Genomic DNA, 144179 nt, shown 5'->3' with positions numbered 1-144179 from the left:
GTAAGAAAACGAACAAAGTAACGACATGAATCGATTCCAAACATCATGGGGAATCTATCCATAACATCAAAACTAGCTGACAATCATCAGAACTCAAAAACGAATTTTGAGGTTAATACGAAAAAAATGAAATCGAGTAATAATCAACCTCATTCGGAGATTTTGGTGCGGATACGATTGTCTCGTCGAGAGCTTCATTTTGACTATTCACACACCTCCATCGGATTCCAATAACATCTTCAATTTCTCATTTGATTGCGAAGAACACGAAGAACACGGTTCGCTTCACTAGATAATTTTATAATTAACTGTTTACAAATGATTTTCGGTACAAAATAAAATGCGGTAGAGGCTATTTATAATTACGGAAAATTAGTATCCCGTTGGATCATTCCGGATATAAAATGGTACGTTTATTTATAAAAACTGATCCAAACGGTACCGGTTTTCGAGATAATTATCCAAATCAGTACAATTTGTACTGCGGTCTTGGTCTCAGCGCCTGGTTACACGTATTACGATGTCATAATTGTGATAATTTAATAAAAAGCTCCCGTTTATCGAAAATACGAGTTTTATTGATTTACCGAAACGAATATTGTATCGAAAATATTGCGCCGGGACCCGTGCAGTACAAACCATACGTCGGATCGAAAAAGTCGAAACATGGAAAATGCTCGGAATATTACAATTAGGTTAGGAAGGAGTTCTCGGAAGAGTTTCGGGTTCTAAAAACGTAAAAACGGATAACGGTGGTTTGTTCCCGTTTTTATAAAAATAGATTTTAAATACCCGAATTTTTTTTTTTATAGAATTCATATATTTCCTATAAAATCATAAATCAACATAAAAATTATTAGGAAGATATGACAATTATCTATATTTTATTTTGGACATATAAAAATTAAAATACTCAATTAATAATATTTTTAAGCATCCAAACACATTTAATACTTAACAAATAATTCACTGAATAGATACTGAACACATATAATAATTATTTAATAGCAAAAATAATTACACGATATATCCTGGATATTACATCCTTCCCCCCTTAAAAGGATTCTGTCCTCAGAATCTCTTAAGAAAACAAATAAGGGTACCTTTCTCTCATCTCTTTTTTTTTCTAACTCCCAGGTTGACTCTTCAACCTTTGGGTTTTTCCACAATACTCTTACTAACTTTACCACTTTATTTTTCAATACTTTCTCTCTTTCTTCTAGAGTCTCTATCAGACTTTCTACATATGGCAAATCTGTCTGAAGCTCTATTGGCTCCTATTCTATTACATGCTTGAAGTCTGGATTATACTTCTTTAGAATCTCAAAAGGTCCGACATATCTTGGGCTCAGCATCCCTTTCTTTCCAAACCTCGCTAGTCCTTTCCACGGTGATACTTTCAATAATACCAAGCTTCCTTCTTCAAATTCCATGTCTTTCCTTGACTGGTCTGCCTATTTCCTTTGACGATCTTGGGAGGCTATCAATCTCTTCTGGATAACTTCAACAACTTCCTTTGTCTGTTGTACTAATTCAGGTCCAAGTATTCTGCGTTCTCCTACTTCATCCCAATACACTAGAGATCTGCATTTGTGTCCATAAAGGGCTCCGTAGGGTGTCATCCCAATACTGGCGTGATAACTGTTGCTATAAGAAAATTCTACCAGAGGTAAATGCTCATCCCAACTTCCTTTAAAATCAATAGTACACACGTGTAACATGTCCTCGATTGTCTGGATTGTTCCTTCACTCTGGCTGTCCATCTGCGGATAGTAAGCTGTATTCATATTTAGTCTCGTTCCCAAACATTCTTGAAAACTCTCCCAAAATCTTGAATTAGATCTTGGATCTCGATCGGATACGATAGACACAGGAATTCCATGACGAACTATAATTTCTCTTAAGTACATATGAACTGCCTTGTCCAGTGAAATCTTCCATTTATAGACAGAAAATGAGCTGATTTGGTAAATCTTATCCATTATAATCCAAATAGTATCATGGTTAGCTTTTGTGCTGGGTAACCTAACTATGAAATCCATGGCGAGATGCTCTTACTTCCACTCTGGAATATCCAATGGCTGTAGCAATCCACTTGGTCTCTGATGTTTTACTTTAACCCTTTGACATATATATCATCTGCTAATCCCTTTCGCAATTTCTCTCTTCATATCTGGTCACCAATAATTTTCCTTTAAATCTCTATACATCTTGGTACTTTTTGAATAGATTGAATACCTTGAATTATGAGCTTTCTGTAAAATTTCATTCTTCAATTTCTTCAATGGTGGAATTCAAATTCTAGAAGAAAACCTAAGAATACCTTGATCGTCCTTTTTGTGTGCACAATTCTTTACCTACTAAATGATTTATATCCTGATTCATTACCTCTTCCTGACACTTCTTTATCTTTTCTAACAATCCCGACTAAAAAATTATACTTATACATTCTTACTCCTTTTTGGATCATGAACCCTGACTTCCAATTCCAACTTCTAGAGTTCCATAGATAATCCTTCTGGTACGGTCTCTATGTTCATTCTCTCTCCTTCTTACTCATCTCTTGTCACTATATTTGCTTTTCCTCGGGAGTTCATACTTTAACTCTTATGGTCCGTATATATCTCACATCTTTCTCTATACTTATAATATTTCCCAATCTTTCAAAACGAATATTATTGTTACTCTTAATTCCCAGTTATGAGTAGGGTACTTCTGCTTATAAGGTTTCGGTTGTCTAGATGCATATGCAATAACTTTATTGCTTTGCGTTAACACACATCCTATTCCCTTACAAGAAGTATCACTATAACTACCAAATCTCCCTGATGCTTTTAAAGTGATAAAATAGGGGTTGTAATCATTCTTTCATTTAACTCCGCAAAACTTTCTTCACCCATCTCCATTTCATATAGCCTTCTTGCTTTTCCTGGTTAGCCTTATCCAAAATATTGCAACTTTCAAGAAATCTTGCACAATTTCTGATAATAACTGGTCCCCGATAAAACTTCCTACTTTTGTTGGTGCTTCTAGTCTTTCTTCATTCATACTATCTTTAAACTTCTCTGCTGAATCCCCTTTTTGTATCCTCCTTACTGACTGTCTGTATTAAGAATTACACTTCCTGGCATTAAAGTTTTCACCTGGTAAACTTTCTATACCACTTCTTTCTTCTTTGACTCCTCAGCTATCATTGTATAGGTTGCATGGTTCTTCTTAAGTAACACCAGTACGTCTTATCCAAATTCCTCCTTCAAGATTCTATTCATCAAATTTAAATATCACTGGTATATCAGTTCATCCAGCTAACATTTCTAGAATTTTGTAACAAAAGTACTGAGTTCTGAAAATTATCTTGGATATGTCCATAAGTTCAATCTTCACCTGGTAATATACCCAGCCTTAAATCAATCTTATAGAAATACCTTACTTTGTTCATTTAATTAAACAAATCATTGGTTCGAGGTAATAGATATCTGCTCTTGAGAGTAAACTTGTTGAGCTTTCGTTAACGCATAACCTCACACTTCCATCTTTCTTATTAACACATCATGCCGGTGCACTTTAGGGGGTACACTAGGTCCAGTTGCTTTTTCTTCCAATTATCTCCTGCGTTTGCTCTAGTAACTCCTTTATTTTATCTGGTGCTATTCTGTGCGGGGCTTTGGACACTAACTTCATTTCAGGTGATAAATCAATCATAAACGCATTTTCTTTATCTAAAGGAAATATTGGTAACTCATCTAGAAATATATATCTTGAGACTTTAAAATTTTCAAGTTCAGTTTGCTCCTGATTCTTATTTATAATCGCTATAGCACGTATATTTTGGTCACTGTAATCCTAAATCGTTCTTAACAAGTTCTTTACTTTCTTTTGTCCTTTAAACTTCTTCACGTTCTCATTTGGCGTCTTCAGAACTATCTTCCATCACGACAGTATACCTGGGCTTTACACTTAAATAGTTAATCCATTCCTTAGAATAATGTCAAATCCTCTTATCTCAAATGATATCAATTCTTTGCAACTTATTGCCAGAAATATCGATTCCGCCATTGATACTTACTTATTCAATAACTGCACATTCTTAACTTGCCAGTCCTTTAGTCATAAACTTATTGATTCAACAGGATAATTCATCTTATCAATAAAACCTTGAGAGATACACGATCAAGTTGCTCCCATATCTTTCAATACTTTAACGCATAAGGTATCCGTAATAATCTTCCACGTCATCACATCCATATTCTAAATAACATATCGCAAATTCTCATTCTCGGAGACGTATCTCTTATTGAAGTAGATTCCCTTGACAGTTAATGCATCCCTGGCTAGGGCCAGTGATTTTCAATTCTCACCGCATGCCCTTGTTTCCTTTCCCTGCATGAGAGGTAAATGAGACATTGCCCGATTGGCGTATAATGCGTTGACTTTTATCTGAAAAGCTCTTGCAAAGGACATCGGTACAACGAAACAACTAAAAGGATTCACAATTTTAATAGACTTAGAGGTGAAAAGAAAGAAGAAGTAATTATTTGAATATGAATGAGACAACCACATTGGTACTTAAGATGGCCAGTCTTTCATACCATATGGCATACAACACATGATTAGGTGGCGTCCCACCCGACTCTTGGTCATTCCGACAAAGTGTCTCATCATAAACTGTTTGTCCCAATTCAGAAAGTAAAACTTGAGGGAAATAATTGAATTTGAAAGGAATGCAAAATCCTCCGTTTTGATATTACTAGAAAGAATTTGTTAAGAAAAAGGAGTTCATACATTTTTAGGAATTAAAAAGGAATATACACTGTAATGTTGAGAACAAGAATGATACTATTGGTCACCATCCACATTTCACTTGTATTCATCTTTCGAATTTGATCGATCATATCCCAATTGAATCATATAACAGGTTTAGAAGTATGCTAAAATGCTTTCACAACTAAGCATTATGGCAGGTCCTTACTTGTTAAGTCTCGCGTTTGTAATGTCGCACCTACACGTATAATACTTTAACAATTCGATCATAATGGCGTTCTTGTCAGATAACCTTGAGTTTCCTCTTTTTAATTTAGAATAATCATTAATCATTCAACATAACGATCATTTTATTAATAATATTCTTCTTTTAGAAGATTCTGGAAATCTTCCCAATCTTCTTCGGTCATGCTCAGGCTTCCGTTAAATCCATGAATTCTTTGAATTCTAATAATCCCAGTAATTGGATGAATAGTTACTCTATACGCTGGTTCTATTATTAACCCTATCAGGCAATACTTGCACCCATTTCTTTATAATCGCAGGTTACCTCGATCTTTGAATTAACAATACTGAATCTGAAACAACATCCTTCCAGATAATTCGGGTCTTTTAACAAACAAGAAACTCAAATAGTAACTTGACAACCAAGGTTTAAAACTTATTTTATTCAAAAGGCTTTTAGAAATTTTGTAAAGAAAAAATCTTTTTTCGAAAACTTGTTATAAATTTTGAAAATTTTAAAAATCACACCTCTAGTTGCCCTTATTGTATGAGTTGGTTGTTGTCGTTCTTATGACCAGATATCGAGTTAAAAAAACAATCACTCAAGGGTCCATTCACTTCCATTTATCTCCTTTTCTTCATTGGGTCTTTGACTTTTCTTTATCAATAAAACTTCCACTGTCGTTGCACGTTATCTTATTCGTAGCTTCACCTTAAGGCTCCCATACTGGTAGTACTCCCGTTAACCACTTCGCAATCATTAAGTAAAACAGACTATCCAATAATCGACAAATCAGCTAATGTCACATCATCTTGTTAAAATATATATCACATCATTACAACACCATTAATTTCTAGAAATCTTCATATCCCTAATCTCCTCTAACCCTCTCTCTTCAACACTTTTCTACTTCACTTCACAAGCTAGTCATGAGTGGCCTAATTACTAATAGCTTCTTGTAACCTGATAACAGCCATCCTCCAGAACACTTGAATCTTCTTTCTAAACTCCTTTCTCACCTTAATTTGTATCTCAATACTCACCGTTTACTGCCGCTATCGTATCCCTTCTCGCAAACGTTGTTGTTTCGTTGGAAAGGTTTTCAAACTAAGGATGTAGAATATGGTGTATAGTAAACAGAAAAGATACATTCATAGTTGAATGTTCAAAAGAACAAGAATAAGCAAATGAAGGTTCGTGAATGGGTAGTCTCATATCAAGAGGTGACGGAATAGCATTGAATAACTTGGAGAGGCGCAACTATCATAACAGAAGGTAATACCGCTAAGACGGATGGAAGAATAAGGCGCAAATCGAATCTGAAAGAAGATGACGATCCTTAAATGGAAAGCTCCAAACGATCAGTTGATGCAGGTAAATCAGGATCTGCCATTGTTGTTGCCTGGATATCACGTCACTAGTTATGAATCCCGAATCGCAACACGAACCGTGCCAGAGACCTACTATACAGTCGCACTCAACCTCACAATGACCTATTTTTCTATTTCCTATTCCTAATCCTAACCCTCTACCCAATCCCGACAATCTAGGCTTGTTTCAGTGACTTATAATCTGTAGCTCTGATACCAACCTGTGGCGCCCTCCAAACCCGGGTCAGAAGTTTGGGGTCCACAACACATATTCAATATATAAACCTGTATATAAAATATTATTTGTAATGACCCTGCTTTACATAACCACGGATCGCAACAGGTTAAAGTATGAAAACAAGCCACAACCTTAACTTTTATTACAACTTACCATATCCCAACTAATTTAATTTACAACTGATATAAAAATTATTCTTACAACCTTGCTATCTCACTACTGCTATAAACTCCTGCTAGCTCGATCAATCATAATCTGGAATCCTAGCTCGAACATTGAACTGGGAAACCTCACTATCAACCGTATCCTTCTTAACTGTAGAATATATAAAAAAATATGCAAGAGTGAGCTAACTAGCTCCGCAAGTCATATTATCAATAACTGAGGTTAAACAATAATAAACGAGATGATTCAAAGGAATCAAGTTTGTTGTTAAACAACTAATAGAATTGGATATTCATTTTAAGTTTTTAAAACCAAGGTTAGGCTGCTGATCAGTCACGCACTAACCCTGAGCAAAGCACACAGCATTGCTCTGACTACTGGATCCAAGGCACCCATTGGCCTAACTTGACCATTGATATGGTTTGACCATGAATCTGGTCCATACAAAGAAAACTATCCAATTCTAAAGCAGTTCAGTATGATAAATAATAGAATTCAATAAAACTAGATCATAATCCATAACAATAAAACATTTGTATAAGAACATGGTAAAAATTTATGGTTACTGAAAGGGTATGCCCGGTACATAAAAGAAGTGGCCTCCAGCCGGTAGGATAATCGAGTATTAGATGAATAGTGTTTTGACAAGGTTTTAGTACTTTGATATCACATGGTATGGTTGAGTATAAAAGTTTCTGTATGTTTAAAACAATTTTGTTCCAGTGTTTGGTATATGATGGTTTTATACTTGTGGAGTAGTATCGTATTTGTGGGGTTTAATATTTGGTAAATCAATCAAAAAACGGTTTACAAAGAATAAGGCTTACGGCTCAAAGATCAAATGATGTGGCTCAGGTTCAAGGCTGGAGGATTCAAAGTGCTTACAATATAAAATAGAGCGATTTTGAATATTCACAATATGTCACAAGAGAATTTAAAAATACTTGCAATATATCTCAAGAAAGGTTTAGAAGTACTTGCCTTATCATATTCGAATTAAACTTCACTTGTACTCGTCTAATGATTCTATTCAACAACCAGTCCTCTACTTCTCCTATGCCTCGCTTCTATTCTCTGATCACTTGCTGTATTTTCTACATGTCAATTCTATATTCTGATCACCTGCTTCCCTTTCTTACGCCTTGCTTACTCTGCTAGGCATTATAAATATCTATCAATATTTAACTCATACAATTCTATTCGACATGCACTTCTATCTACCCTTCGTTTTACCCAAATCCGATTATCGGATGGAAAGTTATGCTATAAACAAGTAATCACCGAATATATAGACCGATAGTCAATCAACAAGTCACGTATAACACATAATACATCACATAATCAATAATATATCATTTATAAAGAAGTCTCGGGTCATAAATAGGCTTTCTGGTATTTAAAATGATTTTTAAAATATTTTTTGGAATTAAAACGGATCGTTGGATCAATTTCGAGGTAATAAACAAGGTTCGGTTGGCCAATTCTGGGTTCAAAACAATTTTATAATAATTATCGAGCCTTGGAAATAATTTAGAATAATATTTTAAAGCTCGAAACTATATTTCGGAATTTTTAAATCATTTATAAATAATTAAATCTAATTAAATAATTAATTAAAATCAATTAATAATTAATTAAATCAATTAATCAATTAATGTTCAAATTAATTAATTAAGTATTAATTAAAATTAACTAACTAATTAATTTAGATTTATTTTTAAATTAAAAATAATTTTTAGAATTTAAAATAATGATTTTTCGGATTTAAAATGAATTTTAGAAAATAAATAATGAATTTTTGAATTGATTTTAAAAATAGAAATTCCAGAAACAGTTTCATAAACTGAAATAGGAATGAAGTGGATTAAAACTGGGTCGGGTTTTATAATAAAACGGGTCGTGAAGAACAAAAATTCGGGTCGGGTTGAAGCCGACCGGATTCTGGAAAACAGTCCAGATTCCGGCGACTGCTGACCGGCTCCGGCGACTGCTTCCCTGGCTACCAACAGCTCTGGTTTCCTTGTTTTTCAGTCAGACTTTACACAACAACCACCCAGAAACACAATACACAAAGCAACAGCCAGAAAACACCATTATCTCGCCGATTCCGGCGATTCCACCATTAAAGCCGGCGAGAAATCCGGTGAATCCCAAAACACTGATTAACTAACCAAATTCAACGCTCCAGGTACGAAAACGAAGCTTAGGACATGATTAATCGATTCACATGCTCAAAATTAACAACCACACTATGATTTATCCAGAAAATCAAAAATAAAAATGACCAAAACTCAAGAACTCGGGTATTGCGATTTGGTAAGAAAACGAACAAAGTAACGACATGAATCGATTCCAAACATCATGGGGAATCTATCCATAACATCAAAACTAGCTGACAATCATCAGAACTCAAAAACGAATTTTGAGGTTAATACAAAAAAAATGAAATCGAGTAATAATCAACCTCATTCGGAGATTTTGGTGCGGATACGATTGTCTCGTCGAGAGCTTCATTTTGACTATTCACACACCTCCATCGGATTCCAATAACATCTTCAATTTCTCGTTTGATTGCGAAGAACACGAAGAACACGGTTCGCTTCTCTAGATAATTTTATAATTAACTGTTTACAAATGATTTTCGGTACAAAATAAAATACGGTAGAGGCTATTTATAATTACGGGAAATTAGTATCCCATTGGATCATTCCGGATATAAAATGGTACGTTTATTTATAAAAACTGATCGAAACAGTACCGGTTTTCGAGATAATTATCCAAATCAGTACAATTTGTACCGCGGTCTTGGTCTCAGCGCCAGGTTACACGTATTACGAAGTGATAATTGTGATAATTTAATAAAAAGCTCCCGTTTATCGAAAATACGAGTTTTATTGATTTACCGAAACGAATATTGTATCGAAAATGTTGCGCCGGGACCCGCGCAGGACAAACCATACGTCGGATCGAAAAAGTCAAAACATGGAAAATGCTCGGAATATTACAATTAGGTTAGGAAGGAGTTCTCGGAAGAGTTTCGGGTTCTAAAAACGTAAAAACGGATAACGGTGGTTGGTTCCCGTTTTTATAAAAATAGATTTTTAACACCCGGAATTTTTTTTTTTTTATAGAATTCATATATTTTCTATAAAATCATAAATCAACATAAAAATAATTAGGAAGATATGACAATTATCTATATTTTATTTTGGACATATAAAAATTAAAATACTCAATTAATAATATTTTTAAGCATCCAAACACATTTAATACTTAACAAATAATTCATAGAATAGATACGGAACACATATAATAATTATTTAATAGAAAAAATAATTACACGATATATCGTGGATATTACATCCTCCCCCCCTTAAAAGGATTCTGTCCTCAGAATCTCTTAAGAAAACAAATAAGGGTACCTTTCTCTCATCTCTTTTTTTTCTAACTCCCAGGTTGACTCTTCAACCTTTGGGTTATCCCACAATACTCTTACTAACTTTACCACTTCATTTTTCAATAATTTCTCTCTTTCTTCTAGAGTCTCTATCAGACTTTCTACATATGGTAAATCTGTCTGAAGCTCTATTGGCTCCTATTCTATTACATGCTTGGAGCCTGGATTATACTTCCTAATCATCGATACGTGTAAAACATGGTGAATGTGCTTTATGTGCGAAGGTAACGTAAACTTGTAAGCTACTTTGCCAAACACATTTAATACTTAACAAATAATTCACAGAATAGATACGGAACACATATAATAATTATTTAATAGCAAAAATAATTACACGATATATCCTGGATATCACAATTTTGGTGACCAAGGGTAATTTTCAGGAAAAGAGAGTTGTGATAAATATCAATGATTCAGGTTTAGGCAGATGCATGCAGGTGTCCCTTAATTTTCTTACATCAAGAAGGGAATCTGAATTGGATATCTTCATTGACAAAGTCAACAGAGTAATCAGTAAAGACACTTTCTTGCTTAGGGAACTACAAAAAGCTCAAGAAACTGCTTTTCCAGAAGCATATCTCTATCCACACAAGGGAGTGGCTTACATATGTCCAAACACCAGGAACTCAAGAACTTTCTTGTTCCCAGACATTGTGTCATGGCACAGAAAAAGCTTATAATGACTCTGGAAACTGGTTTGAATACCAAGAAGAACAAGACTGATGATGATATTGAGATGATAAAGATTTTGGGGAGATACTTGAGAGATCCTGAAGCCATGTTGCCCAAAAAACAATTCAATAAGGATGACTTGGATAATGATGAGCAGAAGAAAGATGATCAAAAACCTTCTGGCTCAAATCCAAGTCAATCCTCTAAGGCAACTGGCAGCAAAGAAAAGAAACAGGATGAGAAAAAGGGAGATGATAAGAAAAGAGGTGAAGAGAGGAGAAGGAAGAAGAAGGAGGATGGTTCAAAACCACAGAATGATACCCTACAAATCGAAATCAACCAAACTCAAATCCCTAAGCCAAAAAACTTAAACACTTTACCACATCTTTAAAGAAAAGAAGACACTGCTAACACCATACTGAAAATACCAATCACCTAAAGCCAAACTTCTCTAAAGAAAATCTCAAACCTACCTTAATTTAAGCCACCAATCAAAACTCCTAACAAATATGTTGGAAGAAAACTAAAGAAGATGCAAGTTAGAGAGAGGGCCATCTGGAAATATTTTGATCAAGCTGACTTTCTACCACTTAATTGGTGCATCTCAGATAAAGACTACTTTCAACAATTATCTTAAGAAATAGTCAAAGTCTTTGTTGTATCACTAAAGGAAGTCAGAATCTATTATCATGATAGCACCTACACTCTACTTGGTAGAGAACTGATGGATACTTTTTCAGCCACAGAAATCAAAAGGGTGATCAGCTTTGTAATAACTCGAATTTTTGAGACTTTGTAAAACGCTTAATGAATAGTAACCCTGACAGACGGGGAAAAACCTTTTAGCCCACACTATGTTGTGCATGAGAAATTGAGTTTTGGAGTTGATAACATGATTATACGTACCAAATGAGTGTATGTAAACGCGATTAGTTTTTGAAGAAAACGAACTTTGAAAAATGACTGTATTTACGAACCATCAAGGATTACGGGAATCACAATATGATTACGAATTTAAAACCCTACGGATTTATATCCAAGAATGATACTTCAAAACATAAAGAATATACATGAAATGATTTACACCGCGAACCGTATACGAGAAATTATTACGAAAACGAATAAGCGACCAAGCAAACGCGTAAACGAATAAATAAACGTATCAAACCAAACTAACTAACTAACCATGGTAAAAAACTAACCATGGCTAGGTTACCAGATAGTAACCTAAACTAGGAAGCATGATGACCTAAAGCTAGGAATAGTAAAGCTAAAACCTAAAACTAAATAGATTAGCTTGTAACCTAGGAAGCTAACAAGATATGTCCTAAGATATGCCAACATTATCTAGTCCTAGGATATATACTAGAAGATATACAAAATATAATACAATCTTATACAAGAAGCATCCAAGAAATACAACACAAAACACTCTCTCTTCCTCCCAATCTTCTTCATTCGGCCTTTTTCAAAAAAAGGAAGAAAATCAAATTCAAAACCCTAAGTTCTAGTCATGGAAAAAATCCCCCATTAATTCCCAAGCTTCAAACATCCTAAAATAAGATAAGATAAATTTTTAAGCTCATTTCATTGAGGTTTGATGGGTGAAATAAATTCAAGAAAGATGATAATGAATAGTATGAATAGTAACTTTTCTTTGGTTTCTTGATTTTAATAGTTGATCTAGGTTCTAAAAACCCTAGCAAGCATTCCCAAGACTTAACCATCATCAATAACACATCTCAAGCTTTCAAGAAAGGAATAAATCTTTGACCCATCTTTATTTAAGGTTTAAGTTCAAGAATCTTTTGAAACCTAGTTATAAACTTAGTTTTAGTGGTTGATTTGTTGTAATCTTAATGTTTATTTAATTAGTTCTAAGGTTGATGATTGTTGCCTCAAAAACATGATGTTATTGAGAGGATTTAGTGTTGGGATGATGATTTGATGATTGTTGGTGGTATTATAGAGATTTAAGACGTAAACGAAACTCGGATCGTAATCGTAATCTCGCTAAAATGAATAAAACTCAACATTAGGTTTCTGCAGAAAGTCCCGAATGTATAAACTGTAGTTTATTGAAAAGTAACATTGATTATGATATAAAATATTATAAGGATCGTTTAGGCGCTTTAATCTCTTGATTCCGATTTACAGATCAAAAGTTATGACCGTTTTAGTAAAAGTGATTTACGCGACAAAAGCTGCTACGAATTACGAACTTTGGGAATAGAAATGATCGACTTAAAAGTATTCATAAATCATGAAATTTCTACAGAGACTAGTAAATAGACTTAACTTCTACAAAACTTTCAAGTGAAAATAAATATTTTTCAATTTTTATAAAAATATCGGAACCAAGGCCACGCAATTAGAAAATCGTTAGAAATCATAAGCGGAGCCGACAATGAAAATGTAACTGGACATAAGGTACTTCGAAAAGGAAACGACCGTGACATGAATAAGTACTTAAAGGAATAATAAGGGTAAATAAAGTTGAGATAATGAATAATAAGTAGCATATGAGTACGAGTCACCGTAAATAAGAACGGAATCTAACGAAACGGTTTATGTTTATGGTTAAAGATTTCCGAGCGGACCCTAGAGCATCCTCCACCTCAAAGTACCCAGGAAAGTTTAAGAACCCAACTCCATATACTATTGTGTTGTAAAAAGATTGTTTTTATTATCTTTTGCATAAATGCCATGCTTACCATGATACTAAGTATTTGAGTTTTCGCATATATAGCGATGGTGTTACGATATGTATATGTCGTAGAATGTTTTAACGCCGCCATGAGCGTGATGTATATATAAGAGACCGAGAGTCGGTCGGTGTTTTAAAATGAAAACCCGAGAATCATTCTGGTGATGGTTTGGACGATTAAAGTCTGCAGTTATTTTATTCTAAGGAACTCGATGTCCACTTGCGAAACATTAAATACCTCGAACTTTATTTAAAGGATTTCTAAAGATTGTATTCCCTCAACTATATTTAATTAATTGAATAATGGATATTATTTCATTTATTCATTTAATATAGAAGAATTATTCTCAAATGATTATTTACTTCAAACTCGATTAATTATTAAAGATTACTTTAATTATCTATACATAAATTAGTTGAGGAATATTATTTCAAATATTCTTTTAAAGTATAATTATTTGAGGTTTAATTATTTAAGGATTATTATTTATTTAATAATTATTTATTAAATGATTTAATATGATTTAAAAATCATAAAACCTGATTTAAAATACTTTCCGAATTTCAAAAAATCATTCGAATAATTCCAGATCGTCGAAGAATATTATCTCGACATATTTTAAATATTTTGAATATAGTTTCAAAAGAAACTCCCCCTCATTTATTTATCTGTTGACAACAGTCAACTCACATTATCCTAGTACTTACTCCGAAAATTCTCGGAAGTACATACATATATATATACATATGAGACGAGCTGTTCCTATCAACGAGCAAAACGCTTGGGGAACTTCGATATATTTCGATATTCCAAGTATATGATAGGATTTCCTAAAGGAAAAAGGTGGGGATACAGATCCAAGTACTTCGTGTATTGGGTAGACAGTCGGTACCATAGGAGACGGTACTATATGTACCTAAGGACCTACGAAGTGTGTGTATACCCAAAATGCGGACACGTAGCCCATACGGCAAGGGTGATAACCAGAATACGAAGGTGTCATCATTATACTAGTAGAAAAGGTTACTGATTGTCCGTAGTACGACTGATCTTTGTATGCGGTGGCTCCAAGTGAATGTCTAATTCTTCCAATTGGAATTGTGATGCAATACCGTAACCCAAGCCTAGGTACTGGGTTACCATTACTGTATTTTCAGGATAATAAATCCACTAAAGAATTGTTTTTGAAAGAAGGTGTGTATCATCGAGGAAAACTGTTTTTGAATAAAACATATTTATCATATATGGCATTATACTTGAGTTTATTATACAGTCATTTCATACCGTACATTATTATGCTGGGAATTATTGCTCACACTTGTTTTCTTAAATTGACACAACACAACAGTGAATCAAGATGCCTATCATGAAACTCACAGCCAGGAAATGGGTAGGAAACGACCAACTGTTCCGTAGGATATTTGGTGTTATACCTCAGGTAGATCGAATAAGCTTGATTGGTTTTCAGTTGTTTTTAGTCCGGCTTATTTACAAGTATGACTTATGTAAGGTAATAAATAAGAAACATATATTTGGCCGACAGACTAAACTTACTTAAATGTTATTTTCGCGGTAAGACTTAATCACTTTTGGGTGGTAATAATTAATCATTTTATGGATTGACATACTCTAGTAATGAATGGTTCATTTCCAAGACAATAACCTATAAGTGTGTGTGTGTGATAAGTATGGGGTCGTTGTAATAACCCCAATTTTTGGAATTTTTGAAACACAGATGAATAGTAACATTTGCTAATGATGCTGATTAAGGAAAATTATCAGACCACGTTATATAGGAGTACTGTTATGGAAATTCTAAGATCGTATTAGTATTCCATAAAGTAAATAAGTGTATGTAAAGATCGTCAGAATCCAAATTCGAACACTTTGATTTTTCCCGAAAATCCACCAGATACCGAAAGAATTGGGTATAAGATAACATGATTAAAAGGATTTAATTCAAGGATTATAAGAGAGGATCATAAAAGGAATATAAAATATTGAGAAAGGTTTAGGGGAACCCAAGTAATAAGATCCCGAGTATGATCCCTCAAACGATAAACGAGAACGAAAGTTAAGCGAACCGTATAACAGATCAGCGGTCATTAGCCAAGTAATTAGGGGTTAATCAAAAAGGTTAATGGACGATGATGTCATCACACCAACAAGAGGAAGACAAGTGTAACAAGATGACATAAGTAGATGACATAAGCATGACAAAAAAGGGAAGGAAGTGTTGGTTGATTATAAACCACAAAAAATTTACCATGGTTAAAAGGTTAATTAATCAAAACAAAAACAAAACAACCAATCCAAGGCAAAACAAATCACAAAACACAAATTAGAAGTTGACTTTTGCTTTCCAAGAACAAAAGATCTCGGCCAAAACCAGAGCAGCAACTTCAAACTACCATATCTCCTTCAATACTCACTCAAATAGGATTTTATATAGCTCTTTGGAAAGGTATTGAGATGGCCTACAACTCTTGTTCACAAGTCTCGTCCAAATAAGCATGGTAAGACTCTCGTTTTTACATTTCTTTCAATCTGACTTTTAGAAACTTCAAAACCTAACTTTGTGTTCTTGATTTCTTTGGAAAGATCAAGCTTGTAGGAGGTTAGATTAAGGCTCCCTAAGGCTTCCTAGCAACTTAACACCTACCAAGGAAGGTATCAACTTCAAACCCTAGCTTTGATTTTATGATTCCATTAAGTTTTATTGAAGCATTGTTAGTATTAAGGCTTGATCTTTGATTATAAGTAGTTTTGGTGGATTTGTATTGGTTTTGAATATTGGGTCTTTGATTGGTTGGATAAATTGGTAAAATTTGGGGTTGGGGACTGAGTTTGTAGTATGATGGTTGAATATTGTTGTATTGGTGGTTGTGAGTGAATTGATGATAATTTAAAGTGTTAATTAAATTGGAAATCGCGTAAACATGAACGTCATAATGCCCCATTTTCCTTAACCGTTCTGTTCTTAACTTTAGGACCCGTGAACTCACTGAAAGATTCTAACCTTTGCCATTTTTAGATAGTTCATGTTACGAGCTTCGTTTTGATATGTGGTTCGCTTGAATCCAATGTATGGTTTAGGAGAAACGACCGTTTTAAGTAACGGCGTTTCGCGAACGAACCATTACCCCTCGCTTTACTTTGAAACCTTGGTTAAGACCCTTAAATGACTAATTGGAGTATGAAACAATTATGTAAAGTGGACTAGGCAGTTGGTAGGGTATTCGCGAAAGCGTCGTCTTAAAATTCATAACGGTTAATTTATTAAAAATGGTGGAGCCGAGGGTACTCGAACGACTTATGTGATTTGTTAAGCGTATAAATGACCATAAACAAACGTTAGGGTTCAATTGGTTAAAGTCTAGTTCCTTAAGTGACCTTGGTTTAATTCCGGCTTATGTTGTTGTTCATAGGTTACCGGACCCACTCTAAGCTTAAGTCTACCCCGGAGCACTCAGACAAGTTTTCTACCCGTTATACTGTTGTTGTGATGTAAATATATGTATATGCATTATCTTGTGATAAGTGCGTGATTGTTATTAGCAAATTTTGTGATATATTGGAGCATGTGATATGGTATATATGCATATCTGTTTCGTAATCTTGATATCTAATTGTTGATTCAAATGCTTATAAGTTGCATAATACCTATGCTAGAGATAAGCAGTAGTTGCGTATACCCTTAGTATTGGGGACCCAAAGGTGAACATTTTTCTAAACCGGGAGTCGATGTTCCCGAGTATAATATATATATATATTTATATTTATATATATATATATGAATAGTTTTCAAAACAATTAATCGAATAAGGTTTATTCGATAACTTTATTTTAATTAATGAATATTAGTTTGAATATTCATTCGAGGACTTATGACTCCGTTTATTTTATTTAATGAATATTATTTTGAATATTCATTCGAGGATTTATGACTCCGCTTATTTTATTAAATAATATTCTTTATTTTATTAAAGAATAATGTTTCGATAATCAAACTTATTTTTAATTATTTAAATAAAGATCGTATATCTTTGGTTATTTATTATTCATTTCAAGTATAAGTTTTAAAACTTCTACTTCAATTATTTTTATAAGGATTATCCTTTTGGGAATATTATTTAAATAATAATATTAAGATATTTTCTAATATATCGGGACTGATTTATTTCATTAAATCATCATCACTCCAAACATTCTTAAAAATATTTTCGAGTCTTCAAAATGATTTTTAAAAGTTAGAGCGATCCCAAAACTCAATTTTATATTTAAGATCTTCCTTTCAAAGGGGATTTAAATACTCGCTCAAAACCTGAGGGATCCGGCTCAGTGGTTTATTTTACATTCGCAACGAGGTTGCTATTTTGAGAAAACATCTTGATTACTTGCCCATCGTTCGGGAAGTAAGTTCATCTATTTGAGTCGGCATAAGCAACATTGGCTCAGCGGGCGTCCACGAAAGTGTAAGTGGCTCAACGCATGAGTTTCCTCCATACCATAATCAAAATAAGTCTGGTCATGACACTAGTATATGGCCAGGGATGGCTAGGGATTTGGGATGCAACTCAACAGAGCTTGAACCAGGCTTCGGTAACATAGGGATTTCCCGTTTAACTCCAATCTGGACTTGCCTGTTTGCAACAAATGAAATAACAATAATATTCAAGCTCCCAGAGACCGCTACTAAACCTAAACGTTAATCATTTTTCTTAATCAACAAATTTATCAATCTTCTTTCCTTTAGTATAGTTGATAGACTTTTTCGCTTTGTATAAATCCAATAACTTCATCTAATACAACTTACATAAATATGCTAGTCTACAACATATCTTCACAAACTTTACCAAATAATATATAAACCAATTAAAATTTAACTGTCTTTCCCTGTTAGATACTACTAGCTCAAATATAATGGTTTCTATCAATAACAGAAAAAATCAACAATCTTAAAACTTCTCTTAATAAACAAACTAGTAGTAATAAACATTAAAATGCATAAATTAAAGATATTACAATGGAAAATTAAAGAGTCTGGGATTAAAAAAGAAAGGAACTAATTAGAGAGTATCGGGAGGTCCAATAATAATAACGCTCCATTCAGTGGTCTTTTACATATATCTGAACAAAAAAGACAAAATAAAGCAGCAAAAAATCATCCATCTATAGGTCAGGAATACATATAAAATATTTATGTAGGTTTTAGTTTTACCTTTAAGCTGTTTTTGAAGGAGAAGCTTTGCTTGAGAAGCTGAACCATTCCAGAGAGAGAAAGAAAGAGAGAGAGAGAGAGAGAGAGAGATGAAATTGGCTCTGAGGAAGCGTGGAAAAATATGCGAGCCAAAGAGGGAAAATAAAAGGTAAAGAAAGTATGTGGGTTATGTAGTAGTGCTAATTCCCATTCACATCACTCCTCGCAGCCGCTTTCACTCTCCATCTCCTCCTCTTTCCGTACACATTCAAAACCCTAATTGAATTGAATCTAAACCTCGGTGAAACCCAATTGATTCGAACCCGAATTTGTTATTAAAAGTGAAATTGCTTAAAGTCCCTAATTGAGCTTGACCGACAGAGATAGTGTCGAGAGAAAGAGAGAATAGAGAGAAAACTGAGAGGAAGGAAGGAAGGAGACGGCGAGAAAGTGAATCGCTCAAATTACTCCCCCCTTTTGTCTGAATATTTCACTTTCCGCCTCTGTCTATCTCTCTAAAATTTAGCGGGCCAATCCAATTTTTCAGCAGCCCAACCCATATCAATTTATTTTTTAATTATATAAATTTTATAATGTTGTTAAATCATAGATATTATGAATATTATCACTAATTTAATAAATTAATTAATTTATGAAAAAAAATAGCATTACAGGGTGTTATTTTTTATAAAATATTTTAGTGATATCAATTAATTTTTTTATTTTATTAAATTAATTATAAAATACTTCATTTAATTTTAAATTATAATAAAATATTTCAATTTCTATAAATATAAGAATAATTTGTTTATATTTTGGGTTTTCACTTTCCAAGAGACTCTACAAATTATTTTATTCAAATATAGTACTTTTAAAGATAAATTTAATTTTAAATTCAAATTAAAAAAAATCAAACACTTATGGCAACACGGTCTATGTGTTGCAATAGAGAAGACACCTATGTCAACACCAAAGATTTATTGATCTATTACAACATGTTATTATACCTATCGCAACACCAAAATCTGGGTGTTGTGATAGGGCCATAATTTCATACATATTGCAACATTTTCTAAGGCAACGCCAGGAAAAAATGTGCAAATAGGTCATCTATGGCGTAGTGTAAACGAGTCTCGTGTAATCATTAGTCATTTTACCACATTTTCTTTATAAAATCATGCAAGATAAGTTTATAATTTTTCACATGACTAAAATCATTATACTTTAAAATCTATAAGGTTAGATTGCCCAAAAAATTAATTAAAAAATTAATTTTGTTTGTTACAACCGGCATTTCCGTGTAATATTAATTGTAAAATTTGGTGTAATTATAAAGTCGAATGCCAATATATTCAACTATTGTATGCTTGTGTGAATGAGAATATCTGCGTCTTAAATTTTCGATATGTGGTATATGATTTTTCAAATCAAAAGTTTAATTATTTCTTTCATTTTTGATTTATAAGGAATATCTTAAACCTTTAATAAATATCTTTTTAAAAAGTTATTTGTTCGCAAAATTCAAAAGTAGTTTTATAAAATTTCTAAAAAACCAAGTTATTTTATGGTATAAATTTTATAATTTTTGAACTTGTATTTTATTTTATAAAAATAAATCTTTATAAATTTTAGTTGTCATATTTAGCAAATTACAAGAAAGCCCTTGAATGCAAACCACCCTTTCATTCTTTTCAAGGACAAAGAGGACAATTCCAAACCCATTAACTCATGAACTAGTAGCCAAATTACCTTCTTGACCTTGCATGCAAGTTAGCTTAGTTCTAACTAGAAGGATACCCTTGTCATTTCTCAAAACCACTCACATTATAGTCAAATCAAGACATAAAAACAACTTAAAGAAGTGATCATCACTTCACTTCACCCCACCACTTCACTCTCATCTCCTTCTTCCCCTCCCTCTCGGCTTTTCCCCCTCCCCTCTCGACAATTCCCAAAAACCGAGCCCCCATCCCCTTCTTTCTTCATTTCTCACTCAAACAATCATCCTATTATCAAGTAATCCTACTCCCTACATGTTGTCCTTGTATATCTTAAGAGTTTAGAGTAGAAAAACTTATGTGTTGACCTTGCATGGTGGTGTGTTGTTAAAACTCCAAGTGAATATCCTTGATTCTTGTGAATTCAAGGCTTTCACCATGAGTTATAGTAGCAAAGGTTTGAGAATGGCTATACATGAGTATGTTACACTCATGCAATTGTTGTTTTCACCCTAATCCATTCGGCCATGACTTGATAGGAGCCGAATGGATGGTGTTTTGGTTGTCATGTTCCACTTTGTGTGTTTTTGTGATGATAACATGAAAATTTTAGTGAAGTCTTGATAAAACCCTTTGCATGCTAAGTGATCATCTAGATATAGCTTATTATAGGCTTGCATGTCAATTTCATGGTAATATATATTTAGAAAACATGTTGCTTTGATTGGTAAAACTCGAAGACATGCATGCATGTAAATTTCTCTTGGAATGTTGGGAGATTTTGATCATTTAGAAAGATTTTGTTAGTAAGCTTTAATTTCAGTAGGAATAAGGTGTTAATATTGATTAATGCTCCTTGATGCATGGTAATAATTCGTGGTCATCTTTTATAAAAATGTATATCTTGTTGTTTCAAAAACTTGATGATTTGTGAGTTGTGAAGTGTAGTTTCTTTTGTTTTGCCATAATTGCACCATAGGTAAGGATGATCTCCACCAAAATTATTTTGAGAATAAGGGAGTTAGTTCAGTAGATCACCATGATTAAGTCTTGGTTTGGGTATTGGGTTGTTGGTAGTTGAGTTTGTCAAGTCAAAACCTTGGAGAAATGAGAGTTATAATTTCTGCAGAAAATCAGTTTAGTACCCTGAGGTTTAGAGTGAGTTTTGACCATGTCATTGATGTGCAATTTGAGGCCCAAGACACCAGAAGTTAGTATTGGGAGTATATAAAAGGTTTTAGGTGTTGGTTGGAGGTTTGCATGTCATTTGGTTAGGTGCACAAGTAGAATAACAAAATCTGTCCAGCAGGGGACATTTTGTTGCAACTTAGAAATAGGGAGACTTGACCATGTCATGGATAGGCCCTCATTAGGCCCTGTTGGGCCTTAGTTAGAGGGAGTGTCAGAGAAGTTTTTCCAACCATAGTTCATAGGATATGAGTTAGAACCATGTGTCACAAGTTAATTCAAGTCAGTGCGTTTTCTGCTCAGAAAAACAGGGGAACCTTGGAATTTTAGCTTAGGCCCAAGAAGGCCCAAGCCAGGCCCTTGAGCCACATCAAGTTTGGGAGATGCCCTTAGGTCAGGAGAGTCTTGTGTAAAAGTTTTGAAGGAAAAATTGTAGTTTAAGAGTGTCTAATGCACTCAAGAAACCATAGTTGTCATTCTGAGATTTGCACCAGTGAGCACTTTCACTTATCACATAGTTTTAGAACACTTAGGAGTGAGATTTAGGTTGACCACCATAGTTGTAAGATAGTATAAGGTCAGTAGAGCTAAAGGCACAGGTAAGGGTCAATAGGTTTTGGATAGTTTAGTAAAGGCTCATCGAGTTAGGAAGCCAAAATTTGAAGACTTTGTCTAGTTTAGCGACCAAGTGACTTAAGTTGTGAGTCGAGATCATCCAAGCCTAGTGTTGCATTATGGTGTATATGGTGTTATTTGGTATTAATATATTATATGTGATTATGTGGCTATGTGTGTACAATTGTAATTTAAAAGTGAATATAAAATTAAGTGCATATAGGCCTAAGTGTCATCCGTATTTAATTTCGGGTTATAAATAGGTTAAGTTGGTGAGAATATATTATAATGAGGATTATTATTATTTATGTTGGATTTCAAGACGAGGGAAAACTTGCCATAAAGGTCGAGTGAAACTCCAGTTGCTCCTACCAGTCAGACCAGACCAGCCTTTCTCAAGGCAAGTGATTCAACTTGACCTTCGTATTTACTGCTAATGGTTCATACATTGCTACAACTATCCTGTGTCATTTGATATATTAAATCAAGCATATCTTATGTTTATCTTTGAATTATATAGAGATGCCATGAACCCTCGAGTACGTATTGCAAGTAGTTCAAAAGTCTTTTCATGATAGTTGAATGCCATGATAAAATAAAGAGTTATTATAATACTTGATTGATCCTCTTGATTAACATGCTAATGATTCCTAAGTATTAATATCTCATCCTGATTCTTGAACCCCTATAGAACCTTACCTTGAACTCTGATAGTCAGATACTTACCAACGTGATTCCTCATTGATTGATACCCTCCTTCTTATCCTAAAGCTTGACAATTCTGATATATATATCCTGAGCTAAAGATCATTTCTGCATACCTTAACACCCTTAGTATTCATGAAGTTTACATTCTTGATGATCCAGCACTTGAACTTTGATGAGAACCCATTGCTTAAAGCCCAATTTGGCATTACCCTTTTATAATATCCAATAGCCTCACTAAATCCCCTTGTCTAAATCTTTGATATATGAAAACCATTCAGTTACTTTAATAGAGTATAGTTTTGTGAATCATGGCCCTGAGATTTAGTACCATATTTCCAGTGTTTCGAGTTGATCTATAATCCCTTGATAAAAATGTTTACTGTAAAAAGAGATTTTGTTATAATTCGGCATCAGTTTTTTTGAAATAAATAAAATGTGGGTTTTCAGTCCCAAGGGGATAAATGTTTTCTTTGAATGGTGGATCTGGACTGAGATGCGAGTCCTTTCCACACTTATATTAGGCTTAAAAGTTGCCTAGGGATTCCCATTAATGTTTTAGAACCCAGCGAGGTTCGGGATTACTTCGCGGCTGATCACCGATTGTAATCCGTAGCGTCATAAAATGATTTTAATTAAGACATGATTTTGAAATTGTTTTGATACAAGCAAAAATGATGCCATCACCCATAGTTTTATCCCTCGTTATCATTGGTTATGTCTTTCCATTGTCATTCTTTAATGTATATCTCGATTTATGTTTTATATCGTACTGTTAGCACTTGTTGAGCATTTGGCTCACTCCTTGCTTTACCCTGATATTACAGCTAGCAGCTATGGTTAGATTCAAGCAGACTGCCCATAAGACCTGTGACGCTGATGCTTATGTTCGAGCTCAGGTAGAATAAGAGATAGTAATTTTGTGTGAGGACTCGCTATTTAAAATCAGTTGTAATAGATGGTAGTGTTGGGCTGTTCCAAACCCTAAACTGTAAGATCTTGGAGTTGGTTATGTTTACTTCTTTTTAAAATGTTGTAATAGTTATATTTAATTTGCTGTTTAAGTTGGGGGCGTGACAGGTTTTGGTATCAGAGCTACGGGTTAGAGTCCCTGGACTGCCCAAATAGGTTATAGGATATGTGTGTAGGTTATAGATAATATGCGAGAGAGTAGGTTAAGTAAATTTATTATTAATACTCCTCTTATTGGTTGTCAGCAAAGGGCGCATTCCTCGTCATCCTCTGGGTCGGACGACACTATTGCTTTTACTGTGTATGCTGAGTTGAGGCACGAGTTCGATATGCTTCAGGGCAAGTACGACCGACTGATTGACCGACTGAAGAACGTGTATCCGGACAGCCGAAACTACGAAGGGAAGCCCAAGGAGCAGATGACTGCGAGCCTTGAGACCTTGGTTCAATACGTCAACACTAAGCTTGAGGAGATGCCAGCGCACCGGGACCGTACCAGCCAGTATGTCATTCAGATGGTGGCGGATGAGCTCCAGAGCATTGTGAAGACGCTTCGAGAGGAAAAGACTACCAAGCCCCATTTAGATGGAGTGGAGCCTTAGTTCTTTCCATTTACCTTTCATGTTGTTGAACTATCAGACTCTGTGGAATCCCCAGTTGTTTCCGTTGTTTCCTTTAAATAAGCCTGTTATTCCTAGAATCAGACTTTGTCCTAATCCTATGTATTGTGACCTTTAAAAATTTCAATAATTATGTTCTATTGTTCCATTTGCTCTCAACTGTTATTTTACATTTTTATATGCATCACCATATCTGCTTAATTTGGAAACTTGACCCCATATGTAAATAAGAATGCCATGCGATACCCTCGAATCATTTTATCATTCATATCTGTTTTGACATAACTCTTATTTCAGGATCATGCCTCCCAAAAAGAAGAACCCAACAACCACATCCACCACAGACCCAAACATTCTTCGACTACTGGAAACTTTGCAACAGCAAACCAATGCTATAGCTCAACAACAACTAACTCTTCAACAACGAATTGAAAACCAAGATAACCGTGAACCACACCAACCACCTGAACCACCAGTACCACCTAGACAAATTGTCACTTTCAAGGCTTTTCAGAATATGAATCCACCTGCATTTCATGATACCACTGATCCAGTGATAGCTAACACATGGATCAAGGGGATGGAAAGGGCTTTTGAGTTGGTACAGTTAGGAGACGATCAGAAGATGTCGTATGCTACTTACTTCTTGAAGGGAGAAGTCATCTATTGGTGGGAATTAGTAAAAGCTATGGAAGTCACTCAGCAGGTTTCTTGGGAGAGATTTAAGAAGTTATTTCTGGACAATTATTTCCCTAAGTACATGCAGAATCAGATGGAGCTTAAATTTTTGGAGCTGAAGCAAGGGAACATGACTGTACTGGAGTATGAGAAGAAGTTTACTGAGTTGTCAAGGTTTGTGACAAAGTATACCAGCACTGAGGAGGAAAAAGCAAAGAAATTTCAGCAAGGATTGGAGCCTTGGATCAGAGATAGAGTGGCTATGTTTGAGCTTGAAACTTATGCGGGAGTAGTACAGAAAGCTGCTCTGATTGAGAATAATGGGACGCAGTCAAGGAAGGAAAGGGATAACAAGAAGAGGAAGGTTCTATTTTATGGAGAAAAGTCTGAAGCAGGAAGTTCACAAGATCGAAATGTAAATAAGATTGGTTTCCATAAGGGCGGAAATTTTCAAAAGAAAGGAAATTTGGGCAAAAGGCAAGAATCGAAGGGGAACAATCAGGCAAGCCAAGGGCAATTTGGAGAAAACAGGTTCCAGAGACTGGAATGCAAGCACTGTGAAAGAAGGCACCCCGGAGTGTGTAATAAGTTGAGCATGACATGTTATAGGTGCAATCAGAAGGGACATTTGGCAAATGAGTGCAAGATACCGAAGCCAGGAGTTACATATTTCAAGTGTGGGAGAACTGGACACATAGCTAGGGAGTGCAAGGCAACCAGATGAGTCAAAGCTCTGATGAACGTGGCAAGTACCAGTGCAAGCGTGCCAGCTGAGGTATTGGCATTACCTCCACCACCTACACCAACCCCGCAAGCAACAACAAGGACATTTGATCTGAAGATGAAGGATGTTGTTCAGAATTCTGAGGTGATAGCAGGTACACTTTTACTCAATAATGTCAAAGCTAAAGTATTGATTAATTCGGGAGCAACAAGATCTTTCATATCAGAAACTTTTGTTGATAAGCTCCAATGTGATAAAATGATTATGAGTGAGGTAGTAAATGTGGTAATTGCGAACCAAGAGAAGATTCCTGTGAATCAATTTTGTCCAAAGTGTGAGATTGATATTTTGGGGTATAAGTTTTCAGCCGACTTGATACTCTTCAAGTTGGGAGAGTTTGATATAATTTTAGGAATGGATTGGTTAGGAGAGAATAACGTTCAAATTAATTGTAAGACCAAGAAAATGTATTTAAAGATGAAGAGTGGAGAGAAGGTAGTATTTAAGGGGCAGAGGCAAGAGCAACTATTTCTTACAATTGTTCAGGCTAAGAAGCTACTTAGAAAAGGTTGTGAGTCGTTCCTAGCTTATGTAGTGGATTCAGAAAAAGGCAGCCCTAACATAGAAGATATTCCTGTAATTAACGAGTTCCAAGATGTGTTTCCCGACGAACTACCAGGCTTACCACCAGATCGACAAATCGAGTTCGAGATCAACCTTGCTCCAGGAACGGAACCAGTTTCAAAGGCCCGATATAGGATGGCACCAGCAGAAATGAAAGAGTTAGTGAGCCAGCTACAAGAATTATTGGATAAGGGAGTGATACGACCAAGTACGTCGCCATGGGGAGCACCTGTTCTGTTTGTAAAGAAGAAAGATGTGAGTATGCGATTATGCATAGACTATCGGGAGTTGAATAAGGTAACGATCAAGAACCGCTACCCGCTACCAAGAATAGATGACCTTTTTGACCAGTTGAAGGGAGCAAAATGCTTTTCAAAGATTGATTTGAGATCGGGATACCATCAATTAAAGATCAAAGAAGAAGATATTCCCAAGACCGCATTCAGGACCAGATATGGGCATTATGAATTCTTAGTAATGCCATTTGGACTGACCAACGCTCCGGCCGCATTTATGGATCTGATGAATCGGGTATTTAAGAAGTATTTGGACAAATTTGTCGTGGTATTCATTGATGACATCCTTATTTATTCTAAGTCGGAAGAAGAACATAAGCAGCACCTCTGGATAGCATTGGAAATACTTCGTCAAGAGAAGTTGTATGCCAAGTTTACCAAATGTGAGTTTTGGTTAAAGGAAGTTCAATTTTTGGGGCATGTCATTGGAAATGAAGGAGTTAAAGTGGATCCGGCAAAGATTGAGGCAGTTATGAGTTGGGAGAGGCCAAAGACTCCTACGGAAGTGCGAAGTTTTCTAGGGTTGGTAGGATACTATAGAAGGTTCGTCAAGGATTTTTCGAAAATCGCCACGCCATTGACCAAGTTAACCAGAAAGAATCAGAAGTTCGAATGGAGTGCAGAATGTGAGGATAGCTTTCAAGAGTTGAAACAGAGATTGGTAACTGCTCCGGTGTTAGTGCTACCAGATGATCAAGGGAACTTTGTAATATTCAGCGACGCTTCACATAAGGGTTTGGGTTGTGTGTTGATGCAACACAGTAAAGTGATCGCATATGCGTCAAGACAGTTGAAACCACATGAGTTAAAGTACCCGACGCATGACTTGGAACTAGCCGCCATAGTGTTCGCACTTAAGATTTGGAGACATTACCTCTACGGAGAGAAGTGTGAAATCTACACAGATCACAAGAGTTTAAAGTACATTTTCACTCAAAAGGAGCTCAATCTGAGGCAGAGGAGATGGCTGGAATTGATCAAGGACTATGACTACTCGATAAATTACCATCCTGGAAAGGCGAATGTTGTGGCCGATGCTCTGAGTAGGAAGGAGAGACTGAATATGATGATAACATCAAAAGAGTTATCTGAAGAAATCGAGAGATTTGAACTGGAACTTTGTGCTTGCGGAAAAGTTGAGGAAGTTTATCGTGCAATGACCTTTCAGCCAACACTAGTGGAAAAGATAAAGAAGTGACAAGAAGAAGTAATGGAGAAAGAGAAGAATCAGTTATCTGGAGAGGAGATTAATACTCAAAGGGATGAGCAAGGGATACTAAGGTTTTCTTCCAGAATTTGGATTCCTCATGTACCTGAATTAAAGAATGAGATCCTCCATGAAGCCCACAATTCGAAATTTTCAATCCACCCGGGAAGTACCAAGATGTATCGAGACTTAAAGAAGAACTTTTGGTGGCCAAATATGAAGCGAGACGTGGTAGAATGGGTTATGAAGTGTTATACTTGTCAGAAAGTGAAGGCAGAACATCAACGACCAAGCGGATTAATTCAGCCCCTGAAGATTCCAGAATGGAAATGGGAAAATATCGCTATTGACTTTATAGTAGGACTACCACGAACGAAATTCGGGCATGACGCAATATGGGTTATGGTTGATCGTCTTACGAAGTCGGCGCATTTCCTTCCAAAAAACGAGAAGTCGTCATTGGACAAATTGGTTCATCTGTATGTGGGCGAAATCGTACTGAGGCATGGAGTACCCGTATCAATAGTTTCAAACAGAGATCCCCGATTTAACTCGAGATTCTGGAAGCAATTTCAGGAATATCATGGCACGAAGTTGAATATGAGCACGACATACCACCCACAGACTGATGGTCAGAGCGAAAAGACAATTCAAACAATCGAAGACATATTGCGCAGTTGTGCAATCAATTTTGTAGGAAGTTGGGATGATCACTTGTCGTTGATTGAATTCTCTTACAATAATAGCTATCATTCCAGTATCGGCATGCCACCATACGAAGCTTTGTACGGGCGAAAATGTAGATCACCAACAAGTTGGGATGAAGTAGGAGAAGGAAGAATTCTCGGCTCGGAATTGGTACAACAGTTGCATGATTCAGTCAAGTTAATTCAGAAAAGGTTGCTTGCTGCTCAAGATAGACAGAGGAAGTATGCAGATCCAGCGCGTAAGGATGTTCAATTCCAAATTGGAGAAGCTGTTTTGTTGAAGGTGTCACCTAGAAAAGGGTTGTCTAGATTTGGCAAGAAAGGGAAGTTAGCACCTAGATACATAGGTCCTTTTGAAATTTTGAGTCAAGTAGGGAAGGTGGCCTACGAGTTGGCCTTACCACCTCAGTATCAGCATGTGCATAATGTGTTCCATGTGTCGTTGCTTAAGAAGTATAATCCTGACGCTAGCCATGTGATAGAATATGAACCTGTAGAAATTCAGGCAGACCTGTCATTTGTGGAGCAACCGGTTAAAATACTCGACTGGCAAGAGAAGAGCCTTAGAAATAAGTCAGTAACGTTAGTAAAAGTGCTTTGGAGGAACCCTAAGGTCGAAGAATCGACTTGGGAGTTAGAGTCTGATATGCGTTTCCGGTATCCTCATCTGTTCTCTTAGATTCTGGGGACAGAATCCCTTAAGGGGGAGAGGATGTTACAACCGGCATTTCCGTGTAATATTAATTGTAAAATTTGGTGTAATTATAAAGCTGAATGCCAATATATTCAACTATTGTATGCTTGTGTGAATGAGAATATCTGCGTCTTAAATTTTCGATATGTGGTATATGATTTTTCAAATCAAAAGTTTAATTATTTCTTTCATTTTTGATTTATAAGGAATATCTTAAACCTTGAATAAATATCTTTTTAAAAAGTTATTTGTTCACAAAATTCAAAAGTAGTTTTATAAAATTTCTAAAAAACCAAGTTATTTTATGGTATAAATTTTATAATTTTTGAACTTGTATTTTATTTTATAAAAATAAATCTTTATAAATTTTAGTTGTCATATTTAGCAAATTACAAGAAAGCCCTTGCATGCAAACCACCCTTTCATTCTTTTCAAGGACAAAGAGGACAATTCCAAACCCATTAACTCATGAACTAGTAGCCAAATTACCTCCTTGACCTTGCATGCAAGTTAGCTTAGTTCTAACTAGAAGGATACCCTTGTCATTTCTCAAAACCATTCACATTATAGTCAAATCAAGACATAAAAATAACTCAAAGAAGTGATCATCACTTCACTTCACCCCACCACTTCACTCTCATCTCCTTCTTCCCCTCCCTCTCGGCTTTTCCCCCTCCCCTCTCGACAATTCCCAAAAACCGAGCCCCCATCCCCTTCTTTCTTCATTTCTCACTCAAACAATCATCCTATTATCAAGTAATCCTACTCCCTACATGTTGTCCTTGTATATCTTAAGAGTTTAGAGTAGAAAAACTTATGTGTTGACCTTGCATGGTGGTGTGTTGTTAAAACTCCAAGTGAATATCCTTGATTCTTATGAATTCAAGGCTTTCACCATGAGTTATAGTAGCAAAGGGTTGAGAATGGCTAGACATGAGTATGTTACACTCATGCAATTGTTGTTTTCACCCTAATCCATTCGGCCATGACTTGATAGGAGCCGAATGGATGGTGTTTTGGTTGTCATGTTCCACTTTGTGTGTTTTTGTGATGATAACATGAAAATTTTAGTGAAGTCTTGATAAAACCCTTTGCATGCTAAGTGATCATCTAGATATAGCTTATTATAGGCTTGCATGTCAATTTCATGGTAATATATATTTATAAAACATGTTGCTTTGATTGGTAAAACTCGAAGACATGCATGCATGTAAATTTCTCTTGGAATGTTGGGAGATTTTGATCATTTGGAAAGATTTTGTTAGTAAGCTTTAATTTCAGTAGGAATAAGGTGTTAATATTGATTAATGCTCCTTGATGCATGGTAATAATTCGTGGTCATCTTTTATAAAAATGTATATCTTGTTGTTTCAAAAACTTGATGATTTGTGAGTTGTGAAGTGTAGTTTCTTTTGTTTTGCCATAATTGCACCATAGGTAAGGATGATCTCCACCAAAATTATTTTGAGAATAAGGGAGTTAGTTCAGTAGATCACCATGATTAAGTCTTGGTTTGGGTATTGGGTTGTTGGTAGTTGAGTTTGTCAAGTCAAAACCTTGGAGAAATGAGAGTTATAATTTCTGCAGAAAATCAGTTTAGTACCCTGAGGTTTAGAGTGAGTTTTGACCATGTCATTGATGTGCAATTTGAGGCCCAAGACACCAGAAGTTAGTATTGGGAGTATATAAAAGGTTTTAGGTGTTGGTTGGAGGTTTGCATGTCATTTGGTTAGGTGCACAAGTAGAATAACAAAATCTGTCCAGCAGGGGACATTTTGTTGCAACTTAGAAATAGGGAGACTTGACCATGTCATGGATAGGCCCTCATTAGGCCCTGTTGGGCCTTAGTTAGAGGGAGTGTCAGAGAAGTTTTTCCAACCATAGTTCATAGGATATGAGTTAGAACCATGTGTCACAAGTTAATTCAAGTCAGTGCGTTTTCTGCTCAGAAAAACAGGGGAACCTTGGACTTTTAGCTTAGGCCCAAGAAGGCCCAAGCCAGGCCCTTGAGCCACATCAAGTTTGGGAGATGCCCTTAGGTCAGGAGAGTCTTGTGTAAAAGTTTTGAAGGAAAAATTGTAGTTTAAGAGTGTCTAATGCACTCAAGAAACCATAGTTGTCATTCTGAAATTTGCACCAGTGAGCACTTTCACTTATCACATAGTTTTAGAACACTTGGGAGTGAGATTTAGGTTGACCACCATAGTTGTAAGATAGTATAAGGTCTGTAGAGCAAAAGGCACAGGTAAGGGTCAATAGGTTTCAGATAGTTTAGTAAAGGCTCATCGAGTTAGGAAGCCAAACTTTGAAGACTTTGTCTACTTTAGCGACCAAGTGACTTAAGTTGTGAGTCGAGATCATCCAAGCCTAGTGTTGCATTATGGTGTATATGGTGTTATTTGGTATTGATATATGATATGTGATTATGTGGCTATGTGTGTACAATTGTAATTTAAAAGTGAATATAAAATTAAGTGCATATAGGCCTAAGTGCCATCCGTGTTTAATTTCGGGTTGTAAATAGGTTAAGTTGGTGAGAATATATTATAATGATTATTATTATTATTTATGTAGGATCTCGAGACGAGTGAAAACTTGCCATAAAGGTCGAGTGAAGCTCCAGTTGCTCATACCAGTCAGACCAGACCAGCCTTTCTCAAGGCAAGTGATTCAACTTGACCTTCGTATTTACTGCTAATGGTTCATACATTGCTACAACTATCCTGTGTCATTTGATATATTAAATCAAGCGTATCTTATATTTATCTTTGAATTATATATAGATGTCATGAACCCTCGAGTACGTATTGCAAGTAGTTCAAAAGTCTTTTCATGATAGTTGAAGTCCATGATAAAATAAAGAGTTGTTCTAATACTTGATTGATCCTCTTGATTAACATGCTAATGATTCCTAAGTATTAATATCTCATCCTGATTTTTGAACCCCTATAGAACCTTACCTTGAACTCTGATAGTCAGATACTTACCAACGTGATTCCTCATTAATTGATACCCTCTTTCTTATCCTAAAGCTTGACAATTCTGATATATATATCATGAGCTAAAGATCATTTATGCATACCTTAACACCCTTAGTATTCATGAAGCTTACATTCTTGATGATCCAACACTTGAACCTTGATGAGAAACCATTGCTTAAAGCCCAAATTGGCATTATCCTTTTATAATATCCAATAGCCTCACTAAATTCCCTTGTCTAAATCTTTGATATATGAAAACCATTCAGTTACTTTAATAGAGTATAGTTTTGTGAATCATGGCCCTGAGATTTAGTACCATAAAACCCGTGTTTCAAGTTGATCTATAATCCCTTGATAAAAATGTTTACTGTAAAAAGAGATTTTGTTATAATTCGGCATCAGTTTTTTTGAAATAAATAAAATGTGGGTTTTCAGTCCCAAAGGGGGGTAAATGTTTTCTTTGAATGGTAGATCTGGACTGAGACGCGAGTCCTTTCCACACTTATATTAGGCTTAAAAGTTGCCTAAAGATTCCCATTAATGTTTTAGAACCCAGCGAGGTTCGAGATTACTTCGCGGCTGATCACCGGCTGTAATCCGTAGCGTCATAAAATGATTTTGATTAAGACATGATTTTGAAATTGTTTTGATACAAGCAAAAATGATGCCATCACCCATAGTTTTATCCCTCGTTATCATTGGTTATGTCTTTCCATTGTCATTCTTTAATGTATATCTCGATTAATGTTTTATATCGTACTGTTAGCACTTGTTGAGCATTTGGCTCACTCCTTACTTTACCCTGATATTACAGCTAGCAGCTATGGTTAGATTCAAGCAGACTGCCCGTAAGACCTGTGATACTGATGCTTATGTTCGAACTCAGGTAGAATAAGAGATAGTAGTTTTGTGTGAGGACTCGCTATTTAAAATCAGTTGTAATAGATGGTAGTGTTGGGCTGTTCCAAACCCTAAACTGTAAGATCTTGGAGTTAGTTATGTTTACTTCTTTTTAAAATATTGTAATAGTTATATTTAATTTGTTGTTTAAGTTGGGGGCGTGACATTGTTGATTGGGAATAAATCTCGTATAGGGGACTAATACTTTTACATGATTTTTCTTATAACGTCATGCAAGATAAATTAAAAAAAATTATAATTTTTTCACATGGCTAAGCTCAATATAGTTTAATATCCGTACAGTTGGATCATCCAAAAACTAATTTTAAAAAATAATTTTGTTATTAGGGAACGTAATAGTACTTTTACCAAATTTTCCTTATAAAATCATTCAAGATAAGTGTGAAATTTTTTATAATTTTTTCATATGACTAAAATCTATATACTTTAACATCCGTATGGTAGGATAGTTCAAAAAGTCATTTAAAAAAATAATTTTGTTGATCGGGAACAAATCTCATTATATGGAATAGTACTTTTACCAGGTTTTTCTTATAAAGTCATGCAAGATAAGTTTTATTTTTTATTTTTATAATTTCTTCACATGACTAAAATTAATATAATTTAATATCCATACAGTTGAATGGTCTAAGAATAATTTTAAAAAATTATTTTATTATTCGGGAAAGAATCTCGTTTAGGGTAATAGTACTTTTACCGAATTTTCCTTATAAAGTCATTCAAGATAAGTTTGAATTGTTTTTTATAATTTTATCATATGACTAAAATCTATATACTTTAACATCCGTAAGGTCGGATCGTTCAAAAAATTATTTAGAAAATAATTTTATTGATCGGAAACGAATTTCATTATAGTGAATAGTACTTTTACCTGATTTTCCTTATAAAGTCATGCAAGATAAGTTTTATTTTTCATAATTTTTTCACATGACTAAAATTAATATAATTTAACATCTGTACGGTTGGATCATCTCAAGAATAATTTTAAAAAATTATTTTATTATTCGGGAATGAATCTCATTTAGAGTAGTAGTACTTTTACCGAATTTTCCTTAAAAAGTTATTCAAGATAAGTTTGAATTTTTTTATAATTTTTTCATGTGACTAAAATATATATAATTTAACATCTGTATGGTTGGATCGTTCAATGAATCATGATCGGGAACGAATCTAATTAGAGGAATAGTACTATTACCGGATTTTCCTTACAAAGTCATGCAAGATAAGTTTGATTTTTTTAATAATTTTTTCACATGACTCAAATCAATATAATTTAACATCTACACGGTTGGATTGTTTAAAAAATAACTTTTAAATTTTTTTTATTCCGGAATGAATCTCGTTTAGGGTAGTAGTACTTTTACTGATTTTTCTTTATAAAGTCATTCAAGATAAATTGGAATTTTTTCTCTAATTTTTTCATATGACTAAAATCTATATACTTTGACATCCATACGGTTGGATCGCTCAAAAAATCATTTAAAAAAATTTAAAAGATTATTAGAGATTCAAACTAAAGAATTCGGTATCACACAACAGTTTTCTTAAAAAACCGTTCTGTGACACCTTCAAAAAATCAAGGGCTCTTTTTATGCCAACTAAGTGATTCAGGCGAAGTCAATCACTGGGCGAGATTTTTCCAACTAAGCGATCCGGGTGAAATAGTTTCCACCAATCAGGTGGTGCCACTGTTAGGTCACACAACACTATAGAAGGGGGTTGAATACAGTTGATAGGGATAAATAAATTATGATTGTATAATTAAATACTGCATTAATTGTACAAGCTGTGGGCTGCTAGGCCCAATAAAAAGATATATGAAACTCAGACCAGAAAGGTTAAGCCTGATGGACCAGATCAGGCCTGGTGGAATAAAAAAGGCCCAAAAGCCCTGATTATTAATTAATTTCGTAATTAATTAATAAGGGAAAAATCAGCTGTTGAGAAGAGTCCCGATAAGGATATAAATCCTTATAGATTAGCCTCAAGGGGACCTAAAAGGATAAGGAATCAGCTTCCTACTTCCTAGGACTCCTAAGTCTATCCTAATTCAGAGGCTTGTCCACCAAGTCTCCTATACCAAGTCCAATTCAAGGACTCCCACATCTATATAAGGGGCCTCACCCCATACATCAGAACTACGTTTTTTGACTTGATCCTTGGCAATCAGCAAGGTACGTAGGCATCTTGTTAAGGCAGATTGAGTCACGAAACACAAGAGCAGTCAAATCAAGCCTCGAAGCTCACGTTCCTTAGTATTAAATACAGCAATTATATATATTAGTTTTTAATCCATAACATTTGGCGCCGTCTGTGGGAAAACGGAACAACAACCATGGCGAGAACACGGAGAACAACCAGCACTCTGGAGGAGGGAACACCATCAGGGACAACCCAGGTGATTTCATCAACCGTGGAGGTTCCTCCCCATTCAACTTATGCATCTACTCAGGGGGAAGCCCAGACAGGGGCAACTCATCCTCAGCCACAAGGGACAACTCCCCCGACTATTCAAGGTACGAATCCTCAAGTTCAACAAATACATATACCTGTGAATTCTCGACCCGTCGGGTATGAATATTCAACTATTGTTACCACTAACCCCCCTTATGGGATGCCCCTTCACCCTGAGGTTGGAGGAAGTGGATATGCTGGGCGAAGCGAAGCACGAGGGCGGTCGCCCCCCTATATACGAGGTTTGGATCCTATCCCTGAGGATCGGGAATTTTCTGGTCCATACACTGAGAGAGACTCCGAATCTTCGGATGATGAAGTGGCCCCGAGAAGGAGGCGTCCTGGAAAAGAGCCAATGGCCGATGGAAGGCAACGCCCCCAAAGCACCCCAGGGGCGAATCCCCAAGAAGTGCAGGAAAAGATCAGGGCTCATGAGGCTGAAATCCAAAGGCTGAGGCGTGATTTGGAGGCTCACCAAGCCACCAGACCCCACATACCTCCTAGGGGGAGAAATCCTCCTCCTATCATAGACCTGGATGGTCCGGTAAGAAGAAGGGCTGCTGTCCCAAGAACTGATCCAAGCAATCTCCTTCCCCTTGGAGATCCTGATGATCCAACTCCACCCTTCACAGAAGAGATAATGAATGCCCATATCTCAAGAAAATTCAAGATGCCCACTATCAAAGCCTATGATGGCATGGGAGACCCCGCTAATCATGTTAGGACATTCTCTAATGCACTGCTGCTGCAACCCGTGAATGATGCTATAAAATGTCGGGCCTTCCCTCAAACCCTGTCGGGTATGGCTCAAAGATGGTACAGTCGCCTACCCCCAAATTCGATTGGATCATTCAGAGAATTAAGTCAGGCTTTTATTAAGCAATTCATCAGTGGAAGAGTCCATGAGAAAAGTTCAGCATCTCTTATGAGTCTTGTGCAGGGAGCTAAAGAATCCTTAAGAGATTACCTAAATCGTTTTACAAAGGAGGCTTTAAAAGTCCCAGACCTTGATGATAAGGTAGCCATGATAGCACTGCAACAAGGAACTAGGGATGAGTTTTTCAAGATGTCTTTGGCCAAACGACCCCCTGAGAGCATGTTGCAGCTCCAAGAGAGGGCAGGGAAGTATATCAAGGTTGAAGAAAGTATGAGGAAGACCGTAGTAAGTAATGAGCCCACTGGAGGCAAGAAACGAAAAACTGATTTGGAGTATATCGCTGAGGATAAATATCCTAGAACTGAACAAAACCCTGATTCAACCCCCAAGAAGGGAGGACCTGGGCAAAAGTTCACTGAATACGCTAAGCTGAATGCTCCCAGAAGTCAGATTTTGATGGAGATTGAGAAAGACAGAGATATTCACTGGCCTAAGCCCTTGAAGGCTGATCCCGCCAAGCTAGATAAGGGCAAGTATTGCAGGTTTCACAAAGATGTTGGCCATGACACCGATGAGTGTAGGCAGTTGAAAGATGAAATTGAGTTTTTGATTCGAAAAGGAAGATTGAACAAGTATACTGGAGATGGAGGAGACAGAAATAATAATGGAAGGAAGAACTTTGAAGATCGTAGGAGGGACCAAGATGATCAGGGGCGGAATCCCCAACCTAGAGGACCAGTTATAAACACCATTTATGGAGGGCCGAGACCTCGAGGGCCTGTGATAAACACGATCTTTGGAGGTCCAACTGCTGCTGGATTGTCCAAAAATTCCAGAAAGGCATATACTAGAGAGGTTATGCATATTGTTGGAGAAGCCCCGAAGAGGGCCAGGACAGAAGTAACATTGGCTTTTGATGATTCCGACCTAGAGGGTGTGAAGTTCCCCCATGACGACCCGCTGGTCATAACGCCGATAATAGGAAATAGCCCGGTTAAGAGGGTCCTTGTGGATAATGGTGCTTCTGTGGATATCTTGCTCCACGACACCTTTCTAAGGATGGGGTATAACGACTCCCAGTTGACACCAACCGACATGCCGATATATGGATTTGCTGGAGTAGAATGTCCTGTGGAAGGGATAATTAAATTGCCAACCACCATAGGTACGGAGCCAAGGCAAGCAACGCAGATGCTGGATTTTGTGGTGGTAAAGGCTAGTTCAACTTATAATGCTATCATGGGGAGAACAGGGATACATGCCTTCAAGGCAGTCCCCTCTTCCTACCATTCAGTCATGAAGTTTCCCACCCGAAACGGGATTGAAGAAGAGAGGGGAGATCAAAAAATGGCTAGAAGCTGTTATGTGGCCTCTTTGAGGGCAGATGGAGTCGGGGGGCAGGTTCTTCCTATTGAAGATATGGATGTTCGAGAAAGTGATGAGAATAGAGGAAGGCCAGCAGAAGAATTGGTTTCGGTTCCTTTAGATCCCAAGAATCCTGAGAGGATGACTTTCATTGGAGCTACATTAGAGGAGCCCCTTAGAGGGAAGTTAGTGAAATTTTTGCAAGAAAATAATGATGTGTTTGCATGGTCAGCAGCTGATATGCCAGGCATAGACCCGGAATTAATTACCCACAAGTTAAACGTGGATCCAAGCCGGAAGACAGTGAAACAAAAGAAAAGAAATTTTGCCCCGGAAAGACAAGAGGCTATAAAGCAGGAAGTGGAAAAGCTCTTAGAGGCTGGTTTCATTGAGGAGATTCAATTTCCGGAGTGGTTAGCAAACCCTGTAATGGTGAAGAAGGCTAATGGAAAGTGGAGGATGTGTATAGACTTCACCGATCTAAATGATGCATGCCCTAAAGACTGTTTTCCGCTGCCTAGAATTGATACTTTGATTGATGCCACCGCTGGACATGAGATGCTGAGTTTCATGGATGGGTTTAGCGGATACAACCAGATCAAAATGCATAAGGATGACATTCCAAAGGTATCATTTATCACTGACTTTGGTGTTTATTGTTATCTTGTTATGGCGTTTGGTCTCAAGAATGCAGGAGCCACCTATCAAAGGTTGGTGAATAAAATTTTTAAGGATCTTATTGGGAGGACTATGGAAGTCTATGTTGATGACATGCTAGTCAAGAGTCTAGTAAAGACTGATCATATAACCCATTTGAGGGAAGCTTTTGAGGTCCTGAGGTACCACAAGATGATGTTGAATCCCACGAAGTGTGCTTTCGGAGTAGGATCTGGAAAATTCTTGGGATTGATGGTCTCAAAGAGGGGAATTGAGGCTAACCCCGATAAAATAAAGGCAATCCTGGACATTGAACCCCCAAAAACTGTCAAGGATGTTCAGAAACTCACAGGAAGGGTTGCTGCGCTAGGACGATTCATCTCCAAGTCAGGAGACAAGTGCTTGTCATTCTTCAAGTCATTAAAGAACATTAATGTAACACCCCCAGATCCGGGGTCGGGGATCCGGGTTGTCACGAGTTCCATTTCCCTTATTAACACCCAATCTTAATAATTTCTCAACTACTCTGTACTGTGACCCCACAATAAACACACACACCACACGTTATAGTCTCAGAGATGAACATCCAAAAATAATCACAAGTCGTTTTATTCCACAATTATATGTCAATACACCTTAAAAAGGTTCTGAATAAATTTACATTTCATTGCCATTATTACAATTCATAAATATACATAAATCTGGTACATCAAAAGTTGAAGCCTAGTCTATTGGTAGTTCCCTACCTCAGCTACAGTGACTTTAATGCCTATAGGAAGCTGCGAAACGCTTCCTATCCGATCGCGAATTGGGAGCTTGGTCCTGTTCATCTTATCTATCTGATGTTGTGTGATGAAAGAAGAAAGCAAGGGTGAGCAGCAAGCCCACCAAAATAATATGTATAATGATTAATAGTATATGAGTCTACTCATAATACTCATGAAAATCTTGGTCAAAAGAAATGAACCAAGTTTGATATCTTAATGCGATGAAGTCGCAAAATATTCAGTATATATACATATATACTTTTCAAAATATTGGAAGTCCTCTCCCATGCATAATATACACAAAGTCCCATTGTATAACTGTATAAAAATATCGTTGCAAGGTGATCTCATATATCTAACCTTGTCTCAACGTTTTTCTGAAAATCTTTGTCATTCATAAGACAATTATTAATTAGATATAAGTTTAAAAGATGAAGTTACCAAATACTTCACTACACTTATATCATTCCCAAATACTACTTGAACTACCACCGTTCAAGTTATAATCAATTTCAAAAGTTCATCCCACTGATGAGACCACAAGATAAGACTTGAATAGATTCAATCTTTGAAATATTATTGAATGAAAAAGTTATGAGATACTTTATTTAGCCCCGATATATATATATATCCACATATATATATCCCTTTAAACATTTCCTGGAACCTCTGTTATGCAAAGTATGAACAGAGTTTGAAACATCCAATGAATTTTGGAAAGGAAAAGAATTTTGGCATAAACCCGATATCTCGCTGATCAGGCAAAGATACCAATAAGTAACCTTTTCTACTGTAGATGGATGAATTCCTCACCGGTCATCACCCTGGCCGCATTAGGACCTCGCGCTCGACCGTACCCCGGTCCCTCACGCGTTGATGGACTGCCACCCAGCCACTTACACAATAATAGACCGTACCCCGGCCTGTCGCTTATGCCGACTCAATGAGATGGGCTTACTTGCCGAACGTTGGGCAAGTAATCAATTCATTTACCAAATCTGCAACCTCGTTGCGAATATAAAATACACCACAGAGCCGGATTCCCCAGGTTTTGAGCGAGTATTTAAATCCCCTTTAAAAGGAAGATCTTAAATATAAAAATGAGTTTTGGGATCCTCTCTTGTCACACCCCCAACTTAAATAGCAAAATAGTTATAGTTATTACATCATTTTAATGAGTACTACACAACCAAAATCCAAGATCTTACAGTTTAGGGTTTGGAACAGCCCAACACTATCAACTATTACATCTGATTACAAATACCGAGTCCTCACACAGCTATTATTACTTATTCTACCTGGGCTCGAACATAAGCATCCGCATCACAGGTCTTACGGGCAGTCTGCTTGAATCTAACCATGGCTGCTAGCTGTAATATCAGGGTAAAGCAAGAAGTGAGCCAAAAGCTCAACAAGTGCTAACAATACAACGCGAAACATAAATCGAGATATACCTTTAGGAATGACAATGGAATGACATAATCAATGATAATCGAGAGATAAAACTTATGTGAGTTGGCATCATTTTGCTTGCATCAAAACAAATTTTAAAACCATTCTTAATCAAAATCATTTTATGACGCTACGGATTACAGCCGGTGATCAGCCGCGAAGTAATCCCGAACCTCGCTGGGTTCTAAAACATTATTGGGAATCCCTAGGCAACTTTTAAGCCTAATATAAGTGTGGAAAGGACTCGCGTCTCAGTCCAGATCCACCATTCAAGAAAACATTTGTCCCCCTTTGGGACTGAAAAATCCACGTTTTAATCATTTTAAAAACTGATGCCGATTTATGACAAAATTTCTTTCGACTGTAATTATTTTTATCAAGGGATTATAGATCAACTTGAAACACTGGAAATATGACTCTAAATCTCAGGGCCATGATCTACTAGACTTTACTATATTAGGGTAGTTGAGAGGTTTCCATAAACAAGAACTTAGACAAGGAAATTAAGCCAGGCTATTGGATAAGATGAAAGAGTAATGCCAAACTAGGCTTAAAGCAACGGATGTAGACAAGATATAGGTATTAGAACATCAAAAGATAGGCATCACTGGTTCCAATAGAATAAAGGTGTTAAAATATAAAGAAGGCGATCATCAGCTCAGTATATAACAGGGTATCAAGCTTTTAGGGTAAGGATAGGGTTATCAAACAATCATGAATGTATTTAAGAAATGATTGGCTTTTAGGTATCAAAATAAAGTTTCTATCGAGGCTATTTCAAGAGTTGAATCAAAGCATCAGGGTGCAACATCAAGATTTCTCAGGGATCAGTAGCATGATAAACAAAAGGATCAATAAGATATTATAACGCATCTCTAATTTATCATGGCATTAAACTATCATAAAAGACTTTTGAACTACTTGCAATATGTACTCGAGGGTTCATGGCATTTCTATGTAACTCAAAGATAAACAAAAGATACTCTTGATTTAAATATATCAAAATGACTCAGGATAATTGCATCGATATATATATGAACTGTTTACAGTAAATGCGAAGGTCAAGTTGAATCACTTGCCTTGAGATAGACTGGTCTGGTCTGACTGGTAGGAGCAACAACTGGAGCTTCACTCGACTTTTATGGCAAGTTTTCCCTCGTCTCGAGATCCTACATAATAATAATAATCCTCATTATAATATATTCTTTCCATCTTAACCTATTTACAACCCGAAATTAAACATGGATGGCACTTAGGCCTATACGCACTTAATTCATATCCACCTTTATATTTTCAAATGTACACATGTAGCCACATAATCACATATCGTATATTAATACCAAATAACATCATATACACCATAATGCCACACTAGGCTTGGATGATCTCGACTCACCACTCAAGTTACTTGGTCGCTAACTAGACGAAGTCTTCGAATTTGGGCTTCCTAACTCAATGTGCCTTTCCTAAATTATCCAAAACCTATTGACCCTCACTTGTGCCTTTTGTTCTACTGACCTTATACTATCTTACAACTATGGTGGTCGACCTAATACTCACTTCTAAGTGTCCTAAAACTATGCGATAAGTGAAAGTGCTCACTGGTGCAAATTTCAGAATGGTAACTAAGGTTTCTTGAGTGCATTAGACACTCTTAAACTACAAGTTTTTCTTCAAAATTTTTACACAAGACTCTCCTGACCTAAGGGCATCTCACAAGCTTGATGTGGCTCAAAGGCCTGGCTTGGGCCTTCTTGGGCCTAAGCTAAAAGTCCAAGGTTCCCCTGTTTTTCTGGGCAGAAAATGCCCTGACTTGAATTAACTTGTGACACATGGTTCTAGCTCATATCCTATGAACTATGGTTGGAAAAACTTCTCTGACACACCCTCTAACTAAGGCCCAATTGGGCCTAATGAGGGCCTACCCATGACATGGCCAAATCTCCCTATTTCTAAGTTGTAACAAAACTGTCCCCTGCTGGACAGATTTTGTTATTCTACTTGTGCACCTAACCAAATGACATGCAAACCTCCAATCAACTCCTAAAACCTATTATATATTCCACATACTAACTTCTGGTGGCTTGGGCCTCAAAGGGCACATCAATGACATGGTCAAAACTCGCTCTAAACCTCAGGGTACTAAACTGATTTTTCTGCAGAAACTATAACTCTCATTTTCCAAGGTTTTGACTTGACAAACCCAATTAACAACAACTAAATACTTAAACCAAGACCTATACTTGGTATTCTACTGAACTAACTCCCTTTTTCTCAAAATAACCTTGGTGAGATCATCCTTACCTAAGGTGCAACTATGGCAAAACGAAAGAGACTACTCTTAACAAATCGCAAATCTTCATGCTTTTGAAACAACAAGATATATATTTTTATAAAAGATAACCACAATTTATTACCATGCAACAAGAAGCATAAATCAATATTATCACATTATTCCTATTGAAATTAAGGCTCACTAACAAAATCTTTTCCAAATGATCAAAATCTTACAACAAACTAAGAGAATTCCACATGCATGCATGCCTTCGGGTTTTTCAAACCAAACAACATATTTTCTACATATATTCCATCTTAAAATTGACATGCAAGCCTAGCATAAGGTATACCTAGATGATCACTTAGCATGCAAGGAGTTTTATCAAATTTTCACCACAAAATTCAAGTCATTATCACATAAACATGCAAAAATTGAACAAAACAACAAGAATGATTTCAAGGACCATTCATTCGGCTCCCATATGGTCATGGCCGAATGAAATGGATGGAAATGGCCATTAAATCATCAAGAGTTTCCTTCTCAAGACTTGGCACTTATCCATTCATTGTAGTCCTCTCAAAAACAACCTTAAATCCATAAGAATCAAGATTGTATTTTGAGTTTCACTAAAACCTTTACATGCAACCCTTAAACTTAAACTTTCTACTCAAAACTCTTTGAAATATGAATGATCATGGTATGGGAGATAACATTTACTTGTATAAAGAGTAGAAGCTTGGTGGAGAAATGAAAAAAAAAATGGGGAGGGGTGGTTCTCGGCTAAAGGCCGAGAGTGAGAGAGAGAGAGCCGAGAGTGAGGGAGGAGGAGGGAGAGAAGAGTGAGTGTGGTGTGGGTGATGAGTAAAAATGATCATGACTTTGCTTGTCTTATGGTTTTTGTATTGGCAAAAGTGAGTGGAATTAGGAATTGACATGATTAGCCTTCCACTTGAACTTGGTTGAATTTGCATGCAAGGGTAAAGAAGGTATTTGGCTAGGAAATAAGAGTTAGTGGGGTGGTTATTGACTCTTTAGCCCTTTTGGAATGTATGGAAGGAATTTGCATGCAAGGATAACTATGGAATTTGCTAATTATATTTATAAAGATTTATTTTTATAAAATAAAACACAAGTTCAAAAATTATAAAATTTATACCATAAAATAACTTGGATTTTTAGAGATTTTATAAAGTCACTTTCAAAATTTGTGAACAAAATATCTTTTAAAAGAAAATTTCTCCAAGGCTTAGAATATTCCTTATAAATCAAAAGTAAAGGAAATAATTAAAATTTTGCTTTGAAAAAAAAAATCATGTATTACACATAAAAATTTTATAATGCAGAAATTCTCGCTTACACAATCGTACAATAATTGAACATATTTTTATTCGGCTTTAATATTATACCAAATCCACAATTAATATTACACGAAAATGCCGGTCGTAACATCCTCTCCCCCTTAAGGGATTCTGCCCCCAGAATCTAAGAGAACAGATGAGGATACCGGGAACGCATATCAGACTCTAACTCCCAAGTCGACTCTTCGACCTTAGGGTTCCTCCAAAGTACTTTCACTAACTTTACTGATTTATTTCTAAGACTCTTTACTTGCCAGTCGAGTACTTTAACCGGTTGCTCCACAAATGACAGGTCTGCCTGAATTTCTACAGGTTCATATTCTATCACATGGCTAGCGTCAGGATTGTACTTCTTAAGCAACGACACATGGAACACATTATGCACATGCTGATACTGAGGTGGTAAGGCCAACTCGTAGGCCACCTTTCCTACTTGACTCAAAATCTCAAAAGGACCTACGTATCTAGGTGCTAACTTTCCTTTCTTGCCAAATCTTATCAACCCTTTCCTAGGTGACACTTTTAGCAACACAGCTTCGCCAATTTGGAATTGAACATCCTTACGCGCTGGATCCGCATACTTCCTCTGTCTATCTTGAGCAGCAAGCAACCTTTTCTGAATTAACTTGACTGAGTTATGCAACTGTTGTACCAATTCTGAGCCGAGAATTCTTCCTTCTCCTACTTCATCCCAACTTGTTGGTGATCTACATTTTCGCCCGTACAAAGCTTCATATGGTGGCATGCCGATACTGGAATGATAGCTGTTGTTATATGAAAATTCAATTAATGGCAGGTGGTCGTCCCAACTTCCAGCAAAATCGATTGCACAACTGCGCAACATGTCTTCAATTGTTTGAATTGTTCTTTCACTCTGGCCATCAGTCTGCGGGTGATACGCCGTGCTCATATTCAACTTCGTGCCAAGACATTCCTGGAATTGCTTCCAGAATCTTGAGTTAAATCGGGGATCTCTGTCTGAAACTATTGATACAGGTACTCCATGCCTTAATACGATTTCGTGCACATACAGATGAACCAACTTGTCCAGTGACGACTTCTCATTTATTGGAAGGAAATGCGCCGACTTCGTAAGACGATCAATTATAACCCATATTGCGTCATGTCCGGATTTTGTTCGCGGTAGTCCTACTATAAAGTCCATAGCGATATTTTCCCATTTCCATTCTGGAATCTTCAGGGGCTGAATTAACCCGCTTGGTCGTTGATGTTCTGCCTTTACTTTCTGACAAGTATAGCACTTCGCAACCCATTCTGCCACGTCTCGCTTCATATTTGGCCACCAAAAGTTCTTCTTTAAGTCTTGATACATCTTGGTGCTTCCCGGGTGGATTGAGAATTTCGAATGGTGGGCTTCATGGAGGATCTCATTCTTTAATTCAGATACATGGGGAATCCATATTCTGGATGAAAACCTTAGTATTCCTTGCTCATCCCTTTTAGTATTAATCTCTTCTCCAGATAACTGATTTTTCTCTTTTTCCATTACTTCCTCTTGATACTTCTTTATCTTTTCCAGTAGTGTTGGCTGAAAGGTCATTGCATGACAAACTTCTTTGACTTCCCCATAAGCACAAAGTTCCAATTCAAATTTTCCGATTTCTTCAGATAACTCTTTTGATGTTATCATTGCATTCAATCTTTCCTTCCGACTCAGCGCATCGGCCACTACGTTCGCCTTTCCAGGATGGTAATTTATCGAACAGTCATAGTCCTTAATCAATTCCAGCCATCTCCTCTGCCTCATATTGAGCTCTTTCTGAGTAAAAATGTATTTTAAACTCTTGTGATCTGTGTAGATTTCACACTTTTCTCCATAGAGATAGTGTCTCCAAATCTTGAGTGCGAATACTATGGCGGCTAGTTCCAAGTCATGCGTCGGATACTTTAACTCGTGCGGCTTCAACTGTCTTGACGCATATGCTATTACCTTACTGTGTTGCATCAACACACAACCCAAACCCTTATGTGAAGCGTCGCTGAATATTACAAAATTCCCTTGATCATCTGGAAGTACTAACACCGGAGCTGTTACTAACTTCTGTTTTAACTCTTGAAAGCTACTTTCACATTCTGCACTCCATTCAAACCTTTGATTCTTTCTGGTTAACTTGGTCAATGGCGTGGCGATCTTCGAGAAATCCTTGACGAATCTTCTATAGTATCCGGCCAATCCTAGAAAACTTCGCACTTCCGTAGGAGTCCTTGGCCTCTCCCAACTCATAACTGCATCAATCTTCGCCGGATCCACTTTAATTCCATCATTTCCAATAACATGCCCCAAAAATTGAACTTCCTTTAACCAAAACTCACATTTGGTAAACTTGGCATACAACTTCTCTTGTCGGAGTATCTCCAAGGCTATCCAGAGATGCTGCATATGTTCTTCTTCCGATTTAGAATAAATAAGGATGTCATCAATAAATACCACGACAAATTTATCCAAATACTTCTTAAATACCCGATTCATCAGATCCATGAATGCGGCCGGGGCGTTGGTCAATCCAAACGGCATTACTAGGAATTCATAATGCCCATATCTGGTCCTAAATGCGGTCTTGGGAATATCTTCTTCCTTGATCTTTAATTGATGGTATCCCGATCTCAAGTCAATCTTCGAAAAACATTTTGCTCCCTTTAACTGATCAAAAAGGTCATCTATCCTTGGTAGCGGGTAGCGGTTCTTGATCGTTACTTTATTCAACTCCCGGTAATCTATGCATAGACGCATACTCCCATCTTTCTTCTTCACAAAGAGAACAGGTGCTCCCCATGGCGACGTACTTGGTCGTATCACTCCCTTATCCAATAATTCTTGTAGCTGGCTCGCCAACTCTTTCATTTCTGCTGGTGCCATCCTATACGGAGCCTTTGAAACTGGTTCCGTGCCTGGAGCAAGGTTGATCTCGAACTCAATTTGTCGATCTGGTGGTAAGCCTGGTAGTTCGTCGGGAAACACATCGGGGAACTCATTAACTACAGGAATATCTTCCATGCTGGGGCTGCCTCTCTCTGAATCCACTACATATGCTAGGAACGACTCACAACCCTTTCTAAGTAACTTCTTAGCCTGAATAATTGTAAGAAATAGTCGCTCTTGCCTCTGTCCCTTAAATACTACCTTCTCTCCACTCTTCGTCTTTAAATTCACTCTCTTGGTCTTACAATTTATCTGCGCGCTATTCTCTCCTAACCAATCCATTCCTAAGATTATATCAAATTCTCCCAGCTTGAAGAGTATCAAGTCGGCCGAGAACTTATATCCTGAAATATCAATCTCACATTTTGGACAAAATCGATTCACAGGAATCTTCTCTTGGTTCGCAATTACCACATTTACTACCTCACTCATAACCGTTTTATCACATTGGATCTTATCAACAAAAGATTCTGATATGAAGGATCTTGTGGCTCCCGAATCAATCAATACTTTGGCTTTGACATTATTGAGTAAAAGTGTACCTGCTATCACCTCAGAATTCTGAACAGCATCTTTCATCTTTAGGTCAAATGTCCTTGCTGTTGCTTGCGGGGTTGGTGCGGGTGGTGGAGGTAATGCCAATACCTCAGCTGGCACGCTTGCACTGGTACTTGCCACGTTCATCAGAGCTCTGACTGGTCCTGTTGCCTTACATTCCCTAGCCATGTGTCCAGTCTTCCCACATTTGTAGCACGTAACTCCTGGCTTTGGCATCTTGCACTCATTTGCCAAATGTCCCTTCTGATTGCACCTATAACAGGTCATACTCAGCTTATTGCATACTCCGGGGTGCCTTCTTCCACAGTGCTTGCATTCTGGCCTCTGGAACCTGTTTTCTCCAACTTGCCCTTGGTTTGCCTGATTGTTCCCTTTTGATTCTTGCCTTTTGCCCAAATTTCCTTTCCTTTGAAAATTTCCGCCCTTCTGGAAACCAATCCTCTTTACATTCCGATCTTGCGAACTTCCAGCTTCAGACTTTTCTCCATAAAATGGAACCTTCCTCTTCTTGTTATCCCTCTCTTTCCTTGACTGCATCCCATTATTCTCAATCAGAGCAGCTTTCTGTACTACTCCCGCATAAGTCTCAAGTTCAAACATAGCCACCCTATCTCTGATCCAAGGCTCCAATCCTTGCTGAAATTTCTTTGCTTTTTCTTCCTCAGTGCTGGTATACTTTGTCACAAACCTTGACAACTCAGTGAACTTCTTCTCATATTCCAGTACAGTCATGTTCCCTTGTTTTAACTCAAGAAATTTTAGCTCCATCTGATTCTGCATGTACTTAGGGTAATACTTGTCCAGAAATAACTTCTTAAATCTTTCCCAAGAAATCTGCTGAGTGACTTCCATAACTTTTACTGATTCCCACCAATAAATGACTTCTCCCTTCAAGAAGTAAGTGGCATACAGCGTCTTCTGATCGTCCCCTAACTGTACCAACTCAAAAGCCCTTTCCATCTCCTTGATCCATGTGTTTGCTATCACTGGATCAGTGGTATCATGAAATACAGGTGGATTCACATTCTGAAAAGCCTTGAAAGTGACAATTTGTCTTGGTGGTACTGGTGGTTCAGGTGGTTGATATGGCTCACGGTTATCTTGGTTTTCAATTCGTTGTTGAAGAGTTAATTGTTGTTGAGCTATAGCATTGGTTTGCTGTTGCAAGGTTTCCAGTAGTTGAAGAATATTTGGGTCTGTGGTGAAGGTGGTTGTTGGATTCTTCTTTTTGGGAGGCATGATCCTGAAATAAGAGTTGTGTTATAACAAATATGAATGATAAAATGATTCGAGGGTATCGCATGGCATTCTTGTTTACATATGGGGTCACGTTTCCAAATTAAGCAGATATGATGATAAAAACATAAAATAACAGTTGAGAGCAAATGGAACAATAGCACATAATTATTGAAATTTTAAAGGTCACAGTACATAGGATTGGGACATAGTCTGATTCTAGAAATAACAGGCTTATTTAAAGGAAAGACAGAAACAACTGGGGATTCCTTAGAGTTTGATAGTACAACAACATGAAAGGTAAATGGAAAGAACTAAGGCTCCACTCCATCTGAACGGGGCTTGGTAGACTTTTCCTCTCGAAGTGTCTTCACAATGCTCTGGAGCTCATCCGCCACCATCTGAATGACATACTGGCTGGTACGGTCCCGGTGCGCTGGCATCTCTTCAAGCTTAGTGTTGACGTACCCAACCAAGGTCTCAAGTCTCGCAATCATCTGCTCCTTGGGCTTCCCTTCGTAGTTTCGGCTGTCCGGATACACGTTCTTCAGTCGGTCTATCAGTCGGTCGTACTTGCCCTGAAGCATGTCGAACTCGCGCCTCAACTCAGCATACACGGAGAAAGCAATAGTGTCGTCCGTCCCAGAGGATGACGAGGAATGCGCCCTTTGCTGACAACCAATAAGAGGAGTATTAATAATAATTTACTTTACCTACTCTCTCGCATAGTATCTATAACCTACTCACAAGTCCTATAACCTATTTGGGCTGTTCAGGGACTCTAAACCGTAGCTCTGATACCAAAACCTGTCACACCCCCAACTTAAATAGCAAAATAGTTATAGTTATTACATCATTTTAATGAGTACTACACAACCAAAATCCAAGATCTTACAGTTTAGGGTTTGGAACAGCCCAACACTATCAACTATTACATCTGATTACAAATACCGAGTCCTCACACAGCTATTATTACTTATTCTACCTGGGCTCGAACATAAGCATCCGCATCACAGGTCTTACGGGCAGTCTGCTTGAATCTAACCATGGCTGCTAGCTGTAATATCAGGGTAAAGCAAGAAGTGAGCCAAAAGCTCAACAAGTGCTAACAATACAACGCGAAACATAAATCGAGATATACCTTTAGGAATGACAATGGAATGACATAATCAATGATAATCGAGAGATAAAACTTATGTGAGTTGGCATCATTTTGCTTGCATCAAAACAAATTTTAAAACCATTCTTAATCAAAATCATTTTATGACGCTACGGATTACAGCCGGTGATCAGCCGCGAAGTAATCCCGAACCTCGCTGGGTTCTAAAACATTATTGGGAATCCCTAGGCAACTTTTAAGCCTAATATAAGTGTGGAAAGGACTCGCGTCTCAGTCCAGATCCACCATTCAAGAAAACATTTGTCCCCCTTTGGGACTGAAAAATCCACGTTTTAATCATTTTAAAAACTGATGCCGATTTATGACAAAATTTCTTTCGACTGTAATTATTTTTATCAAGGGATTATAGATCAACTTGAAACACTGGAAATATGACTCTAAATCTCAGGGCCATGATCTACTAGACTTTACTATATTAGGGTAGTTGAGAGGTTTCCATAAACAAGAACTTAGACAAGGAAATTAAGCCAGGCTATTGGATAAGATGAAAGAGTAATGCCAAACTAGGCTTAAAGCAACGGATGTAGACAAGATATAGGTATTAGAACATCAAAAGATAGGCATCACTGGTTCCAATAGAATAAAGGTGTTAAAATATAAAGAAGGCGATCATCAGCTCAGTATATAACAGGGTATCAAGCTTTTAGGGTAAGGATAGGGTTATCAAACAATCATGAATGTATTTAAGAAATGATTGGCTTTTAGGTATCAAAATAAAGTTTCTATCGAGGCTATTTCAAGAGTTGAATCAAAGCATCAGGGTGCAACATCAAGATTTCTCAGGGATCAGTAGCATGATAAACAAAAGGATCAATAAGATATTATAACGCATCTCTAATTTATCATGGCATTAAACTATCATAAAAGACTTTTGAACTACTTGCAATATGTACTCGAGGGTTCATGGCATTTCTATGTAACTCAAAGATAAACAAAAGATACTCTTGATTTAAATATATCAAAATGACTCAGGATAATTGCATCGATATATATATGAACTGTTTACAGTAAATGCGAAGGTCAAGTTGAATCACTTGCCTTGAGATAGACTGGTCTGGTCTGACTGGTAGGAGCAACAACTGGAGCTTCACTCGACTTTTATGGCAAGTTTTCCCTCGTCTCGAGATCCTACATAATAATAATAATCCTCATTATAATATATTCTTTCCATCTTAACCTATTTACAACCCGAAATTAAACATGGATGGCACTTAGGCCTATACGCACTTAATTCATATCCACCTTTATATTTTCAAATGTACACATGTAGCCACATAATCACATATCGTATATTAATACCAAATAACATCATATACACCATAATGCCACACTAGGCTTGGATGATCTCGACTCACCACTCAAGTTACTTGGTCGCTAACTAGACGAAGTCTTCGAATTTGGGCTTCCTAACTCAATGTGCCTTTCCTAAATTATCCAAAACCTATTGACCCTCACTTGTGCCTTTTGTTCTACTGACCTTATACTATCTTACAACTATGGTGGTCGACCTAATACTCACTTCTAAGTGTCCTAAAACTATGCGATAAGTGAAAGTGCTCACTGGTGCAAATTTCAGAATGGTAACTAAGGTTTCTTGAGTGCATTAGACACTCTTAAACTACAAGTTTTTCTTCAAAATTTTTACACAAGACTCTCCTGACCTAAGGGCATCTCACAAGCTTGATGTGGCTCAAAGGCCTGGCTTGGGCCTTCTTGGGCCTAAGCTAAAAGTCCAAGGTTCCCCTGTTTTTCTGGGCAGAAAATGCCCTGACTTGAATTAACTTGTGACACATGGTTCTAGCTCATATCCTATGAACTATGGTTGGAAAAACTTCTCTGACACACCCTCTAACTAAGGCCCAATTGGGCCTAATGAGGGCCTACCCATGACATGGCCAAATCTCCCTATTTCTAAGTTGTAACAAAACTGTCCCCTGCTGGACAGATTTTGTTATTCTACTTGTGCACCTAACCAAATGAGATGCAAACCTCCAATCAACTCCTAAAACCTATTATATATTCCACATACTAACTTCTGGTGGCTTGGGCCTCAAAGGGCACATCAATGACATGGTCAAAACTCGCTCTAAACCTCAGGGTACTAAACTGATTTTTCTGCAGAAACTATAACTCTCATTTTCCAAGGTTTTGACTTGACAAACCCAATTAACAACAACTAAATACTTAAACCAAGACCTATACTTGGTATTCTACTGAACTAACTCCCTTTTTCTCAAAATAACCTTGGTGAGATCATCCTTACCTAAGGTGCAACTATGGCAAAACGAAAGAGACTACTCTTAACAAATCGCAAATCTTCATGCTTTTGAAACAACAAGATATATATTTTTATAAAAGATAACCACAATTTATTACCATGCAACAAGAAGCATAAATCAATATTATCACATTATTCCTACTGAAATTAAGGCTCACTAACAAAATCTTTTCCAAATGATCAAAATCTTACAACAAACTAAGAGAATTCCACATGCATGCATGCCTTCGGGTTTTTCAAACCAAACAACATATTTTCTACATATATTCCATCTTAAAATTGACATGCAAGCCTAGCATAAGGTATACCTAGATGATCACTTAGCATGCAAGGAGTTTTATCAAATTTTCACCACAAAATTCAAGTCATTATCACATAAACATGCAAAAATTGAACAAAACAACAAGAATGATTTCAAGGACCATTCATTCGGCTCCCATATGGTCATGGCCGAATGAAATGGATGGAAATGGCCATTAAATCATCAAGAGTTTCCTTCTCAAGACTTGGCACTTATCCATTCATTGTAGTCCTCTCAAAAACAACCTTAAATCCATAAGAATCAAGATTGTATTTTGAGTTTCACTAAAACCTTTACATGCAACCCTTAAACTTAAACTTTCTACTCAAAACTCTTTGAAATATGAATGATCATGGTATGGGAGATAACATTTACTTGTATAAAGAGTAGAAGCTTGGTGGAGAAATGAAAAAAAAAATGGGGAGGGGTGGTTCTCGGCTAAAGGCCGAGAGTGAGAGAGAGAGAGCCGAGAGTGAGGGAGGAGGAGGGAGAGAAGAGTGAGTGTGGTGTGGGTGATGAGTAAAAATGATCATGACTTTGCTTGTCTTATGGTTTTTGTATTGGCAAAAGTGAGTGGAATTAGGAATTGACATGATTAGCCTTCCACTTGAACTTGGTTGAATTTGCATGCAAGGGTAAAGAAGGTATTTGGCTAGGAAATAAGAGTTAGTGGGGTGGTTATTGACTCTTTAGCCCTTTTGGAATGTATGGAAGGAATTTGCATGCAAGGATAACTATGGAATTTGCTAATTATATTTATAAAGATTTATTTTTATAAAATAAAACACAAGTTCAAAAATTATAAAATTTATACCATAAAATAACTTGGATTTTTAGAGATTTTATAAAGTCACTTTCAAAATTTGTGAACAAAATATCTTTTAAAAGAAAATTTCTCCAAGGCTTAGAATATTCCTTATAAATCAAAAGTAAAGGAAATAATTAAAATTTTGCTTTGAAAAAAAAAATCATGTATTACACATAAAAATTTTATAATGCAGAAATTCTCGCTTACACAATCGTACAATAATTGAACATATTTTTATTCGGCTTTAATATTATACCAAATCCACAATTAATATTACACGAAAATGCCGGTCGTAACAGCTCTGACTTTTAAAAATCATTTTGAAGACTCGAAAACACTTTAAAGAGTGTTTGGAGTAAGGCTGATTTAATGAAGTAAATCAGTCCCCAGAATATTAGAAAATATCTGAATATTATTAATTAAATAATATTCCCATAAAAAAATAATCTTTATACAAATAATTGAAGTAGAAGTATTAAAATTTATACTTGAAACGAGTATTAAATAACCAAAGATATACTTATATGAAAGTATTATCTTCATTTGAATAATTGAAAATAAGTTTGATTATCGAAACATTATTCTTTAATAAAATACAGAATATATCTCAGCAAATAATCGGAGTCATAGATCCTCAAATGAATATTCAAATAATATTCATTAAATAATATAAACTGAGTCATAAGCCCTCGAATGAATATTCAAATAATATTCAATAAATAATATAAACTGAGTCATAAGCCCTCGAATGAATATTCAAATAATATTCAATAAATAATATAAACTGAGTCATAAGCCCTCGAATGAATATTCAAATAATATTCAATAAATAATATAAACTGAGTCATAAGCCCTCGAATGAATATTCAAATAATATTCAAATAATAAAATAAAAGGAGTCATAAGTCCTCGAATGAATATTCAAATAATATTCAAATAATAAAATAAAAGGAGTCATAAGTCCTCGAATGAATATTCAAAATAATATTCAATAATAAAATAAAGTTAAAGTTATCGAATAAACCTTATTCGATTAATAGTTTGGAAAACTATAACCATATATATATATAAATATATATATATATATATCCATATCCATATATATATGAAATCTACTCGGGATCCTCGACTCCCGGTTTTAGAAAATATTTTCACCTTTGGGTCCCTATACTAAGGGTATAAGCAAGTTACCGCTATCCTCTAGCATAGGTATTATGCAACTATAAGCATTGAAATCAACATATAGATAACCAGATTATGAAACAGACATGCATATATACCATATCAGCATGCTCCAATATATCGCAAAATTTGCTAATAACAATCATGCAATATCACAAGATAATGCATATACATATATTTACATCACAACAACAGTATAACGGGTAGAAAACTTGCCTGAGCGACTGGGGGTTACGAATGGCTCGGGACGAGTCTGGTAACCTATAAGCAACAAGTAAGTTGGAATTAAACCAAAGTCACTTGTAAATCTATACTTTAACTAACTTAGACTCTAACGCTTGTTTTGCGCTCACTGATTCGCTTAAGTCACTCGGGTACCCTCGGCTCCACCATTTTTAATAATTTAACCTTTACGAGTTTTAAAGCGATTCCTTCGCGAGTGTCTTACCAACTGCCTAACACACTTACCATAAATGTTTCATACATTAATTAACCCTTTTTGGTCTTTAACCTATGTTTCAAAGTAAGGCGAGGGGAAAAGTTTCGTTCGCGAAACGCCGTTACTTGAAACGGTCGTTTCTCCTAAACCGTGCATCGGAATCGAACGAACTACATATCAAAATGAAGCTCGTAACATGAGCTATCTAAATATGGCAGTGGTCATATTCTAGCAGGGGGTCCTCGGGTCCTAATGTTATGCACAAAACAGTCTAAAGAAAATCGGACGTTACGACGGCTATGTTTACGCGATTACCAATATTTATACCACTCCAATTCTTTACCAATTCACTACAAACCACCCAACCATCATCAATACATCAAACACAACTTATATCAAGGCAAAGTCAGTCCATAATCTCAAGGTTTTCCAACTTATTCAACCGCAAACATGATCTACTAACCATAACTTAAGATTCATTAACCATTAACCAAGATTCATATCCAAAATCACCACAAATCCAACCAAACTATCTAACATACATGGATCTTGCTATACATACATGGATATTTCTATATATACATTAATCCATCCATAAACTCATCAAAACTCAAAGTTCAAACTATAAGTTAAAGGTGAGAGTTGTTTATACCTCCTTGAAGCTTCCTAACACAACCCAAGAGCTTTGAATGCCTAAAAGAACCTTGATCCTTGCTTGTATAACCTTAATCTTTCATAAAAATTCAAGAAAACTAAAGTTATTTCTTGAAGGTTACTATTCACCATCTTCTTCCTTGATTTATAGAAAAAGATTGGCTTGGAATTAGAAGCTTAAACTTATAGGAAGTATGTAACTATCCATGGGGAAGCTTAGATAATTACCTTGCTAAATAGTAAGTGGTGGAGCTTGGATCTTCAAATTTTAAGAAATGGGCCGAGAGCTAGCTTGGGAAGAAAGATATTTTTGTGTTTTGTTTGATGAAAATGAAATGATTTGCTTGGTTGGTTGATTTTTGTGTTGTTTTTGGTTAATGACTTAATTAACCTTGATTTTGTGTGGTTATAATTCAACCACACTTCCTTCCCTTCTATGTCATGCTTGTGTCACCTTGCACATGTCATTATGCTCCCACTTGTCCACACCTTGTGGTTTGATGATGTCACAATCCTTGGCTTCTTGTACAAGCTTGTCTCTTGGTCACTTATTTGTTTTACGGTTCGCTTATCTTTCGTTCTCGTTTATCGTTTGAGGGATCATACCCGGGATCTTATTACTTAGGTTCCCTTAACCTTTCTCAATATATTATATTCCTTTTATGATCCTCTCCTATAATCCTTTAATTTCAATCCTTTTTATCCTGTTACCTTATACTCAATTCTCTCCGTATCTTGTGGATTTCCGGGAAAAATCAAAGTGTTCGGATTTGGATTCTGACGATCTTTACATACACTTATATCCCATATAAAGTACTAATAAAATCTCAGAATATCCATATCAGAACCCCTACATAGTGTGGCATGAAAAGTTTTCTCATTCAGCAAAAACACTATTCATAAGGGTTTCAAAAATTTTCCAAAAATTGGGGTTATTACAATTAAAGACTTTGTATGGAGTGAGGAAAATCAGAAGGCATTTGAAGAGTTAAAGAAGTATATGGGCCAGGCCCCGTTGTTGGCCAAGCCTGTTCTGGGTGAAGTTTTATTCTTGTACTTGGCTATTTCAGAAAGCGCCTTGAGCGCGGTGTTGGTTAAGGAGGAACTGAAAGTCCAGAAATCCGTATACTATGTCAGCAAAATTTTGCATGGTGCTGAGTTGAATTATTCAGCCATTGAGAAATTCGCTTTAGCCTTGGTAATGGCTTCAAGAAAGCTGCGTCCTTATTTTCAAGCTCACCAAATTGAAGTGCTAACAAATCAGCCACTGAGAAATATCATTCACAGTCCCAAGGCAAGTGGGAGACTGATTAAGTGGGCAATAGAGTTGGGAGAGTTCGATCTCAAGTATAAGCCACGTATGGCCATAAAAGCCCAGGCACTAGCTGACTTCGTGGTGGAATGTACCATACCCAACCAAGAAGTCGGGGGGCAGGAAGATACCATACCTCAAGACAAGGGAGTCGACAATGGGGACAAGGAGAAAGAATATTGGGTTCTCTATTTTGATGGAGCATCAAAAACAAATTCCAGTGGAGCAGGGTTGGTTTTGCAAAGCCCTGATGGATTCTTAATTGAGTATGCCATGAAGCTAGACTTCCCAACCACAAACAATGAGGCAGAGTATGAAGCCCTGATTGCTGGCCTTGGTCTAGCTGGGACACTTAGAGTCAAAAACTTAAAGGTCCGTGGAGACTCGAAGTTGATCATATCCCAGGTAAAGGGAGAATTTGAAGCAAGGGATGATACGATGGCAAAGTATGTTCGCCTAGTAAGGGCTGTGATGACCCAATTTAATGAATGCCATGTTGAACACATTCCAAGGGAAGAAAATGCTAAAGCAGATGCGCTATCAAAGTTTGCTTCATCTGAGATTGAAGAAAGTTCAGGAAGTGTGTACTTCCGTGTTTTGAAGACACGAAGCATAGATGTTAAGCTTGTGGCTCCCGTAGGCTTGGGGACGTCATGGATTGATCCCATCAAGGCTCACATTCAGACCGGTTGGTTGCCAAGCGATACAATTGAGGCACGGAAGTTAACTGTTCGAGCACTAAGGTACTCTTTGATAGATGGGATTCTATATAAAAGATCTTTCGTGGTTCCTTACTTGAGGTGTCTCAGGCCCGATGAGGCACGCTTAGCTCTTGAGGAAGTGCATGGAGGTATTTGTGGGCAACACTTGGGGGGCAGGGCCTTGGCTCATAAGATAACTCGTTTAGGCTTCTATTGGCCAGAAATGATGGCTGATGCCAAAGAATATGTAAAGAAGTGTGATCGTTGTCAGAAGCATGCACCAGTCGCCAGACAACCCCCCGAGATGCTGACCTCTATCAACTCACCTATTCCCTTTGCTATGTGGGGGATGGATATTCTAGGGCCTTTTCCTATGGCCACAGCACAAAGGAAGTTTCTGATTGTAGCCATTGATTATTTCACCAAGTGGATCGAAGCCAAACCTTTGGCCAAAATCACAACTAAGCAGGTTGCACAATTCCTGTGGGAAAACATTATGTGCCGATATGGAATTCCCCGTATCCTCGTCACTGACAATGGAACACAATTCAACAACGAGGAATTCAAGAAGTATTGCGAAGAAAATGAAATTGAGTTACGGTTCACCTCTGTGGCTCAGCCGCAAGCCAATGGGCAAGCGGAGGTAGCAAATCGGATAATCCTGGATGGACTAAAGAAGAGGATCGAAAAGTCAAGAAATAACTGGGTGGATGAGATACTTCCCATATTGTGGGCCTATAGGACTACCTGTAGAGTCACGACAAATGCAACTCCTTTCATGTTGGCATATGGGGCGGAAGCAGTAGTTCCCGTGGAGATATCACATTCTTCTCCAAGGATTCAGGCTTTTGATGAAAAAGAAAATGAGGAAGGGCAGAAGTTAGCCCTGGATTTAATCGATGAAGTGCGAGATGAAGCACACGCAAAGATAGTAGAATATCAGAAAAAGGCTTCATTCTACTACAACCTAAGGGTTAAAGAGAGGTTTTTCAAACAAGGTGACCTAGTCTTGAGAAAAATAGAGGCTTCTGGTGTCGGACAGAAAGGAAAGCTTGCCCCAAATTGGGAAGGGCCGTATAGAGTCAAGAGCGTTCAGGGTAGAGGAACCTACAAGCTGGAGACTATGGATGGTTTTGAAGTCCCGAGAACCTGGCACGCACAAAACCTGAAGGTTTACTACGTGTGAGATGATCGAAGTACGATTCTCACTCGTCAGGATGGCGAGTAGGTTGAAAAGCACCTTAAAGCTTTGCTTGCTTAGGGTTTATATGTTTTAGTTTTATTACGAAATTTATTAAGACTTGTGTAAGGGATGAATCCCAACCAATTTTTGAAGCTCAGAGAATTTTTCGAAATATGTTTGAATCTCTATGGCATGGCAATTAAATTAGATGCATGATATGAAAGCCCTATAAAAAGGCCCAATTAAAAAAAAAAAAAGGTTAAAACTTGTTGGGCCTGGAAGTATGTCAAGCCCAGATAAGGGCCCCAAATATTCAAAGCCCAGCACCCGGGGTCCAAAAACTGGAAGAAAATATATATGAGTATTATCTTCAAAAACCAGAAATAAGTCCCAAATCCAAAAAGGATTTGGATAAATGAAGGCCCAAAAATAAGGCCTAATCCTACTTGAGTTAGAAAAAAACCCAGTATAGGGATCAATAAATCAAGCCCAGGGTCAATACTAAGTGCCCAATTAAAGATCAAAGCCCAGAAGGGCCCAAGTTGAAACCCAATACAAGGTTTCATAAATCTAGCCCAGGTTTAGGGCAAAGATCAACCCAATAAGAGGTAAGCCCAGAAAAGGGCCCAAATTAAAGACCAATTTAGGGTGGACCAAAGAAGCCCAGTTAAAAGTAAGGGGCCTAATACAAAAAGCCAGTCAAAAAAGGGGAAGGCCCAAGGTAAAGGCCTGGTTTGGAAAAGGCCCAGGGTCAAAAATAAAGTACCCATAAAAGAATTCAGGCCCAAATCTTAGGCTCAAATTTGAGATTGGAAAAAATCCAGCCCAGACTTAGGGCCCAAATCAAATATATGGAGTCACAGAAAGTAATATATCCCAAATCCCAGACCCAATTCGATCAGGTTTCATGTTGTATTCATTGTCGAATTAGTTGAGATCGAAAAGGCTTCGACCAAGGCTAGAAAAGGAGGTTAATTCGGTCAAAAATATTTATCAAGACCAAAATGTTCCTGAGGAAATAATCATGCCCAGTTGACAACCCAAGTGTTTGAAAAGCCTTGTATGAATCCCACTTGATTTTTAGGAAAAAAGGGTGAAAAGAAGCCTAGCTAAATTTTTGGCCCAAATTGAAAGCCCAGAGTTGGGAGCCCAATTAAAAGGCCTGTGGAAAAGATGGTCAATAAGAAGCGAGCCCAGAAAAGGGCCTATATAATTAAAAGTGGGAGGCCCAGGATACGGCCCACTATATTTTAAAAAAAAAAAAAAAAAACCAAGTTTTAGCCCAGCATTAGGGGCCTAAATCCAAGTATGTACAAAAATTTATGCAAATGATCTTGACCTATTCGACCAGAAAACACAAAGAAGTCCAGGTCGAATGGCTTGAGCTCGAAATCAAGTCGATCAGGGTTGAAAAAGAGGCTTAATTCGACTAGAAATGAGACCCATTCGACCAAGAAACATGAAAGATTCCTGGTCGAAATCATTGAGGCCAAATCCTGGTCGAATGGATCCTGCTCGAATTTCTATCGACCTGGGCAACCAAGGGAAGTTAATTCGGTCAAAACTAGGACTCCTGACCGAAAATCCTGACCGAAATTGAAATTTCCTACTCGAAATTTTTCTGCTCGAAAACTATAAAAAAAAAAAAAGGGGAAAAATCCTGGCCGAAATTCGACCAGGACTTCTGCTCGAAATATTCCTGACCGAAAATCCTGATCCTCTTTTCCCTGAGAAGATTGTCGACCAGAAAGCAAGGCCAAATCCTGGTCGAATGGATCCTGCTCGAATTTCTATCGACCTGGGCAACCAAGGGAAGTTAATTCGGTCAAAACTAGGACTCCTGACCGAAAATCCTGACCGAAATTGAAATTTCCTACTCGAAATTTTTCTGCTCGAAAACTATAAAAAAAAAAAAAAGAAGGGGTGAAAATCCTGGCCGAAAATCGACCAGGATTCCTGATCGAATAGAACCTGCTCGAAATTCAGTCGACCAAGGCATACTGAAGGTTAATTCGACCAGGATCCTGGCCGAATGGATTCCTGGTCGAAATCTGTATAAAAAAAAAGAAAATTCCTTAAAATAATTAAGGATAAATCCCAGAAATTAAGGGAAAAATCCAGAAATTAAGGAATAAATCCAGAAATTAAGGGAAAAATCCAGAAATTAAGGATAAATCCCAGAAATTAAGGGAAAATTCCAGAAATTAAGGATAAATCCCAGAAATTAAGGGAAAAATCCAGAAATTAAGGAATAAATCCAGAAATTAAGGATAAATCCCAGAAATTAAGGGAAAATTCCAGAAATTAAGGATAAATCCCAGAAATTAAGGGAAAAATCCAGAAATTAAGGGAAAAATCCAGAAATTAAGGATAAATCCCAGAAATTAAGGGAAAATTCCAGAAATTAAGGATAAATCCCAGAAATTAAGGGAAAAATCCAGAAATTAAGGGAAAAATCCAGAAATTAAGGATAAATCCCAGAAAAATAAGGAAAAATCCCAGAAAAATTAGGGAAAATCCCAGAAAAATTAGGGAAAATTCCAGAAATTAGGGAAAAATCCCGGAAATAAGGGAAAAATTCCTGGAAATCAAAATAATTCCTAAATAAAAGGAAAAATTCGTTGTAAACGTGTAGGTCGCTCCACACTTTATGGAAAAACGAAACCCTGTAAGGGAACAAATAGACTTAACTTCTGGGAAACCTATTCAATGTTTCCCAAAAGTTGGGGGGCAAATGATAGGGATAAATAAATTATGATTGTATAATTAAATACTGCATTAATTGTACAAGCTGTGGGCTGCTAGGCCCAATAAAAAGATATATGAAACTCAGACCAGAAAGGTTAAGCCTGATGGACCAGATCGGGCCTGGTGGAATAAAAAAGGCCCAAAAGCCCTGATTATTAATTAATTTCGTAATTAATTAATAAGGGAAAAATCAGCTGTTGAGAAGAGTCCCGATAAGGATATAAATCCTTATAGATTAGCCTCAAGGGGACCTAAAAGGATAAGGAATCAGCTTCCTACTTCCTAGGACTCCTAAGTCTATCCTAATTCAGAGGCTTGTCCACCAAGTCTCCTATACCAAGTCCAATTCAAGGACTCCCACATCTATATAAGGGGCCTCACCCCATACATCAGAACTACGTTTTTTGACTTGATCCTTGGCAATCAGCAAGGTACGTAGGCATCTTGTTAAGGCAGATTGAGTCACGAAACACAAGAGCAGTCAAATCGAGCCTCGAAGCTCACGTTCCTTAGTATTAAATACAGCAATTATATATATTAGTTTTTAATCCATAACAACAGTGTTTATACAATCAAATCGATTTAACACAAGTATGTAACAAAGATCAAGTATATTCAATAAACTCTGTTACAATATGAACTGTTGTTCTCTCTTAGTGATGAACAAATATCACTAAGAGCTACTAGCTTACAATGTTTAATCTTCTCGATAATGATAACACATATCGTGTAAACCCTAAGCTGTGTTTATATAGTACATAGTTACAAGATATATTCTAATTAATATGGAATACAATTCTGTCTCCTAAAATATATCAATCTGATATCTTCCACAAGTTTTCCAGTCTTCTAACTCTTTCCATACATATCTTCTTTTGTTTTAGTCTCGATCTTCTCCTGTAAATCAGCTTCATTCCTTAACTGAAAGTCTTCCCGCACTTTAGTTCTGATATGACCTTAAGTTATGATATTAAGTTCTAACTTCCAGTAAGTCCTGATTTTAGTAAGTTCTGATATGTCTTGTTGTTAAGTTCTGAAAACTAAACACAAATCATATTAGACATGACATCTCAAATATATCTAACAATCTCCCTTAACTTGTAAATTATGCAAAATATACAAGTTAATAGATTTGATGATGTCAAAAATATTTGAAGTACAAATGCAATAAGAGTTTAATAAGACAACTAACTACAACTTACAGTCCTTGTAGCTTTTACCAATCTCACTGAGTCAATCTGAATCCAAAGTGATTCTTGACAAAGTTTGATATCAGCTTTTCTTCTTTATTCCTCAGGACTTGAGATAGTGTACTCTTGACTTGCTTCATCTCTTCATCTTGACTTCCAATATGGTAGATGGCAGTCCTTAAAGCAGAGATATGCTTTCTTTCTAAACCATCATCCAGTCTTATTACCCTTGGATGAGAAGAATCTTCATTGTAGCATACAAATTTCTCTTTCAAAATCACTTCAAGTTTAGCAGAATCTTTCTTCATTGGAATTCACTTCCATCATCTTCAACAATATTAGCAATGAATTCTGTAACCCTTGAACCAGAAATTCTAGCTTTATCTCTTATGGTCTTCATTATGAAATTTGACCATCTCCTGGTAATAGCAGACTTTACCTCTAAAAGGTAATGAAAGAATTGAAGTTCTTTCAAAGATTTGTTCAGCACATCTGATTCTGACATTTGATATGTCCTTCCATCTTTAAGAAATAGAATCAGATTTTCCTTGACATTGTGCTTGTCATGAGCATCCAGTACCACTTGAACAGAGATAACCTTATCAAGATGTTTCTGTGTAACATCTTCAAGAGGTTTTCCAGTTAGCAAAAATGGATCTCTAGTAGCAACTTCAACTCCTGTCTTGATCTTAGCTTCATCAGAACCTAGTCCAACCCTGTCTCTTGGTTCTCTAGCATTTAACCCAATAGTCATGAAATCAGACAGCAATTGGCATTTCTTTGGATCTGATGGTTTGACATTTTTCCATAGAAGTTTCTTTTTGTTAGCTACTTTCATCTTTTCTAAATCAACTTGAGCACTGTCAGAGGTTGATATCTTGATAACTCTATCAGGACTTGTTGTTTCTGTTGTAGCATGCAGTTCTTCACTCTGAACAACTTGAGCCTTGTCAGAGGTTGTCTTGGATTCTTCATATATTTTCCTTCTTTTCAGAGTTTGAACATCTTCATCTTAAATAAGAGTATCATCATGAACTTGAACCAGTTTGCACACTGGTTTCATCAGGATTTGAGGAATTTTCATCTCCAATGGCTTGGTTGGTTCATCAACTTTTCCCTTCCCTTTGTCTTTGGGATCAATCTCAGTCTGTGATCTAGTCTTGGGCTTTGATGCCTCAGAATTTGACTTCTCCTTGATCAAAATGCCTTTTTCCTTAGGCCTTGGAGGTTTCTTTGCAACAGAAGCTTTTGGCTTTAGATATGTCTTTTCAGCTTAAATCTAGCTTTTTCCTCCTTGAGATTTTCTAAATCCATTCCAGGATTATGCTTCAGAAATAATCTTCTAGAAATCTCTTCATCAAGTGTCTGAATCTTGGGATCTTTGTAGTAGACAGTAGTTTGCTTTCCCTTGAGCTTCAGAGTTTGTAGAAACTTCTGAGAGTCTTGACTTCCACCTTGAATTAGAACATCAGGCTTTGTCATCATACTTTTCTCATCAGAACTTGATATCAGATTTTGATTATCAGTACTTGTTATCAGATTTTGAGTTTGAGCAGCTTTAGAACTTGTCTTCTTTTGAGTAGAAGATTTTCTTGCATCAATATTTAGTTTCCTTGAAGAAAACTTGCTGCTCTTCCCTTGACCTTAATCTTTTCCATGACCTCTACTCTTATCAGAGTTTCCCTGGTCATCACATTTGTCATCCATCTTCTTCAGTATCTGAGTGATTGGGCATTTGGACTTACTTACCTTCTCCCCCTTTTTGGCATCATCAGGTAGTAGGAGAGAGAGAGAAGAAGTTGAACTGAAGATTGGATTTCATCCAATTGAGCTTTCTGAGAGGCTTGATTTTGTAGGACCTCAGTAATTTGGGCATGTTGCTTCTCTTGTATCTTCTCAATGGCTTCAACTTTCTCAGAAATAGGTCTGATAAACCTCTTTTTATCAAGCTTGGTCTCCATATCCAGCTTTTCAGCTTTTTCAAGAAGTTGTAGAGTGTTGACCTTGAAGAGTCTTGACACTTAGCGCTGTGACTTTGAGTTGAGTCTTAAAATCGGAACTTGTCATCAGCTCATCAGCCTTAGCAATGTGCTCTGTCAGAACTTTAGAGCTTGGAATGAAATCAATTTCATTCCACTTCTTGGTCCACTCCACACCTCCGTGAGTATCTTCCCAAGGAATAGGAGCAACTTGCTCAACAAACTTCTTAATAAGTGCCTTATTTCCTAGAATGGGAGCTAGAGTATCAACAGAAACACTGTCTTCGGAACTTGAAGAAGACTCATTATCTTCTGACAGTACAAGAGTGTGTGAGGCAACTGGAGATTCTGGAACAACTTCATCTAAATTCTGATCATCAGAATTTATCTCCAGAATAGGTGTTGTTAGTGTCTCAGCATTTAAGATTGGAGAGTTGACTGTAGATGGCTGAGCTGCTGGTGTTGGAGCTTCTAGATAAAGAACGATTGGTATAATCATATTGTGAATATCTATTTCAGAACTTGCAGCTTGTTCTTCAACATTATCTGTAGCTTTATCATGAATAGGAGAGACAGGAGGTGTGAGCATAGTATCTTGAGTAGTGTCTTGAGCTTGAGTTGGAGATGGCAAAGCTTCAAGTACAATTGGCTGTGAGATCAGAGATTCCTGATCCCCTTCCTCAGCTTTTTCAGAATTCTCTGATGAAGGCTTAGTCATGTGCCTTCTTGCTCTCATTTTCTTTAATCTCCTTGATAATGAAGGAGTTGCTTTATCATCAGAACTTATAGTTCTTTTCCTCTTCAAAGTACATGAACCCTCAGCTTCATCTAAATTCTGATGGGTTGACCCTTCAGCTTCTTTCTGAAAAACCATATTTTCAGCTTCAATAGTCACAGGTTCTGATGCATGAACCTGTGATTCTTTATCATCCTCAGATTCATCCCTTAGAATTATCTTCCTTCTCTTTGCTGGAGGTTGAGGAACAGACTTTGCCCTCTTAGGCCCGAAAGATGAAGGTCTGATGGTAGGTACTGATGGTTGTTGTTGTGAGGATTGAGCTGGATGGAAGTATGTTCTGATGGTAGGTTGGGTTGGTTGAGATTGAGAGGTGGTTGGTTGTGTAGTGGTTGGAGGTGTTGATGGAGGTTGGGTTGGTTGAACATCAGGATATTGAGTAGTGTATGTGGCTGGGTCAGAATTTACTAAAAACTGTTTGACTGATTGTGGAATTTGGAGGGGTCTCAAAACAGTTTTCTTATTATCAGTAGATAATAAGTCAGTAAATTCTCTCTTAGCAAGTTTAAATGGTGAAATCAACCCACTTGCTAGTTGGGGTGCATCAGAGTTATAAAAGCTGTAAATAAGTTGACAGAATCTAGCAAAATATACAGTATTTCTATCTTCTGTCATCCTCTCCCCTATGAATCCTAGTACAGCAGTAGCATAATCAAAATGAGATTGAGTAATCAGAGCATACCCAATTTGCTGACTGAGGATAGGAACTGCATCAAAGTTTGAACATTTGTTTGCAAAAGTTCTGGTGATGCAATCAAAGAAGAAACTCCACTCCCTCCTGATGTGGGGTCTCTTTAGTTGTCCAAGCTGTGCCAAAGTTTTCTCATAGCCCAGATTGGCCATTAGCTGTTGAAGAGATGGCTCCTCAACTGTTGAATAAGTGCAGTTTTCTGGAAATTGTAGTGCTTGTCGAACTGTGGCCAAAGTCACCACATGCGCATCCTCCCCTGTTGTAAATATAATGTTTGGGGACCCATTAGCACCACCATCATCATAAACTCCCGACCTCCAGACCTCCAGCACCTGAGTCCCTGAGATTGCTTCAGGTTGGGTCAGTGCATAGCCTATTTCACTTCGAGACAAAAAGTCTTGGATAAAGTGAAGTTCTGATGGGGCTTCATCCTTGCTCAGAATAGCCAAGTAGTTGTTAGGAACAAACTTAGCTCCATTTAAAATGATGTCTTTGGGTGCCATTTCTGTGAAAAATAAGTGAGAAAATAGAGTGTACATAAGGTGTTTGATAAAATGCATGTAAGAAAATAGCTTCAGAGAATATTAGTGAGAGCGAGAATAAGAGAGATTAGAGAAAGAAAAGTAGGTAAAAGATTATAAAATCTTTGAACTCCCATATATATACTCTCTTTTTGACAACTGTTATGATTGAAGCAGAACAGACTTTAGATACCTGGAAGCATATCATTAGTCAAAAAATTATTAGTGGGCACGGGTATTAAGCAGTAATAAATGTGCACATATAGTGTTACAAGGAAAACACACTTCCTACTTACTAAATGATTATGACTGTTTTTATCTCACCTAATTATATTCTGATAAAATATGACCGTTACAGTATTTACCATAAATAAGTCAAGTAATAAATAATTCCACGTAAGCATCAGAGTTTCCATCAGGATTTAATATTAGAACTTGACTATTATCAGATTTTAACGGTCATCGGAACATGGCTTCTGTACTCAAAAAAATGAATGTTTGTTTCTGTGATTCTTCATACATATACTGATTTGTTTCTTCAGAGTTTAAGCATTAGAACTTCCATCAGAACTTTTCTTCAGAATTTATGCAAATGACACTTAACTATTTGTCAAAAATAACTTAATCACCACAGTAATTTTCATCATTCATATGGAGGGAAAGTGTGTGCATTAGCAAAATATCAGATAAAGATTAAAGTCTGATAAACTTCAGTACATCTTAGAAATAAGGTATAACTAAGAAAAGTGCTTAAAATCTGTCATTAATAATGAAATCTACTATAGAATAAATTTATGCAAGAATCCACCTCAACTGTTTGTGCTCATTTTATGCATCTTTTGAAATTCCTTTTTACATTGGCTTCTCAGTGTAAGTGAGTCACAACTGCTATCAGAATTTATGCTATTATCAAAGTATTTCTCCAAAAATCAGAGAATGTGAAAAGTCACCAAGAAAAAATTATTTGCTTTTCTAATGCATATTACTTGATACCAGCAATGCACTTGGGTCTTCCCTTCCTCATATTTACTCTAGATCTCAAAGGAGTACCTGACTTCAATTTTCTTTTCTTTTCTTTTCTTCATATAAGTGAGGCTTATCAAGCATGTGGTTCATCCTTAAGATTTAATGACATCAGAATTTGACAGATAAGAAGCAAGAATCTAGTTTGAGACTTAGTAATAAGATACACAAAGTAAATTTGACTAAGCTCAACATCAGAATTTGCTTGTATTAATGAATTTCCACACAAACAACTAATTCAAATATGGGATTTCTAGTATGTTAAAGACTACTAGGTCAGCTTCTAGCACAGTTATCCTTATTGGATTGAATAGTCATAGAACATTCAAAACACTATCAGAGTATATAGATCCATATCAGATAACAATCAGTATTTAATGTATTACAATTTAAGCACAGATTACATGAAGATAAGACAATATGTAAATACTGATCATAAAGTCTGATGCATGAGAACAAAAACTAAGCAGATTTAGAGAAAGAACCTGAAACCATTCCAAGTTCATTTACCAGTCTTGTAAAAGTAGCTTCACATAGTGGTTTTGTAAAGATATATGCTAGTTGTTGATCTGTTGGAACAAAATGCAATTCCACTGTACCTTCCATCACATGTTCCCTTATGAAATGGTACCTAATGCTGATGTGCTTTGTCATTGAGTGTTGAACTAGATTACCTGTTATAGCAATAACACTTTGATTATCACAGTAAATAGGTATTTTAAAAAATTCTAACCCATAGTCCAGTAACTGATTCTTCATCCAAAGAAAAGCCTGGAGGTTGTTCAACATATACTTCTTCTTCCAATTCTCCATTGAGAAAAGCACTTTTCACATCCATTTGAAAGACTTTAAACTTTTTGTGAGCAGCATTAGCCAAAAAGATTCTTATGGCTTCCAATCTAGCAATTGGTGCAAAAGTTTCATCATAGTCAATACCCTCCTGTTGAGAGTAGCATGTAGCAACCAGCCTTGCTTTATTTCTTGTAATTATGCCATCACTGTCAGTTTTGTTTCTGAACACCCAATTTATGCCAACAATTAATCTGTTCTTTGGTCTTGACACTAGGGTCCAGACTTTATTTCTTTCAAGTTAATTTAACTCTACATTGCTTGCACCCAGTCAGCATCATGAAGAGCTTCTTCCACTTTCTTTGGTTCAGTCTGAGATAGAAAAGAATGATAGGGACATTCATTTGATGTTGCAGTTCTAGTTCTGACACCTACTTCAGGATCTCCAATAATTAAGTCAGGTGTATGTGATTTGGTCCACTTCCTTGCAGATTGAAGTTGACTTCTAGAACTGGATCCTCCCCCATGATCCATGTTGTCTCCATCAGCATTTTCTGATGCCCCCCTGTAGTTATGCTCTCTGAGACTTCAGAATTTAAGTTGGAACCTTCAGGATTTGAAGAATCAGAGTTTTCAGAATTATCAGAATTTGGCTCATCAGAACTTGAAGAGCCAGTGACAAGTTCTGATCTTTCTTGAGAGTTTTGAGTTGTGGTAGGATCTTCAGCTTTCTCCCCCTGGACAGGTGCATTTTCCCTTGGAGTAGTTACCACAGTTTCAATGACATCAGAACTTAACCCGTCAGAACTTACAGGATCAGGATTTAAATCATCATAATTTACAGAATCAGAATTTAAATTCATTTTCAAATCTCAGCTGATCATGATCATTGAAATCTTCAAGTCCAATAATCTTCTTATCATCAAAAGGTACATTGATAGATTCCATGACAACCCTTGTTTTTAAATTGTAGACTCTGAAGGCTTTTGTGAAAAGTGGATATCCAACAAAAATTCCTTGATCATCTTTTAGATCAAATTTGGATAGCTGTTCAGGATGAGTCTTAAGAACAAAACACTTGCATCCAAATACATGAAAGTACTTCAGATTAGGCTTCTTTTTCTTCACCATCTCATATGGTGTATTTCCATGCTTGTTGATAAGAGTAAAATAAGCAGTCTGCACAGCTTCAGCCCAAAAGTAGGTTGGTAGCTTTGCTTCATCAAGCATAGTTCGTGCAGCTTCAATGAGAGTCCTGTTCTTTCTTTCTACAACTCTATTTTGCTGTGGAGTTCCAGGTGCAGAAAATTCCTGTTTTATTCCATGCTCTTTGCAGAACTCTTCCATGATTGAATTCTTGAACTCAATGCCATTATCACTTCTTATAATTTTGACAGAATCTTTGACCAATTTATCTAGCTGTCTGACATGATCAGTTAAAGTAGATGCAGTCTCATTCTTCTTGTGCAAGAAATACACCCAAGTGTATCTTGTGAACTCATCCACTATAACCATAGCATATTTCTTCTTTGCAATAGACATGACATTGACTGAACCAAATAGATCAACATGCAGTAGGTGATAAGGCTCAAGAATTGAAGATTCAGTTTTGTTCTTGAATGAAGATTTTCTTTGTTTTGCCTTTGACATGAATCACAAAGGCCATCAGGAGCAAATACTGATTTTGGAAATCCTCTCACAAGATCTTTCCTTACTAGCTTATTTATGTTGTTGAAATTTAAATGAGAGAGTCTTTTGTGCCAATTCCAGCTTTCTTCAATTGATGCTCTACTCAACAGACAGATTGCAGAACCATCAGAACTTGTTGAAAGTCTGGCTTCATAAATGTTACCATGCCTGTAACTTTTCTGAACCACTTTGCCTGTACAATTGCTTACAACTTCACAGTGTTCTTCAAAGAAATCCACATGATAACCTCTATCACAGATTTGACTCACACTTAGCAGATTGTGTTTAAGTCCTGAGACAAGAGCTACTGATTCAATGATGACATTCCCAAATTGTATATTTCCATATCCCAGAGTTTTTCCCATGTTGACATCTCCATAAAAAACTCCTCGACCAGCTTTCTCCATAAAGTCTGATAACAGGGCTTTATTTCCAGTCATATGTCCTGAAAATCCACTGTCCAGAACTAGGATATTTTCTTGTTGCCCTGCAATCACAAAGACCACTATTAGTTAGTTTTAAGGACCCATACTTGCTTGGATCCTTTGGCCTTATTAAGTTTGTTAGGATTTGCAGCGGAATTAATTTCAGAGTTTATGCTAACATGCTGTTTATCAGACTTTATATCAGACTTTGCATCAGACTTTACACTAGAAGGAATAATACTAACTTTCTTCAAAGAAGGTTTCATTTGATAATAATCATAGTATAAACTATGATATTCCTTACAAGTATAAATGGAATACCATAAACTATCATAATTAAAACAAGGATTTTGTGGCTTAAACCTAACAGACTGACTCTTAACTCCTGATTTAGGAGGTAACGAATTTATATCTTTATTTTTCCTGCAAAAAGAAGCAAGATGGTTAGAGTTTCCACAGTTATAACATTTATTTCTAGGAGCATTAGGAACAGGCATATAATTATTTCTTTTATTCACACATTCCTTTTCATTCCTATTTTTCCTAGCTTCTTTTACCTTGTTCACATTTCTAATCTCTTTCAGCTTATGCTTAAGCTGCTTCTTTGTCATTAAGCCTATGTTTACTTCAGCTGGTTTATCATGTTTCAATTTGTCAGAAGTTGACTTTTCTTAGACTTTTGTCCTAGACTCTTTCATCTTTTCAGAATCAGACTTTACAGTTTTTGCTACAAACTTAACAGGATTTACCTTTGGCTTAGCAGTCTGTTTAACAACAATTGGGTCAATTTGCACAGTTCCTTTCTCACTTTTATCATCTCCATAACCTAAGCCCTCTTTCCAGTTTCCACTACTTAGTAAATTATGAGTTGTTCTGCCAGAATTAGTCCAAGTTCTGATAATCTCTCTTTCCTTTTCTAAATTAGTTTTTAGAGATTCCTTCAATTTTAACAGTTCATCTCTAACATACAAAGCATCATCTCTTTCTTTTTTAGTTTGATGAAGAAAAACTAACTCCTTTTCTAAATAGTCATTTCTCTTTTTAAAAGCAAGATTTTCAAATGTTAATCTTTCACATGTTAAAGTATGATCTCTATAACTAATGAATATGGTTTTAAGATATAGTCTCAACTCAGTAATATCATCAGTATGAAAATCATAAGTTGTTTGAGGTACCTTCAATTCAGCAGTTTCAGGACTGCTATCAGCATTTGGCATCAAGGCATAGTTCACCTCATTTTCAGAATCTGAAGTGTCTGTCCAGCTTTTCTTCTTTGTGACAAATGCCTTGCCTTTGTCACTTTTTCCTTTCTCGCAGTCAGGAGATATGTGGCCTCTTTTACCAAAATTGTAGCATTTGACATTTGAGTTATCTCCTCTGTCAGACTTTCCTCCTTTGCCTTCAGACTTTCTGGATCCTTTCTTATCAGAACTTCCATCTTTCCTGGAAAACTTCTTGCCCTTCCTGAATTTCCTGTAGGCTATCTTTGTGATACCCTTCACCATAAGAGCACAAAGTTGCATTATCTCTGCATCAGCATCCATTTCAGGTCAACTTTCAGTTTCTGAATCATCATCATCAGAATATGATGACTCTGAATCAGACTTTATGATGAGAGCCTTTCCTTTGCCCCTCTTTGAGGCAACCACTTTAGGAGATTCCTCCTCATATTTAAGAGCAACTTTCCTTGACTTTCTTTCACGCCTCATGCTCCTTTGATCCATCTCAAGTTTATGAGTCTTAAGCATACCATAAATTTCATAAAGAGTAGTTTCAGTAAGGTCATAGTTGTCTCTTATGGTAGTAGACTTCAAATCCCAATTTTCAGGAAGAGCTAAAATGAATTTTAGATTTGAATCTTCAAGATCATATTCCTTGTCCACCAGTGACAGATCATTCAAGAGTTTGGCAAACGTGTCATATACATCAGTTAATGACTCATCAGCTTTTGAGTCAAAGTGCTCATACTGTTGAGTGAGTATAGTCCTCATGTTCTTTTTGATTGCATCAGTTCCCTGGCATCTTGTCTCCAAAGCATCCCATATCTCCTTTGCAGTCTTGCAATTAATTACCCTATTTGACATGACATTATCAATGGCACTATGCAGCAAATGCCTTACCCTTACATCCTTGGAAATAGATGAGATGTCTTCAGCTGTGTAATCACCTTTCTCCTTTGGTATGGACTTTGCTGGTTGATCAACAACTACAACAGAGAGCTTGGTAGGCTTGTATGGTCCTTCATTAATCATATCAAGGTATTCTAGATCTGTAGCTTCCAGAAACATAGCCATCTTCACTTTCCATGTGGGATACTCAGAAAGTCTTAGTATGGAAACCCTAATAGTCTCATATCGACTGTGGGTTTGAGTGTTTTGAGTTTCTTGAGTTTTGGTGGGCTTGGTTGGAGTTTGTGCTTCTTCAGACATGATTGTTTGGATCTTTACTGTATGTGTGTTAACAAAAAAGTTCTGATACCAATTGTTAGGTCACACAACACTATAGAAGGGGGTTGAATACACAGTGTTATACAATTAAATCAATTTAACACGAGTATGTAACAAAGATCAAGTATATTCAATTAGCTATGTTACAATATGAACTGTTGTTCTCGCTCAGTGATGAACAAATATCACTAAGAGCTGCTAGGTTATAATGTATAATCTTCTCGATAATGATAACACATATAGTGTAAACCCTAAGCTGTGTTTATATAGTACACAGTTACAAGATATATCCTAATTGATATGGAATACAATTCTGTCTCCTAAAATATATCAATCAGATATCTTCCACAAGTCTTCTAGTCTTCAAACTCTTCCATGCATATCTTCTTTTGTTTTAGTCTCGATCTTCTCCTGTAAATCAGCTTCATTCCTTAACTGAAAGTCTTCTCGCACTTAAGTTCTGATATGACCTTAAGTTCTGATATTAAGTTCTGACTTCCAGTAACTCCTGATTTCAGTAAGTCCTGATATGTCATGTTGTTAAGTTCTAAAAACTAAACACAAATCATATTAGACATGACATCTCAAATATATCTAACAGCCACGTTTCTTTATAGATAAACAACGTTTATTGTATTGTTAGAACCATTGTCTGAACCTCAATTAAGAACCATTGTTTGATGTATAATAAGACCAGACTTTTCATCAACACTTGTCTGAAAGGTAAACATCGAGCAGGGACACTTCTAAATTAAACTTTGTCTCGGGATCACTTAGATAACACCTTCATAAACTGTTGTCTCTTTACATTTACAAGATAACAGTTTTTTAAACCGTTGTTATAGAGTTGGATGAACAACAATTTTGATAAACCGTTTTCTACTATTTTACAACGGTTATCCATTCCGTTGTATTTAGTGTATTAAGACAATAGTTCCAAGAAACTGTTGTGCATTATTTAACAATGGTTACTTGCACTTTTTCGTGAAGTATATCAAGACAGTAGTTTTAAAAAACCGTTATGCAAACTCCACTTTTTTATGATTTTTTTTACAACGGTTCACAAAACTGTTGTGTGAACCTTGGATTAGAAAATGGTTATATTAGGGAAAAATAAAACCGTTGTCTGTCATTTCGAGACAATGGTTTTCTTTTCAACCATTGTCTCATAAGTGTTGTCTGAAGTTGTTCGCTGTAATTCAAACGTGAAAATACACGCAAGCATACGCGATCACAAGTAGTATAAGATATAAGTCAAGTTCGTTCCTACGGGGACTGGTTTAGGTTAAGTTCAAATTATACACCTATGCAACAATGTATGCTTATCGTTCAATGTTAAGACAAATAACAATTTGAGTTTTGATTTAACTAAGAGATTATACTAAATAACATTAACTAAGAGAATTACGATTGAATTACTTATATGAGAATAAACATGGAATTCTAACTTTATTAAATACTTCATTCAAATTTATGTTCTTTAACCCTAGCATGTGATGGTGATGACAACTAATCAGATAACACGAAATTAGTATACACTAACTTTCGTTATACGTATACCCTATTATCAAACATCCACAATTAAGATAGAAGTTGAATAGACACCAATTATGCTTAGTCCGTATATGTCTATAAAGATTGAAACCATAATGATTTAAGAGCAAGTTATCTATCGTGATTATATAGGATAAATAAGATGGTTAAAATTACCCACAAATTATGCATGTCAATTCTTACATAACCCTATGCTAGCATGGAAAGTTCTAAACCTCTATATTCACTGTCGCTTCAATAGCGATTAACAAACAATCTTAGATGTTAGTTATGCATCAAAGACGAATAAGCACAACCAAACTAGGAAATCATAAATCACCACACACTAAAGATTATAAAATAATTAACTATAGAATTCCATAAATAAATCTGTTAGAACCCCATCACAGTGATTAGTTCATAATCGAACTCATCGTCACCATGGGTTCCAATGAAAACATGATAATAAACAATATAAGAGTACTAGGGTTTAAAGACAAATCAAAAACAAGCATCAAAATGTCAACTATATTGAAGAATACTGTAACACCCCCAAATCCGGGGTCGGGGATCCGGGTTGTCACGAGTTCCATTTCCCTTAATAACACCCAATCTTAATAATTACTCAACTACTCTGTACTGTGACCCCATAATAAACACACACACCACACGTTATAGTCTCAGAGATGAACATCCAAAAATAACCACAAGTCATTTTATTCCACAATTATCTGTCCATACACCTTAAAAGGTTTTTCTGAATAAATTTACATTTTCTTTGCCATTATTACAATTCATAAATATACATAAATCTGGTACATCAAAAGTTGAAAGCCTAGCCTATTGGTAGCTCCTACCTCAGCCATGGCGGCATCAACGCTTGTAGAAAACTGCGGAACGTCTCCTAATCGCTTGCGAATCGGGAGCTTGGTCATGTTCATCTTATCTATCTGATGTTGTGTGATGAAAGAAGAAAGCAAGGGTGAGCAGCAAGCCCACCAAAATAATATGTATAATGATTAACAATATATGAGCCTACTCATAATACTCATGAAAGTCTTGGTCAAAAGAAATGAACCAAGTTGATATCTTAATGCGATGAAGTCGCAAAATATTCAGTATATATATATACATATATACTTTTCAAAATATTGGAAGTCCTCTTCCATGCATAATATACACAAAGTCCCAGTGTATAACTGTATAAAAATATCGTTGCAAGGTGATCTCATATATCTAACCTTGTCTCAACATTTTTCTGAAAATCTTTGTCATTCATAAGACAATTATTAACTAGATATAAGTTTAAAAGATGGAGTTACCAAATACTTCACTACACTTATATCATTTATAAAGCTACTTGAACTACCACTGTTCAAAGTATAATGAGCTTTCAACAGTTCATCACATAGATGAGACTACAAGACCAGATTTGAATAGATTCAATCTTTGAAATATTATTAAAGGAAATGAAGTTATGATATACTTCATTAAGTTCTGATATATATATATATATTCATATATATCTCCCATACATTTCCTGAAAACCTCTGTCATGTAAAGTATGAACAGACTTGCAATATCCAATAAATTTGGAAAGGAAAAGAATTTTGGCATAAACCAGATATCTTGCTGATCAGGCAAAGATACCCATAACTAACCTTTTCTACTAGTAGATGGACGAATTCCCCACTGGTCATCACCCTGGTCGTAATAGGACCTTATGCTGGACTGCCACTCAGCCACTTATGCATTTGATGGACTCCCACTGAGCCACTTACACTATCATGGACGCCCACTGAGCCCATGTTGCTTATGCCGACTCAATAGATGGACTTACTTCCCGAACGTTGGGTAAGTAATCAATTCATTTACCAAAACTGCAACCGTGTTGCGAATACAAAATACACCACAGAGCCGGATCCCTCAGGTTTTGAGCGAGTATTTAAATCCCCTTAAAAAGGAAGATCTTAAATATAAAAATGAGTTTTGGGATCCGCTCTAACTTTTAAAAATCATTTTGAAGACTCGAAAACACTTTAAAGAGTGTTTGGAGTAAAGCTGATTTAATGAAGTAAATCAGTCCCCATAATATTTAGAAAATGTTTGAATATTATTATTTAAATAATATTCCCATAAAGAATAATCTTTATAAAAATAATTGAAGTAGAAGTATTAAAACTTATACTTGAAACGAGTATTAAATAACCAAAGATATACTTATATGAAAGTACTATCTTTATTTGAACTATCGAAAATAAGTTTGATTTTGACACCTTATTCTTTAATAAAATAAAGAATATATCTCAGCAAATAATCGGAGTCATAGATCCTCAAATGAATATTCAAATGATATTCATTAAATAATATAAACTGGGTCATAAGCCCTCGAATGAATATTCAAATAATATTCAATAAATAATATAAAAGAGTCATAAGCCCTCGAATGAATATTTAAATAATATTCAATAAATAATATAAAAGAGTCATAAGCCCTCGAATGAATATTCAAATAATATTCAAATAATAAAATGAACTGAGTCATAAGCCCTCGAATGAATATTCAAATAATATTCAAATAATAAAATGAACTAGGTCATAAGCCCTCGAATGAATATTCAAATAATATTCAATTAAGTAAAATAAAGGTATCGAATAAACCTTATTCGATCAATAGTTTTTAAAAACTATATCCATATATATATATAAATATATATATATATATATAATATACTCGGGAACATCGACTCCCGGTTTAGAAATATGTTCACCTTTTATACCCTATACTAAGGGTATACGCAAATTACCGCTATCCTCTAGCATAGGTATTATCAACTGAATCAACAGATATATATATGGAAAAAATGCGAAACAGGCATGCATATATATATACCATAGCAGCATGCTTCAATATATTGCAACATTTGCTAATTAACCAACATGCATCTATCGCAAGATAATGCAAATACATATACTCATCACCACAACAGTTATAACGGGTAGAAAACTTGCCTGAGCGACTGGGGGTTACGAATGGCTCGGGACGAGTCTGGTAACCTATAAACAACAAGTAAGTTGGAATTAAACCAAAGTCACTTGTAAATCTATACTTTAACTAACTTAGACTCTAACGCTTGTTTTGCGCTTACTGATTTTCTTAAGTCACTCGAGTACCCTTGGCTCCACCATTTTTAATAAATTAATCATTACGAGTTTTAAGGCGATTCCTTTGCGAGTGTCTTACCAACTGCCTAACACTCTTACCATAATTGTTTCATACATTAATTAACCCTTTTTGGTCTTTAACCTATGTTTCAAAGTAAGGCGAGGGGAAAAGTTTCGTTCGCGAAACGCCGTTACATGAAACGGTCGTTTCTCCTAAACCGTGCATCGGAATCGAACGAACTACATATCAAAACGAAGCTCGTAACATTAGCTATCTAAACATGGCAATGGTCATAATCTAGCAGGGGGTTCTCGGGTCCTAATGTTATGCACAAAAACAGTCTAAAGAAAATCGGACGTTACGACGGCTATGTTTACGCGATTTCCCAATTTTAAACCATTCAAAACCAACCCAATTCAACCTCAAACCAAACATACAACCAACATCCATCCTTATCACATCATAACAACCCCAACCAATTCCATTTTAACATTCATACTTATGCCTAAGCTTAACTTTAACCATACCTAAGTTCTTTTAATCAAAACAACAACATCTACCATTCCATTTCACTACCATTTCAAATCCCAAACTCTAAATCACAACATCAAGCTACAATATCACCTTACTAATCAAAATCATCTTATAATACATAGGAATCTAGGGTTTGGAGATGATATACCTTCCTTGAAGTGGTGGGAGGAGCTAGGAAGCCTTAAGAAGCTTTGAGAAGTCTTAGGAATGCTTGGATCTTCAAGGAAAACAAGAAAAACTTCAAGTTAAAAACTTGAAAACACTATTCATTGTCTTCTTCTTTGATTAAATGAAGAAGATTGAGAAGGAATTGATGGCTTAAACTCATGATATAGCCCTAACTAAGCATGAAGATGATTAGGGAATTATCTTACCAATTTAGGAGGCTTGGATCTTGAGTTTTGAATTCTTGCCCATTTGCAATAGTAAAAAGCCGAGAGCATGAAGAACCATGCCTTGGTTTCTTTTTGATTTTGATGAAAAATGATTTGCTTGGCTTGGTTGGTTTGATTTTTGTGTTTATTTTAGTAAATTACCTAGTTGCCCTTGATTTTGTGTGGTTAAAAAGCCACCACATCTCCTTCCTTCCCATGTCATGCTTGTGTCATCCTCATGATGTCATCCTCCCCTCCTTGTCCTCTTCTCATTGGTTGGGTGACATCATCCTCTCTAATCCCTTTGATTAACTTCCTAATTGTTTGCCTAATGACCGCTGATCTGTTATACGGTTCGCTTAACTTTCGTTTTCGTTTATCGTTTGAAGGATCATACCCGGGATCTTATTACTTAGGTTCCCTTAACCTTTCTAAATACATTATTTCCTTTTTATGATCCTCTATTATAATCCTTTAATTTAAATCCTTTTATCCTGTTACCTTATACTCAATTCTTTCCGTATCTATTGGATTTCCGGGAAAAAATCAAAGTGTTCGGATTTGGATTCTGACGATCTTTACATACAATTATATCCCATATAAAGTACTAATAAAATCTCAGAATATCCATATCAGAACCCCTACATAGTGTGGCATGAAAAGTTTTCTCATTCAGCAAAAACACTATTCATAAGGGTTTCAAAATTTCCCAAAAATTGGGGTTATTACAAATATAAAAGTATTCTTCTCCGTATCCGTCTTGTGCTCTCTAGGTCTTCTCAATGCTCTCCATTCGCTCCTTGTTATTAAAAATGAATTATTAATGATATATATAGGCTTTTGGACAACTTGGGCTCGCTAAATCTTCAAAATAGACTCAAATCAGGATTCTGGCTCAGGGTTAGGACACGGCCGCCCCGCTCTCCGTGCGGGTGCGCAGCCTTTCTGTCAAATGGCGCGGCCGCCCCACGTCTGGCACGGGCACGCGGCTCCCCTACACTTTGCTTCAGTTTCTTCTTTTTGCTGTAGTTTGAGTTACGTTTTTCAGAATTCGACGATTCAACCGTCCATGCGAAGCTATCGAGACGCTCTTCAACTTGAGAATGGTCTTGACTTCAGAATCTGACCTTTTTTCAGCATATTTCCTTGAAAAACTTCTTTCTTCATCCAACTAATACCTGCAGTGCAAAAACACAAAAACACATCAAATATACCAGATACTTGAGTCCAAAATACCAATTTAAGCCTGAAATGATGCGTTCCAAGTAGATATACAATCCACTTATCACACCCCGAAACTTGAATCGATGCTTGTCCTCAAGCATAAATAGACTCAAAAACTATAAAACAAACTAATGAATGAATGCAACTATGTGAATGCAACTAAATGATAATGCAATCGATCCCCTTAGAATAACCATAACCAAATGAATAAGCCAACGCCTCTAAGAATGCAACAACTCAAAACAGAGTTCGAATAAACCCCACAACCCAACTCACAAACCAGAAATATGCGTGTGTGGATGCTTAACAGATATACTCTCGAAACTAGATCAGTAACCATAAATATTTCTCATCAAGAAAATTACAAGTTTATAAACAGAATAGATGTTAGACGCATAATGACTCTCAACACCTTATTTTTACTAGAGTTATACAAGGATTCACGCTATTATTGAACACATAACAATATGCTTATTTGACCGTGCAATGAATAAGGTCCTAAAAGACTTATACAATAATACCCATGTAGCGAGCGTTAGGTTAGCGGATCCCAGACCATCAAAGCCTTAGGTCACTAGGAACAAGGTCCCCTAGAACTTAATAACTCGATTATTAAAGAGCTCACTCTTGATCAATTATGCATAAACATATATTTTTTTTCTTTCTTTTTTCTTTTTCAATGATTTCTGAATGAGTGTGTTTCGCTCCATCTCATTTAACCCTAGACTACTCATAAAAATATTAGTCGGCTACTAGCCATTTGACGCCTAGTCTTATTCACAACTAGCATGGAAAATCCTACTTTTCTCCTATTTTAAAATTCAACGTTCTTTTGTCATTACGAGAATACAAAAAATTCTAGATATAAACAAGTGATTAAAGCTCAACAAATAAATAAATATGATCATGATCTAGCTCAAAAGCAATCCTATAAGACTTGTAATTTTTTTTAGGCATTCAAATCAGTTCATTAAGACTTAAACAACCCTCTATTCATTATCACCACACTCAAATTAACATAAACTTATCAATCAGAAAATCTCAACCAAAGGGATCATGTTATATTCATGTAAATGCAACTATTTAAACTCACATAAAAACACAAACAAATTGTTAGGGATTGGAGCATAAAAACGCAACAGAAAAATAAAATTTTCGAATTACTAGCGCATGATCTATGTATAATGAATGGATAATTACAGAGAATAGATGTCTTACCTTAAGAAGCTTTCGTTAATGGAAAAATGGAGGTCTTGAATGATCACCACGTAGCCCATCGCTGGACGATCTACGTCTTGAAGGTATCCACACGAATGATCGCCCGGAGGATGGGTGTGTACTAGCACGTTCTTGAGGCCGCCTTCTTGCTCTCTCTATCTCTCTTCAAGCTGCTACAGTTTATGTTTTATCAAATAAAATATGTAACCCTAATTCTATTAGAAAGAGATATTATATAGGCAAGAGTTAATGGGCCTCCAACCCTAAACTGAATTTTAGAGTTATTATTATTATTAAATTCAAAATTCTAATTATTGTATTATTAAGTCTCACTTAATCATCCAATAACTTAATTTCGAATTTAATATTAAATTCGCATTTCCTATTTATTTAATTAATTAAGTCACACTTAATTAATAACAAATAATTCAAATTACTTATATTTAATTTAAATCTGAATTTAAATTAAATAATCCTCCTATCATTCTTTGTGCGACCCTTTAGGTTATTATTACGTTGGCAACAATTTTAAATCTAATTTAAAATCATAAACAATGAGCGGCATCTAGTAATACATCATTGTTACCCAAGTAATAATAATTAAATCGGTGATCAATTAAACCTTTCGTGAATAATGTACAATATAATATAATCCCTTTAGCCTTATATTATAGATCAAACTCGAGGCATGCATTGTGTCATCCTCTGTTAACGTTCAATCCTTCTTTCCTTGATCAATTAGTAAACTATTAAACAAATCAGTATTTGAGCACGACCATGCATTTTATAGACTTACTCAATCAAGAGGCCATAATATCACTCCTTTAATAAAGGAGGGCTAAATCCCATCTAGATCATTCATATTTCTCATACAATTCATAATGTACCAAATGTCTACTTTTATTATTACCCGGTCAAGGATAACTTTCAATAATATCAAAGTATATTAATTCTCGTATAGAAATATAATGATTTTAGGTCAAAGGACCAATACATCATTATCACTGTGAGATTAACTTATGACACTATAAACATGTAGTATCTAACAACAGGTCAATCCAGCACCATGTATTTAATACATGTGCCTGTGTTTTGACTTTAGTATCACCATACCTATGATTAATGAGATGTGATCATCATCCAACAAACACACTAGTCTCAATGTATTTATTATCGTCCCTTAACAATAATACTTGACTAGGGACCTTTAGGAATATCAATACTATTCTCATAATCTCATTTCAAAGTCACGTACTTAGAGGTATAGATTTACATATCATATTCTAAGGACATTTATTAATCTAACATTTTATCACAGAAAATAAAGATATAATAAATTACTAAAGAATAATCCATATAATCATAATTAATAATCCAAATGTTTCATAATATAAATATAATAGTGTTATCTCTAGGGCACAAATACTAACAATCTCCACTTGCACTAGAGCCAATCACCCATGTATCTAATACCCATGGAACTAGTATGACCTTCGTACTTTTACTGCGATAAAGCCTTAGTCAGTGGGTCTGCAACATTATTATCAATATGCACTTTACATATATGTATATCTCCTCTTTCATTAATCTCTCGAAGGAGGTGATATCTCCTAAGTATATGCTTTGCCCGGGAATGGGACCTTGGTTCTTTAGCCTGCGCGATGGCTCCATTATTATCACAGTAAAGATCAACTGGATATGTGATCGATGGAACCACACCAAGTCCCGTTATAAATTTCCGTATCCAAATAGCCTCCTTGGCTGCTTCACTGGTAGTAATATACTCAGCTTCAATTGTAGAATCAACTACTGTCTCTTGCTTTAAACTCTTTCAGCTTACAACACCTCCTTTAAGAAAAACACAAAACCTGACTGAGATACTGAATCGTCTCTGTCTGTCTGAAAGCTAGCGTTAGTGTAACCTTTTACAACCATCTTCTCATCTCCTCCATACACCAAGAATGAATCTTTAGTCCTTTTCAAGTACTTAAGAATATTCTTGACAGTTGTCCAGTGACCCTCACCAAGATTAGACTGGTGTCTGCTCGTCATGCTCAAGGCATACGAAACATCAGGACGAGTACATATCATCGCATGCTTTATGGATCCAATTGCTGAAGCATATGAAACTTTGCTCATACGGCCCTTATCATCTAATGATTTATGGTAGTTGTCTTTTGAGATCAATATCCCATGAGACATTGGGATATATCCTCTTTTTTCCTCTTACATCCCGAAACGATGCAATACTTTATCAATGTATGTACTCTGACTTAGGCCGATTAATTTCCTTGATCTATCTCTATAGATCTTGATCCCTAATATATAGGTAGCATCACCTAAGTCCTTCATCGAGAAACTATTTCCCAACCAAGTCTTAATAGCCTGTAAAGAAGGTATGTAATTCCCTATTAGTAATATGTCATCTACATATAGTACTAGGAATGCCACATGGCTCCCACTAACCTTCTAGTAAACACATGGTTCATCTTCATTTTGAATAAAGCCAAATTCTTTGACTATTTCATCAAAATGACGATTCCATCTCCTTGAGGCTTGCTTCAGTCCATAAATAGATCGAAGCAACTTATAGACCATCTTAGCAAACTTGGGATCGACAAAACCCTCAGGTTGTATCATGTATACATCCTCTTCAAGGCTCCCATTTAAGAAAGCGATTTGACATCCATTTGCCAAATCTCATAGTCGTAGTAAGCAACTATTGCTAGCAAAATCCTGATGGACTTGACCATAGCAACTGGTGAAAAGGTCTCATCATAGTCTATACCATGAACTTGTTTGAAACCTTTTGCCACCAGTCGTGCTTTATAGGTCTGTACTTTACCATCCATGTCAGTTTTCTTGTTGAAAACCCACTTGCACCCTATAGGTTTTACCCCTTCAGGTGGATCAACTAAAGTCCATACTTTATTTTGATACATGGATTCCATTTCGGATTTCATGGCCTCTAGCAATCTCTCGGAGTCTAGACTAATCATAACATCTTGGTAGGTAAGAGGTTCATTATTATCTATGAGCATTACATCATCATCTTGAGTCAAGAGAAATCCATAATATCTCTCTGGCTCATGACGAGCCCTACTAGATCCACGAATAACCTGTGTTTCCAGAGCATGAATATTTTGATGTACTTCCTGCCCATTTTCCAACTCTGGTTCAATATTATTTTGTACAACTCGATCTTCATAGAGATCTATAGTCCTCCCACTAATTTTCTTTGAAAGTAACTCTCTTTCAAGAAATACAGCGGTTTGAGCAACAAACACTTTGTTCTCGGTAGGATTATAGAAACTATACCCTTTAGTTTCTTCAGGATATCCCACAAAATAACATTTATCCGATTTTGGTCCCAGCTTGTTAGACACCAAGCGTTTCACAAATGCTTCGCATCCCCATACTTTCATAAAAGACATGATGTGACGTTTCTCAGTCCATATCTCATATGGAGTCTTTTGAACCGATTTAGTTGGAACTCAGTTTAGTGTATATGTAGCCATTTCTAGAGCATAACCCCAGAAACTTATTGGAAAATCTGCTAGACTCATCATCGATCGCACCATGTCCAATACGGTACGATTTCTCCTCTCAGAAACTCCATTCTATTGAGGCGTTCCAGGAGGAGTAAGTTGTGATACGATACCACACTCCTTCAAGAAACCTTTAAACTCGAGGCTTAAGTATTCTCCTCCATGATCTGATCGTAGAACTTTTATACTTTCCCCTGTTTGCTTTTCCACTTCAGCCTTGTATTCTTTGAACTTTTCAAAAGAATCAGATTTGTCCTTAAAAGATACACATATCCATATCTACTGAAATCATCAGTAAAAGTAATGAAGTAGTAAAAGCCACCTCTTGCCATCGTATGCATTGGACCACATACATCACTATGTATAAGTCCTAATTGTTCGGTGGCCCTTTCACCTTGTCCGGTAAAAGGAGCTTTAGCCATTTTGCCAATGAAACAAGATTTGCATTCTTCGTATAATTCAAAATCAAACTTATCCAAGTAACCATCTTTATGTAATTTGGAAATGCGTTTCTTATTTATGTGACCTAAATGACAATGCCAAAGGTATGTTTGATTCGATTCTTTCATCTTAATATGTTTATTATCATTATTTATGTTATAGACATGAGTATCTATATCAAGAACATATAAACCATTAAACAAATGTGCAACCCCGTAGGTAACATTATTGAATGAAAAGGAACAACTATTGTTCTGAATCAAAAACGAAAAACCATTCTTGTCCAAACAAGAAACCAAAATAATGTTTCTGCAAATCACAGGCACGTAAAAACAGTTATCTAGTTTTAAAACAAGCCCAGTGGGAAACGATAAACGATAAGTCCCTACAACTAAAGCAGCAACCTTTGCTCCATTACCAACTCGTAGGTCGACTTCTCCCTTCGCCAATGTCCTACTTCCCTGTAGTTCCTGCACATTTATACAGATGTGAGAACCACATCCAGTATCAAATACCGAAGATGTAGAAGTAGAAAAAATGAATTCTATAACATAAATACCTGAATCAGAAGTAGTAACAACAACCTTCTTCTTCTTCAGATCTTCCAAATCAGCATGACAGTTCCTCTTCCAATGACCTGGTGTCTTGCAATAGTGACAATCACCAACCTTTGGAACACCACCTTTAGGCTTCAAAGCCTTGGTCGGATCAGGTTTCGGATTGGCATTCGATTTAGATCCCATCTTCCTTTTTCCTTTCCATTTACCCTTTCCTTTGGCCTTCTCCTTATTCACCATCAACATGGGAGCAGGGGATGCCTTCTGAACATTGGTCTCAGCAATTTTCAACATAGCCAACGGTTCGGTGGGGTTCTTATCTATCTTATTCATATTGTAATTCATCACAAATTAAGAATAGCTGTTGTTTAAATATTGCAAAATTAGGTCAATCTGGTGCTCCACAACAATCGGGGCACCCAACTTGGCAAGGTACTCAATATGCCCAATCATGCTTAGAACATGCGGTCCAACCGGATCACGTTCTCCCTGCTTACATGCATGCAACGATTTGAAACTATCAAACCTCTCTTGATGAGCATGTCCTTCAAACATACATTTAAGGTGCTCGATCATATCATAAGAATCCATATTCTCATGTTGTTTCTGAAGTTCAGCACTCATGGTCGCTAACATGAGACATTGAACATCCGTGTCATCATCGATATGATTCTGATAAACATTATGTTGAGCACAGGATGCTCCTTCAGGGAGAGGTGCAGGGTGAGGGATATCCATGACATAGAGCTTGCGCTCTTGTTTGAGGACAATCATCAAGTTCCTCTTCCAGTCAAGGAAGTTTGTTCATGTCAGCTTGTCCTTCTCAAGGACTAATCGCACAAATAAGTTGTTTGAATTGATTGCCATTTGATATCTACAATGTTTAAAATGCATAAGATAAATTAGTCTACAGATGATTATTAAATTATGTTCAAGTGATTATTCATATATATTCAAAATATATATCTCCCACTGTTTTATCAAATTAATTGCCCTATTTATTAATTCGGAAGGAGTATCTTCTATATACTTTCTAGTCAGCCAAGATCCAAATTTTCACAACGTTTTAGTTCAGATTTGGCTTTACTCCTAAAACATGATTCAATAAGGTAGATAACATTTTTCAATTATATCAATTATTTAACTCTTGGATAGTTTAGTGGAACAACATTTATTTTTATTTATCCAATAAATCTCACCAAACTCTATGCCTTTAAGTTCACAATCCTATTACGGTAACTTAGTTAAGTCAAAACCCAAAGGTCTAAAAAGTGTATCATATACTTAAACACGCTGTCCCACGATAGATGGGAGTACTTCGCTCTAGTGAACGCAATCCTTATCAATCTAGGGGTTAATGCGTTAGACATATTGGAAGGCATCTAAATAACTTAATATAAACATTAGGGTTTTTGTTAGTATTATAACGATCATGATCCCATCATAAAGAGATTCCTAATTTTTCCTTAAATAAAATACTTTAAATCAATACTCGTCAATGGTTTGATTTCCAAGTAGTGGAGGAGTCACATCGGTCTCGCTTAAAACCCACAGCCTTACAAGTTCTATGACCAGTTGTTGACAAAATCACCCCATGTCGGAAATAAAGAAGATTCGTATTTCATTCTGTGTTTCATAAACACGAGAATCTCATAATCATTTGTAAATTTTAAATCTTGGGTCGTTACAGATTTTATCTTGTTTAGGCATGTCATAGGTGACGTATCTAATACCTACATTCATGCATGATTAATCTAATTACAGCATGCACCATTAACTATTCTATACATACATTCATACATCAATATGTAAAGTGCGGTATGTAAATGTGCTTGGTTATGGCCTTTATCCTGTGTGATCCTTTCAAGCTAAGGAAAGGATAAAGTTCAATCTATGGTGAATAAAATACATATAATTACAATTACATGTCTTCATTCTTCTTGTCCCGATCGCTGCTTCTCCTCTTGGATCATTCCTTCTTGAAGTACATTACATAAAAATAACCTATACTAATCTACTTACATAAGAAAACTCGAGTTACATTCGAGGTAATATAGTTACAAGAATAATTAAAATGACATGCAAGTAGTATTCATAAAACCAAAACTATAAACTTTAATCTAAAGGTCTTAAGGCCATAACCAGCACCATGCTCAAGTAAACAAATATAGTAATTTGAGAAAAAATAAAATAAAGCGGAGGTCCGGGGCGGAATCCCCCGGGCGGGGTTCGGGGCGGCAGCCCCGGGCGGGGGTTCGGGGGCGGCAGCTCCCGGGAGGGGTCTGCGGGCGGCAGACCCCGGCTGCGGTCCTAAAAGACTTATAAAATAATACCCATGTAGCGAGCGTTAGGTTAGCGGATCCCATACTATAACAACCGAGAAAATTACGCTTGTATTATACTATAATAAAGATAATGTATATGTATTATTATGTGATTAAGTGTGTTAAGTCGTAAAACCCTAACTGCTATATGTTACGTGTTGTCTGTTTTGATCAAAATGTGTTTCGGGTATTTATTGAGTGTTTTATTATAAGTTATAGGCTTTATATCAAAATCCGTACAGCTCGAACAGTGTTTTAAAAGCCCGTATTTCAAACAAAATCATTGGCCCTATTTTGCCAAAAATGACCTATACCACATTGTTATTCTGAACATCTAGACGTTTTACAAATTTAGCTCTTTCACGAAAAACGAATTTTCCGGACCCCTTCGGGAGTCAAAAACCCCACAAAAATCACATTATTATGTTTATATGATCATGAAAGTATCAAACATCATTTTTCTTTGCATTTTTGTAATATTCACAATTTTTTGGAATTTTTGGCATATATTTTGTATTTATTGGATATTTATAAATTCATTATTAATACCCAAAAATTATAAAAATTGGGGCCAAATATTTTTATTAGATGTATAATTGGACCCTTAATTTTATTTAGGGGTATTATTTTTACTAGTATAAATAGCTAATTATCTATTAAATATTATTAATTAATTATAGAAAAATCAGAAAAATCAAGAAATATTAGTGTTGGTGAAAAACAGCTTGAGAATTCAATCCAAGATTTCATAGTGTTTCTGTGCACCAAATCCTTCATGTAAGTAGTCAAATTGAAGCTTATTAATCGTAGTTCATGATTCTGTTACCGATTATATCTGTAGATCAACTGATTTCAATTTCGTGATTTTCGGGTTTAATCTTGAATTGGGTATTTTTTATTGATGTTGCTGAGGCGATTTTGAGTGATATAGGGTTATAGATCATTTGATTTTGAGTCGATTCATGCTGGTGTTGGTAGTTTTTGCTTCGGTTTTTATGTTCACCGGAAAACCGACGTTATCGTCAGAGTTCTTCGAAGTTCCGGCTCCTGTAGGGGGTGTGGGTGAGTGTTGTGAGCTGGTTAGCTTGGGGAAGACACGGGGGGAGTTTTTACTGTGTTTCGATAAGCTTCGATTCGAAAACGAAGCCGTTATTTTCCGATCGCCGCCTCGAAGACAGCTTCGATCACCGGAGAAGATGAAGAAAACCCTAGGTTTCTCTTCTGTTGCAGCGGCGAGGGAGGAGGAGTCACGGGGATGGTGAAGGCTGAAGAAGGAGGCGAAAAGGAGGGCTGTTGGGGGCTAATTACACTCACCGGAATAACCACTGGCGGCGGAGCCACGGTGGTGTTCTTCCCGACCCGTTTCGGGTTCATAAAGACCCGTTAACCCGAATTTAAGGACCAGGTTTCGATCTATCAAAACCCAATTCAACTTTCCAAAAACTGTTTCTGTGTTTTTAATTAAATATTTTTATTTTTATAAATCAGAAATAGTTTTTGTAAATTAGAAAAATCAAATAAAAATAGTATTAAAAATCTAATTTATTTTATAAATAATTTCTAAATTATTTTAGTAATTTAGAAATTCGAATTTAATTATTTAATTATTTGTAATTTAATTATTTATTTATTAATTTATTTATTATTTAATAATTAAGTAATTAATTAATAAATAAGGTTAAAAATAATCGAATAACATGAATAATAATTCGTTAATTATCCGAAGAATGCGAGTAACTCGTATTTATACGAGTAATTGATCGTTGAGTTGGATTTTTATTGAAGCGATAAATTATTTATTCGAAGAGTGTCGTAATAATTATTCGTATCGATTATTTATTTGTAAATAGTCGATCTAATCGTATAATTGATGATAATTTGTGAATATTTGTAATAAATTGTAATTAATTTTAATAATTAAGGATTAATTATTTTAAAATACGATAATTCTTAAATAATTATTTAATAATAAAATTAAGGTTTATTTTTTTATAATCAATTATTTATAATTGATTTATAATTACCTAAATCTTGTTTATTGCGTAGTAATTAAACCGTTAGTCCGATTTAAGTGAAACGAAGACCGTTAAACTCACAAAAATATAACGATTCCATTAAAAATTATTCTAAATCATAATTTTATCCGAAAGCGATTGATCTTGTGGTAGTTAATTGTTTGTAGGCCCTATTAGGGGTAGAAATGAGTCTAATAAATTCCGAAAAATTATAAATCGAACCAAATAGTGTTTGTTAGTGCAAGTATAAGTCTAGTATTGATTCTAAAAATAATTAAGAGTCTAAAATCAATTATGTGCCTTATGTGCTATGTGCTTTACGTGATTATGTGAACCTTATGTGCTATATAATAATATATTTATATATGCGAGTATGATAAGATTGTATGGGTAGACGATTAGGGCCACGTGGTATCAATTCGAGATACATGAATGTAGTAAGTTATCTAAATGAATATCTTTCCATGATAGATTTAGTACCAACAAGGCGAATCATGCCAGAGATAGAAGGCAGTTAAGCATACGAGGTGAAGTGCACACCAGGCAAGTTTTTCCCCTATTCTAAGTTCAGAATAGTGAATTATACCCCTCTTTTCCATATCAATTCTACCTTGATAATTCTTGTTCACATATACTGATACACAGTTATTGATTCTTGTTTCTATTTCATTTTGATTCTTGATTTCTCCCAATTTATTGAATCCTCTATTCATATTTCAATAATTTTACCCTTGTTACATATACTCTGATATATCCTGATGTTGGGATAAATCAAAAGCATTCTGATTGTTTCGGATGCTAAGCTATGGACTGGATGGTTACGATTCGGGCTGGGTATTAACCAGACCCTTTATTATGAAGCCATAGTTGCCTGGGTACCCCTTATGTTGGTTGGGTCTATGCAGTTGGGTATAGATCCGTACTGTATCCTGACTGATCAGCAGGTTATAGTGCATAGGTTAGTTCTTGTTTCCAGTCTTGTTCATTTGGCACTCGCCATTAATGGCAAATTATTATTCTATACAGAAATAAATGATTGTTCAAACTAGCAGATTATCGGTTTAATTATTCTTCTCTCTTTACACTATAAATATTGTTGCAGGCTTGTTGAGCAATTTTGGCTCACCCCCCTTTTATTGTTATTCATATTGTTTTTCAGTTAAGGTAGAGAATGAAACCCATCAGAACCTGAGTAGTCAAGAAGCGAGTCAAGCAGCAGGACCCTCTTATACCAAAGGTGTTTGTCCCTATCCCATAAGAGAGCTTTGAGTTACCAGATCAGGTGTAGCAGGATAAGTAATAGTGATAGTTTGAATAAAAAGTTGTTTAGTGTGAAATGTAAATAGAATAAAGTTTTGTAACAAAGAGAGTTCTTGAGACAGTTGATTTAGTTTGGTTTGTAATAAAGTTGATTTGTCGTTCTTGTTTTCAATCCTTAACCTTGAAAAGATCCTGAGTAGTAGTAGTTTGGGGTAATTATTTTATTTATATTATGCTTGTACAGGTTTAGTGAGTAGTTAGTGTTAGTAATGCCCCAAATTTATACCTCGGATTTGGAGGGTGTTATATTTGGCTTTAGAGCTTAGGTTTTGGCCCTTGAAAACAAGAACATTAGAGTTAAGATAAGATAGGAAGATCACATGAGATAGGAGTATTGGTATTAGGGGTTGTTTGTTTATTAAATTAGGAGTTTGTGAGTTTTAGGAATTTGATTTGATCTTTTCTTGTGTTATGGTTATTATATTAGATGGCTTCTTCAGCGTCGTCTTCTGAGCGGACAAGCTCAGACCCAGTGATACCTCTAGCATCAGTTCAGGAGTTTCCACCATTGCCACCACCACCACCATTGCCACAGGGTCCCGTACCAGAGCAGTTACCGGTACCCCCTGCACCAGAGTGGGAGGAGTTGGAGCCACAGATTCCATCGCTATAGCCAGAGATTCCATATTTTCAGCCAGAGCCACCTATATTTGCACCTCCAGAGCAGCCTGTCTTATTTCCCGCACCGTTGGCTATTTATGCACCTGTACCTGAGATATACCAGTTTCCTCAGCAGGAGTTTATGGATGAGATAATTGTTGACCAGCCATTACTTACTCGAGGTTCCCGGACTGATCTTCGAGAGCCCCATATGGTAGCTTACCAGCAGTTCCAGAGTGAGAGGGAGGAGAGGTTGAGATGGCAGGACCAGTGCCGTGAGATACTTGGATTGTTTGAGACTAGAGAGGATGGACCAGTCAGAGCACTCTAGCCAGACTATATACTGGGGGAGAGACTTCGTCAGATATGTAGAGCCGGTTCTCAGGAGATTGTTGAGTTGAGACGGCAGGACGTGCGCACCGATGCCGTATACCGTAGGGTGATGAGACTGACCGAGGCCGTACTAGAGGCATTACAGTAGGAGTTGAGTCGTGTGCCACTCGGATTTTAATTTTAGATGACAATAGAGTGTTGTACCGTGTGTATTATATGTATATAAATGCAATATAGTATAGTATGAACTTCTTTCATGATCAGCTTCATAAGGTGATTGTTAAATCCCTTTCAAATCATTCCTTCTTCAAAATATTGTTTTTTAATTGGGACAAGCAGTGATGTGATGTGACGATTTGTCGAAATGACAAGGAGTCTGGTGGGATGCCACCTAATCATGTGTTGTATGCCATATGGTATGACAGACTGGCCATCTTGAGTACTAATATGGTTATCTCATTCCTATTTAAATAATTATTCATTCTTTCTTCCTCACCCCTGATTTATTTATTCATGAATCCTTCCGATTGTTTCCTTGTACTCTTATCCCTTACAAAAAGTTTCCAATCAGAATCATATACACAAATTCCTTCTTGTGTAAGGTTTATCCTTTGAATGTTTTAAAAAGGAAGTAATATGAACTCGTGTAGAAGATAAAGTTACGTAATAAGTATGGAAAATTGCAAGCCGATGGATGGTGGACATTTACGTGCAGAGAAGAATCACTATGCCGATAACGGATAATTGCGAGGATATCAAATCAAAGGTGGGGATCTGCATACATGATACATTGCAAGTATGAGATTTTGGCGTGAATTGGAGTAATTAGCAAATCGTATGAGGTAAATTAACAAGAGAAACAAGAAAGTAAAGTTGCATGTATTAGATGAGGCAAATGATCGATTGGACAACGGAGACGAATGAAGATATCCTTAATAATAACCAAATAATCGGGTAACATGTTGTGCAAATAAAGCATACCTCAATCATGTGGGATATATTTGTCATGAAGATTCAAGATCGAAGTAATGCTGGTTATGAATAAACTTTAAGTGCGTTCGTCAAGGAATGATTAGGCTTTCACATTCAAGTAAGTGAGTTGTTGTAAAATTAATGCTTGTAACTAGGTCGGAAAAGAAGGGTCAATATGGAAAGACAGAAGGGGAGATGAAGGTATGGTGGTTTGACTGCAACAATTTTAAAGATGTGAAGCTTTAAACTAAATGAACTCATTCGCAAGATTATAAGAGGGTTTGTTGAGACCAGGTGTTGGTCATCAGAAGTTGAATAAGTTAATTAATAAGAAGAAGTGTATATTGCCAAGGATGGACGAATTGTTAAATAGAGAGTTTGATTTGAAACATGAACTAGAAGCATTCTAGAATAAATTATAATTATATTCAGTATTGATATTCTGTTATAATCAGAAGATATGAGAAAGATCATGGTATCATCAGAATTGTTCGCTATAATCCTAGGTTGAACTAAAATACGGGTTGTACTAGTTAATATTATATGTAGTGGTGACATAATAAGTTTAGAAGGTGGCAGTGAATTGGTATATTTGAAGGTTGATTGTTGTTTATTTGAATGACTGTTGGTCGCTTGATTGATTATTGGTGTCGGCTTGAGCCCGATTGGTAGTCAATAATATAAGGAGATGCTGCCCAAATTTTCAGAAATTACCCTACTTTTGAAGATAGAAAGTATACTTCCATGTGTTATTAATATTCATGTTGATACTCCAAACAATTGTGATCTCGGTTCTTGAAAGAGATTGTTACAGCCAATCCGACTATATATAATTGGTCTTTGATTTCATTTAGCTAGTCATCACTTGGTGCAATTGATCAATTAAGTAAGTTAATTGGTTAATTTTACCAATTAATGGTTAGTTAGATGAAAATTGATTCCAATTAGATTAAGTTAAATTTTGATGGGACTTTCTAATCCTAAATCAAAGCAATGAGGAATTTGAAAAAGGTATGAACACCAGTAGAATTCAGAAGTTGTTGCAAGTGCATGAGGCTTTACTTGGATGAATATGCCTTTGTAATAGACAAAAAAAATAAAAAGTTATTTGTATGGAAAAGTGAGAAAAATGTTTTCAAGAACTAAAGATTGAAGATAGAGCAAAAGAGAAGGAAAGAAAGGAAGAAGGTATGAGGACTAAAGAGGAGATTAATAATCACACCAATATGGATTTTATTAGACAGTCAAAGAGATTTTATCATCTACAACAAAGTTTTATCAAAGGACGTCTTATTTCTAAATTATTGTAATAATCATACAATAAATGATTTTTCAAGTATTTCTGTTTTGGATAAAGTCTGAGATACAGTTTTAATTCAGTTTCCGATTGATGTTGATACTTAGGTTGTTGTTGAATATTGAAAGTGGTATTAATATAGATGATTGATGTTTACTTTAGAATGGGATTTTGTGAGCATCAAAGTCCGTATTAATATCTAATTTGATATGACAGCAAAATGAGTATTAATGTCAAGAGTTCGGTTTCGAAGGAGCTATGAGAATGAAGGACGGAAATAGGAAAGGAAGTGGAATCAAAAAGGGTGATGAAGAAACTTTATAAGATGCTAGGATTACCTCTGGATTGAGAAATCGAATTCACTATTGATTTGGCACCAGGGACTGAACCAATTTCAAAAGCTCTGTATCGAATGGCGCCTGTTGAAATGAAAGAATTAGTAAAACAATTGCAAGATCTTCTTGACAAAGGAATCATAAGGCCCAATGTATCCCTATGGGGTGCACCAATGTTGTTCGTGAAAAAGAAGGACGATGGCATACGACTATGTATCGATTATCATGAGCTGAATAAGTTGACTATTAAGAATAAATATCCTTTGCCTCGAATCGATGACATGTTTGATCAACTGAAAGGAGCGGCATGGTTTTCGAAAATCGATTTGCGATCAGGCTATCATCAATTGAAGATCAAAGCAGAAGATATCCCAAAGACTGCATTCTGAACGAGATATGGACACTACGAATTTCTTGTGATGCCATTTGGACTAACTAATGCGCCTGCGGCATTTATGGATCTGCTGAATTGAGTATTCAAGAAGTACCTGGATAAGTTTATCATTGTATTTATTGATAACATCTTGATCTATTCGAAGACGGAAGAAGAATATGCTGCACACTTGAGAACGACATTGGAGACATTACGGAAGGAACAGCTTTATGTGAAATTTTCCAAATGTGAATTTTGGTTGACGGAAGTGCAATTTCTAGGGCACATCATTAGGGTTGAAGGAATTCAAGTCAATCCAGCAAAGATTGGAGCTATTTTAAACTGGGAAAGAGCAAAGACTCCGACGGAAGTCAGAAGTTTCTTGGGATTAGCAGGTTATTACAGAAGATTTATTAAAGACTTTGCAAGGATAGCCACGCCATTGACAAAGTTGACCCGAAAGAATGGAAAGTTTGAATGGAATGAGAAATGTGAAGAAAGTTTCCAAGAATTGAAGAATCGATTGGTGACCGCGCCTGTACTTGTCTTACCTGATGATCAAGGAGATTTTGTCATTTACAACGACGCTTCTTATCGAGGACTTGAATGTGTTTTGATGGAACATGGCAACGTTATCGCATACACTTCTAGACAATTAAAGACTCATGAGCAGAAATATCCGGCGCATGATCTAGAACTAGCAGCAATTGTATTCGCACTAAAACTCTGGAGACACTATCTGTATGGTGAAAGATGTGAGATTTACACAGATTATAAAAGTCTGAAGTATATTTTTACATAAAAAGAACTCGACATGAGACAGCGACATTGGATAGAGCTAATTAAAGATTACGACGTATAAATCAATTATCATCCAGGCAAAGCGAATGTTGTGGCAGATGCATTGAGTCGAAAGGAAAGATTGAACTTGTCAACATCTTCAGAGTACTTAATTAAAGAATTCGATAAATTGGAAATTGAAGTTTGTGTTCCAGAAAGCTCCACTGAAATGATTTATGCCATGACTTTTCAGCCCGAATTATTGGAGAAGATAAGAAGGTGTCAAGAAGAAAAAATGAATCACGAAATCGACAATTTATTAGGAGAAGAAATTACCAGCCAGAAAGATGACAAGGGAATTTTTCGAGTTGCTTCGAGAATCTGAATACCTAATATACCGGAATTAAAAGCAGAAATTTTGCAAGACGCTCATAGCTCAAGATATTCAATTCATCCCGGAAGCACCAAAATGTATAGAGATCTGAAGGAAAAATTTTGGTGGTCAGATATGAAGAAAGAGATAGCGGAATGGGTTAGTAAGTGTTATACGTGCCAAAGAGTCAAAGCTGAACATCAACGCCCGAGTGGATTACTACAACCGCTAGATATTCCAGAGTGGAAATGGGAGCATTTAGCAATGGATTTTGTAATGGGACTTCCAAGGACCAGAGCAAATCACGATGCAATTTGGATTATTATCGACCGATTAACGAAATCAGCACATTTCCTTCTAATCAACGAAAGGTTTTCACTTGACAAGTTAGTACATTTATATCTCAAGGGAATTGTGATGCGTCATGGAGTACCTGTGTCCATTGTATCAGATCGAGATCTCTGTTTTAATTCGAGATTTTGGAGACACTTCCAGGAAAGTCTAGGGAACAAGTTAAATATGAGCACTGCTTATCATCCACAAATGGACGAGCAAAGTGAAAGGACTATTCAGACAATTGAAGATATGTTTCGTGTATGTGCGATATATATGAAGGCAATTGGGATGAGCACTTACCGTTAGTGGAATTCTCTTATAACAACAGCTATCATGCGAGTATCGGAATACCACCTTATGAAGCTTTATATGGAAGAAAATGCAGATCACCTAACATATTGGGATGAAGTTGGAGAACGCAAAATTCTAGGTCCAGAATTGATCCAGTAGACTTAGGAAAAATTAGAACTTATTCGAAAGCGACTCGAAGTAGCGCAAAATCGACAGCGTAAATATGCAGATCCAGCTAGAAAGGATGTGAACTATCAAGAAGGGGAGCATGTACTGCTAAAAGTATCACCATGGAAGAGATTGACTAGGTTTGGAAATGAAGGCAAGCTAAAGCCTCGTTATGTCAGACCATTAGAAATTCTGAAAAGAGTTGTCAATGCTTAAGAAGTATAATCCTGATACAAGGCATGCAACAGAATATGAGCCAATAGAGCTTCAGGCAGATTTATCATTAATAGAACAACCGATAAGAATTTAGATCGGCAAGAGAGAGTCTTAAGAAATAAGTATGTACCATTAGTGAGAGTTTTGTGGAGGAATGCCGTGGTTGAAGAATCAACTTGGGAGCTTGAGAGTGATATGTTAGGAAAGTACCCTCAGTTATTTTCATAGCGAGATTCTGAGGACAGAATCCTATTAAGGGGGAGAATGTAATGACCGAGAAAATTATGCTTGTATTATACTATAATAAAGATAATGTATGTGTATTATTATGTGATTAAGTGTGTTAAGTCATAAAACCCTAACTGCTATGTGTTACATGTTGTATGTTTTGATCAGAATGTATTTCGGGTATTTATTGAGTGTTTTATTATAAGTTATAGGTTTTGTATCAAAATTCGTACAGCTCAAACAGTATTTTAAAAGCCCGTATTTCAAACAAAATCATCGGCCTTATTTTGCCAAAAACGACAATACCACATTGCTATTCTGAACATATAGACGTTTTACAAATTTACCTCTTTCGCGAAAAACGAATTTTCCAGACCCCTTCGGGAGTCAAAAACCCCACAAAAATCACATTTTTATTTTTATATGATCATGAAAGTATCAAACATCATTTTTCTTTGTATTTTTGTAATATTCACAATTTTTGGGAATTTTTGGCATATATTTTGTATTTATTGGATATTTAAAAATTCATTATTAATACCCAAAAATTATAAAAATTGGGCCAAATATTTTTATTAGATGTATAATTGGACCCTTAATTTTATTTAGGGGTATTATTTTTACTAGTATAAATAGCTAATTATCTATTAATTATTATTAATTAATTATAGAAAAATCAGAAAAATCAAGAAATATTAGTGTTGGTGAAGAACAGCTTGAGAATTCAATCCAAGATTTCATAGTGTTTCTGTGCACCAAATCCTTCATGTAAGTAGTCAAATTGAAGCTTATTAATTGTAGTTCATGATTCTGTTGTCGATTATATCTATAGATCAACTGATTTCAATTTCGTGATTTTCGGGTTTAATCTTGAATTGGGTATTTTTGATTGATGTTGCTGAGGCGATTTTTAGTGATATAGGGTTATAGATCGTTTGATGTTGAGTCGATTCATGCCGGTGTTGGTAGCTTTTGCTTCGGTTTTTATATTCTCCGAAAAACCGACGTTATCGTCGGAGTTCTTCGAAGTTCCGGCTATTGTAGGGGGTGTGGGTGAGTGTTGTGAACTGGTTAGCTAGGGGAAGACACGGGGAGGAGTTTTTGCTGTGTTTCGATAAGCTTCGATTCGAAAACGAAGCCGTAGTTTTCCGATCGCCGCCTCGAAGACAGCTTCGATCACCGGAGAAGACGAAGAAACCCCTAGGTTTATCTTCTGTTGCAGCGGCGAGGAAGGAGGAGTCACGGGGATGGTGAAGGCTGAAGAAAGAGGGGAAATGGAAGGTTGTTGGGGGCTAATTACACTCACCGGAACAACCACCGGCGGCGGAGCCGCGGTGGTGTTCTTCCCGACCCGTTTCGGGTTCATAAAGATCCGTTAACCCGAATTTAAGGACCCGGTTTCAATCTATCAAAACCCAATTCAACTTTCCAAAAACTGTTTCTGTGTTTTTAATTAATTATTTTTATTTTTATAAATCAGAAATAGTTATTGCAAATTAGAAAAATCAAATAAAAATAGGATTAAAAATCTAATTTATTCTATTAATAATTTCTAAATTATTTTATTAATTTAGAAATTCGAATATAATTGTTTAATTATTTATTATTTAATTATTAATTTATTTATTTATCTATTATTTCATAATTAGGTAATTAATTAATATATAAGGGTAAAAATAATCGAATAATATGAATAATAATTCGTTAATTATCTGAAGAATGCGAGTAACTCGTATTTATACGAATAATTAATCATTGAATTGGATTATTATTCGAGTGAAAAATTATTTATTCGAACAGTGTAGTAATAATTATTCTTATCGATTATTTATTTGTAAATAGTCGATCTAATCGTATAATTGATAATAATTTGTGAATAATTGTAATAAATTGTAATTAATTTTAATAATTAAGGATTAATAATTTTAAAATACAATAATTCTTAAATAATTATTTAAAAATATAATAAAGGTTTATTTATTTATATTTAATTATTTAAAATTAATTTAAAATTAACTAAATCTTGTTTATTGCGTAGTAATTAAACCGTGAGTCCGATTTGAGTGGAACGAAGACCGTTAGACTCAGAAAAATGTATCGTTTCCATTAAAAATTATTCTAAATCATAATTTCTTCCGAAAGCGATTCGTCTTGTAGTATTTAATTGTTTGTAGGCCCTATTAGGGGTAGGAGCGAGTCCAATAAATTTCGAAAAATTATAAATCGAACTAAATAGTGTTTGTTAGTGCAAGTATAAGTCTAGTATGGATTTTAAAAATAATTAAGAGTCTAAAATCAATTATGTGCCTTATGTGCTATGTGCTTTACGTGATTATGTGAACCTTATGTGCTATATAATTATATATTTATATATGCGAGTCTGATAAGATTTTATGGGTAGACTATTAGGGCTACGCGGTATTAATTCGAGATACGCGTATGTAGTAAGTTATATAAATGAATATCTTTCCATGATAGATTCAGTACCAACAAGGGGAATCAAGCCAGAGATAGAAGGCAGTTAAGCATACGAGGTGAAGTGCACACCAGGCAAGTTTTTCCCCTATTCTAGTTCAGAATAGTGAATTAGACCCCTCTTTTCCATATCAATTATACCTTGATAATTCTTGTTCACATATACTGATACACAGTTATTGATTCTTGTTTCTATTTCATTTTGATTCTTGATTTCTCCCAATTTATTGAATCCTCTATTCACATTTCAATACTTTTACCCTTGTTACATATACTCCGATATATCCTGATGTTGGGATACATCAAAAGCATTCCGATTATTCCGGATGCTAAACTATGGACTGGATGGTTACGATTCGGGCTGGGTATTAACCAGACCCTTTATTATGAGGCCATAGTTGCCTGGGTACCCCTTATGTTGGTTGTTTCTATGCAGTTGGGTATAGATATGCACTGTATCATGACTGATCAGTAGGTTATAGTGCATAGGTTAGTTCTTGTTTCCAGTCTTGTTCATTTGGCACTCACCAGTAATGGCAAATTATTATTCTATACAGAAACAGATGGTTGTTCAAACCAGTAGATTATCGGTTCATTTATTCTTCTCTCTTTACACTATATATATTATTACAGGCTTGTTGAGCTATTTTGGTTCACCCCCCTTTTATTGTTTTCATATTGTTTTTCAGTTAAGGTAGAGAATGAAACCCATCAAAACCCGAGTAGTCAAGAAGCGAGTCAATCAGCGGGACCCTCTTATACCAGGGGTGTTTGTCCCTATCCCAGAAGAGAGCTTTGAGTTACCAGATCAGGTATATCAGGATAAGTAATAGTGATAGTTTGAATAAAAAGTTGTTTAGTGTGAAATGTAAATAAAATAAAGTTTTGTAACAAAGAGAGTTCTTGAGACAGTTGATTTAGTTTGGTTTGTAATAAAGTTGATTTGTCGTTCTTGTTTTCAATCCTTAACCTTGAAAAGATCCTGAATAGTAGTAGTTCTGGGTAATTATTTTATTTACATTATGCTTGTACAGGTTTAGTGAGTAGTTAGCGTTAGTAATGCCCCAAATCTATACCCCGTATTTGGAGGGTGTTACACATACCATCAAAGCCTTAGGTCACTAGGAACAAGGTCCCCTAGAACTTAATAACTCGAGTATTAAAGAGCTCACTCTTGATCAATTATGCATAAACACATACTTTTTTCTTTTTCAATGATTTCTGAATGAGTGTGTTTCGCTCCATTTTATTTAACCCTAGACTACTCATAAAAATAAGAGTCGGCTACTAGCCATTTGACGCCTAGCCTTATTCACAACTAGCATGGAAAATCCTATTTTTCTCCTGTTTTAAAATTCAGCGTTCTTTTGTCATTACGAGAATACAAAAAATCCTAGATATAAACAAGTGATTAAATCTCAACAAATAAACAAATATGATCATGATCTAGCTCAAAAACAATCCTATAAGACTTGTGATTTTTTTCTGGTCATGCAAATCAATTCATTAAGACTTAAACAACCCTTTATTCATCATCACCACACTCAAATTAAAATCAACTTATCAATTAGAAACAGCTCAACCTAAGGGATCATGTTATATGCATGTCAATGCAACTATATGAACTCACATAAAAATATAAATAAATTGTTAGGGATTCGAGCATAAAAATGCAACGGAAAAATAAAATTTTTGAATCCCTATCGCAGGATCTATGTATAATGAATGGATAATTATGGAGAATAGATGTTTTACCTTAAGAAGCTTTACGTTAATGGAAAGATGGAGGTCTTGAATGATCACCACGTAGCCCATCACTGGAACGATCTATGCCTCGAAGGTATCCACAAGAATGATCGCCCGAAGGATGGGTATGTACTAGCATGTTCTTGAGGCCGCCTTCTTGCTCTCTCTATCTCTCTTCAAGCTGCTAGGGTTTATCTTTTATCAAATAAAATGTATAACCCTAATTCTATTAGAAAGAGATAAAATATAGGCAAGAGTTAATGGGCCTCCAACCCTAAACTGAATTTTAGAGTTATTATTATTATTAAATTCAAAATTATAATTATTGTATTATTAAGTCTCACTTAATCATCCAATAACTTAATTTTGGATTTAATATTAAATTCGCATTTCCTATTTATTTAATTAATTAAGTCACACTTAATTAATAATAAATAATTTGAATTACTTACATTTAATTTAAATCCGAATTTAAATTAAATAATCCTCCTATCATTCTTTGTGCGACCCTTTAGGTTATTATTACGTTGGCAATAATTTTAAATCTAATTTAAAATCATAAACAATGAGCGGCATCTAGTATTACATCATTGTTACCCAAGTAATAATAATTAAATCGGTGATTAATTAAACCTTTCGTGAATAATATACAATGTAATATAATCCCTTTAGCCTTATATTATAGATCAAACTTGAGGCATGCATTGTGTCATCCTCTGTTAACGTTCAATCATTCTTTCCTTGATCAATGAGTAAACTATTAAACAAATCAGTATTTGAGCACGGCCATGCATTTTATAGTCTTACTCAATCAAGAGGCCAATAATATCACTCCTTTAATAAAGGAGAGCTAAATCTCATCTAGATCATTCATATTTCTTATATGATTCATAATGTACCCAATGTCTACTTTTATTATTACCCGGTCAAGGATAACTTTCAATAGTATCAAAGTATATTAATTCTTGTATAGAAATATAATGATTTCAAGTCAAAGGACCAATATATCATTATCACTGTGAGATTAACTTATGACACTATAAATATGTAGTATCTCACAACGGGTCAATCCAGCACCATGTATTTAATACATGTGCCTGTATTTTGACTTTAGTATCACCATACCTATGAATAATGAGATGTGACCATCAGCCAACAAACACACTAGTCTCAATGTATTTATTATCATCCCTTAACAATAATACTTGACTAGGGGCCTTTAGGAATATCAATAATATTCTCATAATCTCATTTCTAAGTCACGTACTTAGAGGTATAGATTTACATTTCATATTCCAAGGACATTTATTATTCTAACATTTTATCACTGAAAATAAAGATATAATAAATTACTAGAGAATAATCCATATAATCATAATTAATAATCCAAATGTTTCATAATATAAATATAATAGTGTTATCTCTAGGGCACAAACACTAACAATCTCCACTTGCACTAGAGCCAATCACCCATGTATCTAATACCCATGGAACTAGTATGACTTTCGTGCGTAGAAACCGCAACATATTTTGATATATCACATGGCCGAGATCCACATACTCCTCATTCAAGATCCCCTAAAGTAAAATAGCACGATCAACGGTAACATCATGCTGATGCGAAGAAGGTATAATATTGGCGCATACAAACGCATTCCATGCCCGAGTATACATGTTCATCCATGCAGCCGGAAAAGTGAGCGGCTCATTCGTGCCCTTCTTGCACTTTCACTGTGTTTCCAGAACACACAACTCAGCCACAATATAATCAAGATCTAATTCATCCCTAGACTTGTTCACCCAGTCCTCTTGCAGGTTAATTAATGACCCGACGAATAGCCGCGGGATGACAATCTACCGTCAACCCACGAACCACGGAAAACCCAATCCTGTCCGCTCTAGCATTCGCGTAGAACTCTCGCACGATGCTCATCGAGACAGCAGCAGGAACCTCGAAAAAAGTCTACAACCCATCTCCGTAACCATATCCAAAAGCTTTCCATCCCTCGATATGGGTAAAAAACCCCTCTTCTTAGCAATTGATTTGGACATCAATCTCGTAAACTCAGCTTGTACCTCCGGAGAAGAAAATCTAGCCACCACACCACCCATGATAGAATTCTCGGTAGCCAAGGGATGAGTGCTAATACTCCTAGCGGTTCTTGCTCTTTTGGGTGCCATTAGAATAATAGAGAGAGATGTTATGTGTAAGTAGTGTATAGGAGAAGCTAGTGTTTTGAAATTGGAATGGATGTGTGAGAGATTTGTATGTAGGATGTATGTATATATAGGATATATATGGGTTTGGGTTAGGAGTGTTTAGGAATAAGAATTAGGATAGGAATAGGGTAAAATTCGGTTGGGTTTTGTTTTTATTTTGATTTTTCTGTTTTTTTCCTTTTTTTTCTTTTTTCCAGACCTGCAGCGCGGACGCCTCGCTCTCCCGTGCGGGCGCGTCGTGTTTCTGCCATTTTCGCGTGGCTGCCCCGCTTCTGGCCCGGGCGCGCCGTGCTCCTAAAAAAAATGATTTTTTTTGTGTTTTTTTTGTCGACGCTACTTCACCGTATCACCATCTTCGAATCAAGTTATTGAAAGAACGGTGCTCACCACCTCGCGCTTCGCCGTATCACCATAGTAATGCTTCAATCTCTGCCCATTCACCCTGAACACTTGATTCAGATGTGTATCAAAAATCTCCACAGCTCCATGTGGAAACACAGTTTTGACCGTGAATGGCCTTGACCACCTCGACTTAAGTTTTCCCGGAAAAAGTCAAAGACGAGAGTTGTATAATAGAACCTTCTAGCCGAGCACAAAAGACTTGCACTAATCTCCTATCATGCCATCTCTTAACTTTCTCCTGGTACACTTTATTATTCTCAAAATCCTGTAGTCAAAACTCCTTGAGTTCATTTGGTTGAAATATTAATTTCTCTCCAGCAGCTTCCATGTTAAGATTTAGCTTCTTCAAAGCCCAATATGCTTTATTCTTTAACTCTGCAGGCAAATGACATGCCTTCCCATACACAACTAGAAAGGAGACATACCAAAAGTAGTTTTGAATGATGTTCTATATGCCCAAATAGCTTCATCTAGCTTCAAATACCAATCTTTTCTTGATGGTCTCACCACCTTCTCTAAGATACGTTTAATCTCCGGATTAGACACTTCAGCTTGCCCATTAGATTGAGGATAGTAAGTTATGGCAATACGATGATTCATGTGATACTTTTCCATCAATGCAGTGAACTTGCGATTGCAGAAATGTGATCCCTCATCACTGATTATAACTCTTGGAGTGTCGAAACAAGTGAATATCTGCTTATGAAGGAAGTTAATCACCACCTTAGCATCAGTGGTTGGTAACGCTTTCACCTTGACCCATTTGGACACATAATCAACCGCCAACAGAATATACTGATTGTTGCAGGACGAGACAGATAGCCCCATAAAGTCGATTCCCCAAACATCGAAAATCTCAACTTCGAGCATCATATTATGAGGCACCTTATCTCTCTTGGATATATTACCAACTCGTTGGCAGTGATCACATCTCGAAATGAACTGATGAGCATCCTTAAACAAAGTAGGCTAGAAGAATTCTTCTTGAAAGATACGAGCAGTTGTCTTCTCTCCACCATAATGTCCACCATACATAGTAGAATGGTAGTCTCGTAAGATTCCCTCTATCTCACTACACAGAATGCATCATCTGATAATCTGGTCAGCTCCCTGTCTAAAGAAGAACGGCTCATCCCAACTGTTATGGATCAAAAACTAAAGTATAATAATTGCTGTATTTATTACTAGGGAACGTGACCTTCGAGGCTCGATTTGATTGCTCTTGTGTTTCGTGACTCGATCTGCCTTAACAAGATGCCTACGTACCTTGCTGATTTCCAAGGATCAAGTCAAAAAATGTAGTTCTGATTTGTGGGGTGAGGCCCCTTATTTAGATGTTGGGAGTCCTTAAATTGGACTTTGGTTAGGAGACTTGGTTGTCTAGTTTCAGAATTAGAATGGACTTTGGAGTCCTAAGTGGTAGGAAACTGATTCCTTATCCTTTTAGGTCCCTTGGAGGCTAATCTACTGAGATTTTCATCCTTATCGGGACTCTTCTTAACAGCTAATTTTTCCCTTATTAATTAATTATGAAATTAATTAATATTCAGGGTTTTGGGCCTTCTTTGTTCAATCAGGCCTGATCTGGTTCATCAGGCTTGATCAATGTGTTAACCTTTTTGGCCTGAATGTCATACATCTTCTTATTGGGCCTTGTAGCCCAAATCATGTATAGTAATGAAATATTTAATTACGTAATCAGGATTTATTTATTCCCTATCATTTGCTCCCCAACTTTTGGGAAACCGTAAAAGATTTCACAAAAGTTAAGTTCACTCGTTCCCTTACAGGGTATCTTTGGTGTAAAGTATGGAGCGACCTACACATTTACAACGATTTGCCTTGTACGCGGCTTCAGGGTTGTTTTAAAAACTTCCCTATTATTTTCTTACCTTTTCCCCTCTTTTTAGGAATTTTCCGGTATTTTTTAGGAATTTTCCCTTAATTTCCGGGACTTTTTCTTAATTTCTGGAACTTTCCGAATTTTCTGCAATTTTTCAGAAACGTTTTCCAATTTTCAGCCCTTTTTCGACCAGGATCCTAGTCAAAAATTTGACCAGGATCCTATTCAAATTTTGAGCCAGCTTTTTAATCCTGGTCAAAGAATTTTGACTAGGTTCCACGACCTGGGTTTCGACCAGGATCCTAGTCGAACCTTCGACCTAGATTTTGGTCAAAATTTTGGTCCTTGTTTGATTCCTGTTTGTGATGTTTCGACTAGCAATCACGACCCAGGTTTCGACCTGTATCCTAGTCGAACCCACGACCTGGATCTTGGTCAAAGTTTTGGTCCCTTTTTGACTCCTGTTCGTAATGTTTCCACTAGGAATCACGACCAGGGTTTCGATCTGGATCCTAGTCGAACCCACGACCTGGATCTTGGTCGAAGTTTTGGTCCCTTTTTGACTCCTTCTCGAAAAATTTCGAGCTTGATCCATGACCAAGATTTCGACCTGAATTCTGGTCTTTTTGATAGGTGCTTTTCTGTCTTTTGTTTGAAAGAATTCAAACTGGATCCACGACTTCAACCTCCATCCTGGTCTTTTTAACGCATATTTTTCGGGCACCAGTTTGAAAGAATTCGAACAGGAGTCACGACCTCAAATTCAACCTCAATTTTGATATAAGGTCTTTATTGGGCTTTTCCTAATCCAACTTGGATTGGGCCTTTTATTGGGCTTATTTTTCCAAATCTTATTTGGACTGGGGCCTCGTTTGGGCCTTCACTTTTCCAAATCCTTTTTGGATTTGGGCCTCGTTTTGGGCCTTTATTTCTCTAAGTCCTTTTTGGATTTGAGATGTGCTTTAAGAATTATTGAAGATACTCTGGAAGGTTCCAGAACTTAATAACTCCAAAGATATTCTGTAACATTCCAGAATTTGGGCTTTTCCTTTGGGCCTTCAGCTTAATGGACTTTTTTTCCCTTTATCATCCCTTTTCCGCCTATATAAAGGAGTGACTAGGGTCAGTCATTTCTCACTTTCTCATTTCTGAATTCTCTTTCTCTTTTCTTCTCTTAAAGATCTCAGAGAAATAACTGTAGGTCGGAGTTTTTGAGCCCCAAAGCCTTCTTTTAGCAAGCCAGCCCCTTTTTTGCAGCATTACTTCAGGTAAATACCTTTCCCTCTGAAAGAGATATGTCCTAAGTCCAATCATGTATGAGGATTTAGGAATAACTTTTATTAATCTGTTTTGATTTCATTGATTTAATAAAAGACTTGTTTTGTTTTTATTGCAGGCTCTATCTATTTAAATGTTTAAATAAGATATACCATAGTTTAGAGTAAAGCATTTTATGGATTATGATGAGATCATAATAATGAGACCTAAAAGATGATAACTCTAAACTTAAATAGTTCCTGGTCATAGGATTACTAACTGGTAATTAATAATCCGTAAAGATCGGTACATACTATGCTTGCTTCATTATGAAGGATGTCTGTTCTCATAGACATTTGTGTGGTGACACTATAGCTAGTATGTAGGTGCTTATTATAGAATAAGTTCACTGAACATGACTCACACAGCTGAACAACTGATGGAGTTCACTCACGTATCAGCAGTTGTTCACATAGTGATAGTTGTACAAGTATCCTTAGACTTGAGGTCATCATAGTCATCTTGTGTACACTGAACTATGCTTTGGTTTAGTTCTTAGTCTCAAGGGACAATTATAAGGGCTCTACTGGATATAGGAATTTGTACACGAAGATAGTGTATGATCAATAAAGGATCTACCCCTTCTTATGTAGGAAGAGAATGTTCAATGCTGATCCACTTATGTTAGTTCAGGAATCTCTGGCCAAAGTGAATGAAATTAGAAAGGAGTTTCTAATTTACATTAAATAGAACTAAACATAGTGTGTGGGAAAGCAAGTGATTAAATAAGATAGGCTTGACACAAGTTTCATGCCTTGTATTTAGTCGTGACATTGCAGGGTAGAAGGAATTGATTGTTCGGTAACTACTCACTGAATAGGTTCTTGGTATTCTAAGCAGTAAATTCGCATTATCCGGATAGTCGCGATATGCTGAGAAGTATCCCTCACGATGTAGAATAAATATGATTACTTAATTAATCATATTTAATGAATTAGAGAATTTATATAAATAATGATAAAATAGTTTTATTATTATTTATTTCTACTACCGGCTTAATATTGAACCTACAGGATCACACCATAAAAGAGAATGATTTAATGGTGGAGGAATTAATTAATAATGGCTGATAATTATTTATTTATGAAATAAATAATTAATTGGCAAATTTAATAATTGATTAAATGAGATTTAATTGATTATAAATTAATTAAGAAAAGGTTCTTAATAGTATTAATTAAGAATTTAATTTTTTGGAAATTAAATCAAGTGAGAGAATTATTTCTAACGAGTTTAGAAAAAGGATTAATAATTAAAAGGTGTTTTAATTATTAGTGAGAATAACAAAGGGATAATAATAATAATATTTTATGGGAAAATTTTCAGCTGAAAATTTTGCCTAGAAATATACTATTATAAACCCTATTTTTGCCTAAACCAAAAAGATTTACAAAACCCTAATTCTCTTCATCTCCTCCTCCTTCATTACATTATTTTCCTGGTGGATACCGGTGGAGTGCTTCACACTTGAGGAGCAGCTGCTAAGGATCTCCGTTCATCATTTTTGGATCGCCATTAAAGACCTCCATCTTTCCATTAACGTAAAGCTTCTTAAGGTAAACATAATGAACTACGAATTAAATATTATTTTTTGCATGGATCCTGCGGAGGGTTTCATTTTTTTTAAGATTTAAATTTATGTTTTCGCTGCATTTATGTGCTAAAAACCCTTCAATGACATCAGAGCTACTTGCGAAAAGTTTTTAATTCGTTTATGTGTTTAACTGTTTTCGATATATGAGTATGTACGTGATTCTCCATGATTTGATGTTGATATAATATGCTTATATATGTATGGTTTTGAATATATGATATTCATGTGAGTTGTATAATCATAAGATGATTATGTAATCTGTATATATACTGATATATACATGATTTAGGTTTGTTCTAATTATGTGAATCATATTAGATACGGATTCTGAATTGGCTGCTGCAGATTTGCTGAAATCTGGGTCTGGTGTCCAATTTACGCAAACGAATACCCTATTCCATAGGTAAACGAGCGTCTGAACAAAACTGATATCTAAAGTTATCAACGACTCGTCTATAAGGCGTTTAACGTCGTTTACGGCCCGTAAACAGTGATTCTTGTTTTTCTGATTTGATTCTGATTTTTCTGATTTTTGTCATATTTTCTTTTTATGATTAGATCATGGATAATATGATATGTTAAGATCAGATTATGTGTTTTAACATATTTTTATGTGTTGTATGAGCATGGTGGATGGTTATAGCCTTTCGACCTTAGTGTAATGGTTTTGGTTTTGGTTTTAAATACGACTTGCATGTCGTCAATCTTTGTAATCATAAATCTCGAATGTAACTCGAGTTATTCTTGTAAGTTCATTAGATTAGTTTTACTTTCAATCATGTAATGTAATTGAAGACTCAAGAAGGCTATCCAATGGAGGTGATACAAAGAAGAAGACGAGGCATACAAGAAGTCTAAACAAAGAATAAGACTTATGTAATAAGTAGTTGTATTTATTTCCATCACCATATTAGATTGACCTTGATCTTTATCATGAGCTTGATAAAGATCACATAGGATGGGGCCATAACCAAACACATTTACTTTATTGCACTTTACATTTACTTGTTTATTTAAATTTATATATGAGATATATGCCTATGTTTACCATGCGATGATAGATTTAGGTGAACTTAAATCAATATAAGGCGTGCTCTAGAAAATCTAGAATAGGAATCGTTTCTTGCCTTAACAATAAATATTATGTATACGATCATGAGATTCTTGTGTTTATGAAACACGTAATAGAATATGAATTTTCAATATTGAGAGAAATGATGATTCTGTCAACAACAAATTTCTATCTGTAAGAAAGGGTTATTAAGTGACGCCTCTTGACAATGGTCCACCCGATCTGGGAATCATCTGATTATCGATTATTGATTTGAAATATTTAATTTAAAAGGAAGAATCTCTTTATAATAAAAATTCTGATTGTAACGTAATATAATCCCTCTAAAATTAAATAATATCAAGTAGTAATTGGCCAATGACACAACGGGCTTGTGTCGATCATAGCCTTCCAATATGGTAGAAAGTGGTTCTTATTTTTAAATCATTGTCGTTTTGTGCTACAGCTGAGGGCTTTGATTTCGAAATAAGAAATACTTGTCTATTACATAGAGATGTGTACATTGAATTAGAATCTAAAGGTCGGTATGTGCTACAGCCATGGGCCGTTGGAGACTGATTCAATTGTACGAAATGTTGGGTTAGACTTGACTTAGAATATTGAGTTTGTCGTGCCACAGCCGTGACTCAATTATTCAAAAGTCTAAACTTATATTAGGGAATAACATAAGATGTAATTGACAAGAGTTGTCTGCCTATTGAACATCACATGATGTTTCGTGCCACAGCCGAGGTTGTGTGATGGAATGTAGGATCCCTATTCCCACTAGCATTATGAATGCTTAATTTTCACTTAGGGGGTTGAAAAAATTAGATAAACTAGTGGGAGACACTTATGAATAAAGACCCGATTCATATAGTGTTTTGAAATGAAATTAAATATTTTCCAAGTGTTGTTATGTGTTTATCATTTACAGATTTACTATATTCATCATGTCTTCTGCACTATCACTCCGGAGCATACTAGATGCTCACAAGTTGACTGGTCCTAATTTAGCTGTTTGTTTTCACTGTAACAAGTTGGGGCACTGGAAGAGGAACTGCAAGGTTTACCTTGCAGAATTGAAGAAGAAGGGTAGTGAGACTACCGCTTCTGATTCAGGCATGTTCATGATCGAAGTTAATATGTCACTAGGTCAAATTTCTACTTGGGTATTAGATACCACCTGTGGTTCTCATATTTGCAATTCGTTGCAAGGACTAAAGGGAAGTAGGACTCTTGAAAAAGATGAGGTGATTCTACGTATGGGTAATGGAGCAAGGGTTGCGGCCATATCTGTGGGATCATTTAGTTTACATATGCCTACAGGCAAGACTATTCTTTTGAATAATTGTTATTACGTTCCCTCTATTGTGAGGAATATTGTTTCTATTCCTATATTGGATGTGGATGGTTTTTCATTTATTATTAAGAATAATGAATGTTCTATCCTTAGAGATAATGTTCTTTTTGGACGTGGCATTCTAAATAATGGTTTGTATGTATGTGACGTAGAGCATGATTTACTTCAGATTGAACAAACTAATAAAAGAAAACAAGATGATGAAAATCTGACCTATTTATGGCACTGTAGGCTAGGTCATATTAGTGAAAATAGACTGCGGACATTGCATAAGGAAGGGTTACTTGACCCCTTTAATTTTGAATCATATCCTATACGCGAGTCTTGTCTATTGGGTAAAATGACCAAATCTCCATTTAGTGGACATGGAGAGAGGGCTGCAGATTTGCTAGGATTGGTACACACAGATGTATGTGAGTCTACGCAAGCCATGGGTGAATTTTCGTACTTCATTACTTTCATAGATGATAGATCTAGATTCGGATATGTGTATTTGATGAAGCACAAGTCTGAAGCCTTTGAAAAGTTCAAAGAATATAAACATGAAGTGGAGAAACAAACCAAACACATTATTATAACTCTTCGATCAGATCGAGGTGGTGAATACTTGAATGGAGAGTTTCTAGATTATCTCAAAGAAAATGGTATAGTCTCCCAGTGGACTCCTCCATATCCTCCACAGTTAAATGGGGTATCTGAAAGGAGAAATCGAACTTTGTTAGACATGGTTCGGTCCATGATGAGCTATGCGAATCTTCCAGTATTCCTATGGGGTTATGTATTGGAAACCTCAGCATATTTACTGAATTAGGTGCCTTCCAAATCTGTTCCTCAAACACCATATAAGATATGGAAAGAAAGGAAACCGAGTCTTAAATACGTTAAGATTTGGGGATGTCCAGCTTATGTCAAGAAAGTTGACCCAGATAAGCTGGAATCTCGATCCGTAAAATGTAATTTTGTGGGATATCCTAAAGAGACTTTGGGGTATTACTTTTACACCGATCATCGGGTGTTTGTCTCCAGACATGCTACCTTCTTGGAAAAGGAGATTATCCTTGAAGGAAACCGTGGGAGAAAAATTGTAACTTGATGAAGTTCAAAAAGTACAAACTACTACGGATCAAGTGGAAACACCTGTTCAGACTGAACAACCTTATGTGCAACAGCCCATTCGTAGGACAGGGAGAGTGTCTCGCCAACCTAAGAGGTATTATGGCCTTGTCACTGAGAATGACAATGAGTTTTCAATCATTGATGATGATGACCCTGTGACCTATAATGAGGCTATAAGTAGTGTTGACTCAGAGAAATGGCATAGTGCCATGAAATCCGAAATGGAATCTATGTATACCAACCAAGTATGGACTCTGGTTGAGGCGCCTGAAGGTGTTAAACCTATTGGGTGCAAGTGGGTATACAAAAGAAAGATTGGAGTAGATGGCCAGGTGGAGACCTATAAGGCCAAGCTCGTGGCAAAAGGATTCAAACAAAGGCAAGGGATTGACTTTGATGAAACTTTTTTGCATGTAGCCCTGTTCAAATCAATTCGGATTTTGCTTGCGATTGATGCTTACTACGACTATGAGATCTGGCAAATGGACGTGAAAATGGCCTTCCTCAATGGGGAACTTGAGGAGGAAGTGTATATGACACAGCCAAAGGGTTTTCTTTCCAAGGGAAATGAAGACCTAGTGTGTAAGCTGTTGCGAACCATATATGGTTTAAGGCAAGCTTCTCATAGATGGAACATCCGTTTTGATGAGACAATCAAAGAGTTTGGTTTTATCAAAAACATAGATGAACCATGTGTCTACAAGAAGGTTAGTGGGAGCGTGGTAACATTTCTTGTATTGTATGTGGATGACATACTTCTTATAGGAAATGATATACCGATGCTTCAATCAGTCAAAGTATGGCTATCAAAGAACTTCACCATGAAGGACTTGGGAGAAGCATCATACATTCTCGGTATGAAGATCTATAGAGATAGATCTAGAAGAATGATAGGTCTTACCCAGGGTACATACATCCAGAAAGTGCTTAAAAGGTTTAGCATGGAAAAATCCAAAAGAGGTCTCATACCGATGAGCCATGGAGTGTCCCTTTCCGAAAAAATGTCTCCTAAGACACCTGAGGAAAGAGAGCGTATGAGTAAGATTCCTTATGCTTCAGCAATAGGATCTATCATGTACGCGATGTTGTGTACAAGGCCTGATGTTGATTATTCAATTAGTATGACGAGCAGATATCAGTCCAATCCAAGTGAAGACCACTGGAAAGCAGTGAAAACATCCTTAAGTACTTACGAAGGACTCAGGACATTTTTCTTGTTTTTGGTGGTGAATCTGAGTTGAAAATAGAGGAGATGTCAACGTCGAGAGAGTTGACACACATAACAACGTAGCAGACCCACTCACAAAGCCACTTTCTCAGAGTCACTTTGATCGTCATAAAGACAAGATGGGTATTAGATACCAGAGTGATTGGCTTTAGTACAAGTGGGAGATTGAAAGAGATATGTCCTAAGTCCAATCATGGATGAGGATTTAGGAATAACTTTTATGTAATATGTTTTGATTTCATTGATATTAATAAAATACTTGTTTTGTTTTTATTGCGGGCTCTATCTATTTAAATGTTTAAATAAGATATACCAAAGTTTAGAGTAAAGCATTTTATGGATTGTGATGAGATCATAATAATGAGAAATAAAAGATGATAACTCTAAACTTAAATAGTTTTTGGTCGTAGGATTACTAACTGGTAATTAATAATTCGCAAAGATCGGTACATACTATGCTTGCTTCATTATGAAGGATGTCTGTTCTCATAGACATTTATGTGGTGACACTATAGCTAGTATGTAGGTGCTTATTATAGAATAAGTTCACTGAACATGACTCACACAGCTGAACAACTGATGGAGTTCACTCACGTGTCAGCAGTTGTTCACATAGTGATAGTTGTACAAGTATCCTTAGACTTGAGGTCATCATAGTCATCTTGTGTACACTGAACTATGCTTTGGTTTAGTTCTTAGTCTCAAGGGACAATTATAAGGGCTCTACTGGGTATAGGAATTTGTACACGAAGATAGTGTATGATCAATAAAGGATCTACCCCTTCCAGTGTAGGAAGAGAATGTTAATGCTGATCCACTTATGTTAGTTCAGGAATCTCTGGCCAGAGTGAATGAAATTAGAAAGGAGTTTCTAATTTACATTAAATAGAAGTAAACATAGTGAATGGGAAAGCAAGTGATTAAATAAGATAGGCTTGACACAAGTTCCATGCCTTGTATTTAATCATGACATTGCAGGGTAGAAGGAATTGATTGTACGGTAACTACTCACTGAATAGGTTCTTGGTATTCTAAGCAGTGAATTCGTATTATCCGGATAGTCGCGATATGCTGAGAAGTATCCCTCACGATGTAGAATAAATATGATTAATTAATTAATCATATTTAATGAATTAGAGAATTTATATAAATAATGATAAAATAGTTTTATTATTATTTATTTCTACTACCGGCTTAATATTGAACCTACAGGGTCACACCATAAAAGAGAATGATTTAATGGTGGGGGAATTAATTAATAATGGCTGATAATTATTTATTTATGAAATAAATAATTAATTGGCAAATTTAATAATTGATTAAATGAGATTAAATTAATTATAAATTAATTAAGAAAAGGTTCTTAATATTATTAATTAAGAATTTAATTTTTTTGAAATTAAATAAAGTGAGAGAATTATTTCTAAAGAGTTTAAAAAAAGGATTAATAATTAAAAGGTATTTTAATTATTAGTGAGAATAACAAAGGGTTAATAATAATAATATTTTATGGGAAACTTATCAGCTGAAAATTTTGCCTATAAATATACTATTATAAACCTTATTTTTGCCTAAACCAAAAAGATTTACAAAACCCTAATTCTCTCCATCTCTTCCTCCCTCATTACATCGTTTTCCTGGTGGATACCGGTGGAGTGCTTTACACTTGAGGAGAAACTGCTAAGGATCTTCGTTCATCATTTTTGGATCGCCATTAAAGACCTCCATCTTTCCATTAACGTAAAGCTTCTTAAGGTAAACATACTGAACTACGAATTAAATATTATTTTTCGCATGGATCCTGCGGAGGGTTTCGTTTTTTTTTTAAGATTTAAATTTACGTTTTCGCTGCGTTTATGTGCTAAAAACCCTTCACCCTCTTCTTTTCTTTTGCTCGTTTTTGCATAGTTTGTATTTAAAATTGTCTTCTTTTATGCCCTTTTTCAGATGGCTGATAAGAGAATGGCCCGTTTGGCCAAGATGAACGTGGCCAAAAAGTCTAATGAGTTCCACATTCGATCAAGGTATACTTCGTTGATTGATATGATCAACACTCGAGGGGATGAGTACCCGTCTAACGTGCATCTGGACGCGCATGATCACATCAGTATCTTCCGGGATCCAAAGGAGCTGGATAAGTTGAGTACGTATTTCAAGATCAAGGAACCCTTCAAGCTGGTTCTTACGGGTCCGGCTGACAGGGCCTGTCAATGGAAGAAAGACTCTATATGCATCTACAGGGACACTCTAAGGGCAGGTATCATACTCCCCTTTCATCCTTTTATCCCTGTTCTGCAAGCTGATGTGGGCATCAGCCCTAGCCAACTCCCTCCAAACTCTTGAAGGCTAATCCTTTGTTACTTGTCGCAATGTGCCAAGCATAACGTCCCTACCTAGGTTGTTGTGTTCAGAAAAATCTTTCAGTTCATGAACAGCCCCGATAAGAATCTGGGGTGGGTTTCTTTGAACCAACGCCCCACTGTTCCCTACATAGTGAATGGGAAATCCATCCCCGACAATAACTTGGGGTGGAAGAAGGAGTTTCTGTACGTCCTTTGGGAGGGCGGCGATTGGGGCACCCTCTTTCGCTCGTCATTTGGGCAAGCTGTGGATGGGAGCCCGAATGACATAGTTTTATATGAGGAGGAGCCAGGGCCTTCAACCTCCTTACCCAGGATAATGGGACATCCCACTGTTGGGATCTAATCAGGGAGACTATTTTTGTGGAACGTGGCCTTTCTCCCGTTCATAAAAAAGGTACGTTTTCTTCCTTTTTTTAGTTGCCTTCATTTTTCCTACATTTTACTTTACTATTTTCTCAATTCACTTTACTTATTCGTTGCAGTTGCTGAGAAGATCGAAGAGGCTACCAAGCCTAAAGACCTGGAAATAACTAGGATGAAGAGAGCTGGGAAGGTTTCCAAGGACTCACGCCTTGGGGATCGCTTCCTGGAGTTCCTTCTCCAGGAAAGGGAAGGAGACGAGGAAGGCCCCAGCCAACCCTTGTGTACAAAACAAAAACCGGGGGCCTTCTTCCAGCCTGCCTGGGGGATTCGGGGGAAGGACTCGATCGTTGGCAATACAAAACTAGCCAAGGATTGGTCGATTCAGCCTATTACCCCCGTAGACTATCACGACCTTGTCCTTCAACAGGACTTGGAAGCTAACGAGCTTTTCGGAGCTCAGGCCTTTGCGAAGGTATGTCTTTTTCTTTTGGTATCCATAGTTTTCTGTCACAATTTTTCTCATTTATGACTTTTTATTTATCTCTTGTAGGTGAACGTTCACTTTCAAGGGGAAATTCACCAAGCCAGGGCTTGGAAAGTTTGTCTAGAGGACACAAACAAGAAGCTTGAGGAGGCTAACCAGCAGATAGAGGCTCTTAAAGCCCAACTTGCCTCCTCAACTTCCGATCTTGAAACGGCCCGGGCTGAGATTGTTATTCTCAAGGCCCAGAAAGACAAGGTCGTTGACGACTGGATGGATACTCAAGAATTCAAGGACTTAATGGTAGAGCACGATGCCCTCGTCCATCCAGTCAGTTATAAGGAAGCTGGGATGCTGCTGTGGAGGCTATCTAGGACGAGTTTCCTGAGGTTCTTGAACAATCTTCCTTCCCTTGCCTTGTGCAAGTCCCAGCACTTGGAGGCGTTGCAGATAAGCTCGCTGATCTTATTAAGGAGGGCACTTCAGCGTCCTCGATCAGAACGTCATCAGGAAGCCAGCGTCAAGGCCAAAAAAGGAGGGAGCCCGAATCCAGCTCTGAAGAGGAGGAATCTTCTTCTGAGGAAGATTCTGAGGAAGATATTTACGTGATACTTTTCCATCAATGCAGTGAACTTGCGATTACAGAAATGTGTTCCCTCATCATTGATTATAACTCTTGGAGTGTCGAAACATGTGAATATCTGCTTTTGAAGGAAGTTAATCACCACCTTAGCATCATTGGTTGGTAACAATTTCACCTCGACCCATTTGGACACATAATCAACCACCAACAGAATATACTAATTGTTACAGAACGAGACAAATGGCCCCATAAAGTCGATTCCCCAAACATCGAAAATCTCAACTTCGAGCATCACATTAAGAAGCATCTCATCTCTCTTGGATATATTACCAACTCGTTGGTAGCGATCACATCTCGAAATGAACTGATGAGCATCGTTAAATAAAGTAGGTCAGAAGAATCCTGCTTGAAAGATACGAGCAGTTGTGTTCTCTCCACCATAATGTCCACCATACACAGTAGAATGGCAGTCTCGTAAGATTCCCTCTGTCTCACTAAATGTAATGCATCGTCTGATAATCTAGTCAGCTCCCTGTCTAAACAAGAACGGCTCATCCCAACTGTTATGGATCAAAAACTAAAGTATAATAATTGTTGTATTTATTACTAGGGAACGTGAGCTTCGAGACTCGATTTGACTACTCTTATGTTTCGTGACTCGATCTGCCTTAACAAGATGTCTACGTACCTTGCTGATTGCCAAGGATCAAGTTAAAAAACGTGGTTCTGATTTGTGGGGTGAGGCCCCTTATATAAATGTTGGGAGTCCATAAATTGGACTTGGGTTAGGAGACTTGGTTGTCTAGTTTCAGAATTAGAATGGACTTTGGAGTCCTAAGTGGTAGGAAACTGATTCCTTATCCTTTTAGGTCCCTTGGAGGCTAATCTACTGAGATTTTTGTCCTTATCGAGACTCTTCTTAACAGTTGATTTTCCCCTTATTAATTATTTACTAAATTAATTAATATTAAGGGTTTTGGGTCTTCTTTGTTCCATCAGGCTTGATCTGGTTCATCAGGCTTGTTCAATGTGTTAACCTTTTTTGTTTGAATGTCATACACCTTCTTATTGGGCCTTGTAGCCCAAATCATGTGTAATTAGTGCAATATTTAATTACATAATCAGGATTTATTTATTCCCCGTCATTTGCCCCCCAACTTTTGGGAAACCGTAAAAGATTTTGCAAAAGTTTAGTTCACTCGTTCCCTTACAGGGTATCGTTCGGTGTAAAGTATGGAGCGACCTACACATTTACAACGATTTGCCTTGTATGCGGCTTTTGGGTTGTTTTAAAAACTTCCCTATTATTTTCTTACCATTTTCCCTCTTTTTAGGAATTTTCTGGTATTTTTTAGGAATCTTCCCTTAATTTCTGGGACTTTTTCTTAATTTCTGGAACTTTCTGAATTTTCTGCAATTTTTCAGAAACGTTTTCCAATTTTTAGCCCTTTTTTGACCAGGATCCTAGTCGAAAACTTGACCTGGATCCTAGACGAATTTTAGGCCAGCTTTTTAATCCTGGTCGAAGAATTTCGACTAGGTTCCATGACCTGGGTTTCGACCAGGATCCTATTCGAACCTTCGACCTGGATTTTGGTCAAAATTTCGGTCCTTGTTTGATTCATGTTTGTGATGTTTCGACTAGGAATCACGACCAGGGTTTCGACCTGGATCCTAGTCGAACCCGCGACCTGGATCTTGGTCAAAGTTTTGGTCCCTTTTTGACTCCTGTTCGTAATGTTTCGACTAGGAATCATGACCAGGGTTTTGATCTGGATCCTAGTCGAACCCACGACCTGGATCTTGGTCAAAGTTTTGGTCCCTTTTTGACTCCTTCTCGAAAAATTTCGAGCTTGATCCATGACCAGGATTTCGACCTGAATCCTGGTGTTTTTGATAGGTGTTTTTCTGGCTTTTGTTCGAAAGAATTTGAACTGGATCCACGACTTCAACTTCGACCTCCATCCTGGTCTTTTTAACGCGCATTTTTCGGGCGCCTGTTCGAAAGAATTCAAACAGGATTCATGACCTCAAATTCGACCTCAATCCTGATATATGGTCTTTATTGGGCTTTTCCTAATCCAGCTTGGATTGAGCCTTTTATTGGGCTTATTTTTCCAAATCCTATTTGGACTGGGGCCTCGTTTGGGCCTTCACTTTTCCAAATCCTTTTTGGATTTGGGCCTCGTTTTGGGCCTTTATTTCTCGAAGTCATGTTTGGATTTGAGACGCGCCTTAAGAATTATTGAAGATACTCTGGAAGGTTCCAGAACTTAATAACTCCAAAGATATTAATAACTCCAAAGATATTCTGGAACATTCCTGTTATTCTCAAGGAACTAACAATGAGATTTACAGAAGGGGGGTTGAATGTAAATCTCAAAACTTTTTCAAGTTTTGAGTAGTTTCAAAGGCTAAGTGTTTTGATGAACAATTGTGTTTGAATTGCTTTGTGCAGGTGCAGATAGATATATATTCAAGACACAAATGTAAAGAACACAAAGGCTTTAAAAACTTTTCTGGTGGATTTGTTGTTCCACCAGATATGTGTTTTTCAGAAAATCTGTGATTCAAAAGAATTGATCACAGCTGCGTCCTAATACAAACTAGATGATTTTCTCTCAATGTTTTTCTAAACAGCTCTGGAAAATTCACCATCGAATTACTAGCTGCAACTTGGTTTATATATCACCAAGTTTACAAGTGAAGACAAATGTACAAATACAATTAAAAAGATTCTTCACATGTTTCTTCTTCATTTCTCTATCCAATGCAATCTAGGATACTCTGTGAATCTTTGAATACTTCCTTGTTTGCACCTGAATGGAAATGCTGCATTTTCTTGATTCCTCCAAGAGGCTACCACATTCCAATTGTCTCTGTCAACCCATGTGCCTCTGTCAGCTTATGAATTGTCACTGTCAACTGCTATTGAACTGAGCATCCATTGAAGCTTTCATCCGTTGATGGCTTTATCCGTTGATGGATTAGCAGTTGAAGCTTTATCCGTTGATGCACTCATCCATTGATGGATGTTATCCGTTGAAGCTTTAGAGACATCCGTTGAAGCTTTGTTTCTCATCCGTTGAAGGCCTTTAATTTGTCAGTTGATACTACTTCACTTATACAAAATTACAAGGCATGAAATATTTACAATTAGCCCTCCTATTTGCATATCCACTAGTAGTCAACATGACTTATAATTTCCCACAATCATCTAAGAATTATAACTTAAATACAGAAACTGAAATGTGCTACAATACTAAACTTATTTCTAAGTAAAGCTACTCCATCAACGGATAGCCAGAATGGTCTTATCCGTTGAGGCTACAAACACTAGATTTCTACTTAAGTGTTTTGTTTAACTTATCATCAAACTAATACACATATTCCTAACAATCTCCCCCTATTTATGTCTACTAGAATTGTAGGCATAAATTCGGGTTTAACTTGATGATAACAAAACACTTAACAAATATATCAACTGAAATCAAGTAGAAATTCAAACGTGTTGCAAAAGTGTATGTACTGAGATAGAATTGAAGAGTTACATTGTTTCCAAGGATGCTCCTTTAGGCTGAGCAGATTATTTTCTTTTCCTTTGATCCCTTGTTTTCTTCCCTAGCCTCCTGTCATTTTCCTCTGCTTGGAGTTGGAGTTATCTATAGAATTCAGCTTCATCTTCTTCACTGATGTCCAACATAGATTGCATGTCCTTGAGAGTTTCATTACTGGCAATTTTAAGCTGGTCTTCAAGTCTGAAACATCTTCTGACTCTTTTATTGCCTCTGAACTCCATCAACCAATGAGGTGATTTATGAATTATAATTCCATGCTCAGGTATGAGTAATGTTCTAGGCGAGGAATTAGACTGCCACCAAGTTTTCCTTATGCTGGCAATCTTGTTGAGAATCTCAGTTTTGGCAGTCCTGGTAAAGCCAGAATCCCTTTTGATAGCTGAGTAGACTCTAACCAAGGTAGAATAGCCTTAATTCAGAATTCTTTGAAGAGGCCAAGTCCTTTCCTCACTTCCTTTATAATTGAAAACTAGCCTTTCTGGGAGGTATTTGTATGCACTTATTCCCCTTACTTCCTCCAGCTCATGTAGATAGAGTTCAATATATGTAAACTCTTTTATGTCACAAATGTGAACATAATCATCCTTTAAGGCTTGTGGCTTAGGCTTAGGTTTGTATTTCTGAGTGAATTTACTTGAGGTTAGGGGAGGTGTAGATTTGGATTTTCTTTTCAGTTTCTTTGGGGGTGGAGAGGTAGTTAGGAAGGTAGGTAAATTGATGGTGTCCCAATCAATAGGTTCCTCGTTAGGGATGATTGGTTCACCATGGACATTTATACTAGGATTAGCAACAAAAGGTTCAGGAATGGAAGGTAGTGGTTTAGATTTTGATTGGGTTTCTTCAGTGTCATCTCCACTCTTCCTTTTTGCATTGGCCTTCCTTCTGTTCCCTTTCTGCCATTCCTTTGTTTCCTCCACACTTTCACCAACCACATTCCCCATATCCACATTTCTGCTTTCAATCTTGTCTTCTTCACTCTTGTCTTCAATCTTCTTATTTTCTTCATCCTGACTTGACTTTAGCTGTTTTTCAAGCTTTGCTTGTGCTCTTTTGTCAGCCTTCAGCTTTTTAGCTTCTTCCTTTAACCTCATGGTTGACTAAAGTTTAGAGGGTTCTTTGTAGAGTCCCTGTTGAATCTAGTGGATGGCTTGAGTACCATGGGTTTCAAATTCCTGAAGGAAGTTTCTCCACCCTTATTCCTCCTTACTGGCTTGTGCTCCATAATGATTGGCTCAACCTTTGTGCTATATTTCACAGATAATGATTTTGAAGTTTTAGAGCAAAACATTTGTTGCATCCTTTCATCAATTCTTTGTCTTTGCTCCTTCACCTTCATCTCAGCTGCTGCTAGCTGGATTAGATCAATTCCATCAAGCTTTCCTTTGATTTGAAGTGTTGGAGAAGTAGTGATGGTAGGAACTAGCACTTTGGATATTTGGATGTTTGTGGATGGCTCCCCTCCCCCTTCTTTATTCTCCCCCTTTTTGTTATCATCAAGGAGAGGAGTCAAGCCTTGTGCTTTAGCCAGTTGCATGAGTAGACTTGTCTGAGACTGTTGATTTTGAAGAATGGTGACCACAGAGTTTTCAATGACATAAACTCTGTCCTCCAACTTGGCCAACCTCTTTTCAGCATCTGATTCTCTTCTTAGTCTCAGTAAAAAGTCCTGCATGGTACCATAGGGCATGACTGAATCCAGCTTCTCAAAATTGTAGGACTTTAAGTCAGCTATATCCTTCTTGAGTTCATCCACACTCAGATTCTGCCTTAATTATTGTAGCTTCTTGAGATGTAGGGAATCTAGATGGGCTTGAAGAAGAGCCTTGGTACCAGCATTGGAGGTGTTCTGAATGGCTCTTTGGATTGACATGATTTGTTTGACTAAGGAGATATTGAATTGTCCTGGTGTTGACTCCTTTGTCAATGCCCATTCAGGTAAGTCTGGAATAGAACTCGGGCCTTCATCTCCCCCTAAGTTCATGCTTCCATCAAATGAAACAGAGTCATCATCATTAGAATTTACTCCAAATTCTTCAGATGGCTCACCAGCTGTAGAAGGCATCAAGTTGACAACAGCTTTATCCCTTTGTAGAGATTCTGAAGTATGCACTAGGTTTAAAGTCTTTTCTGCCTCCTCATTTCCCTGAGTAGACAACAATTGATAGGCTGACACAGGATGAGTAAATGTGTCAGCATTCAAGGAAATGTTATCAATTACAGCTTTGTAATGTTGCTGAAATTGTCTTTCTTTTTCAGCATCATCCACAATCATCGACTCATTAGCAATGGCTGGATCCACCCTTATACCTTCTGTACCTGCTTTTCTCTCAATTTCTCTCTTTTCTTGCATTAGGGGCTCCCCCTGGCTCACACTCCTCACACCCTCACCCTCACCTACTAAGGTGGCACTCCTCTCACTTTTTTTTGCCATGCTGGAAGAAATAGCATGCATATTTAGACTCTCAAGCTCTCCTTTTGCCTGGGAGCAACCCAACCTCTCACTCAAATTTTCACTCCATTCCCTCAATCCTAGAAGTGATTGTACAGTAACCATGTCTTCTACACTTGGAATTGATTCAGTTATTTGTGTAGAGACTATCAACGGATAGGGAGTATCCGTTGAAGTAGGAACTGATGGTATCAACGGATAACTGATGTTAAGCTTATCCGTCGAAGAACAACCACTTGTCAATGGATGAGAAATATTCGTTGAAGAAGGAAAAGAAGTAGAAATTGAAAGTGACATGATTGTTGAATCTGTGTGGATTATTTTAATTTAGGGGACACAGATTCTTCAACCAAATATGAAAGAATTGGCTAATGATCCAACAAATCATCTAAAAGATGATGATCACCAGTATTTGAGTGGGACTCCTCCCTGAGTTGTAAAGAGGGAGAATCAGGAATTAATGTGAATATCATGTCCATATCCAGAGATGGTGATGGAGAATTTGGTGATTGATGTGTGTCAATTTTGAGAGAATGGGGCTGTGACCCCAAATTTGTTGGAGTCATATCAAGCTGAATTTGAGAAGGCATAGATACAGGTGGGTGTATCTGTGCAGTGTGTGCACCCTGTGTAGAAACTAAGGTTTTGATCCTCTTTCTTCTTGTAAAGGCTTTTACAGGTGAGTGTGTGGCTTCAGTGTCCCTCCCTCTTTTGTTCTGTGTCCCTGGTTGGGGACTATTTTCAATAGCTGCACCCTTTTGGGAGGATGCAACTAAGGATGAGTTTGAATCCTTTTCAACCACCACAGTCTTTTGAGAAATTGTGGCTTGGCTAGCTGGGGTACCACTCACCTCTCCTACCTTATCCTGGGGGGTTTCTTGATGTTCACCCCTCCCCTCTCCACTCACACCCTGTTCACTCCCCTCAGGGTTTATGGTAGTTGTTACAACTGTTGTCTTTTGAGAAACAACAGAGGTGGCTTTCTTTGACTTTGGTCTTGAAACTTTAGGTTTGGTAGCCTTGGTAGGAATCTGTTGGGTCAGAGACACAGATTCCATGGCCACACTTGAAGGCAAAGAAACAATGGGGTTGGAAGTAGTAGGAGTTGAAGAAGCATTTACCTCACTTACCTGAGGTGCATTCATTATTGGCAAATATACCAATGGCACCTGATTGTTGAGGTTTATTCTCAAAAGGTCTACAAGGACCCTTTTCTCTTGTGCCCAACATTTGAGCTTATTACTCTCATTGATTATGACCAAACCTTCACAACATGGTTAGCCCATAATATAAAGAATCTAGCATAGTAGATGTTATGAGGTCTATTAGCTTTGTTACCTAACCTGGTACCCAATTCTAGCATGACATAGTTGCTAAAATTAAAATACCTATCAGAAACTAGCATATAGAGCATATTAACTAGAGATGAAGTTATTGCATCAAAATTACTAATTTTCCCAGAGAAAACCTTAATAAAGGCATCACCAAGAAAACTCCATTATTTCCTAAGGCCTTTTCTTCTAATACTCCCTAAACTAGCAGAATCAAAAGAATAGCTTATGGACTCTAACATGCTAGATACATCATTATCAGTGTGTGGTGTCATGGCATTATTCTCAGGTAGTTTGAAACAGGACTGTATATCATCACAGTTAATACAGTAATCTTTACCTTTGAGAGTGAAAGAGATGGTCATATCAGTGGGGTTGAACTCTGCAGTTGTCCAAATCTCCTCAATTACCTCACAGTAAATAGTTGGGGCTTCCAACATTGCATAGGTTAGTTTGCAATTTTTGATGAAGTCCATCATCTTGTGATAATCTGAGTGGGCTTCATTCTTTTCCATCGAAGCTACGAAATTGTTTTTCTGATAGACAAATACAGACTGGGACATTATCTTTATTACTGGTGCCATTGTAGTGGGTAGAGGTTGCAGAGAAAAGTTGAGAGTTTTGGGAGAGAAGGAGAGTAAAAGCTTTTGAAAAATTGCAAGAAAGCGTAGAGTGAAAATAAAAATTCAAGGGGCTTTTATACTTTCTCAAATTAAAACGTAAGGAGAATGATTAAACAATATTTTTAAGTAAATTACAGCCGTTAGAGAATAAAGAAAACTGTATAAATTCTAAAAACTGCCTTTAATACAAATACATACAACTGTTTATATATATATATATATATATGTATCAATGGTTAAGTAAAAGAATCAACAGTTGTGACTCACTTAAAACAACTGATGTGACACTTCAAAGGATGAGGTAAATAGTTATCCGTTGAAGATTAACATAGTTTTATCCGTTAAGGAAAAAATTACCAGAAATGTATTTGTCTTTCAACGGATAGTGAACATCCGTTGATAGAACAATTTTGGCTTTCAACGGATAGGGAATATCCATTGATAGAGTAATCTTTTACTTAAAGCCAACTTTGTTCTTGTAACAAATACATTTCAGGCTTCAACACAAATTATAATAAGGACATGAATTTATGAATAATTAAGCATACCTAGCTCACTTACTAATCTTGTGAATGTTGATTCATCAAGTGGCTTGGTAAATATGTCTGCAATCTGCTTTTCACTTGGAACAAAATGAAGTTCCACTGTACCATTCATCACATGTTCCCTTATGAAGTGGTACTTGATGTCAATGTGCTTGGTTCTTGAGTGTTGCACTGGATTTTCAGTAATGGCAATGGCACTTGTGTTGTCACAGAATATATGAATTTTGTCAACAGTTAGCCCATAGTCAAATAGTTGATTCCTCATCCACAATATCTGTGCACAACAGCTACCAGCAGCAATGTACTCAGCTTTAGCTGTTGATGTAGAAACAGAATTTTGCTTCTTGCTGAACCATGACACAAGCTTATTCCCTAGAAATTGGCAGGTGCCAGTTGTACTTTTCCTGTCTATTTTGCAACCTGCATAATCTGCATCTGAGTAGCCAATTAGATCAAAACCAGACTCTCTAGGGTACCAAATTCTTAGATTTGGTGTCCCTTTGAGATATCTGGAAAAAAATTTAATAGTCACTAAGTGAGATTCTTTAGGGTCAGCTTGAAATCTAGCACAGAGACATGTAGAAAACATTATATCAGGTCTACCGGCAGTTAAATATAGAAGTGAGCCAACCATGCCTCTATAACTTGTAATGTCCACAGACTTTTCAGCCTTGTTTAATTTAAGCTTGGTGGCAGTGGCCATTGGAGTTTTTGCAGATGAACAATCCATTAAGTCAAACTTCTTTAAAAGATCATAAATATATTTAGTTTGGCTAATGAAAATTCCACCACTAACTTGTTTAACTTGTAAACCAAGAAAATAAGTTAGCTCTCCCATCATGCTCATTTCATATTTACTTTGCATTAACTTAGAAAACTTTTTAAAAAGCTTATCATCTGTAGAACCAAATATAATATCATCTACATAGATTTGAACAAGTATTATAGAGCCATTAACATTTCTAAAGAAAAGAGTTTTGTCAACAGTACCTCTTGTGAAGTAATTATCTAGAAGAAATTTTGACAAAGTCTCATACCAGGCTCTAGGTGCTTGCTATAGTCCATAAAGTGCTTTCAACAGATAATACACATAGTCTGGAAAATTTAGACCTTCAAATCCTGGAGGTTGGCTTACATAAACTTCTTCCTCCAATTCTCCATTCAGAAATGCACTCTTGATATCCATTTGATAGACTTTGAAATTGGCATGAGCTGCATAGGCTAGAAAGATTCTGATGGCTTCAAGTCTTGCAACTGGAGCAAATGTCTCATCAACATCTATTCCCTCTTGTTGAGAATAGCCCTTGGCAACCAATCTGGCTTTATTCCTTATGACAATGCCATTTTCATCCATCTTGTTCCTGAATACCCATTTTGTGTCAATAGAGCTCTTGTTCTTTGGCTTGGGTCCCAGCTTCCATACCTTGTTCCTCTCAAATTGGTTTAGCTCCTCTTGCATTGCTAAAATCCAATCTGGATCCAATAGAGCTTCTTTCACTCTCTTAGGTTCCTCCTATGATAGAAAACTACTGTATAGACATTCATCTTGAGTAGCCCTTCTAGTCTGTACCTTAGATGTTGCATCACCAATGATCAATTCAAAAGGATGATTCTTGGTCCATTTCCTTTGAGGTGGTAGATTAGCTCTAGATGAGGTTGCCTCAGTATTGTCATGATGTGAGATAGAGTGTTGATTGGTTGAAACTCCCCCTGAGTTACTGATCCTTTGAAAGGAACTGGGAGTTCTATCAACTGATGAAGTGAATTGATTATCCGTTGATAGACTATGATCAACGGATGCTTCATTATGTACTTCAACGGATGATGCACTTTGTCTTTCAATGGATGCTGCATTACTTCTATCAACGGATGCTGAATTATGACTTTCAACTAATGCAGCATTTTGTGCATTATCCAAAGGCAGATATTGAATTCTTTTCGAGGTGCCTTCTCCATCACTCTCATCTTCACTATCATCACAATATATCTCAATGTTGTCAAATTTGAGTCCTTCATGATGTCCCTCATCTGTTAGTCCATCAATCTTTTTATCATCAAACACAACATGCACAGATTCCATAACAATGTTGGTTCTTAGATTGTAGACCCTATATGATTTTCCAGCAGAATAACCAACAAATATTCCTTCATCAGCCTTTGCATCAAACTTCCCTTTGTGATCAGGTTGATTCCTTAGAATGTAGCATTTGCAACCAAAGACATGAAGAAAGTTTAAAGTTGGTTTTCTTCTCTTGAACAATTGATAGGGAGTCATGCCTTTTGCCTGATTGATTAGAGAAATATTCTGAGTGTAACATGCACAGTTAACAGCCTCAGCCCAAAAATATGTTGGGAGTTTTGACTCTTCAAACATTGTTCTTGCAACTTCAATTAGTGATCTGTTCTTCCTTTCCACCACACCATTTTGTTGTGGAGTCGTTGGAGCTGAGAACTCATGCATGATCCCATTTTCTTCACAGAACAACCTCATGGTAGAATTCCTGAACTCAGTTCCATTATCACTCCTGATATTCCTTACTTTGAAATCTGGATGATTGTTGACTTGCTTGATGTGATTGATAATGATTTCACTAGCTTCATCCTTTGATCCAAGAAAGTAGGTCGATGAAAACTTTGAGAAATCATCTACAATCACTAGGCAATATCTTTTCCTTGAAATTGACAATACATTGACTGGTCCAAAAAGATCCATATGTAGCAGTTGTAATGGTTCATCAATTGCTGATTCAAGCTTCTTACTGAATGATGCTCTCTTTTGCTTTCCTTTCTGACAAGCATCACACAGTCCATCCCTTGAGAATTCCACTAGAGGCATTCCTCTAACTAAGTCCTTTTTGACTAGATCATTCATTGTTTTGAAATTCAAATGGGACAGCTTCTTGTGCCATAGCCAACTTTCATCTGGACTTGCTTTGCTGAAAAGACAAGTAATCGATTCTGCATCTGCAGAGTTGAAGTCAGCCAATTACACATTCCCTTTTCTAACTCCAGTTAGAACCACTTTGTTGTCCTTCTTACTTGTGACAACACAGGCTTCAGAATTAAAGGAAACAATATCCCTCTGTCACATAATTGACTGATGCTCAATAGATTGTGTTTGAGACCATCAACTAATGCAACTTTATCAATGATGACATTTTCTTTTGAAATCAAGCCATATCCCATAGTGAACCCTTTGCTGTCATCTCCAAAGGTTATGCTAGGGCCAACTCTCTCCTTGAACTTTGTGAGCAGGGTGAAATCTCCTGTCATGTGCCTTGAACAACCACTGTTCAAGTACCATAGATTCCTTCTTTTTCCCTGCACACAACAAAATCAAATCAAGTTGATTTTGGTACCCAAGTTTCCTTGGGTCTAGCCTTGTTAGTCTTTTTCCTAGACTTCATACCTCCTGCATCTTTTGACTTAGGTAACTTTGGGTCAACCTTGGTCTCAGATGTAGTTGGTTGAAGTGTAGGTTTAGTCACAAAATAATTTAGAATATTTGGTTGAATTTGATAAGGCATAGATTGTGCAAACATATTATTCCACATAGGCATGTTGTATGGCATTTGAGGCATACTGAATGCAGCAAAATAAGGATTATTAACATATGGCATGTTTGCAAAATGTGCATGAGGATTCTGTTGAGACATAACAGGCATAACATGCAGAGGTGACATAGACATGTTAGGCATGGAAGGAGTTAAAGGCATGAGCATTCTTAACAGACTTGCAGTTAGCAGATAGATGATTAACACTTTTACAATGCACACAACTTTTTCTAGGAGCATATGTTGTGCATATGTTGTGTACTTGATGATTTCATAAACAAAACATCTAAGTAGATTTTACTTAGTGAAATTATGTAGCACTCGACGGATAAGAATTATAGTCCCGACGGATAACTCATTATAGCCCCGATGGATGATTAACTTATTATCCATCGAGTGAGTAGCTTATGTAATAATAATTTTGTAGCACAGTTATGTATGCACCTTTGTATAGAATCTGTAGTAGCATATAAGTCATGTTGACTTTAACTAGATATGCAGAATAGGTTGATTAATTGTACATAAATGATGTCTTGTAATTCTGCATAGGTGAAATAGAGTCAAGTGCCAAAATAGCTACCGACGGATGATTAACAAAGCCATCGATGGATGATCAAATGACTATCAACGGATGTTTAATATAGCAGTCGACGGATGATCAATTAAACCATCAACGGATGTTCTGAAAGTCGACGGATGATCATATGAAGAATTCAAACAGCAGTTGAACAGTGAAAGCTGACACACAGCCGTCGAGATGTATACATACACATTGTGGAAGCCCATTAACTGGGTAATAGAGGACGAAACGCAGCAAAGCTTAAGACTGATAGTTTTTATATTTGTTTAGTCTTTTTGACTTTGTAATCTTGGTATTATATAAACCAAGAGAGTAGTAAATAGAAAAACTGAGATAGCTGAGAAACACAAAAATAGAGAAATCTTTGTAAGCAGAATCATTAACATTTCATGTATTCTCAGTAGTTCAATTTGTAAGCCGCTGTGAGCATTCCTGCACACAGAGTCCTCTCGGTATAATATATATATCTCTGGTGGAATTTTTTAAATCCACCAGAAAGTTTTTAAAGACTCTTGTTTTTAATTACTTATGTTTTGATTCTATTAAGTTTCTATTTCGCATTGTGCTAATCAAAACATTATATCTATATTCGAGTTGAACATTTTTATTTCGAGAAAAAGGTTCAACAATTCAATTCAACCCCCCTTCTGTAATTCTTGCTATATTGTTAAGGGACTAACAATTGGTATCAGAGCAAGCTCTTAATCTACAAAGAGTTTAAAGATCAAAACAATTCAGCAAGATGAACAAGAAAGATGTTGGAGTCAAGATTCCTTTTCTTGATAAAGATAATTACCATCATTGGAAGGTAAAGATGCATCTTCACATGCTTTCTCAAGATGAGGCCTATGTGGACTGCATAGAAAAAGGCCCTCATGTTCCAATGAGAGCTGCAACAGGAAACGAGCCATCTGTTCCAAAGCCAAGGCATGAATGGTCTGATCCTGACATTGAACAAGTTAGGAAAGATAAAAAGGCCATGAACATTCTGTTCAATGGAGTTGATGCAGACATGTTTGATAACATTATCAATTGCAAAACTGCCAAGGAAGTTTGGGACACAATACAGATAATTTGTGATGGCACTGAGCAAGTAAGAGAAAATAAAATGCAGCTCCTGATTCAGCAATATGAGCATTTTCACAATGAAGAAAGTGAGTCACTCACTGACATTTTTAGTAGATTCCAAAAACTACTAAATGCTCTTAAGTTGCATGGAAGAGTCTATCAGACTAAAGACTCCAATCTGAAATTTCTCAGATCTCGTCCAAAGGAATGGAAACCAATGACAGTCTCATTGAGAAACTCACAAGATTATAAGGAGTTTACTTTGGAGAGACTGTATGGCATTCTGAAGACCTATGAGCTTGAGATATAGCAGGATGAAAGAATGGAGAGAGGAAAGAAGAAAGGAGGATCCATTGCACTAGTTGCTGATCTGGAAAAAGGAGAAGGAAGTGAAGATGGAAGCTGTAGAATCAACTTCAAAGGTCTGTGACAATAAGGGTAAGGGGCTTCCAGCAGAAAGTGAAGATTCGTTGAGCCAAGATGACATGGAGGATTTCGATGAGCACCTAGCATTTCTTTCCAGAAGATTTGCCAAGCTCAAGTTCAAAAAGAACTTTGGAGCAGCCAAGCCAAATAGAAACATGGTGGATAAGTCAAAATTCAAATGTTTCAAATGTGGCTTGGCAGGGCATTTTGCAAATGAGTGTAGAAAGTCAGATTCCAGTAAGAAAAGGTTTGAGTCTGTGGATTATAAGCAAAAATACTTTGATCTACTCAAACAAAAGGAAAGGGCTTTTATTACACACGAGAATGACTGGGCAGCAGATGGTTTGGATGAAGATGAAGATGTTAGCTATGTCAATCGAGCCCTAATGGCCAAGTCTGATGAAACAGAGACAAATTCCTCAAGCAATTAGGTAATCACTACAAACCTTGCACATTTATCTAAAGCTGAGTGTAATGATGCTATAAATGACATGTCTACAGAATTGTATCATTTGCGTGTTACACTTAAGTCTCTCACTAAAGAAAATGCTAAAATCAAAGAAAACAACTTGTTTTTAAGTGAGAGGAATAATGTGCTTGAGTCTCAGTTTGTTGAGTTTGAGAAACTAAAAATTGAGTGTAAGATTTCCAAGGAGGAATTAACTGAGTCCTTGAAAAAGGAAGAAATTTTGAAGAAGCAGCTCGAGCGTGAACAAGAGGTGATTAAAGCATGGAAAACATCCAGGGATGTTCATGCTCAAATCACCAAAGTTCAAGGAATTGAGTCTTTTTATGATGAAGCCTGGAAGAAGAATAAAGAGAAACTAGAACCTATTTTGGTAGATGGGTTGTTGACAGATGTAAACTCGACGAATGATGAGGACTATCCGTTGGATAAGAAAAAGTGTTATCCGTCGAATGATGAAAATCCTCATCCGTCGGCTGTAAGCAAACCCATTAGCAAAGCCAAATTAATCAAGCTAAATGAAAAGTATGGGTCTGTTTCCAAGAACTTTGTTTCAGGTGAGTCAAGTCAAGCTAAGAAAGGGAAAAAGGTTAATGTTGGTCACATGACTGTCAAACAGTTAAGTGACAGACTTGAGAAAATTGAGGTAAAAACAGAGACTAAAAGGAAAAACAATAGGAATGGTAAAGTAGGGATTAACAAACACAATAACTACACACCTGATAAATATGCTCCTAGAAAAATCTGTGTCAAGTGTGGTAGTGTAAATCATTTGTCTGTTAATTGCAAATCTGCCATGCCTACTCTCATATCTGTTCAGTCTCAATTTCCCAACATAAATGCCATGCCTCCCATACCTGTTAATGCTATGCCTACACAGAATATGAATGCACAGTTTGCTAATATGCCATTTGTACCTAATCCATATTATGCTGCATACAATATGCCTCAAATGCCATTTAGCATTCCTTACCGGAATAACATGTTTGCACCAAGCATGTCATTTCCTGTTAGCCATAATATGCATGATAATTCTGTTGCATTAAATGGTTTCAAAGGCCCAACCCAAATGACTAAGGAAGAATCTGAAATTCCTAAGTCAAATGAGTTAAGACCTAAGAAACAGAAGAAGAAAGCTAACAAGGCAGGACCCAAGGAAACTTGGGTACCAAAATCAACTTGATTTGATTTTGATGTGTGCAGGGAAACAGAAAGAATCTTTGGTACTTGGATAGTGGCTGTTCAAGACACATGACTGGTGATTCTACCCTGCTCACAGAGTTTAAGGAGAGAGCTGGCCCAAGTATTACTTTTGGAGATGACAGCAAAGTTTATACTGCGGGATATGGCTTGATTTCAAAGGACAATGTCATCATTGAAGAGGTTGCCTTAGTGGATGGTCTCAAACACAATCTGTTGAGTATCAGCCAGCTTTGTGACAAAGGCAACTCAGTAACCTTCAACAAAGAAGCCTGTGTTGTGACTAATAATCAAAATAATAAAGTGGTTCTCACTGGTGTGAGAAGAGGAAATGTGTACCTAGCTGACTTCAACTTAACTAAAGCAGAATCTGTAACTTGTCTTCTCAGTAAAGTGAGTCAAGATGAAAGTTGGCTAGGGCAGAAGAAGCTATCCCATTTAAACTTCAAGACCATGAATGAGCTGGTAAAGAAAGAACTAGTAAGAGGCATTCCTCTAGTGGAGTTTACAAAGGATGGACTGTGTGATGCCTGCCAAAAAGGGAAGCAGATCAAAGCATCATTCAGGAAGAAACTTGATTCAGCAATTGAAGAGCCTCTGCAATTGCTTCACATGGATCTGTTTGGACCAGTCAATGTATTGTCAATTTCAAAGAAAAGATTTTTCCTAGGAATTGTAGATGATTTTTCAAAGTTCTCTTGGACATATTTCTTAAAGTCTAAAGATGAGGCTAGTAAAATCATCATCAATCACATAAGGCAAGTGAACAATCATCCTGATTTCAAAGTTAGAAGAATCAGGAGTGACAATGGAACTGAGTTCAAGAACTATGTCATGAGAGCATTTTGTGAGGAAAATGGAATCTTACATGAGTTTTCAGCAGCAAGGACTCCACAACAGAATGGAGTAGTGGAAAGGAAGAACATATCACTTATTGAAGCTGCAAGGACAATGCTTGAAGAATCAAAATTACCAACATATTTCTGGGCTGAAGCTGTAAACACTGCATGCTACACTCAGAACATCTCTCTGATTAATCAAGCAAGATGCATGACTCCTTATCAATTGTTCAAGAACAAGAAGCCAACTCTAAACTTTCTTCATGTCTTTGGCTGTAAATGCTATATTCTGAGAAATCAAACTGATCAAAATGGGAAGTTTGATGCTAAAGCAAATGAAGGAATTTTTGTTGGATATGCTGTTGGTAAAGCATATAGAGTCTACAATCTAAGAACCAACATTGTTGTGGAATCTATACATGTTGTGTTTGATGATAAAAAGATTGAAGGACTGAAAGATGGAGATTACCATGAGAGACTCAAATTCGACAATGTTGAGATGGTCAGTGATGAAAGTGATGATGAGACTGATCAAGAAACAGTGTCTAAGGATAATGCAGACAAATCTACCACCAATGAAGCACAAAACTCAACATCCGTCGAGTTACATAATGCTTCATCCGTCGGAAGGCAATCTGTGTTATCCGTTGGAAGACAACCTGCCTCATCCGTCGATACTCAAAATTCACCATCCGTCGGGTTATCTAAAGGAGCAGGAAGTCAAGGTAGATCACTCATAAAAAGTACCCTTTCTCAAATCAAAGATCCTCAAACTCAGGGGGAGTTTCTAGTAATCAAAACTCAATCACACATCAAGACAACATTGAGGTCTCTTCATCTAGAGCTAACCTACCTCAACCAAGGAAATGGACAAAAGATCACCCCTTTGAACTGATTATTGGTGATGTTTCTTCTAGAGTTCAAACCAGGAGAGCAACTCAAAAAGAATGTCTATACAGCAACTTTCTGTCAAGGGAAGAACCAAAGAAGGTAGAAGAAGCCTTGTTAGATCCTGAATGGATTTTAGCTATGCAGGAGGAGCTAAACCAATTTGAAAAGAATAAAGTATGGAAGCTGGTACCCAAGCCTAAAGGAAAGAATCCAATAGACACCAAATGGGTATTCAGAAACAAGATGGATGAAAATGGCATAGTAGTAAGGAACAAAGCCAGATTGGTTGCTAAAGGCTATTGCCAGCAAGAAGGAATAGATTTTGATGAAACATTTGCTCCTGTTGCAAGACTTGAAGCCATCAGAATCTTCTTAGCCTATGTAGCCCATGCCAATTTCAAGGTCTATCAAATAAATGTCAAAAGTGCCTTTCTGAATGTAGATTTGGAGGAAGAAGTGTATGTTAGTCAACCTCTTGGCTTTGAAGATCCAAATTTTCCAGAGTATGTCTATTATCTACTGAAAGCACTTTATGGACTGAAGCAAGCACCTAGAGCCTGGTATGACACTTTATCAAAGTTCCTTTTGGAAAATCACTTCACAAGAGGTACTGTAGATAAAACTTTATTTTTCAGAAATGTCAATGGCTCTAGCATACTTGTTTAAATTTATGTAGATGATATTATTTTTGGCTCTACAGATAAGAAACTTTGTAAAAAATTTGCCAAACTGATGCAAAGTAAGTATGAAATGAGTATGATGGGAGAACTAACCTACTTTCTTGGTTTACAAGTTAAGCAAGTTAGTGATGGAATATTCATTAGTCAAACTAAATATATTTTTGATCTTTTAAAGAAGTTTGATCTAATGGATTGTACATCTGCAAAAACTCCCATGGCCACTGCAACTAAGCTTGAATTAAACACTACTGAAAAGTCTGTGGATATTTCAAGCTATAGAGGCATGGTTGGCTCACTTCTGTACTTAACAGCTAGTAGGCCAGATATAATGTTTGTTACATGTTTATGTGCTAGATTTCAGGCTGATCCTAGAGAATCTCACTTGATAGCTATTAAGAGAATTTTCAGATATCTCAAGGGAACACCAAAACTTGGCATTTGGTATCCTAGAGATTCTGGTTTTGATCTAACTGGTTATTCAGATGCAGACTATGCAGGTTGCATAATTGACAGAAAGAGCACAACAGGAACTTGTCAATTTCTAGGAAACAAGCTTGTGTCCTGGTTCAGTAAAAAGCAAAATTCAGTTTCCACTTCTACAGCTGAAGCTGAATATATTGCTGCTGGAAGTTGCTGTGCACAGATTTTATGGATGAAAAATCAATTGCTAAACTATGGTTTGCAAGTTGAGAGGATTCCTATTTTCTGTGATAACACAAGTGCAATTGCCATCACTGAAAATCCAGTGCAACATTCAAGGACAAAGCACATAGACATCAAGTACCATTTCATAGGGGAACATGTAATGAATGGTACTATAGAGTTACATTTTATTCCAACTGAGAAGCAACTTGCAGATATCTTTACCAAGCCACTGGATGAATCCACCTTTTCAAGGTTGGTAAGTGAGTTAGGTATGCTTAATTACTCTTGAATTTATCTGAGTTATTTTGCAAGTTGAAATGTAGCCAGAAATTTAGCTAATTTTTAGTCATGGATGAAATTTTGGCTGTCAAAATTTGCATCTCGACGGATGACCATTATCCATCGAGTTGAGTCATCCGTCGATATACTATTTGCAAATAAAAATCAATTACTTTTCTGGAATCTTTTAAAACTCGACGGATAACAGTTTATCCTCATCCGTCGAATTATCTAAATCTTAACCGTTAATTCCCTGAACATTATCCATCGAGTATACTTATAGTTTGTAAGCATTACAAGACGGATAATGGGTAGAACGTTTACAGTTTATTTTTAAACGGCTATTTTAGACAATTTTTATTGGGTAATTTACTTTTCTTTATTATTTTCATCCGTTGTTTTTGAGATAGTATAAAAGCTTATTTCATTCCAATTATTTTCTTTTATCATTCTCAAATTCAACTGCTTTTATTTTATTCTCTCTTAAGCAAATATCCTCTTTCTCTTCAAGATTTCACTTTCTAACAATGGCACATGTAGTAAAGATTATGTCTCAAACTGGGTTCATTTATGAGAAGAACAACTTCACTGCTTTGGTCAATAAGGGTATTCAGCAATCAGAAGACTATCACAAGATGATGGACTTTGTGAAGAACTCCAAGTTAAGTTATGCCATGCTTAAATCACCCACAATTTTCTGTGAAGTTGTTGAAGAGATGTGGACCACTGCAATCTACAACTCTACTGACAAAACTATCACTCTAACTATCAAAGGTAATGAGTTATGTATCAATAGTGATTTGAAAAAGCATGTTTCAAAATTCCTGATGATAATGTAACTTTACCACACAATGACACTAATATTATCTGTAAGTCATATGTCACAGGCCTATTTGTATATTCGAGAATTTAACTTAACTCAAATAAGAATGTAATAAGTAAATAATGGATCTACCGTCAGAGAGGTCTCGCCAAGTAACATCTGTCAGAGGATTCAGAAACAACGTTCATCTATAGACTTGAAGAGTTAATTCACTGGAAGAAGTTCAAGAAATTGTTCAAGCCTCAGTGAAGCAAATCAAGATTGTGGGTTTAATCAAGTGACAGAGATCTCGTCGGAGTATCATTAATTACAAGGATTTAATCTGAAGAAAATCAAAGTGTCAAAGTCAAGACATGAAGAAACGTCACGGAAGTTGGTCACTCATGAACCAGACAGTACATCGAGTGTCAACATTGAAGTGGTGGAATTGATTCATAATTGACAGTGATTTTCAGAAGATTTTCAGAAGAATGGTTGCTGCTAAAGATTAGTATTAATTCTCTATTAATTAATTAAGTCATATAATTTAATTAAGAAAATAAATTATATCTGCAAAGATTAATTTATTGATTAATTGAATTAATTGATTAATTAATTCTGAATTAATATTAAGGTTTTTCAGAATTTTAATTGGATTAAAATCTGCATTAAATCAGCAAGACAATTGAAAATAAACTAGCATGACAATCAGGATTGTCATACCGATTGTCATGCCAGGCTTTTCAATAGTCTCACCGAAAGTTACACTGGGAGGAGATTGTCTTGCTAGTTCATTCTGATAGTCTTGCTAGTTCATTTGATTGTCATACCGAAAGTCTTGTTAGCTGTTGAGATTGTCTTGCTAGTTCAAAGGATAGTCTCACCGAAAGTCCTACCAGCTATGGGATTGTCATTCCAGTTCATTTTATTCTGTCGATTGATTAAAAAGACAGAAGCAGCCATTCAATAATTAACAATTCAACAGAAAAGAAGTCAAGAACATACAGAGAGAAAAAGCAGCCAAATAGTTCATCTTATCTGCTAATTCAAGATCATAATTTCTAGTTTGTAATGTTAAATCCAATCAACTAGAAATCATTCTCTTGTTCTTGTGTAACAATCTGGCGGATCAAAATCCCTAGAACTTAATCTCAAATTGCGTTTATCATTTGAATCCTTTTATTACAAAAATAGAAAAAGTTCATGTCGAATTTATTCTAGATTTGTGATAATTAATTTGAGATTAATTCCTTGTAATCGATACAGTTGTTGTAACACCTTTCAAGTTTAATAATATTTTTATTTAACTTGAATTTTGTTTCACATTTTTTATTCCGCATTTAATTCGATTATTCGGTACTGTTTGTATTCAACCCCCCCTTCTACAAACACATTGGGACCTAACAATTGGTATCAGAGCATTCTGATTAACGAACAAATCAAGATCCTAGACTTTTGTGATTTTTCAACTCCTTGAATTTTTATTCATTCAAAAATTCATAATGACTTCACAAAAAGTTGGAACCGTTAAAATTCCATAATTTGATAAAGAGAATTATATTATGTGGAAGAAGAAGATGCTCTTATTTTTACAAGTGGCAAATCCCAAATATTCAAACTTGTTACAGAAGGGGATAAGAACTCCGATGGTTATTGAACCGGAGGTGATAGTAGATGATGTTGTGATCACCAAAGCTAGAACCTATCCTAAGGATCCTGAGGATTTTTCTCCTGCTGAAAAAGATGAAGCCTCCTTGGATGCCAGCCTTCAATTAATATTAATTGATTCCCTTGATCCCTTGATGAACAGACATGTGATGAACTGTAAAAATTCCAAACACATGTGGGAAACTATTGAGGTGATTAATGAAGGCACAGAGGAAGTTAGGGAGAACAAGTTGGAGATCCTAACCTCTGAGTATGAATATTTTAAATCAAATCCAGGAGAAGGAATTACTGAAGTGTTTGAGAGGTACAATGCGTTGATCAACAACCTGAACATAAATGGGAAATATTATTCAATCAGGGAAGTCAACAAAAAGTTTCTTTATCACTGCCAACTCATCTTGAACATAGAATCACTGCCATTAGAGAAGCTAGAGATCTGAGTGAGATTTCTTTGGATAGACTCTATGGTGTGTTGAAAACCTATGAGTTGGAGCAGATTCAGCAAAAGGAAGTCTACGGGAAAGATAGAATGGTCAGCACATCTACTGCACTTGTAGCTGAAGGTCAACAACAACAGCAATCTCAACAATTGGAGAGAATGGTACAGTGTTCCAAGGCTGAGGAAAATATGTTAGTAGCAGAATATGATCCTCCTACTACAAATCAATCAAGTGATGATTTTTATTCCTTGGAAGAGCTGGAGCAATTGGAAGATGAGTCAATGGCCCAAATTGTCAAGAGATTCTCCCATGTCAGATTCAAGAGGAATCCCAAGCTTAAGTACAAGTCCAACTACAATAAATTCCAGAAAGGTGGATCTTCATCCTCTAACACCAGCAGTGGTGGATACAAAACAGGGATGGTTGATCGGAGCACCATTAGATGCTATAACTGCAATGAGTTGGGACACTTTGCCACAGAATGTAGGAAGCCAAAGCAAGTAAGAAAGAACTCTGAAAGGGCTTATCTGGCAAAGGGAAGAAGCTGGGATGATACTGACAGTGAAGATGAAGATGAAGGAAATCTTGCTCTTATGGCTATTGATGGAAAAGCTTCATCATCAAGAATAGAGGTAAAACTTTTTGATGCTGAAATGGTTTATCATCTAAGAGGTAACTTAGATTGTGCACGTCGTGATAATGAACTGTTAAGTTTACAGATCACAGACCTTGAGAAAGAGGTCAATGAATTAAGACTTGTGCACATTAGTCAAGACAAATTAAAAGAACAAATATCTTTTCTAGAGAATAGAGTTGATTGTTATAGAAAACTCGAAACTATTCTTAAAGACAAGATCACCGGTCTTGAGACTAAGGTTAGAGCCTACTTCAATTCTTGTTCGAAGGCTAAAGAGTTTTACAGTAAGCAATCTGTTAATCAAACATCTGGAATAGGTTATGATTACAATGTTGCTATTGGAGAATTAGGCATAAACTCCCCTCCTCGTGTCTGTGCTAAAGGGAGGGAAGTACCACATGTGCTTAAGGGTGTTGATGAACCCCTCTATAAACCATCAATTGCTGAACCATTTAATTCGACCTCTTCTGTTATTCAAGAAGAAATACGTGCTGAAGATCTTGCTAATGAGAAGGTTGTTTCCAAGTCGAGTGTGTCGAAAGTTCCAGTAAAAGTTGTGAAAGCAACTGAGACTAACTCAGACACACATGAGTTGGATAACAAAAATTCCATGTCTACCATGCATAAATTGCTTGCTGTTAATCACTCTCATAAAGCATGTGGTGTTTCTAATTGTATGTCTTGTGCTTTTAATATGATGTATGCTTATTTTAATGGTAAGCATGTTTCTAATGATAAGACTACTCCTCGTCAGCATGTGAATAACAAGAAGCATGATAGGTCTAAGACTGCCAGTCCTTCTAAGGCTAGAAAGGAGACATTTGTGCCTAAGCTTAAATAGAAATTTGTTAAGGCTGTTTACAAGGTCAAATGTTCAGTCATTGAGAAAGTTGAGACAATTAAAATTAAAAATGTTGTTTTGCCTGACAAAGGACAATTCTACAAGTATGCCGGGCCCAACCAAGTTTGGGTTCCGAAGAAGGTCTAATCCATTTGTAGTGCAGGGCATTAAACAGGTATAACCGGTAGTGTGGATTCTTGACAGTGGATCATCAAGACATATGATCGGAGATAGAGCCCTGCTATCAAATGTGGTTGAGAAAGCTGGCCCCATGGTTACCTTTGGAGATAACAGCAAAGGTTTATCTGAGGGATATGGCTGTTTCCAAGATGGTAATGTTATCATTGAACTTGTAAATAGTTTCTATATTTTTGCAATATTTATATAAGTTTTTATTTGTATTTTCTGTAATTGTAAATATTGTATGATATATGAAATTGAATGCTGATATCTTGTTGATAGATATTTGGTATTTAATTCATTGATATTTGTTTATATTATTATTATTATTTGTATTGTATTATTTTTTATTATTTTATTTTTATTTTATTTTAAATATTATGCAACATAACAATCAGTATCTAAAGTACTTGACAAGTATCGGTCAATGATATGTTGTTAATATTATGTTGCAGATATTTGTAAGCTTTTGACATGAATGAGAATTACTTAGACTTTACCCTAAGTGATCAATGTTTTATCAAAAACTCATTCATATTGAAAAACAAAATCAAACTTCTTTCTACATTAGTGATTTCTTATTTCATGTAAAATCTTTTGAAATCACTATTGTAAATCATTTTCTCTCTATTACCATATGTTCTGTGTTACAGGTTCAGTCTCCAATGACTTTCTTTCATTGACAGTCATGAGGTTGAAAACCCACAACGTCTATCCCAGACTGTAAAGACAAACACAAAAACAGAACCAACCAACACTCTCTTACCACTAAATGTAGTATGAATGAGCGTGAGGGAGATAGTGCCTTAGTGCGCCACATAAGGAAGGTTCTGTAGTCAACCCAGTAGCTATGTCTCCTACGTAGATGAGTAGTATTTAAACTGAGACAACTGCTAACCCCCATACATCTTCTCAAAAAGATGTAATGGTTGAAAAGGTACAAAAATAGTTACTAGATTCATTCTCTCAACAGGGTGCGTCTATTGAAATTTGTCTGTCGGCCAGGGTATCCGATGTAGTGTCACCACCTCAAATATAAACAATTCTTAATGCACAAGGAAAGGTTACACACACAAAGGATGAGTTGACGGAAACAAGAGTTTCGACCATTTTAAGGTCAGATTCGATTGTTCAAGGTTCGTTAATGGACCAATTGCCTTTACAGGTGTTAGGAGAGGATACTGATCCAAAAGCCATATGTCAGTGGTCAGTGTCTACCTCCCCAGGCTTAAATCCCCTGGATGCATCCGCGGATAGTGGATCTGACATAGGCGCAGATCGGCAACTTGTTGACAATGATTCAGATATTACCTGATGAGTCACAAGGAAATGTCTTCACAGGCATTAGAAGGGAACTTTGATCTTTATGCTAAATTCTTTGGATCATTGTTTACCTTCCCAGAATTCAAATCTAGAACCCTAAAAGGGAAACTAGCAACTTGTAGATTATGACTCAGATTTATCTGACGAGTTTAACAAGGATGGGGATTTGTGAACTCCCATTGCACCACATGTGACCTCCTTAAGGATGGCTAAGGTGATTTTCCTTGCAGGTACAGCTGGAATATGGAGCTATGAGAGGACTGATACACTTGTGAGAAAGAGTGTAAACACGAGTGGAGAGAAGAGTGAAACACATGTGAGGTACACTAAACAGAATCACACACTCACAGTGAGGAAGAAAGAGAAACTACTTGTTATTTCTTTTCCAACCAAGTGAAATATGAGAACTCCTTCAGACGACGGCATACATTCCTTCTTTAAGGGGAGATAAAAGCTTAAGTAATAGTTTGGAGGATTCCTCAACTAAGAGGGAGAAATAGCAGGGAGTAAGAAAAAGATCCTACATATGTACACTACACCACACCATTGTTGTTTGTAACTATGGATCCTATTGTACGGGAGAGGTGGTAAACACAAGGTGATTTTCTAGTAAGGGAAGAAGCTGTTTTCAAAAGGAGAGTACCATTGGTTTTTATCTGCGGATCCTATTGTACGGGAGAGCTGGTAAATGAAGGTGATCTTCTTTA

Source organism: Apium graveolens, chromosome 6 (genome assembly GCF_009905375.1).
Source record: "Apium graveolens cultivar Ventura chromosome 6, ASM990537v1, whole genome shotgun sequence".
Taxonomy (NCBI): Eukaryota; Viridiplantae; Streptophyta; class Magnoliopsida; order Apiales; family Apiaceae; genus Apium; species Apium graveolens.
The sequence above is the reverse complement of the archived record's forward strand: the minus strand, read 5'-3'. Positions refer to the sequence as shown.